The sequence below is a fragment of the Macaca thibetana genome, chromosome X (genome assembly GCF_024542745.1).
Source record: "Macaca thibetana thibetana isolate TM-01 chromosome X, ASM2454274v1, whole genome shotgun sequence".
In the NCBI taxonomy this organism is placed as follows: Eukaryota; Metazoa; Chordata; class Mammalia; order Primates; family Cercopithecidae; genus Macaca; species Macaca thibetana.
The window spans coordinates 146,313,792-146,452,320 of NC_065598.1; the positions used below are offsets into that span (position 1 = coordinate 146,313,792).

Below are 138,529 nucleotides of genomic sequence, written 5' to 3' on the forward strand. Positions count from 1 at the left end.
CGTTCCCTAGTAGTACTGGCTATGAAGTTAAGGGCCTTGTCCTGATGCTGTGCAGGTAGGGTGCATGTAGCCTTCCTTTCTGCTGTTTTTTCTAGTATATCCCATCTGACTACATCTTTCTCACTATATTTCAGTGGCTCCTGAAAGACTTGAGGATTGAACCTCAAAACAGCTTGAAGTTAATTGATTGTTTATCCCATTAAGACTTTTATTTATTCTTTCACCAAATATTTATTGAGTCAACTACATGCAAGATTTCAAGGTCTTGCATGATCTGGCCCCTCCTTACATGTCTAGATTCATCTTCTTCCACCTGCCCTTCATACTCTATGCTCCAGGCCAAAAGAATGATACCCAATTTCATCAGTAGGATGTTTTTTTTTTTTTTTTTTTGAGACAGAGTCTTGCTTTGTTGCCCAGGCTGGAGTGCAGTGGCGCAATCTCGGCTCACTGCAAGCTCCGCCTCCCGGGTTCACGCCATTCTCCTGCCTCAGCCTCACGAGTACAGTAGGATGTTTAATGTCTTAGTGACTTGCATATGCTATTTTTTTCCTGCTTGGAAAGCACTTTCATCACTTTTTTGTTTGGCTTGCTACTTGAGACTCATCAGGACTCAGCTCTGCAATCACCATCATCCTCTCTGAGAAGCATTGCTAGAATTGTTGCCTTCCTCCCCATCTCTGTGGTGTTACAGTCCCTCCCCGGTGCAAGTATAGCGCCCTGTGCCTTCTTTCACCACAGCCTTCCCCTATTACATTGCACTGTAACTTGTTAAATCAACTGTCAACCCTTACTTCCAAGTCTATGAACCCCTAGAAGGCAGAGATTGGGATTTCCTCATTTATGAATCCCCAAGGCCCAAGCCAGAGTATTGGCCACCATCTCTGAATGCTGAGTGAGTGAATGGATGAGGCTAGACTTCCCTCAAAGGGCCTGCCAGGCAGGTCACAGGAGCTGTCATCATGGAGAGGGGAAGGGACAGGACCCTGTTTCCAGTGAGCTATGGTGGAAGTTCCTACTTGGTGTTTTCTGGCCCTGGCTTGAAAGAGAGATTGGGGTGCCTTTGCTGGCTGGAATGAAGGTGGGGTCACAGTAATTTTTCTATGGTATTTAGCTGAATTAGAGAAGTTATTGTCCAAATGTTTTCTGTCCTAGGCACCCCTTTCCTGGTCCTTTGGCTGGAGAGAGCAAGTTTTTGTTGGAGTATTTTTGTCCGTACCCATTGGTGTTTACAGATTGCTAGTTTCTTCAGCTCCAAGTTTGGGATCTGTGAGGCAGAAAGAAAACCCACAGAAGTCACCATGGAGTAGTTCCATGGGTCCTGAAGTCCCTAAAGAGTCAATTTTCTTCTTTCTACCTTTCAGTGTCTACTTCTGTTTGTTTTATACCTATTGTCCAGGGGTTTTAGTTGTACTTAGTGGAAGGAACAGGGAGAAGTATGTCAACTCCATCTTCCCAAAAGTGGAAGTCCCATAATTGATTTTTTCCCCAGCTTCAGTGAGGCATAATTGGTAAGTAAAAATTGTATATATTTAAGGTGTACAACTGGATATTTTGACATATGTATATACTGTGAAATATTAAATGATTTACACATCCATCACCTCACATAGTTACCATTTCCTTTCACTTTTTGTTTATTTATTTATTTTGGTTAGTTAAGATCTACACACAATTGATTTTTGTACATTGACTTTGTAACTTTTGACTCTCCTGTATTAACACCTTAAATCTAGCAGATTTTTTGTGGATTCCATAGATTTTCTATGTGCATATATATGTCATCTGAATAGTTTTGCTTCTTACATTCTAATATCTTTGTCTTATATTTCTTTATTATTATTTTACTGAATAGGCCCTCTGGTATAATGTTGAATAAAACTGGAAAGAGAGGACATATTTGAATAGTTCCCACTCACAGAAAAAGTAGTTAGTCTTTTATAATTGAGTCTTACTTCTGATCTTAGGAGGAAAGCTTTCAATTTTTCATCAAGTGTGATGTTAACTGTAGGTCTTTTTTGGATGCCCTTTGTCAGGTTGAGGAAATTTTCTTCTATTCCTGGATTGTTGAATATATATTTATATTTATATAAGGAATGGGTGTTGAATGTTGTCCATTTTTATATCTCTGTCAATGATCCTATGGGTTTTCTCCTTTATTCTGGTAACTTAATTGATTTTCAAATGTTAAACCAACCTTGTGTTTATGGGATGAATTCTATATGGTCATAATGTAGTATCCTTACTTTTTAATTCTAAAATTCATTTTATTGTGGTAAAATATACATAACAAAAAATTTAGCACTTTAACCAGTTTTAAGTGTTAAGTTTGGGGTGATAACTACATTCACATTGTTGTGCAGCCATCACTGTCAACCATCTCCAGAACTTTTTCATCTTCCTAAAGTGAAACTCTGTACCCATTAAACAAGAGCTCCTCATATATCCTCCCCCAGCCCTCATTTCTATGTGTTTGACTACTCTAGATACCTCCTATAAGTGGATTCAACTTATATAATGCTTTTGTGACTGGTTTACTTCACATAGCATAATGTCCTCAAGATTCATTCATGTTGTAGCATGTGTCAAAATGTTTTTCCTTTGAAGGCTGAATAATAATTCATTGTCTTTTTTTTTAGGAGACGGAGTCTCACTCTGTTGCCCAGGGTGGAATGCAGTGGTGCAATCATAGCTTACTTAGCTCACTGCAACCTCAAACTCCTGGGCTCGAGCAATCCCCCCACCTCAGTCTCCCAAGTAGCTAAAACCAGAACTATGTGCCACCACAGCTTGCTGATTTAAAAATTACTTTGGTAAAGGTGGAGTTCTCACTATGTTGTCCAGGCTGGTCTTAAACTCCTGAGCTCAAGCTCTCCTCCCACTTCAGCCTCCCAAAGTGCTGGGACTATAGGTGTGAGCCACCATGCTTAGCTGATCTGTTTTCTTTATATATCACATTTTGTTTGGCCATTAATCTGTTGTTGCTTCCACTTTTTGGTTACTGTAAATAATGCTGCTATGAATATGGGTATACAAATATCTGTTCAGTCCCTGCTTTCAATTTTTTGTGTATGTACTCAGAAGTGGAATTACTAAATTATGTGACAATTCTATGTTTAGCTCTCTAGGGCACCAGCATACTACATATATATGTATTTTTTAACAGCTGCTGCACCATTTTATATTCCCACCAGTAATGCATAAGGGTTCCAATTTCTCAGTATCCTCACCAATGCTTGTTATTTTCTGTTTTTAAAATAATAATGATTCTAATGGATGTGAAATGTTATCTTATTGTGGTTTTGATTTCCATTTTCCTAATGATTAGTGATGTTGAGCATCTTTTCATATGTTTATCAGTCATTTGTATAGCTTCTCTAGAGAAATGTTTATTCCAGTCCTTTTCCTTTCGTTTTGTTATTTCTGTTGAGTTGTAGAAGTTCTTTATATAATCTAGATTTTAATCCCTTATCAGATATATGATTTACAAATATTTTCTACCATTTCATGAGCTGCCTTTCACTCTGTTGATAGTGTCCTTTAATGCATAAATTTTAAAAAATTTTGATGAAAGCCAATTTATTCATTTTTTCTTTTGTTGTGTATGCTTTTAGTGCCATATTTAAGAAATCATTGCTAAGTCTAATATCATGAGGCTTTTCCCTTATGTTTTCTTCTAAGAGTTCTGTAGTTTTAGCAATTGCATTTATGTCTTTGATTAACTTTGAGTTAATTTTTGTATATGGTATAAGATAAGGTTCCAACTTCATTTAAAACTTTTTTGCATGTGGATACCAAGTTTTCCCAGCATCATTTGTTGTAAAGACTGCCCTTTCCTCATTGAATGGTCTTGGTACATTTGTTGAAAATCATTTGACTATATATGCGAACTTTTATCTCTGGGCCGTCTAGTTTATTCTTTTTTTTTTTTTTTTTTTTTTTTAAGATGGAGTCTAGCCCTGTTGCCCAGGCTGTAGTGCAGTGGCACGATCTTGGCTCTCTGCAACTTCTGCCTCCCGGGTTCAAGCGATTCTCTTGCCTCAGCCTCCGAGTAGCTGGGACTACAGGTGCCCGCCGCCGTGCCCAGCTAATTTTTTGTATTTTAGTAGAGATGGGGTTTCACCGTGTTGCCCAGGCTGGTCTTGAACGCCTGAGTTCAGGCAATCTGCCTGCCCTGGCCTCCCAAAGTGTAATGATTACAGGCGTGAACCACTGCGCCTGGCCTAGTTTATTCTTTATATGTCTGTCTTTATGCCAGGGCTACACTCTTTTGATTCGTGTAGCTTTGTTGTAAGTTTTGGAATCAGAAAGTGTGAGACCTTCAACTTTGTTCTTTTTAAAGATTATTTTGGTTATTCAATGTCTCTTGAGATTCCATATATATATTTAAGGACAGATTTTTATATTTCTGCAAATTGCCATCAGGGTTTTGATAAGGATTGGGATGAATCTGTAGATTGCTCTAGATAGTACTGACATATTAACAACATTAAATCTTCCAATCCATGAACTTGGGGATGCCTTTCCGTTTTCTGTGTCTTCTTGCATTTATTTTAGCATTTTGTACTTTTTAGTGCACAAATCTTTAACCTCCTTGGTTAAGTTTATTCCTAAGCATTTTGTTCTTTTTGATGCTATTATGCCTTCTTCAATTGACTCTTTTATTACTATGAAATGTTATTCTTATTCCTGGTAAGATTACTTATCCTGCAGTCCATTTTATCTAGTATTAATAGAGCTACTCCATCTTTTTTATAATTAATATTTGTGGGATACCTGTTTTTCATCCTACTTTTAACCTCTCTTCATCTTTGTATTTAAAGGCATTTCCTATAGGCTGGATGTGATGGCTCACACCTATAATCCAAGCAGTTTTGGAGGCAGAGATGGGAGAATTGCTTAAGTCCAGGAGTTCAGGACGCCTGGACGATGAAGTGAGACCCTGTCTCTACAAAAAAATCAAAAAAGTATCCGGTGTGGTGGAGCACACCTGTATGTAGTTCCAGCTACACTGGAGGCTGAGGTGGGACAATGCTTGAGCCCAGGAGGTCAAGGCAGCAGTGAGCTGTGACTGCACCTCTGTACTCCAGCCTGGGTGACAAAAGGAGACCCTGTCTCAAAAAAAGAGGTGTTTCCTATATATGAGATTACAGTTCAGATTGCTTTATTTTCCCAGTCTGTTCATTTTTGTCTTTTAATTGAGGTTTTCATACTATTATTTTCTTTTAATCTAATTATTGATGTGTCTGGGTTTAAGTCTACCATCTTACCATTTGTTGGAAATTTAGGAACAACTTTAGAGCCTGTTCATGCTCTGTTTCAAAGCAACCTTTTTGTGGGAGCAAAATACATGTGGGCATGATAAAGTGGGAGCATCCAGGGCTTCTCATCAGGGTACAACTAATCTCTAGCCCTGGGATTTGATAATTCTCCCCAAAGAACTCCCTGGGCTTCACTGTCCTCCATTAGAAAGTGAGGGGCTTGGACGAGACCATCCATAATGGCCATCTTGGCTATGCCAGGATCACTAAGGCAAGACCCCAAGTAAATTTCCTACTTTTGCCCTTCTCTCATCCTTGTGAGAGACTCTTCAGAGGTTCATCAACACTCTGTAGGTTAGAGGACATAGGTATTTTCAATGGTTTTGATTATTGTTTTTGTTTTTGTTTTTGTTTTTTTTTGATGAAGTCTTGCTCTGTCACCCAGGCTGGAGTGCAGTGGCGCGATCTCGGCTCACTGCAACCTCCACCTCCTGGGTTCAAGCCATGCTCCTGCCTCAGCCTCCCTGAGCAGCTGGGATTACAGGCACACACCACCATATCCAGCTAATTTTTGTATTTTTGTAGAGACGGGGTTTTACCATATTGACCAGGCTGGTCTCGAACTCTCCTGACCTCAAGTAATCCACTTACCTTGGCCTCCCAAAGTGCTGGGATTACAGGCATGAGCCACCTCGCCTGCCTTAAACTTGTTCTTGATAAATTGAGAGCAGAGGAAGAAGAAATCAGAGGTTTTGGCTCTCTAAGAACATATTTTAACATTTTTTTTTTCTTTTCAGTTAGTGCTGTTTCTGAAAGGCATTATTTTTTTTTTCCTGGATTCCAATGCCAGAACATGTTTCTTCCATAGTTGGTCACATCAAAACATTTAGTAAGAACTCTAGGAGTGAAGACAAGATAGCCAAATAGTAACAGCTCCATTCTGCAGCTCCCAGCAAGACCAACGCAGAAGGTGGATAATTTCTCCACTTCTAACTGAGGTACCCAGTTCATCTGATTGGGACTGGTTAGGCAGTGGGCACAACTCAAGGAGAGCAAGCAGAAGCAGGGTGGGGTGTCACTTCATACGAGAAGCGCAAGGAGCTGGGCGACCTGCCTGCCCCACCAGCCAAGGGAAGCCGTGAGGGACTGTGCTACCCAGACTGGGTACTATGTTTTTCCCATGGTTTTTGCAATCCACAGACCAGGAGATTCCCTCGTGTGTCTACACTACCAGGACTCTGGGTTTCTAGCACAAAGCTAGGTGGCTGTTTGGGCTGACGCCGAGCTAGCAGCAAGAATTTTTTCATACCCCAGTGGCACCTGGAACACCAGTGAGACAAAACAGTTCACTCCCCCGGAAAGGGGGGCTTAAGCCAGGGAGTCAAGAGGTCTTCCTCTGTGGGTCCCACTCCCACGGAGCCCAGCAAGCTGAGAACCACTGGCTTGAAATTCTCACTGTCAGCAGAGCAGTCTGGAGGCAACTTGGGAGGATGGAGCTTGGTGGGGGGAGGGGCATCTGCCACTACTGAGGCTTTAGTAGGCAGTTTTCCCTTGACAGTGCTAAGGAGACTGGGAGGTTTGAACTGGGAGGAATTCACCACAGTGTGGCAAAGCGACTATGGCCAGAGCGCTTCTCTAGATTCCGCCTCACTGGGAAGGGCATCTCTGAAGGAAAGGCAGCAGCCCCAGTCAGGGGCTTACAGATAACACTCTCATCTCCCTGGGACAGAACACCTGAGGTGAGGGGTGGCTGTGGGCGCAGCTTCAGTGGACTTAATCTTTCTTGCCTGAGAGCTCTGGAGAGAGCATCTGATCCTGACAAGGGGGATTCTCCCACCACAGCACACCAGCTCTGCTAAGGGACAGACTGCCTGCCTCTTTGAGTGGGTCCCTGACTCCCATGCCTCCTGACTGGGAGACACCTCATAGAGGAGAGCTCTGGCTGGCATCAAGCCAGCGCCCTTCTGGGACGAAGCTTCCAGGGGAAGGAGCAGGCAGCAATCTTTGCTATTCTGCAGCCTCCACTGGTGACACCTAAGTGCACAGGGTATGGAGTGGACCTCCAGCAAACCACAACAGACCTGCAGAAGAGGGGCCTGAATATTAGAAGAAAAACTAACAAATAGAAAGCAACAACATCAAAATCAACAAAAAAGACCTCTACACAAAAACCCCTTCCAAAGGCCATCAGCCTCAAAGATCAAAGGTAGATAAATCCATGAAGATGAGGAAAAACCAGCACAAAAGGCTGAAAATTCCAAAAACCAGAATGCCTCTTCTCCAAATGATCACAACTCCTCTCCAGCAAGGGCACAAAACTAGATGGAAAATGAGATTGATGAATTGACAGAAGTAGGCTTGAGAAGGTAGGTAATAACAAACTCCTCTGAACTGAAGGAGCATGTTCTAACCCAATGCAAGGAAGCTAAGAACCTTGGTAAAAGGTTACAGGAACTGCTAACTAGAATAACCAGTTTAGAAAAGAACATAAATGACCTGATGGAGCTAAAAAACACAGCATGAGAACTTCATGAAGCACACACAAGTATCGACAGCTGAATTGATCACGTGGAAGAAAGGATGTCAGAGATTTAAGATTACCTTACTGAAATAAGGCATGAAGACAAGATTAGAGAAAAAAGAATGAAAAGGAATGAACAAAGACTCCAAAAAATATGTGAAACTTCTTGGGATTATGTGAAAAGACCAAACTTATGATTGATTGGTGTACCTGAAAGCGATTGGGAGAATGGAATCAAGTTGGAAAACCCACTTCAGGATATTCCCCAACCTAGCAAGACAGGCCAACACTCAAATTCAGGAAATACAGAGAACACCACTAAGATACTCCTCTAGAAGAGCAACCCCAAGACACATAAATTGTCAGGTTCTTCAAGGTTGAAATGAAGGAAAAAATGTTAAGGGCTCAGAGCAAGAAAGGTCAGGTCACCTACAACGGGAAGCCCATCAGACTAACAGCGGATCTCTATGCAGAAACCCTACAAGCCAGAAGAGAGTGGGGGCCAATATTCAACATTCTTAAAGAAAAGAATTTTCAACCTAGAATTTCATATCCAGCCAAACTAAGCTTTATAAGCTAAGAAGAAATAAAATCCTTTACAGACAAGTAAATGCCAAGGGATTTTGTCACCACCAGGCCTGCCTTATAAGAGCTCCTGAAGGAGACACTAAATATGGAAAGGAAAAACCGGTCCCAGCCACTGCAAAAACACACCAAAATATAAAGACCAATGACATTATGAAGAAACCGCATCAACTAATGTGCAAAATAACCAGCTAGCATCATGATGACAGGATCCAATTCACACCTAACCATATTAACCTTAAATGTAAATGGGCTAAATGCCCCAATTAAAAGACACTGACTGGCAAATAGGATAGAGTCAAGACCCATCTGTGTGTGGTATTCAGGAGACCCATCTCACATGCAAACACTCACATAGGCTCAAAATAAAGGGATGGAGGAATATTTACCAAGCAAATGGAAAGCATAAAAAGCAGGGATTTCAATCCTAGTCTCTGATGAAACAGACTTTAAACCAACAAAGATCAAAAAAGACAAAGAAGGGCGTTACATAATTGTAAAGGGATCAATGCCACAAGAAGAGCTAACTATCCTAAATATATGTGCACCCAATACAGGAGCACCCAGATTCACAAAAAAACAGTTCTTGGAGACCTACAAAGAGACTTAGCCTCACACACAATAATAGTGGGAGCCTTTAACACCCCACTGTCAATATTAGACAGATCAACGAGACAGAAAATTAACAAGGATATTCAGGACTTGAACTCAGCTCTGGACCAAGTGGACCTAACAGACATCTACAGAACTCTCCACCCCAAATCAACAGAAAATACATTCTTCTCAGTCTCACATAGCACTTATTCTAAAATAAACCATATAATTGGAAGTAAAGCACTCCTCAGCACATGCCAAAGAAAGGAAATCATAACAAACAGTCTCTCAGACAGCAGTGCAATGAAATTAGAACTCAGGATCAAGAAACTCACTCAAAACTGCACAACTACATGGAAATTGAACAACCTGCTCCTGAATGACTCCTGGGTAAATAACGAAATTAACTCGGAAATAAAGAAGTTCTTGAAACCAACAAGAACAAAGAGACAACGTATCAGAATCTCTGGGATACAGCTAAAGCAATGTTAAGAGGGAAACTTAAAGCACTAAATGCCGGCATCAGAAAGCTGGAAAGATCTGAAATCAACACCCTAACATCACAATTAAAAGAACTAGAGAAGAGCAAACAAATTCAAAAGCTAGCAGAAGGCAAGAAATAACTAAGATCACAGCAGAACTGAAGGAGATAAAGACATGAAAAACCCTTCAAAAAAATCAATGAATCCAGAAGCTGATTTTTTGAAAAGATTAACAAAATAGATAGACCGCTAGCCAGATGAATAAAGAAGAGAGAAGAATCAAATAGACACAATAAAAAATGATAAAGGGGGTATCACCACTGATACCACAGAAATACAAACTACCATCAGAGAATACTATAAACTTTTATATGCAAATAAACTAGAAAATTTAGGAGAAATGGATAAATTCCTGGACACATACACCCTCCCAAGATTAAACCAGGAAGAAATCAAATCCCTGAATAGACCAATGACAAGTTCTATAATTGAGGCAGTAATTAATAGCCTACCAACCAAAAGAAGCCCAGGACCAGATGGATTCACAGCCGAATTCTACCAGAGGTAGAAAGAGGAGCTGGTACCATTCATTCTGAGACTATTCCAAGCAAAAGAAAAAGAGGGACTCCTCCCTAATTTGTTTTACGAGGCCAGCATCATCCTGATACCAAAACCTAGCAGAGACACAACAAAAAAAGAGCCACTACATGTTCTCACTCATGAGTGGGAGTTGACCAACGAGAACACATGTACACAAGGTGAAAGACATCACACACCGGGGCCTGCTGGGGGTTGGGAGGCAAGGAGAGGGAGAGCATTAGGACAAATACCTAATGCATGCGGGGCTAAAACCTAGATGACGGGTTGATAGGCGCAGCAAGCCACCATGGCACATGTATACCTATGTAACAAACCTGTGCGTTCTGCACATGTATCCCAGAGCTTAAAGTAAAAGAAAAAAATGGAAATTAATTGGCAATTCACCAAGAAAAAATTAATGAAATACATGATATTACTCTATAAAAAGATGTTCAACCCTAATGATAATATTTAAGAAATAAAAATCAAAACAATAAAAAACTCTAGCAAAGTTGTGTATATTCACCTGTTGCGGAGTGAGGAGAGAAAAACTATCATTATAATTGGGAGGGGTATTAGAGGAGGTGAGGCTGGCATTAGGCCTTTCTCCACAAGCAAAAATGGTGGCGGTGGCGGTAGGGGAGCTGACAGTATTCCCATTATGGAAGTGATATGACATGAACTTCATTTTAGAGGTCACAATGGCTACTAGGCGGAGAACAATTTGCAGGGGTCGAGAGTGGAGGCAGCAAGAACTCCAGTCAGGAGTGCAGACTAGACTTAATGGCGATTTGAACTAAAGCAGTGCCAGTGATGGAGGAGAGGACAGTTCATATGGCATTTCTTGTGCCTAAAGAACATTTTTAGCACCAGAAAGCCTGACTGTTTTTGAGATTTTTGCCAGAGAGCAATAATCATGCTATATAGGAGAGACTTGGCATCTAGAAATGGATCTTATATCTGGTTTGTACTCCTGGAATTATGAAGACTATAGTAGGTAGTGAAATAGAAGTCACCCACTGTATGTTTGATAAATTGTATAGACATAAAATGAGGATTCTTCTAGAATTAATTGATTTTTAAAAAAATTCCAAATGAATTAAAATAGCACTACTTAAATTCCTTTTATGTATTTATCATTAAATTTTTCCACAAGTAAAATAGAGCAGATGTCTTTAAGGTACACCACTATGTATTAACATCATACGTCCCCCCCCCCAGAAAAATGGAGGACTATTGAGGAAAACTCAAATCACACATTGATCAGTGTATTTCAGACGTAATGGAAATATTACCAAGGCTCCACAAAATTGCATTCAAATAAACTGGAGATGAACAAAAGTGTGAGTATTCTTACAAGCCAAGATGACTTCATGTTGATTTTATACAAGTTTGCTCTGTTTTGCCTCAAGAGATGTGAAAATGAGATACTTATCTCCTCTGAGGATGAACCAAACAAATGACAGTTTGATGACCACATAGAAATAAAACCTTACCTCACTTGCCTTTATGTCTTCCAAGGAATTCCTCCAGAGATTTCTATGAAATTTTGGGACTTGCTGTACAGGCTACTCACAACTGTCTTTTCTTTGCAGACAAGTGCCTAGTCTTTGATATCGACCAGTCCCCCTGCGAGAAAGAGCAGAGGTAAGATGATACTTCCAAGAAAGACCACTAGAGTCTCAGGCCAAAGTTCCCCAAATCCTGCATCCCATGTTCAGGTGGGATGGACATCTAGAAGCCCTTCCTGCTTTTGGTGAGTATTCTATTGTGGTTCCCGGTGGTAATTACAGCCTCATTGACCAGGACCACCTTCCTGCCAGGCCCTTTGCTAAGTGCTTTGCATGCATCATCCCATTGAAGCATCCCAATTTTGTGAGGCAAGTACTATTTATTACTGGGCCCATTGTCAGGAGAAGGACACCATGACTTCAGAGATATTAATTACGTTCTCTAAGACTGGTCAGGATTTATAGTTAAGCCCAAACTCTTCCCGTTCTTTGCTGCCGCTAATCTCTCTGCTTTTGTGGCGGAAGTCGTGCCTCCTTTCTGAGGAAGCTTGGTTGAGATTTTATCAGGAGAAAAGCATGTAAAAATCCTTTTTGAATGTCGTTTCTGACAACTCACTACTAAATTTACAATTAATTTATGCAGACAATATACTCTACAAATGACAAGTATTACATTCATACATGTTGTTATCACCCCTTTGCATGTAATATGGCACTTAAAGAAGGGAAGTGATTTGCTTAAGGACAAGAATTGCACGTGTGTTGGGGAAGAAGAGACCTGATTTCTCTGCCCCTAGAAGGGGATTGTGATTTAGGTTCCTAGAAGTGTTACATAAATGCCTGCCTCGCTAAACAACTTTTTTGCTCTATCATTTCCTGGTTATTTCAGATGTTACGTCATACTGAAGCTTTTACACTTAATAATTAGAGTTTGTTTGTAGAGACTGAAGGTTGCAGACACAGCTGCGAGTCAGAATGTTTTATTTAAAATGCCGTCAGGAAGACCCATGCTGTTTTAAAATGAGTCCCTTCTGAAACTGGGTTTAGGAGCTTGTTTCTGAAGTGCATTGATCTTCAGTTTTGATGTGGAGAAAATAATACATCCAAAGACCACCTTCAGAGTGGTCAACTTTTGACATTACAAGGATTGAGTAGGAGGCTGAACACTCTAGGGCCGGGGTGACATATCCTCCTTGTCAGAGGGGCAGGGGTTATCACTATTATGATAAAATTTAATAGTAATGATGTTAAATTAATATGTACTTTGTTCTTCCTGTGCTTAGTGATACAGCAGAATTAAAGTTGATTTTTGGGCCGGGCGCAGTGGCTCATGCCTGTAATCCCAGCACTTTGGCAAGCTGAGGTGGGCGGATCACGAGGTCAGGAGATTGAGACCATCCTGGCTAACACGGTGAAACCCCGTCTCTACTAAAAATACAAAAAGAAATTAGCCGGGCGTGGTGGCGGGCACCTGTAGTCCCAGCTACTTGGAAGGCTGAGAGAGGAGAATGGCATGAATCCGGGAGGTGGAGGTTGCAGTGAGCCGAGATCATGCCACTGCGCTCCAGTCTGGGCAACAGAGCGAGACTCTGTCTCAAAAATAAATAAATAAGTAAACAAATAAAGTTAGTTTTGATCTTTTAACTCTTTGAATGTCTTTTTAACTTGTCTCAAAATTGGTCAGTTTAAGAAAATAACATGTAGTGTTAAATCTATTCCTCATTGAGGATTTATTCAACTCTGGAATGAGTGGTGAGGGAGGTTGTGAGATCATCTTCCCCGTGAGTGTTTAGAAACAGACTGGAGAAATCAAATGGTATAATATAGGGCAACCCTGCAAAGCTCAGTGGGTGTGTCTCCTGGAAAAGGCCAGAGAGGAGGGCGGATTGGGAGGTGTGAAAACAAGGCTGGCCTTGTGATTGAGACAACCATACTAAATGAGGCAGCAGGTCAAGGGGTACACTGTGCAGTTGTTGCCCTCCCTCTGACCTCTGGGGTTCCAGACACCCACTGATGCCCTGCTAAGCTGGACTTGATACTCAACAAGGGTCGCATTTTGCTCTGTGAGGCTACAAAGCCCCTTTAGATCAGGATGGGGTCCTACCTTCTTTGTTCCACAATAGAGCCGTGATTGGACTCAAAAAGACCCCTCTTTTCTGTGATCCATACATTTTCTGGGCTCCATTAGGTGCTGCTCAGGTAGTGCTCCAGGGTCCAGGGAGGGTAGAGAGCCCAGATCGGGGTGGAACCTTTTGACTCGACAAGGTGGGCTACGTTGAAGTGGTTTATCTGCACCCCCAGTTTCAGAGGCAGTAGGGATCTCGCACTCCAACATCGCGAGGTCTGGGGAGAAATGCTACCACTCCTCCCCCCACTTCCGCAGCCACTCTGCCTCCGTGCCTGCCCCCCCCCCGCCACGCCCCCACCACGCGCTTTGCACTCTGGGGCCCACGCACTTCCCTGGGGAGTTCACTGCGGGAGGAGTCAGTTGGAAGCTGCTCCTCATTTGCAGACTTTCCGGGAGCCCACCCGGTTCCCGGTCTCTCACCGGAGACCACAGGGAGGAGCTTCAAGTCACCCCAAGTTCCTACAGCCTTCAGCAGTGAAGACTTCCACAAGGGTGAGTGAAGTCCGTTAATGACGGCTACTCCAAAGTAACATGACTTGGGGTGGCGGCGGGGAGCCAGCCCCTTTGTCCCTCGGTGGCTGAGGAGCTCAAGCTACTCCATCAGAGACATTTCCTCCAGGACCCTCGTTTTCCTGGTCATCCTGGGAAGGTTGGTTGGGATGAGGGGGAGGGGGAGAGGTGGCAGTGGGTAGCTGGGGGTTGCACGAGGAAGACCTGCACATTCTGAACCTCCTCCCACATTGGGCACCAGCGCAGGTGCACCATAGGAGGCACCCGTTGAGTTTTCTTTGGACATTTCGAGAAATTGAAGCAGAGTTGGGATGAAAGGAAAGCTTGGGGTGTTGCGAATAGGCCGGCCTGAGCGCGCGTTTGAGTGAGAACGCCAGGCTCTGTCCGGTAGGGCTGGGCGCGTCTCCATTACCATGGTCGAGGACGGTGTGCTGCGGTGGGCGCGCATATCAAGAGGTTTGCCTCACTTTTAGCAGATTGAGCAGTTTGTGCACGTGAAATCTCAGACTTCAGAATTTTGAGGGCAGCAGTGGCTTTTCGGAGGATCTCCTTGAGGTTTTTGTTATTTGGGTTTGTTTTTCGCTTTTTTGGATTTCAAATGATGAGGAGTTTATGTCAGGATGTGTATTTGGGCACACTTAGACGGAGAACACAGAAGTTGTGGCTACCTTAGAAAATGTATTTTTACAAAATGGAGTCAGATTAGCGTGAAAGTGGCAGCAGCCACGTATCTGAAGACCTATAATGGAGGTGAGCGTGGGTCCGGTGGCATGCACCTTAGTCTCAGCTACTCGTAAGGCTGAGTTTGAGACCTGCTTGGGCAGACTTAGCGAGACCTGTTCTCTACAAAAATTTAAAAAAACAAAAAGCAAAAAACAAAAATTAGCCGGGCGTGTGGTGCCCAGCTAGTCAGGAGACTGAGGTGGGAGGAATCACTTGAGCCTGGGAGTTCTAGGTTGCAGTGAGTCACGAATGAACCATGGCACCCCAGCCTGAGCAACAGAGCAAGACCCTGTATTTTCATTCAAAACTTCCTGCAAAAATTACAACTCATAAGACAATATTTTATCAGTTACTCATCCATCTTAAGGGAACATAACTTTCCAACGGATAAAATCAAGAATGTAAATTAATCTACACTGGATTATGTATTATGCATGCCATACACCACACAATATGCCAGGAAAGGCAGGTGGCAAAGTCATGCTCCAAAGGAGATCCAGGAACAGAATCAGGCGTCCTAGTTTTTTTGAGATATCCCTACTGATTGGCTGTGCTTTTCTCTATCTTAGTTCTTTCAGTAAGCTCAGTTTGTATCTAACGTAGATTTGTTGTGCTTATTTCTCTGCCTGTTCTAGAAAAGAGAGTATTGAGGGGTTAAGACACTCAGGCAGCAAAAGAGAATCCTTTCCACCAAACTCAAGAGAACGGGCAGAAAGCATTGGACTCATGACTTTGAAAGTATTCAGGCAAATGTAGCCAGTAGATGCCCTCCAGTCTGTCAGTACTTACTTAGACATCTGTCTCTGAGATTATCCTAGCACTTCCTTGGGAGAGTTGGGAGTGATGGAGGGAGGATGTGGGGGCGGGAACTGGACCTTTCTTCCATCAGCAAAGAACAGGCTGAGGGATGTTCCTCCTTTTTTTTCCCCAGCAAGTCAGGAGCCAGTGGGAAGTGGCTTTCCAATGGCTGGCCTTTATGTGGAGATTTCTTTGCAAAGTACTTCACAGATACCCAGTTTCTTGGGTGATAAGAATTACACTACAAATCCTCCTACTCTTAACTGAAAGCTGATAGGGTTGATAAAGTAATTAGGATTGTGGGGAGAGCATTTGGTTGTTGATAGTAAAATGAACATTTGTGATAAAAGTGTAGTTTAACTCTCCCGGTTTTAGTCTCAACATTTCATTCAACACATATTCAAAAGTTCTGTTAGAGGCACGTTTTGAGCTAAGATATAGGGCAAAGCAACTGAGAATAAAGATGCAAGCTTTTAGGGAGTCCACAGGCAAGTGGAGCTGAGAAACGTGCAAACAAATTATTATATCCCATTATTTGCTTTGAGCTATAATATGTGAATAAGAAACCCAGACACTGGACTTCAAAGAGAAGGGAGTGATCAGTTTACCCTGGGTTAGGGCCTCAGCCCATCTTCCCCAAAGAGGAGGATTTAGATTGGGTTTTGAATTATGAGATTAATAACTCTGGAAGGAGAAGGCAGAGGGAGACACACATATTAACAAAATGATGGAGGAGCAATAACGCCTAGCATTTTCTGAAGCAGGAGGTGACCAGGTGAGGGTGGCAACAGTAGAGAGCCATGGCAGGATTTTAAGAAAGTGATTCCCTATGCAGGTTGATATCCTTTATCCAAAATCCTTGGGACCAAAAGTGTATCAGATTTCAGATTTTGGAATACATGTATTTGCATTATGCTTACTGAGTGAGCATCCCTAATCTGAAAATCTGAAGTCCAAAAATGTTCCAGTGAGCATTTTTTGAATGTCATATTTACACTTAAAAAGTTTCAGATTTTGTCCAGGTGCGGTGGCTCACGCCTGTAATCCAAGCACTTTGGGAGGCCGAGGCAGGTGGATCACCTGAGGTCAGGAGTTCGAGACCAGCCTGACCAACATGGAAAAACCCCGTCTCTACCAAGCCCGGCGTGCGCCTGTAATCCCAGCTACTCAGGATGCTGAGGCAGGAGAATTGCTTGAACCTGGGAGGTGGAGGTAGTGGTGAGCCAAGATTGCACCACTGCACTCCAGCCTGGGCAATAAGAGTGAAACTCGTCTCAAAATAAATAAATAAATAATAAAAATAAAATTTAAAAAGTTTCAGATTTTGGAGCATTTCAGATTTTGGATTTTCCATTTTTGAGTCAGGGATGCTCAACCATGAGTACACCTGATTTAGAGGTGTACTCATCAGGATTTGCTGGACTGGATTGTTTGGAGGCAGAGTGAAGGAGAGGGAGCTGTTAGCAAAGATCCTACAAGTTTTTGTTTTATACAACTGATTCCACTCACTGAGATGAGGAGCACCGGGACCAGGAGCAATTTGGTAACTTTAGTTTTGAACCTGAGCATAAGGTGCTGGTGAAATATCTAGGAAGTCACTGGATATGCTTCTAGAGCCAGAGCTCAAAGGAATAGTCACAGCTGGAAATAAAGATGCAGTGTCATCAAGGTTTCTTTTGGCAGAGGCTTCTGGGGACTACTAGCACCTCTTTATGGCTCTGGTGTCAGGGAAATCAGTCAGGGAAATGCCTACCCTGCTCTAGACATAAAAAGCTGCTGTTTATAGTCATGCTGATGTAACTTAGACTGTGTCTGAATGTTGATAGGCAAAGGTCTATGTGACAAAGGCTTCCACTAGATTTTCAAGGAGGTACTTCCCAAAAGTCAGTCTCTTAAAAGACAAGATCTAAGCAATTGTCTTTTCGTTTTGTTTTGTTTTGTTTTGTTTGAGACAGGGTCTCACTCTGTCACCCAGTCCGGAGTGCAGTGGCATGATCTCATCTCACTGCAACCTCTGCCTCCTGGGCTCAAGTGATCCTCCTACCTCAGCCTCCTGAGTAGCTGGGACCACAGGCATATGCCACTATACCCGGCTAATTTTTGTATTTTCTTGTAGAGACTGTAGGGTTTTGCTGTGTTGTCCAGGCTGGTCTTGAGTTCCTGAGCTCAAGCAATCCACCTGCCTCGGCCTCCCAAAGTTCTGGGATTACAGGTGTGAGCCACCACGCCCGGCCAATTGTCGTATTTTTTAATGGAAAATACAAACTACCTTTGACGTCCCAGTTTACACTGAAACTTTACATTTGCCCCTTGTCCTTTATCAGGGGCTTAAGATTTTGGCAAGGCTTTCTCCAAACACTATATAAATATTAAATTGACTTCCAAATGTTGTTTATGAGAACTGGAATACCATTCTTGTTATTTGATATGTATTTATGGAGTGTGTGTGTTCTGACTTGAGTCTAGCTAATGTCCCAGTAGGGTAGGATGTTTTGGACGTTGATGAGTTTTTCTTCTGATTCTATTTCTAACAGTTAAGCACATTGTTTAAGTAACTGGTTGTTTCTTGATTACAGAGTGTTCATGACCACTAATAAATGTTCCCCGTATTTAAACATACAAGTTGTACCTTTGGGATGACAGGGAGCTAAGGGCCATCGGCTCTTTTATATGCTAATACCTGAGATCAAGGCACACAATACTACTCAGTCAAGCTAATATTTAGCTTTGGAAGTTAAAGCATAAATTCATGAATTTGAATAGTGTTCTTCTTTCTGCGTTGGTATTTAACCATAACGTATGTATGCACACAATGTTCCAAGATTTCTCCTTTTTGTTTTTATTTTTTTTGATGATATATGTTTCACTTACTGCAATATTTGTTGATTTCATGAATACTACTGATATTTAGGGAAAAGATCTAAGAAGTGTTGAACTACTGTGTCTTTCTTTAAGCTTGTCTCCTTGTTAAGGTGAACCTTAACATTCAAGGTTAAGGTGATCCTTATCATTTGAGACATTGACCAAATATATGGGTGAGCAATGCGCCTTAGACTTCTCCATCCGTGTGGTATCTGATCCTCCTGAGAGCGGCCTTATGTGGTAGGGAGGCCAGGGCTTAGCACCATTTTACAGGTACTCAGACAGGCTAGGTGACTTGCCCAAGATCACACAGCTAGTGCAGAGCTGGGACTAGATCCCAAGAATTCTGACCTCAAGAGGGGTGTTGATTTTCCATTGATTTTGCAATTCCCCCTACTTAAGTCACTAATTTTAAAGTGTGGATTAAGGCAAGTATATTTTGTTGGCTTGCTCTCCTCTAACTTTAGGTCTCCCAGTTGGGAGAATGAACTTGTAGGTTAATAGTTTTCTAGTAGAAAGCAATAAATATATTCCTTAGTGTAGACAATAAATTGTGGCAGTTCCACTCTCCTCCTTGGGCTGCGTCAAGATCACTTTGAAACATTCCTGGGTATTCTTCATACAGGACTTAGGGCTGTTTACTCTTTTCCTTCTCCCATATCAGCCTCCTTTGCCAATCATCTTCAGAAATATAGGTGTAAACTGTGCTGTAAGGCATGAACCACACAGCACTTTGAAATGAGAAAGCTTTAAAGTAACAGGCAGGAATTTGAGGGGGAAATTGAAGTCTTTCTGCACAAAATGATTGTACTTTAAGGTGAAATTCACAAACAAGATCAATCAACATGAAGAATCTGGAAACTCTCATTGAGAGTTGTTTCTTTTTTTATACATTCCATAAGAAACAAGTTAGAGCTTTCGTGTAAAGTTCTAACTTGTGATTACGGAAGGCATTTGAAGTGTATAGAACAGAGTATATTGTAACTGGCAGCCAGGGCATTTGCAGAGCCTCACATAATGGGCAAGTGTCTTAACCATCAGCATTGAGAAAAGGAATGGCACAGGAGTAGGGGCTGAGGGTAAGGTGGGGAGAGGAGCTCTGGCATCAGGTAGCCAAGAGTCAGCAACAATTACAGAGATAATTTTAAGTGAGGAGGTCCATAGCATTTCTTTCGGGAAGTGGAAGGTTTCCTTGGCCCCTTTTTCTAATTTGAAAACAATGTGGCTCATACATTGTCAACCTTTTCACTCAGTGGTATATATTTTTTGACCTTTTATGTGATATTAATACTTAATTTGTATATCCATCTTAAATTAATTTTGTTGCATATAGATTTTTATGTGTGGACATAGCCCTTTATAAAAAAAATTATTCAACAGCTTCTAGGAGACAACTTCTCTGCTTTTTGGGATAAGGCATCCCTGCAGTAGGCAGAGCAGTAGGGTAGGATTCAGGAGAACCGGGGGTTAGGCTGGGGATTACTTGAAGATAAGGGATTTAAAGGAAGTTAGGATTCTGTTCCTCTTCTTGAAGTTGAAATAAAATAAATTAGGAGAAACCTAATTAGATACCTAATTGCTAAAGGGTTTGTTTCCCTACTCAGACTTGCCCTGATTCAAAAACTGTATTTACAGAATGTTCACAGCCATGTAAAATAGACTGGAAAGAAATACTCCAATATGGCAATGTTTCCCTCACAGTGGTAGAATTATGCTTGTGTTGTCTCTCCTTTCTATTTTGTAAATTTGGCACTCTTAAAAAAAGAAACCTAAAATAAATTTCCTTTAAAAAAAATGAAATTGTAAAAAGAAGCAAGAAGCCTGGCTCATTCCCAGCATTCTAATGGGAAATGATTATAGAGCTCCATAAAACTAGCCGAGGAGCTACATAGTGATGAAATGTTTTTGATCTCTTTGGGAAGTACTGTAGGGAACAGCTCTGCTGGCACTCCCACAGCCCCTTTCCTGTGTGGAGATTGGGCTCTGGGACCTTTGTCTTGAGTGGTAAACGCCCAGCATGCCACCAGGAGCCCTAGCTGTGGTCACTCCCTCATGGAGCACCTTTTGGGTCTGAGGCTGATAATTGTCCTGCTTCTTATGTGGTAAGCTGTCAGGACTGTGGGCTGCCAGCTGCCTTAGCTGTACTAAAAGGAGGTGGTTGATTCATTGTTTTACTGTGGATTGTCAGCTGAATAAAGCGGCCCACTACAGCCTTAGGGACAAAAGCTCTCCATTAGGATTACACTGCCAGGTTGGAGAATGGCCCTTTCAATGCTGTACAGCCTCAAACAGGGGCTGTATTAAGCTGACCACCTTTATGCAAATCTCTCTCCTTTGTCCAAAGGGTCCCTCATGACAGAGGCCAGCTAAGCCTTTCTGGACAAATAGGCTTTGTGCAAGTCTGGGGGATCACCCAGGTTAGGTGTTTCCAGGAAGAAAAGTGGATTGAGGCGGTTTTGTAAATGTCATTGCTAATAAACTGAACATTGGCAAAACTTGCACTTAAGACGTTACTTGGGAAGAACAGATTATTCTTAAAATGGAACAGATTGAGGTGCCATAGAGTTCTGGAGTGCTGAAATTGTTGTCCTTTGGCATTATGCAAAATAACATTATGTCTTTATCTGTCTTTTCCAGTTCCTTTCTAGTTTCCTCCCTGATCCTGAGCTGCTTTGTTTTTGTTCAGAGTGGAAAGGCTGCTCCCATCTGTGCTCATCTCCTCCTTAGTTGCTTTGGCTCTTTTCTCTCTCCTTGCTGCTGTGTTTTGCCTCCACCCATCTAACAGAATATTTCCAAGGTCTTATCTTCTTTTCCTCAAGTCACTCGCTTGGGGCGCTCAAGTAATTAGTCTAATTTCAAATATTCTCTGTGAACATGCCTTGTAGAGTCATGGATTCCCCAAGCTGAAGGAGACTTCGAAGTCATCTGTCTGACTCATGTCTATGTGGTCAAATTGACAATTCTTGTCAAATAGAGGTTGGAGTTTCTTCCATGTTTCATTGATGCCTAAGCATGCAAGAGAACCTAAAGTTGATGACTTTTCTGTCAGTACTTTTCCATGATTCAGTTTTTCTTTAGGAAAGAACACTCTCCTCTTCTGACCTTTAGCTATTTTAGCCCCCACTGCTCCAGGCCCATAACAGTAGCAACACATTTAATTCTTTTTTTTTTTTTTTTTTTTTTTTTTTTTTTGAGATGGAGTCTCGCTGTGTCGCCCAGGCTGGAGTGCAGTGGCCGGATCTCAGCTCACTGCAAGCTCTGCCTCCCGGGTTTTTACGCCATTCTCCTGCCTCAGCCTCCCGAGTAGCCGGGACTACAGGCGCCCGCCACCTCGCCCGGCTAGTTTTTTGTATTTTTTAGTAGAGACGGGGTTTCACCGTGTTAGCCAGGATGGTCTCGAACTCCTGACCTCGTGATCCGCCCGTCTCGGCCTCCCAAAGTGCTGGGATTACAGGCTTGAGCCACCGCGCCCGGCCCCGCAACACATTTAATTCTTAATCTTTGTTCCTTCTCATATTAGTCTACCTCCTTCATAGCACGTCTGGGAGACATCCTCTCTTGCAACCTTTTTCTCTTCTTTCCGCAACAGCTAACCTCGAACCTCTTCTCAGCCTGTCTGCTTGAGCTCCCCTTGCATCACCTCTTTTAAAATTAGTTTGATCTTGTAAGTCAATTCTCGGAAAATTTTAGTAGTGCCCAGCTACCTCACATATTAAATAAAAATGTTACTACCTTCAGTTAGAGAATCCAGCCTGACCTGACCACTTTGATTTTCTCATTTGATTTTTCTTATCACCTTTTAACATTCCAGCTGCTCAAGTTTTAGAGAATCATTTTGACAGTTATAAGAGCTATAGCTCTTCTTTGAAATAGTAATATTTTAATTTTTCTTTAGGTCCTTTTGATTTACCAAAAAACCCCACAACAACAATAATAACAATAGCATTGAAAACACTGGACACAGTGCCTTGCTCATAGTAGATAACTGGGGGGCATGAATGATGAATAAATAAATAAAAGTATTTGAAATCACTGTAGATAACTTGATTTTCCCAGAAGCCAGAAATGTAGAACTCACTGTCCTGGAAACTGTATTCTTTCTTCCTTGGTAAATTCCTATGGCGTCAAGTGAAGGGAAACCTTAATAAATATGGACTGAGAGTGGCCTAAAATATCCCACTATAATCTCTAATACTTTCAGGTTCTCTACGGTTTAAATTTAAATTTTTCTGTTCATTTATATATGTAAATCTTTCGGTTTAAAAAGTCCTTTAATGAAGTGTTCCAGTATCATTTTCTCTAGATTGTTTTACTGATTGGCTGTCAATATTTTAAATTGAAAATGGACTGGAGACAGAGAAAAACTTACCTATCAGATTCTTAATTAAATGATTCATGAAGATGTCTTTTAAATGGTTCACTTGAAATATACCTTTATATGAACAGAAATGGCTATCTCCATATTAAGTCATCTGTATTAGTTCGTTCTTGCATTGCTACAAAGAAATGCCTGAGACTGAGTAATTTATAAAGAAAAGAGATTTAATTAACTAACGGTTCTTTAGGTTTTACAGGAAGCATGGTATTGGCTTCTGGATGGAGCTTTTACTTATGGTGGAAAGTGAAGCGGGAGCTTACACATCATGTGGCTAGAGCAAAAGGGGGTGCAGGAGGATGCGGTGGTGATGGGAGATGGGGGAAGGGCATGCTGGGGGTAGAGGATGGGAGTGGGGGGTGAGGGAGGGGAGGTTTTGGGGTGAGGGTGGTGGCTGGGGTCGGACTGGGGGAAGGTGCCACATACTTTTAAATGACCAAATCTCACAAGAACTCACTCACTGTGGAGAAGACAGCACCAAGCCATAAGGGATCCACCCCCACAATCCAGTCACCTCCTACCAGGCCCCACCTCCAACCTCGGGGATGACAATTCAACATGAGATTTGGGCAAGGACAAATATTCAAGCTATATTATCATCTGTCCTTTATGTTTTCCTACATTTTTTTCTATGTCTTAGGTCATTCTCTTCCTGCATCTCGTGATCTCTGGAGAAACAACAAGTTCTTGATTTTTCAGTTTTCAACTAGCTGAATGTTATTCTTCATAGTTTTACAGGCTGTGTTTATATAGCCTTGTGTTGCGGAGAGAAGCTTACCCTATTCGCTGCACTAATCAGGGAGAGACTGACAATACAGGACTTTGAAACAGTACCAAGTAAGGCAGGTGCCATAAGGGGTACAGGCAATGTGCTGTGGAGCTGGAGGAGAGAGTATCAGAAAAGGCTTCTTGGAGAAGGTGCTTTGGGGGAAGTGCTTTGAAAGATTTATATTACTTCATTATTTAAAGATACAGGGAAGGACATTTTAGGCAAGGAGATGATCATGAGCAAAGGCTGGGCAGTAGGAATGAAGAGTGAGTGTCTGGATAATAGTAGGTACTTCCTGGAATTCATGAATGGTGTGACTGGAAAGATGAGTTGGGTTGTATTATAGAGAGCCTTGGGTGACAGGCTGAGACAGTTTTACTGTGGTGATGCTTAAAATCTCCAGACAAGAACACATGTGATTATACTAGGAGAACATATTCAATAAATATTTGTGGAGAAATCATATATTGAACTTCTTATATTTTCCCTTTACTAACATGTTGTCTGTAATGAGGCAAGGTAGAAATGAATTTAATAAACCAAACCAAACTCAAACCTATCTAACTAAGTGGGTTCCAAAGTCCACATGACTACTCCCGCTTGCTTCACAATGTTTTCAAGCGACAAACCTTGTGAGGGGATCTTCCTTGAGGTCACAATTGTGCCAAACAGGTAGTCCCAAGTGCCAGTCACTAGTGAAGTTAAGCACTGGGCATAAGTGCCAACTGTGGGCACCTAATCAGATTCTTGCCAGATGCTCCTTGACTGATGTGAATGAAAGTCATCTGTTGAGGAGTGGCTTCAGTTCATGTCACTGGATGATTCTTGAGCTTCAGCCCTGTGCTAGGTGCTGCAGACAGGGAGAAATCAGACCACATTCTGACCTTTTGCTCATACTCCACTGGGGGCGACAGACAAGGGGTCAAATAGTGATCAGACATCTTAGAAAGTGGCAAATGCCCTGAGACAGTAGCGGACAATGAATTCTAGAGGGTTCAGGGAGAAGGAAGCTGAGGAAAACATTTGTGAGAGTGCCTTCTACCTGAATCTGGAAAAACTTGAAAAAAATGATGTACTTTGGGATCCAAGTGCATACATCCAGGTTCCACATACCTTTACACCCAGTAGATACTGTGGGGATTTATTTTGCCAAATATCAGAAACAGATTGCTTTTTTGGGACTATACTATTTGGCTTTAGCATTGGTATGCTCCAGAGGCAAAAATGGTGTGTCCCTCAGAAAAGGCAAGAATACTATTTGCCTAAAGTGAAGCAAGTCCATAGAATCCATTAAAAGAAATTTTTGAACATCGACACTTACATTTTCTTCTTTTTTTATTAAAAAATAGAGATGAGGTCTCGTTATGTTGCCTAGGCTGGTCTTGAACTCCTAGGCTCAAGGAATCCTCCTGTCTCAGGCTTCCCAAAGTGTTGGGATTACAGGTGCAAGCCACTGCTCCCAGCCATCACTCATTTTTGTATCTATAAACCAACTTAAAGATTACAAGTAAGAGTTTTTACATTGCAGAGAAAGGAGAATTCCCTTAGAGGCAGATCTAAACACCATCTCTAGGGCTTGTATAAAAGACCACTGGACAAAATAGCATCAGAAAGCTCAGTCCCTTTGGTCAAGTAGACCACCGTGGTGATTGCGGGGGACTGGAATTGGGAGGAGACTGAAGACATTTGACTTCGTGCAAAAGGTAAAAGCGGTTTAAGAACATTTTTTCTCGGGGAGGGGGAGGTGATGAACATTCCCAGTTTCTCCAGTCGATAGCATTTCTGTGAGAATTGTAACACTATGAAAAGTCATTTCTAATCTGGAAAGTCTTGGTGGTTGAAAAGTTTCTCTTACCTTTATTTTCAGTTATGTGATTATTGAATTCCCTGGTGTTGCTAGACGGGCTATTTTTTATTTAAAAACGTCTTTTTTTCCTAAGATGATCTGGATAGACTATCCAGTGCCCATACACAGCACTCATCAGCTTTTAAATCTCTCATTCTCAGGTAAGAAAACAATTTTTGTCTTTCAGACTTAACTTTTGTACTTACCTTTTTATATTTTACTATGTACTTGTAATGGAAGTAAGATTCCTCTGTAGTTTGAAACAGATCATCAAGTTGTAAGTGGGGAAAATCTAAGTAATGAGCTGGAATTTTTTTTTTTTCTTTATTGAGACAAGGTCTGTCTCTGTCACCCAGGCTGGAGTACAGTGGCACAATCGTGACTCACTACAGCCTCGACTTCCAGGGCTCAAGCAATTATCCCACCTCAGCCTCCTCAGTAGCCAGTGAGTAGCTGGGACTACAGGCGTGCAGTACCATGCCTAGCTAATTTATTTTTTTTTAAATTATTTTTATTTTTATTTATTTATTTTTTTGAGACAGAGTCTCACCCTGTTACCCAAGCTGGAGTGCAGTGGCACAATCTTGGCTTGCTACAACCTCTACTTCCCGGGTTCAAGTGATTCTCCTGCCTCAGCCTGCCAAGTAGCTGGGATTACAGGCACCTGCCACAACGCCTAATTTTTTTTTTGTACTTTTAGAATGGATAGGGTTTCACCATGTTGACCAGGCTGGTTTTGAACTCCTGACCTCAAGTGATCTGCCCACCTCGGCTTCTCAAAGTGCTAGGATTACAGGTGTTAAGCCACCGCGCCCAGTCCTAATTTTTTACTTTTTTGTAGAGACGGTGTCTCCCTGTATTGCCCAGCCTGGTCTTGAACTCCTGGGCTCAAGTGATCCTCCCGCCTCAGCCTCCAAAAGTGTTGGGATTGTAGGCGTGAGCCACCTTGCCTAGCAATAAACTGCATTTTAAAATAATAACGCCTGAGTTAGTAATTCATACAATGCTCAGTCAGGCTTAAAGCACAGGTCAAGATGTAACATCATTCAAATAGTCATAATCAACCCTTATCCTAGTGAACTGATTACATGTGAAATTGTGTAGCATGAATAATAAAAATATCTGTTTATGGATGTTCTTGATTTTCACCAATGACAACTACAGATTTAAAGTGCAAATCATATTTTAATCTTGAGATTCTACTTGATCACTTTAAATGTAGCACTCTTCTAATTTCCCTCAGAGAATTGTAAAATCAAGTGAAGGAAAGATGTCTTAGTTTTGATAAATTGGTGATTGTAGATCAATAAGAAGTGTGTGTGCGTATGTGTGTGTGTGCACATGTGTGTATGTGTACTCAGTTGTAGAACAATTGCAAACAGAAATGAACTTGAATGTTAATTATCGCCAATTACTGTAATTTTATGTTTATATAGATATTATATGATTGTATTCTCTCAAAACATAGCATATATTTATTGCCATAAATGTAATTTTTTTACATGATTTGCCATAAACATAATTTGATACTTCTGTAATGAAAAAGTAAATAGATATAGAAAATAGATTTATAAATCTTAAGATATAACAATTACAGCTCATTCTCACCCAATTCTTTCAAAGGGGGCATTTTTCCAGCTATGCAGCTGGTCAGTTCTCTAAATATATTTTTTGAAATTACATGAGACAGCCCAGTGCAGTGGTTGTGCACCTGTAGTCTTAGTTATATGGGAGGCTCAGGTGGGAGGATTGCTTGAACCCAGGAATTATTAATAGAAGCCAGCCTGGGCAATATAGTGAGACCTGTCTTGAAAGAGAGAGAAAGAGAGTGAGAGAATGAGATTTACACTTCTGTTATGTTAAGTTGCTCATTTAATAAAAAATTCTCAGTAGAACCACATTTTATCCTTGCACAGCCTTGAAATTCCATTTTGGGACCATTTCCTTAGTATAGGAATTCTACTGTGATGGTACATATAGTGAACAGATTTTACCTTGTTTCTGTCTTCAAAGTTATTTCAATGGCAGGGATTAATAGCCTATTAATTTATGGTTCATACTGTTTGCCTGAAGGAGACTTATCTTACACAGATAATTCTGACAGAGACATATACCATAATGCACAGTCATTGCAATTGTTTTGTAAAAGAAAGGTTAGGTGAGAGTCTTTATTTATTTATTTATGAGATGGAGTCTTGCTCTGTTGCCCAGGCTGGAGTGCAGTGGTGCGATCTCAGCTCACCACAACCTCCGCCTCCCGGGTTCAAGTGATTCTCCTGCCTCAGCCTCCTGAGTAGCTGGGACTACAGGCATCCGCCACCATGCCCAGCTAATTGTTTTTGTATTTTCAGTAGAGACGGGGTTTCACCGTGTTAGCCAGGATGATCCCGATCTCCTGACCTCGTGATCTGCCCGCCTTGGCCTCCCAAAGTGCTGTGATTATAGGTGTGAGCCACTCCACCTGGCCCTGAGAGTCCTTTATTCTTAGAGTTGTTTTGCAGGTATTTGGGCAGGCTATGCTGGGGACCTTTATGGGAGGACTTTGAACTACAACCAGTAAACCAGTTAAAAAGGATCTCTACTATTACCACATTCGTCTTTCCCTGGACCATTCATAAACCTTGGAGGGGATCCTAAGACTAGTATTTTTGTCACAGAGACCATTCAATATTTGTTAGGCTTTCAAAGTTTCCATTGTGTCATGCGTAAGCCAAAATGCATGCATAGGTGTTTGAGGATAGAAAGTAAAACAAGACAAAGACATATTGAAGTCATCTTGGAGATTCTCTGTGCTCTTAGGTCTATTAAAAGTGCTGAGATGTCTTGTGTCAATAAATCTGCTTCATTATATTTAACCAGCATTTTTCAAATGCTCTCCACTAAGGAACACTTAATACCTGTTTTTATTTTTGCTTAATCCTATTACCATCTTTTGGTATTCGTGTTCTGCAGGACCAGTGACCTTTAGGAAAGTTGTTGTTACCTGTATACCATTGTATATATGTGATCAATGGTATTTGGCTCAGCTATGTTGAATTCCCCAGGAGTAATATTGACCAGCCATTTCTGAGCAAGAAGACCATCAGCTAATTGCAGTGTCAAACTTCTTATGACAACTGGTTATTAATGTTTTTGTGCCAAATTCCCTGATGTATTGATTAAGGCTCTGGCAGGTTTGAAGGCAGCAAAAACTCCTGAGATATCTCCAGTAGGTTCAAAAACTGGCCTTGCAGGCTTAAGAACTTTCTCTGCTGCAGAGACAACAGAAACAAGCCTAACTCCCCAAATCCAGAATGACTCTGTTGACACAGTCCCCTCTGATCTTAGATGCTGTTGCATGGGGATGACATTTGCCAGAGATTTCTCCCCTCTCCCTCTCCTCTGAGTGGCTTTGAGATGGTGGGTTTTGATAACTGAGTTCACGTTGTTGGAGAGAAAGTGTGGACACCGGCATCACAACTGTGGTGAACAAAGAGGCTCCTCCCCTTCCAAGGAAGCTGGGAATGTGGATTGCTTCATTGAAGAGTTAAAGAAAATAGTTTTAGAATATATTATTTGATTTTTTTTTCTTTTTTCAGGGTCATCTCTTGGGCATTTAAGTCACAGACGAAATCTCATTCCATGTTTCTGATAATCCATCCTTTAAAATACTGTAGAAAAATGGGTTTGCCTGTAGTTTGACAAATTAACTTTTTTTTAAGGAAACAGTAAAATGTGATTTTCCCATTCCGCAAAATTTTGAAATTCTTTGATCAAGTTTCAGTGAGTTTTATTTTTAGTGTATATGGTTGGAATTCTGTTTAATACATAATTTTTAAAAGTCAGCATCTGTTTATATTGTATATAAGGTAGATCCAGTGTGGACAATGTCATATAAAATGTTAATCTTACAAGCCGGTAAAGGCTTCAAGTTTAACTTAAGCCTGTTACTAACTTTGCAAAATTTTTTAATAAGGTGAGGGACTAGAAAAACCTTAGTTTCTATAAATTTTAATAAACTCAAGTGAGAAAATATGTATGAAATGAAGTTTTACCCTTACATGAGTAATAATAGAAGTTTTAAAAGTGTTATGCAGATCTGTAGAATCCAAGTCAAAGGATAAGTTGTTATTCAGCTTTTGTAAGGAGCAAAGGAATAACTGTAGGAAGCTTAAAAGCTGTAGACATTTTAAGGAAAGAGGCATAGTGAAATGGACATGAGAGTAATGTAATCTTGACTCAATTTTAACTTTTTAAGTAATCATTTGCAAACTCCAATGCTTTAACTAATATTAAAACATGATTACTTCATTCATTTATTTATTCATTGAATACAAATTATTGGGAGAAAGTGAAGATGGGAGGTGTGGGGGAGATGTGCAGGAAAGAGCCTCTATTCTGGGTTGTTGGAGGCTGTCACTTAGTACTTCACATTATTTTTCTTATTAGACAAGATTACACATGTTGGATTGCCTCAGTGGTTTGAAATGGAAATTCTATTGAAATATAATGGGTGAAAATAGTTTTTCTTCTATAATGGTTTGCTCTCCTTATCTCAGTAGCAGTGTAGTCTATTTTCTCTGTGAGTCTAAGAATGACAGCCTGAGCTTTTCATTAGCCAGAGAACCCTGAACTTTACTCTAGCAGAGTTCAGGGCATTTAAGAAAAAGTATGATTACTTTAACCCAGGCGCCCCCCTGCTGTCCCTAACACTAGATGCTGACTCTCTGTGCTTCTGTTTCTGTATTCCATCTATGCTCTTCATTTTTATTTCTCCCTCTTAGCTTCCACAACACTTTATGTATAACTTTTTAAAGGGATTTATAAATTTTTACCTTGTATTCTAGTTATCTATCTATAAGTCTAATCTCCAAAGAGCAGAACGAATTGACTTCATCTCTTTATTCTCCAGAGTCAGCCACAGAGTTCACACTTAGAAAATGTCTATAAAATGAATAAATGTTAAATGAATAGTGGAATTTTATTTACAGAGGACTCTTCCGGAAAGATGTGTTATGTGATGTGTGTTATCTTTACTTCCACAAACGAGTCTCTACTTTTCATATAAGTGCTATCTGGTAAAGAGAACCAGGATGCTAGAATATGGGATTTTCTCCTGTTGACCTTTTCCTTCGAACATGCTCCCTTTACATCTTTTCTTATAGATGAACTATCAGTTATACGTTTTGAGTTTCTCATTCTTCATTTTTGGTAAATTCTCTGGTTGATTTCTTTTGAAGAGGAACCCATATTGGAACTTGGGGACAAAATGATGAAAAAAGAGAGAGGAAAAGAGCAGGATACAGGAATAAAGTGTCCACTAATGAACCCTGGAAAGAGGGGCCATGAACAGCCAGCTCTGTCAGCTCAATTTTGCATAGCTCTCAATTCAATGAATAGCTGAAATAGATAGGATAGAGTTACAATGTGTGAAGAGTAGACAGGAAAATTTCTCTGGGAGGTGTTCAGGGGCAGTATTCCCAATCGTGTGTCCTTGAATCCTTTTCTTTTTTCTTTTACCTTTTTTTTTTGTTGTTGAGACAGAGTCTTGCTCTGTTACCCAGACTGGAGTGCAGGGCACGATCTTGGCTCACTGCAACCTCCGCCTCCCGGATTCAAATGATTCAACTGCCTCAGCCTCTCGAATAGCTGGATTACAGGTGCGTGTCACCATGCCCAGCTAATTTTTTGTATTTTTAGTAGAGATGGGGTTTCACCGTGTTAGCCAGGGTGGTCTCGATCTCCTGACCTCCTGATCCACCCACCTTGGCCTCTCAAAGTGCTGGGATTACAGGCATGAGCCACTGCACCTGCCCCCCCCCCCACCTTTTTTTTGAGACAGAGTCTCACTCTGTCACCCAGGCTGGAGTCAGTGAGTGGCACAATCATGGCTCCCTGCAGCCTTGACCTCCCGGGCTCAAGTGATCCTCCTGCCTCAGCCTCCTGAGTAGCTGGGACTACAGACCTGTACCACCATGCCTGGCCTGTCTTTGGATCTTGAGTGCATCTAAGAGTATCAGCCTTGGTTCAGTGTCATGGTCCACTCGGATATGACAGCAACAAACACCCAAAGGGGCTTTAGGAGAGCTCTAGCTGGGAGAGAGGTGTAGCAGGAGCCTAGAACTCAAATACTGGAGGGGGAAGGAATGAGGAAGAAACAAGGATGGGATGCACTTCAAGATTCTTACCTCCTCCGAAGCCTAAAGTGCTGCTGCACTTCAGCCTTGATACTGTCTAGAGGTTTGAAGTACACTGGACTGTCACTCCTTTCTATACACTAGGAATTCTCAAATATTCAAATCCCGTGTCTTAGCAATCACTGTCAAGGGACCGAGCTCTCAACATGATGGAAACCAAGCTCTCCTATTTTTTTTTTCAACAAACGACACTGATGTGTTTACAGACACTTTGTCACCATATTTATGATTTTTTTGTGAGTTTCAAGAGCATGATCAATTGCCAAAACATTATTGGACATAAATGTAATTGCTTCAGAACATCAAAGCAATTTGTTGATAGGCAAGGGAACCAGAATTGGGAGAAATGTGAGATGTTCGTGCTTATTCCTAGTGAGCTGAAGGTCACAGATGGAAATTGGGGGTGGGTGTGAGGAGGGTGGTCAGGATGGGCAAGAGTGTTGAAAAAGGGCCAATGCTAAGTAATGAAAAGGCAGTGCACTACAGCGAGTGAGTGCTCAGGCACTGCCATGAACTCTCAAGATGGTCTTGGGAAAGTTAGCAAAAATATTTGGAACCCATTTGCCTCACGTGTAAAATGGGGAAGATAATGCCTGGGATGTAGTTTAAGTGTTTCATAAATATCATTTAATGTTATTACTATTTTTAATTTTTCTAAAATCTTATACTTTTCTACTGCTATAAATCTAAATTCACATGAGCCCCATTCCAAGGGAAGTTTATTGCTTAAATATAAAAGTAACATAAGGGGATGGTTTCATCTCCAAGGAACTCTTATAACAAGGGACCTGAGGACAGATTCCCTGTCAAGTCCCAGCGTAGTTTTTTTTTGTAATTTTGAAGACGAATGAGAGTACCATACTTTTCATAATTAATTTAAAAATTGGCAATATTTTTCAGTTCTACCTGTCTTTTAGATTTCACAGACTGTTTTAATCTTGACAAAATCCTTTCTAATTTTGGAGTTATAATGATTGACTTAAATGCCTCTCCTTATTGACTGTGGACTTTGTGAGGACAGAGACTGTGGCATCTTCATCTCTGGATTCTCACACTTGGTATTGCTAAGGCTGGCTCAGAGTAGGCACTTCGTGAATGTATTGGGAATAAATGCAGTACTTCAGCTTTTCGACTTAAGGTGCTTTCATGTGTCCCAGTCCTAGAAGAATTCAGGTTAAGTCTAAGGGAAATCAAAAGAATATCCAAAAGAGATAAAAATTTACTGATATTTCTATCAGTTTTCAGCTAGATTTTTATAAGATGTCAATCTGGAGAAGAGTATGAATTTAATGAATTAATAGAACATCAAGGTTGGTATATAGGCACATTCCTAGTGAGCAGAAGGTCACAAATGGATGGAAATTGTGACATAGCTAGAAATGTAGGGACCATTAACAATAACTTCGGAATTCCCCTCTGAATCCCACAGTAGACCACTCTCATTGGGAAGTGAAGGCTAGCCTTTGAAATAGAGATCAAAGAAATCAATCAGGGAAAGATAGCACCAGACAATTATCCAGAAGAAAAGCAGAAGCTTTTCTTTTCTTCGTATCAGGGGGGTTTATTGCTTCCTATACAGATTGATTTCTGTATTTAATATTAGGATATGCTTTGGGAATAATGAAAAACATTAAGTTCTACAGGCTGATTGAATTCCACTTAAAATCTTACAATTCGTGTTTGTCACCTGGGTATCTATAGGTCTTATTCACTAGGTTTTATTGTCCAGCTACTGCAACTAGCCGTGATAATGTGTACATTTGAGTAGCAGACTTCAGATTAATTTTCCTTTTCCAGGAAGTGAAGTCCTGCAAGGATGTCTTATTGTTTTACTGGAAATCAAAGTGATAATGAACTTCCCTTTGCCTATCGGGGGTGGAGTTAGCCCTGGACAGTTATAGATAGTGTGAAACAGCCCTTTAACCAAGAAACTTGGAATCGATTTGTCTGGTAAATGCTTCCACAGTCTATTACCCGTTCTCTAACCCTTTGAAACGTCTTTAGACATGATGGGGTTGGTAAACATCACACAGAATTCACTATGGAAATTAAATATGCTGGATTTCTCTGGAATTATTTATTCTGTAAAATCCTAGGACTCCTAGTGACCCCATCTCTTTAATTTTGGTATTCTAAATTCTCATTTCCTCTCTTTTATCATCTCATTGTATAGGACCATATTCTGTCACTGCACTTTGCAAAGTAGAGGGTGAGCTGTTACAGTAACATAGTTTGCACCAAGTTATCTATATCATCTTTTGTACTTACATACATTTAATTTGATTGAACAAATACCCAATGCTTTGTGTCTATGGTGCACAGTTCTAGATGTTTTAGGATATAGAAAGTGGAATAAGCCTTCCTTGTCCTGAGGAAGCTTACATTCTAGTGGAAGAATGAGAAAAATGCACATAAAGGGCAGGGTTTGGAAAATAGGTCTTCAAAGGAAAGACTTAGGGGTAATCCGGGAAGACTTCTTGGAAACAGTAGCATAGGTATATAAGGAAATCCAGTGTACTTTTTAACCTTTATACCAGACTCTCTGGATTCAAATCTTTGATTTACTACTTACTAGCTGGTTGATCTTGGGCTACCTTTCTGTGACTCAGTTTTTTTCATCTGTAAAGTGAAGACAACATCAGATCATACCTCAAAGAGATGTGACAAATAAGTTACTTGCTGCAGAGGGCTTCAAGCAGGAACTTTCCAGTAGTCTGGGATAATGGGGGACCCAGGGGAGGACTTTAAGTGGAAGGACAGATCAAGTCAGTGTATAAGATCATATTGGCCGCTGGTTGAGGATGGACTAGAGGGGGCAGGAATGGAGACCATGGAGGACGAGGTGGTTGCAGGAATTGAGGTGAAAGGGCCTGAGCTTGAGGCCTGGCATTGAGGATTGGTAGGAGCAGGCAAGTGTGAGCGATAGTACAAAGATGGGATCCAAGGACAGGCTATGGATGCTGGTCGATGGGCCCAAACCAGGGCAGAGAAGGAAGAGATGTTATGAAAATTGACTTGGCAACCATCATTTGCAGGAATAGATTGATGATATTGGTGCTTGAGAATTTTGTCATATAACTGGGATTTTCTCTGCTAATATCCAGGTAAATATGAATACCTGGCTTTCTACTCCTTTCAGAGGATTGTTATACAATAAATGTAGAAATTTAATTCTACCGAATTTCTGTTGTTTCAACCAAGGAAGGGGAATGTTGCATTCTGTTGATAAATAAGGAAGGGAAAGTAACAAACATTTAATCACCTGCCTGATACTGATCAGCAGAATTCTTACATGGCCTAGGGATTCTGGAGGAAAGGGTTGTGGGAAGGGCAGTCAGTTTGACCATGGAAGAGGAAGCAGATTGCTTTGGGGCTTCATGTACAACCCAGGAAAATGCTACATCTCTCAGATGTAGAAGACTGCTTCTGAGAGAGTAGCTAGAGAGCTTTCCTGGGCTAGAGTGAATGTGAAGGCTGTTACGAAAGCTTAGGTGGTGTTGTCCGGAGAATGTAGTGGTTATAAACTGAATTCTAAAGTGTCCCACTTATTCATATACTCACTTTCACATCAGTTGGGCCTCCAAAATAGTTTAGAGAGCTTTTAGGGTAATCACTGCAGAGTTGAGTAAGAGAGAAAGAAAGTGGGTAGTGTAGCAAGACAGGGAAAGACCACTTTCCTTGAGAATTGAAAAGCACTACAGAGGAGATGGTGAAGCAAATGTTTACAGACTGATTTTCCAGTGCTGTCAGGTAGTAGCTATGTAACTTCAGACAAGCTACTTAAACTCTGAGTCTCAGTACCCTCATGTGGGAAATGGGAGTAATAGCACCTATCGAACAGGGCTGTTGTGAGAATTAAATGGTGACTTGTGAAATACACAGGACCTAGTATGTATGTAGTAGTCTCAGTAAATGTTGGCTATTATGGCTCTACCTCTGCTGCCACTGCCCTGCTTCAAGGCCCCAACCTCTCCCAGCTGAACTCCTTGGGTCTTCTAACTTTAAGTGCTTCTCAAAGGTTAGCGTGCATAAGCATGGCTTAGAGAACTTGATGCTATGATGATTCTGATTCTACATGTCTGGGGCAGCCCTAGAACTTGCCATCTTCTGTGAAGCTTCTAGTTCAGTATTGATTACTCCCTTGCCCCTTGCCCTGAATCAGTGGATTTATATAGGTGCCAGTCTTCCCCACAAGCCTGTGTACTGCCAGGGTGTGGCAGGGACAGGGGTTGAATTGCTGAGATTTCAGAACTGGCAGGAGCACAGAAGGGTTTTATGGACTTAATTGGAATAAGACTAGGATTAATCGTTTAATGGATTGCTGATCTGTTTTAGAGTCTGCAGAAATTTTTGCTGGACCATCTAGAAACTTGAAATATTCTGCCGGAATGTTCAGGGATGCAAGAAATCTTCTGTTTCTTTAGTATTCCTTATTGTCTCAGACTAAGAGAACATGGCATACGAATTCCCAAAAGAGGGAAATCAGTAAGAAATACCCTTTTAAATCTGACTTTGTTTCTTTACAGATCTGGGTTTGCCTCGTTTTTTTTTTTTTTTTTTTTTTTGTATCTATCTTTTAGGAACAGGATTAGCTGGGTGAGAGGAGGTATTCAGCAAACTTTGGCTGACCATTTGCATTTTTCCAGGTAGGACTCAGCAATCCCTCATTCATTTATTCATCCACCAAACATTTATTCAACATGGGTTTAGGGTGCTAGGAATACAATAAGTGACAAAATTGGCCTGACCCTTTTCTCAGAAGGGGTCACAAAATATGCACCTGTGCTTAGAATGCACCTCAGCTTTGGTCTAGGAAAGAGTGAGCATTTTACCCATGCAGGTATGTGTGTATGTGTGTGTGCATGCTTCTGTGGAATTGAGTTCATTTTCTTCATTGCTTGGATTCCCTCACAACGCTGCCCAGGCCAGGGTCTATGCTTGTGCAGTAAGAGCTTACTGAAAGAACTAAGGTTAGAGAAAAGCACAGCCAGTCAGTAGGGATACGTCAGAAAAACCAGGACACCTGATTCTGTTCCTGGATGTCTTTTGGAGCATGACTTTGCCACTGCCTTTCCTGGCATATTCAGTGTTGTGTATGGCATGCATATTACATAATCCAGTGTAGATTAATTTACATTCTTGATTTTATCCATTGGAAAGTTGTGTTCCCTTAAGATGGATGAGTAACTGATAAAATACTGTCTTATAAGTTGTAATTTTTGAAGGAATTTTGATTGAAAATAAATTGGAAATTTCCACTGACTTGGTTGATATATTTATATCATACACATTTAACATCATTACTATCTACTTGAGAATTGTAAATATTTCATTCTTTCTCACTGATTAAATGCCTTTAATAAACCTTATATGAGAATATGACTTCACTCAAGTTGATGAAATCTGCCATAATGCATTTTCCCCTATAAACTTAAAACAAATTCCTGGAACCATATTGAGATTTGAAAGACCACTTTCCTTTGCTTGAGCAATTGTTTATAAAGAGTGTGTATGTGTTTCTCTATATATAAAGACAGAGTTGATCCCTGATAGTGCACAGCAAGTTTTATAACTACAAGTATATGATGTGATTATCTTCCACAATAACATTTTAAATACTTTGAGGTTTTTACTTTAAAATAAACAAATATTGTAACCAAAGTAATATCCAAAGATGTATTAGTCTCTGCATTCTGCTTTTCTTCTGACCTTCTCTGGTTTTCTTTAAATTTCCATGTAAACATTTTAAATGATGTTTACATGAGCCAAACACTTTCTGGCCATTACTGCACCGTGAGGCCATAGAGTTTTCCTTCTCTCTGTCAGTCTGGCTAAGCTGACTGACAGACTGGGTGAGGGAGTTCAGACTGATCTGCAGAGCACGTTTCTGGGAGCTGCTGAAATAGTACTCATTCTGACAAATCGCTGATTAGGCCTGCCAGGAGCTACCTGTGACTTAGGCAAGCCCACAGAGAGGGCAGTTATTCGTGGGTTCTAGAGCACTAACTAGTTAACTTTAACCTCTTCAGATGTGGAAGAGTGAGGATATGTTTTCTCTTTGTGTTGTTGGGGACAATGTCACTTCTGTGCAGATCATTACCACTACAGAGTTATTCTCTTCTACCACATGTTGCACATTATGAGGACATACATTAGGTGCCGTGATACCCTGACTCTGCACCCAGACCTGAGACAGCACTTATTCATGACATGTTGGACTTACCTGGCAGGCCCACTGCATGGAGATTGGTCTCCACACAACTCTCTCATTGTTGCAACAACAGGTGATGTGAAGAAATCTCTCTGTATTGCCAAATTTTTGCCATCACTGACCCCTCTGAGAAGATTGCATCCTTGTCACAGTCTTTTAGATTTTACACTGCTATTAACAATCTCTAATTAAAGCCATAATTTATTGGGTGGTTGCTATGAGTCAGTCATAGTGCTAGCCACTTTATATACATTAACTTAATTCTCATAAAAACCTTGGCATGTAGGTATTATAACCCCCATTTTAAAATTGAGATAATTGAGACTCATAGAAGTTAAGGACCAAAGGTCACACATCTATAAACAGGTAGAGAGTTGGGATTTAAACCCAGATCCAATTGATTCCAGAGCCCAGTCTCTTCACTCTTCAACACTAGCATCCACATTATTTTTGAGAGGAGTTTCTTAATTCTGAATGACACACATACTAAATGTAACAAACTTTAAAAATATTTTAAAAATTTACTTGCTCATTGTTCTATCACTAAAGGACACCTTGTGAATGCTTTGCTTTTATTTCTCATTCTGTTTTCTACACAGTATTTCATTTGATCATTTGCTTAACATGATTGGGTTCATATGGCACATACAATCCTGTAACCTTTTTCAGACAAGATTATAATAAGTATTTTTCATAATACAGATTCTCTGCAAACATGCTTTTCACTAGCCTCTGCATTGATTACAAAACATGAAAAATCTACTGGGGAGTGTCACAAATGAGATACTCCATGAAATAAGAAATGTAATCTGGGGCAGGAGGATAAAGGGAGCTTGGACTCCTAGTCCTGGGCAAATGTTACTCTACTTGAAAATGAAGAATGCCACAAATATAGACATTTCACATGGAACTGCATTAAAATTCAACTTTAAAAGGCAGAACAGGCAAAGATGGATGAGTACAAGTATTTATCTGAATTTGTGAAGGATTTGTTGGAAAGGACATCAGCCCTGAGATATGTAAGTAAACTTATGAATTACAGTGCTTTAGTCTTTATTCTAAAACTCTTTCCTAGTCCCCTAGGTTTGCATTCAGAAAGTCACGATCTTGCAATTCTTGCTCCTCAGCCTGGTTGCTCTCCTTCCACAGCTGTCAGGTGTAGTAAAAGTCTGGCATTGTAAAGTAGTCCGTGGATGGTGGAAGATTTAATACCTTGAACCTAACCCCATAGTAAATGGGTCCTGGACTCATTTTCAGGACATGTTCCACTTTCACTTTTTATTTTTATTTTTACTTTTATTTGAGATGGTCTCACTCTGTCACCCAGGCTGGAGTGCACTGGTGCCATGTCATCTTACTGCAACCTCCACCTCCCAGGCTCAAGCGATCCTCTCACCTCAGCCTCCACAGTAGCTGGGTCTACAGGTGCGCACCATCATGCCCAGCTTATTTCTTATATTTTCACCATATTGCCCAGGCTGGTCTTGAACTCCTGGGCTCAAGCTGTCCTCCTGCCTTGACCTCCCAAAGTGCCAGGATTACAGGTGTGAGCCACTGCACCCAGCCAGGACATGCTTCACTTTGACTCTAATTCAGGATTACAACTTTAGTGTCATTTAGTCCTGAAATGTTTGTTCTAGGAGATATGGCACATGACATGTATGTCACATAGGTCCCAGATAGAACTCCTGCAGCATGTTTCAGGAACATTATCTCCAGGAGCCCAGGTTTTGATCAGCAAGTTGCTTGTCTCTAGAAAAGGTTGGTATTGCTGTGGAGCTTGAGCCGGAAGTCTGATATTTGGGTCCTGGAAGTTTTGAGACTGAGAGAGTTAGACTGAGGATTCTTTTGACTGTGGACGTTATCCCAATTAGACACTGATAAATCTATATTATCATAGTAGTCATGCCGGAAAGTATATATCTAAGTGATTCTCAACCACAGAGAACCAATGATGAATTAAATCCACCTATTCAGTGTATTTTCTTGTAAACTAAAACAAATATCTATGTGTGTATAGATGTGTGTGTACACATACATCTATCATATGTTTTTCCAGAAAATTAAAAATGGATGAGAACAATGCTCCCTTTCCCAGCTCTTAGAAGAAATGTTTGCAAGTGTGACCCTCTTGACCTTTATATTATACTTCCGTAATACAATTTGATGGGATTTTAGATTATTTCCCATTGATTTTGGAAAAATGTACTTATGTAAACTGCTTTTTCCAACCAATTAATTATTATTTTGTATAGGAGGGCTGACTCTCCTTGGCCTGAGAGCTTTTAATTAGCCTTACTCTTTTTCAGTCTTTCCATGTTCTTTCACCGACATAAGTTTCTGAATCTGTTGTTTTAGAATGAATTACTGAGTGGAGAAGGTGCAAAGTCCATTAGCAGTTAGGTGTTTGAGCCTACCTTGTCCAGTAGGTAAGGAGAGTAGTCAGTTGTTTATCTGTGTATTTTGAGTGTGTGCTCTATGTGAAGCTGTGTGCTGTTGGAGGTATCAAAGATATGCAAAGCATGGCTTCTGTCTTCAAAGAACTTGTAAACAAATTTTGTTGCCCCAAAACACAGAAAAGGCTGTATTAAACACACACACACACACACACACACACACACACACACACACACACTCTCTCTCTCTCTCTCTCTCTCTCTCTTTCTCTCTGTCTGTGTGTCTCTCTTTTCTCTCTCTCTCCATGGTAAAACTTCAAAATTTTAATGCCTTTTTTATCATAAATCAAATTTCAATTTATGCATGGATCTGTTCTTATGTTGTCTCTTTTCTACTACATGTATGTGTTTCACCATTATTCATTAGCCTAAATACTGTAGCTTTATAATAAACTTTGATGTCTAGTAGGCACACCGTTTATATTGCTGTTGTTCTTCAAAGTTATCGTAGATATTTTGGCCCTTTACTTTCCACAGGAATTTTGTAATTAACTTGTGAAGTTACATAGAAAAACAAAGTAAAACAAAACAAAAAAATTACTGGTTTGATCAGAATTATGTTAATTTGTACATTAGTTGAGAAGATCTGATAAATTGATGATATTGAGACATCCCTTACACAGACTTGGCATTGTCACTGCATTTATTTATTTTATGTGATTCAATAAAGCCCTATTATTTCCAGTGTAGTATTTCTGTGCATTTTTGTTAAATTAGCTACTAAGCACTGTATAGTTTCCTTCCTATATGAAGAAACCTATAAATATTATTTAAGAACATGAAAAACAGGTTTGAATAATTGTAGAGAACTTTTCTTGATGGAAATATGTACTGTGAAGACGTATAATGTAATTTTAATAAATTACAATTAGATTATTGAAGTTTTTGGAATTTAAAATTAATTTTTGTAGTAAATAATTTTGAAATATTTTCCAATTTTCTTTGGGGTTTCTTCTATGACCTACAGATTGTTTAGAAGTATGGCATTTAATTTCCAAATATTTGAGGGGTTTCCAGATATTTGTTTGTTTAGTATTGATTACTAATTTAATCTTGTTGTGGTCAGAGAACAAAATCTGTGTGATTTTAATGCTTTAAATTTATTGAAACTGTAGATGTTGAATCTTACTGAATGTTCCATATACAGTGGAAGATAATGTACATCCCATAGCTGCCTGGATGTGGTGGTCTGTGAATATTTTTGCTGGTAATGTTAAGTCTTCGATATCCTTACTTATTTTCTCTTTATTTATTCTATTGATTACTAAGGGGAGTATTTAAATTACCAACTCTTAATTGTGGATTTATGTATTTCTTCTTTCATTTCTGTCCGTTTTTACTTCACTGTCAAGCTTTGTAATTAGAGGTAAACATATTTAGGGTTGTTAAGTTTTCTTGATTGACTTCCTTTATCATTATGAAATGTCCCTCCTTTTCCCTAGTGATATATTTATCCTAGAGTCTACTTTGTGTAATATTAATATAGTCACCCAAATCTTTTATTATTAGGGCTGAGTGGTATATATGTTTTTATCCCACTTTTTTGTAGTTATTTAAATTCATTATTTTATTTTATTTTTAAAATTTTATTATTATACTTTAAGTTATAGGGTACATGTGCACAACATGCAGGTTTGACACATAGGTATACATGTGTCATATTGGTGTGCTGCACCCATCAACTCGTCATTTACATTAGGTATTTCTCCTAATGCTATCCCTCCCCCCTCCCCCCACCCCCGACAGGCCCCGGTGTGTGATGTTCCCTGACCCATGTCCAAGTGTTCTCATTGTTTGATTCCCACCTATGAGTGAGAACATGCAGTGTTTGGTTTTCTGTCCTTGTGATAGTTTGCTGAGAATGATGGTTTCCAGCTTCATCCATGTCCCTGCAAAGGACATGAACTCATCCTTTTTTATGGCTGCATAGTATTCCATGGTGTATATGTGCCACATTTGCTTAATCCAGTCTATCATTGATTTGGGTTGGTTCTAAGTCTTTGCTATTGTGAATATGCTGCAATAAACATACGTATGCATGTGTCTTTATAGTAGTATGATTTATAATCCTTTGGGTATGTACCCAATAATGGGATGGCTGGGTCAAATGGTATTTCTAGTTCTAGATCCTTGAGGAATCGTCACACTGTCTTCCACAATGGTTAATCCTACTTTTAACCTGTGTCTTTATAATTTAATTGAGTTTCTTATAGACTATACATATAGTTTGGTCTTGCTTTTTAAAAATCTAATCATCAATCCTAAACTACATTTGTGTGTTTAGTCCATTGATAGTTTATATTATTATGAGTATGTTTTGATTTAAGTCTACCATCTTACTATATGTTTTCTGTTTGCCCTATTTGATCGCTGTTTCCATTGTCTTCTTTTTTCTGCTTCTTTTGGATTAAATGAGCTTTTAATTAGTATTCCATTTTATCTCTTTTTTGATTTATAATCTGTATCTGTGCCTTCTATTTGTTGCTCTAGGCAGTTTGTCATATACATCTTTAATTTATTACAGTCTGCCCATGGATTAATATTGTGCCACTTCATGTATAATGTAAGAAGCTTACAACAGCAGATTTTTATTTTCCACCCTCTCATCCTTTGTGCTATTATTGTCACAGGTTTTATTTCAGCATATATTATAAACTCTAGAATATTTTGCTTTTACATCAATTATCTTTTAAAGAAATTTAAAAAGAGAAACATTCTTTTATATTTATGAACATACATATTCTTAAGAGCCAGTGATTTTCATTCCTTTGTGTAGATCTGAGATTCCACCTGGGATCATTTTCCTTCTACCTGAAGTACTTCCTTTAACATTTCTATTAAAGCTGGTATGCTTCTCATTGACTTATTTCAGATTTTGTTCACCTGAAAATATCTTTAGTTTTCTCAAAGGGTGTATTTTTGCTGGATGTAGAATTCTAGGTTGATTTTCCAACTCCCCCTCCAAGCACTTTAAAGATGTTTCATTGTCTTTTGGTTTGAGTTGTTCTGATGGGAAGCCAGACAGAAAACATTATTTTTCCTCTGGTATTAAATGTATCTTTTATTTCTGTTTGCTTTTAAGATTTCTGTTTAAAATTGGTTTTCAGCAATTTCTTTTAGTTTTTCTTTGTGTTTATTTTATTGGAGTCACCAATATTCTTGGATATATGAGTTTATATTTTTCATCCAGTATGGCAAAAAAAATTGGTAATTATTTTTCCAAAAAATATGTTTGCCTCCCTCTTCTGGGAATCTAGTAACTTATATTTTAGATGGCCTGATACTATCCCACACTGAGAGAGACTCTGCTCATTTTCCTCTACACTGGCTAGATACAACTCAAATGTCTTCCACCTATGCATGAAGTGTGGTGGTTATTTAGTTTTGTATTCATACCATTTGTTCTCTCCCTGGTAGTTGATCTTTGACTGGTCTTGTAGAATGTCACCTTGCAGGCCAGGCGCGGTGGCTCACGCTTGTAATCCCAGCACTTTGGGAGGCTGAGGCTGGTAGATCACGAGGTCAGGAGATGGAGACCATCCTGGCTAACACGGTGAAACCCCGTCTCTACTAAAAATGCAAAAAAAAGTAGCCGGGCGTTGTGGCAGGTGCCTGTAGTTCCAGCTATTCAGGAGGTTGAGGCAGGAGAATGGCATGAACCCGGGAGGTGGAGCTTCCAGCGAGCCGAGATTGTGCCACTGTACTCCAGCCCGGGTGACAGAGTGAGACTCCATCTCAAAAAACAAACAAACAAAAACAAACATGTATGCAGATTTCTGGAACTCTTTTTCCCCCAGAGCTCCCTTCTTTCTGATACTCTGCTCCATAAATTGTAACCATCTTTCTTGGCTTTCTGAACTCTTATGTCTGTCTCCTAAAACTTAATGAGACCACTTTATTCTGCTTGAGATCCTTCTCCCTCAATCATGGTCTGGAAGTGTCCTCAGGTAGAAATCTGGGATTATTGTGGAGCTCTTCTCATTTTTGCTCTTATCTCAAAGATCACAGGCATGTGCTACCTCTTTCCAGTGTCTTAGAACAGGCGTTTCCTATAATTTGTCCAGTTTCCTTGTTGTTCATGGCAGGAGGGCTGTTCCCACATCAGTTATTCTAGTGATAAGCAACAATCCTGTCTTAGTCTGTTTTCTGTTGTTATAACAGAATACCTGAGACTGGGTAATTTATAAAGAAAAGAGGTTTATTTAACTCAAGGTTCTGCAGGATGAGAAGTTCAAGGGCGTGGTCCTAGCTTCTGGCAAGGAATTTTGCACTACATCACAACATGGCAGAGAAAGTTGAAGGGGAAGGGGACATGAGCAAAAAGTGAGGCAAGAAGGAGGAGGAACTTCAGCTTCTAACAACCCAGTCTCTCAGAAACTAATCCATTCCCCTGAGAAGTAATCCTGTATCAGGAGAGTGAGAACTCACTACCAGGAGAATGGCACCAAACCATTCATAACCCAAACCTTCTCACTAGGCTCCACCTTCCAGCACTGCTTCTTTTTAAGGATCAAATTTCAACATGAGTTTTGGTGGAGACAGGAAACCACAACCAAGCCATAGCAGACCTCTATAATTTTTGGTGCTATTGTATGTTTTAAAAATATTTTCTAATTTTGGTTGCTGGTATGTAGGAACAAATTCGTTCTTAAATATTAATCTTGTACACAGCAACCTTGCTGAACTATTTTATTTCTAATAGTTTGCAGAATTTCTTAGGGTTTCTATGTAGATAATCAGAATGTTCATGAATGCAGACAGTTTTATTTTTCCTTTCCAATAATTATCCATTTTATTTACTTTTCTTGCCTTAAGGCATTGGTTAGCACTTTTAGCACTGTGTTAAGTGTTTTAGCAGCCACTCTTTTTTTTCCTGAAACTAAAAAATTCCTTTAATGTTCTACCTTTACATAGGAGGATTGTATGTTCTGGTTGATAAATTTTATCAGGTTAAGGAACTTTCTGTGTATTCCTAGTCTGTTAAGAATATTTTCAAAAATCATATGTGTGTATTAAATTACATCAAATGTATTTTTCTGAATCTACAGAGATGATCACATGCTTTTTCTCTTTTTATCTGGGATGTTGAATTACATATTTTTTCTAATGTGAAAATATCCTGATATTTCTGGATTAACTCCACTTTCTTAATACCCTGCTGCTTTGGGTTTCTACAATTTATTTAGAATTTTTTCATATGGATCATAAACGAAACTGACATAAAGTTTCTCTTTTTGATGCTGCCTTTCTCTAGTTTGGTATGAAGAATATACTAGCATTATAAAATAGATTGGGTAGTTTCTCTTTTTGTGTGTTTTCTAGCATAATTTGCATGAGATAGGCGATACCTATCAGTTCTCTAAATGTTTAGAAGCATCCATTTGTGAAATCATCAGGTTTTGCTTAGATTTGTTTAGGTTATTTTCTGTGGATGGATTTTTCATTACCGAATTTATTTATTTAGATTTGTAGAGTTTATTCAGCTTTTTTTGTATCCTTAAATAGGTTTGGGTAAAATTCATTTTCCAAGGCAGTATCCCGTTTTATCTCTGTTTCACTGTTTTCAAATTTATGGGTGTAGAGTTGATCATACTGCTTTTTACTATGTTGTATTTATAGTATGCCCTTTCATTCCAAAATGTGTCCTCTCCCATGTTTCTTGATTAACCTTGTATAACAATGCTTTATTTATTTCACTAGTTTTTATTTTAAGAAACCATTTTAAGATTTCTGTTCTATCTTTATTTTTATTGCATTATTTTCTGGTCCTATTTAGTATTTTCTTCTCCTTTCTTTAGCTTTACTTTTATTTTTAATTTTTTTTGTTTACTAATTTACTGTTTTTTGTTTATTTGTTTTTTTGAGACGGAGTCTCACTCAGTCGCCTAGGCTGGAGTGCAGTCGTGTGATCTCGGCTCACTGCAATCTCCGCCTCCCAGGTTCAAGCAATTCTCCAGCCTCAGCCTCCTGAGTAGCTGGAATTATAGGTGCCCACCACCACACCCGGCTAATTTTTGTATTTTAGTAGAGAGAGGGTTTTACCATGTTGCCCAGGCTAGTCTTGAACTCCTGACCTCAGGTGATCTGCCTGCCTCGGCCTCCCAAAGTGCTGGGATTACAGGCGTGAGCCACTGAGCCCGGCCAACTTACTAATTTTGTTTACTAATTTGTTTACTAGTTTTTGTTTACTTTTTTTCCTAATAGGCATTTAAGACCAAATGCTTTGGTACTACTTTAGCTGCATTTTACTTTAATATATTTTTAACGTGGTATACTTGTAATATTTAGTTCTGAGTATTTTCTGTTTTTCAGAGCTATTTAGGAAGTTTTGTTATTTTGAATGTTCAAATCGATCAGGTTTTGTATTGTCTTTTTATTATTGATTTCTAATTTAATTGTATTTGGGCCAGAAATACGGTCTGTTTGATAATATTCTTTGGTATGTGTTGATCTTTTTCATGGCTTAGAATGGCTTAGCTGTTTTTGGTGCTCTGAAATTTCACTGTGATGTTTCTAGGTGTGGTTTTATTTTAATTTATCCAGATTGGGTCACATTTTCCATTCTGGAAAATTTAAAATTGTCTCCTTACTACTCATCTCCCCTTGCTATTATGCCTATCTGGAACCTCTCTTAGATATATACTGTGCCTTCCCATTTTGTCCTTCATATCTCATAACCTCTTGTTTCATATTTTCCAACCCATTTTCTCCTACTGTATGGCAAGTTTTCTCATAGCTCTGTTCCATTTATTAATTTCCTTATCTGATGTTTCTAATACATTGTTCAACCCATCTTTTAAAAATTAATTTCATTGAATATATCTATTTATATAACTTCTAATTCATCTTTCTCCACAGCTATTTGAAGTTCTTGGGGGTTTCATACTGTTGGGGGGGGTGTGTGTCCCTTAGTTTGGGGATTGATAGATTATTTCCTTACGTATTTTCTAATTTTGAATAGTGAGCTCATCTTCAACAGTGCCTTATCTGTGGAAATTCTGTGGAATCTGTCTTTAGAAAGTATCTCTCCAGAAGGGGTTTATCTTTGCCTTTTCTGGAACCCCAAGGTTGATTCCGTATGGTGGTGTCTTTTCTCCTGCACCCAGAGAACATGCTGAGACAGACAAGCTTCCTGTTTTCTTCTTTTGTTGGTGGGAGGATTTTTTTTTTTCTTTTTCAATGTAATGTTAGCCTCTGGGAGTCCTGGCTACATGTAGGCAGAGGTGGTGAGTTTTAATTCCACTTCCTTGTTTGGGTTATTCTTTATCCATTTTTTTTTTCAATGTAATGTTAGCCTCTGGGAGTTCTGGCTATACATAGGGAGAGATGGTGAGCTTTAGTTTCACTTCCCTGTTCAGGTTATTTTTTATCTAGGAGAGCATTAACACCAAGCACAGGTTCATATTTCGTGCTTAGTACCTTTCCAGTGTTTGACTCCCCAAGCTTTCCCTTACTTAGAGAGCATTTAAAGGATGTTTGCTATATTTTGATCACTTTTTTGTAACACATATGTATTGGGATGCCATTGACATCTACCTTGAGGCTTTGGCCTTGAGGTGATGTGTGAGTCTAATTGTACAGCTCAAAGCAGAGGACTTCAGTGATTTCAAGGTCATTGTTTTATACACCAAGGATTTCTGTGAACAACAATAATGCAGATTTTTCTCTTTTGTGGCATGTACATGCTTGGCATGAAGCTTTCAAACTGCATCTGTCTTCATTTCCTTAAATTTTCTCAAAGTTAATGAAAGTTAAATGAATTTAAGGGTATGGAACTAAAACTACAAATACTTGTTTTTTGTTTTCGTTTTTGTTTTTTGATTAAGTGGTGTAACCACAGAATGTTTTTGTAACTTTTACAAATATATTCATGTGTAATGTTATTATCAAAAATATTCATTGGGGATTACACAATAAAGCAAGTCTTCAACATCTACATAACATATGAGAGTGTTATTGGTACTTAATGAAAGCCTATCTTTAAAAGAAGTAGGCATTCCTTGAGGGAAAAGTGTTATGCAATTGAGAATTTTGATTATCCTTATTGCTTTACTGTGATTCACCACTAAAACTGATTTCTTAGTAAAATATTGCTTCACTTTGATTTCAGGAGTCTTCCTTACATCACTGAATAATGAATGAGGATGAGAGAGAGAAAGAGAAGAGGTATGCATTCATAACTGACTGACATTTCTGTCAAAGCCCTCTCCCTCGTGCTCTGTTCCCATTTCACATCTAGCAAAATGCTATTTCCTCAGGGAAGCCTAATTCACTCAGAGAAATGTCGTTTCTCCAGTGTTTTTTTTTTTTTTTCCATAACTCTCAGCCCCAACTCTATTATAATACTTAGCACATTACCTATTTACCTGACAGCCCTCTTCCTCAAACTGTGTCCTCCATGCCTTGCATAGTGCCTGCCCAGAGCTGACTCTAATGGTTGTCAAATGACTGACAAGTATACAGTCCCTGATATTTTTAGAAGACTGTTTTTGAGCCTTGGCTTGCCTACAGCTTAAATTCATTTGTGTTTGAGAAGATAAATTAATTTATTTTTCCAGATCAAACTTCTAAAATAAATTCAAGTACACTGATCAAAAAGATTTTGTCAAAAGTTTGCAGTATGATCTGTGGTTTTTAAAAGTAAAAAATAAAAAATCAATTAGCATTTTATGGTTCAGTCTCCTCTCTGAGAAGAGCATTGGCTTTGAGAGAGCCTCTTGTGTGATTATAGACCACTTAGAAATAATTTAATTTTATCAGAAACACTCTTGCTAAAGGATGTAATAATATATGGTGGAACAAAGACCCACTGTTAAATTCAAATTAATTTGGACTTATTTTATATAATTCTTAGGTCACTGTGCCAGGTACTGTGCGGGGCTTTGTTCTGGAAGAGACAAGGAGACAGATATGGTCCCTATCCTCAAGGGCCCCACAGCAAAGGGAAATGAAGTTGGCTTTCATTTCCTTATTTTAATAATGATTATTATTGTTGCTCTATGGGTAATCAAAGGACTGGATTTTTGCTCAAATATTGACACTAACTTCTCCCTTTCTCTCTTCTTCTATTGTTCCATCATCTGATTTCCCCACCCCACCCTTGCCATTAGTAACCCTGATTGGTTTTCTTTTTCTCAATTAGGGATGAATCTGATGAATTCGAAAAGGCAAAGAAGGCTGAATTAAATGCCGTCTTGACAAGACTCCGCAAAATACTGCAAACTCATGGCTATCCTGTAAAAGGAGACAAATCGGAAACATCACAGAGCACCACTGTCCTTTCACAAAAGGACAAAGGTTTGATTTGTTCAGCCTCCACCATCATTATAGGTTTTCGATTAGCCACATTGAAAATTAGCTGTGGGTGGGACAACTTGGTCTCTCACTTTACCTCAGACATTCGTTGGGAAGAATTAATGATTAGAGGAACTCTTGAAGTACCTTCTAATACACAGATAGTTTGTTTCTTTGCATTCACAAGTTTGTATATGGTTGACACTTAAAATGTGATTGAGATTCATGCAAAAGTGGGCCAAGGAAATGAAAATTAATAGAAGCATATGTGGGAAATAATGCAAATTTCTGTATCTTAAGCACTTAAAGGTATGTGGTAAATGTTGCTGAGGGAAACATGGCCCCGAGCCTGTAAAATATTACCTACAATATTTTAAGGTTTAGTTCAGTAGGTTTAACTCAAAACATCTGAGTAAGTCATGCCCATAAAAATGTAATTATACTGTAATAATCTCTTACCTTAAAATAATTTTTGACCCCATGATACCTCCAGGTATTGCCCTATTTCTGTGTTCTCCTCCTTCACAGAAAAACTTACTGAAATGATTTTATGGGCCCTGTCTCCACTGGCTCACATCCCATTCTTTCTTCAACCCACTTCACTGAGGCTTTAGCTCCTACCATTCAACTACAACTACTTTTGTCAGGAATACCAGTGACCTTCACATTGCTGAATTATTTGGTTTAACTGTCCTCATCTTTCTTGACTTTTCCAAAACATTGGACATGTGACCACTCCCTCCTTTTTGAAACACTTTTCCCTCAGATTCCGGGACAGCACAGTCACTAAGTTTCTTTCCTGGTTCATTGGCGTATTAGTCCACTTTCACACTGCTGCTAAAGACATACCCAAGCCTGTGCAATTTACAAAAGAAAAAGGTTTAATTGGACTTACAGTTCCACATGGCTGGGGAAGCCTCACAATCATGACGGAAGGGGAAAGGCACATGTTACATTGCAGCAGGCAAGAGAGAGGATGAGAGCCAAGAGAAATGGGTTTCCTGTTATGAAACCATCAGCTCTCCTGAGATTTTTTCACTACCATGAGAACAATATGGGAGAAAGTGCACCAATGACTCAATTATCTCCCACCAGGTCCCTCCCACAAACGTGTGGGAATTATGGGAGTACAATTCAAGATGATATTTTGGCAGGGACACAAAGCCAAACCATATGAATTGGCCACTCTTTATCTGTGTTTTTTTACTTCTTCCTCCCCTTTCAACTTCTAAACATGGGTGTACCCATGGCTCAGTCCTTGGACTTTTTTCTCTTTTATATTTACACAGTACTCATTTTCCAGGTTACCTTATCTATTCCCTTGATTTGAAGTGTTATGTAGATATCAGTGACCTCCACTTTTAAAATCTATCTCCAGCCCTGAGCTCCTTCCCTGAGAATCATACTTATTATACAATTAGCAAAAGAGTTTTCTACGTGATGTCCTCAATTGCATATTAAATAGAAGGGTTAACATGGCCATAAAGGAACTCTTGATACCCCTACACTGCATTGCCTGTCTCATCCCCACCTCCAGTTCTCTTCATATCAGTAACTGGCAACCACCAGTCGTTCTGCCAGGCGCACAAGCAAAAAGTTTAGAAGCCGTTCTTATTTCCTCCACTTCATTCACCATCCTATCCAATTCCTCTGCAATATTTTTTTGGCTTCTACCTACACAGTATGTTTCATATCTATACATTTCTCACCATTTGCATAGCCTTGATGTACCACCCAAATCCAGGCCACCATCATCTCTTACTTTTTTTTCTTTTTCTTTTTTAAATTGATCAATAAAAATTGTGTGGATTTATGGTATAGAACATGGTATTTTGATATATGTATACACTGTGGAATGGCTAAATCCAGCTAATTGATATATGCATTACCTCACATACTTACCTTTCTCCGATGAGACCACATCAAATCTACTCTCTTAGCAATTCTCAAGTGTACAGTATATTGTTATTTACTGTAGTCACCATGATGTGTAATAGAACTTGAACTTATTCTAACTGAAATTTTGTATCCTTTGTCCAACATCTCCCCATTCCCTCATCTCTTACTTTTGATGAAGGTTCATAGCTAGATTCTGCCTCTATCTTTGCTACCCACTTCATTCTGTTTGCAACAAACAGCCATAGGGATCTTGTAAAAATCTACCATGTCACTCTCCTGCTTAAAAGCACTTCATGGGCTGGGCACGCTGGCTCACACCTGTCATCTCGGCACTTTGGGAGGCCGAGGTGGGTGGATCACCTGAACTCCTGAGGTCAGGAGTTCAAGACCAGCCTGGCCAACATGGTGAAACCCCATCTCTACTAAAAATACAAAAAATTAACTGGGTGTGATGGCAGGTACCTGTATTCCCCGCTACTCGAGAGGCTGAGGCAGGAGAATAGCTTGAACCCGGGAGGCGGAGGTTGCAGTGAGCTGAGATCGCGCCACTACACTGCAGCCTGGGAAACAGAGCGAGACTCTATCTCAAAATAATAATAATTAAAAGCATTTCATGTTTTACTCAGCATAAAATACAAACTTCTTACCATATACCCTACATGATCTGGCCCTTCCTATCTCTCAGGCTTTCCTACTGCTTTATCCCACTGCGGCCACTTTGGGATCCTTGGTCATCCCACTGCGGCCACTTTGGGATCCTTTCGTCTCTTCAAATAGGCAAAATGATTTCCTGCTTCATGTTGCACTTACTGCTTCATCTCCCTGGGATGATTTGGTCCCATATCTTCACACAGTTGCTTTCTTGTCTATCAAATCTTAGTTCAGATGTTACCTTCCTAGTACCTTCCTAGTAAGGCTTTTCTTGATCACCCGATCTTACCAATTATTGTACTTGCAGATACCTGAAACTGTCTGTTCTGTTGTCTATGTGTTGATTATTTGTCTACGCTGCCCCATCAGTCTGTAAGATACAAAAGAACAGTCACCTTATTTTTCTTGTTTATGCTATATCCTGAACCTGTAAAGCAGAATATGACCCATAGCAGAAGCTCTGTAAACATTTGTTAAATAAATGAATAAAAGAGGTTCAGTTTAACAAGTGTTAAATCCCTGCCATGACTTAAGTACCATGTTAGACATTGGGGATATGGTGAAGAATTGGATATGATGCACACCTTAGAGAATAAACAAAAACAAGTTCATGGGTAATAGTAAAGTAGAAAAGTCCTTTATGATTTATTTATAAAATACAGTGGTTATCCTTTCTTGACAGTATATGAACTCCCCTATCTTTTTTATTTCTTTGAATGAAGTATAGGAGGTGAAAGTTATTAGATGGAACTGGAAGGCAATGGAGAAATTTCTTCAGAAATTGACTGTGGAAGAGTATCATGGGTTGTTTCTTGAGTTTGAAGAGCTATGCCTAGAATTGAGTTTCCAAGCTGGGACAGTGGTCAGGATCACTGATCTTGAGGCATTTATGCAGTTGGCATGGTTTACTTTTCATGTTACTCCTATTTCACACCCAGTTACACACCCTATTTTCATTCCCTCATCAGTGAGGGCTCTAAAGCTCTCCTTATGCATGGCCTCCCTCTTACCCAACTCTACTTCTAGGAACGAGTCAGAGACTCATGCCTGTCAAGAAAGCAATAGCCACTGTAAACATTATCCTTGTCATACGATTTTATATTTTTAATAGAGATCAAAGTTGTATGCTATGGGTCTCATTTTTCTGTGAGGAGAAGGAACTAATGTTTATTGACATGAAGTATTAAAATCACTTGAGATTAGAGGGCTGTATTAGTGAAGTCCCTTTGCTAGTGAAGTTAGTGGAGTAGGGTGGAGTTGGGGAGGTAGAGAGGGGCACATGTTGACAGCAAAGACAGGAGCAGAAACACACTTTTCATTGAGGAAACCAGAAAACCCTGAAGAATGTGATAGGACGGATGGGGGAGAGGACAGTACCAGTAGCTTGGAAGAGATGAAAGATAAAGCTTGAAGATATTCTAGTTAAGGGACCTTGTGTAAAGCTTAAATAGATGAAACTAAAGAGTGGAATTTCATAATTTAGTCAGGACTAGGGGAGGACTTTGGGGGTCTGGACCTACTTAGAGCCCCTTGACTTACCTGGTGGATTATGGATACTGGGTTTTGGTAGAACTCAAGAGGAAAAAAATAACTAGAAGTTGAAAAATCATAAAAGTGTTTAACAGGTCATAATGTGTGGGGTAGAAATTGAGTTGGATGATCTTCAAAGTCTTTTTCAATTCCAAACACTTCTGTGTTTGTGATCATTTATATACAATTAGTTAGCCAACATCAGATCCTTCATTAGCACTCAGCATTTTCTCATGAGACTTTTCTATAAATTAGGTATAACTTTGAAAAATCTAATACCCATAGCTAATCATTTTAATGTGACACTGTTCTGTACTTTCTTCCTTTTTCTAAAAAGACAAAGTCAATCCAAAAAGCTCTCAAAGGAAATTACATTGGATTCCATCTTTTCGTACCTATGATGACTTCAACCAAATGATGCTACAGGTAAGAGGGCTTTTGTTCTTTGATTACTTCATATGTTGAATACATGTAATAGAAGACAAAGAATAGTGTTCGTCAAAGTGTGATTAGGAGATAATATGCATTAGAATCAACCAGAGAGCTTGATAACTTAAATCGTCTGGATCAGAATCTCAAACCTGTTAGGGCCAGGAGTTTGCATTTCTCTCAAGCTCCCCGGATGCTTCCTATGCCAACTGAGTTTTGAGAAACACTGATTTTGAGTGACAACAAACACAAACAAATCTTTGCATAGGTTAGTGGCAAGTTAAGTGGTTATCTGGTAGACTCTTTCAACATAGATGGTTATACTCTAATGAATTAGCCTAATGAATTAGTTGTTCCCCCCTCAAGAATGTAAGGTGTTTATAGTTTCTATCTCCAAGAGAACTGGTTAGTTTCACAAGCCACAAACTGCACTCCGAAGGACCATATTCCTTTGAGTTGGACAGATAAGGATACAGATTTTGCCTTTGTCACTTACTTGCTGTGTGTCTTGACTGAATTACCATCTCTGAGCCTTGATTTCTTTCTCTTTAAAATGAGTAAAAATGATCTTTATCTCATTGAGATGATGTGAGAATAAAATAAAGTGAACATGTGTAAAATATATAGTACACTGTTTGGCAATATTGGACACCCAGAAATTATCAGTCTGGTCCCTTTTCTCTTTCGGTACTGGCTGATCACCCAGCACTATGACCATTAGTGGTCATAATGGTGTCTGAGAAAGGCATTGTGTGAGTGAATCTTTTCAAACCCATCCCAATGTTAGAGCCAAAATTCTACTGACTGTGAATGAGTGGAACCAAATTTTAATATTCTACTTCATTTTTCTTCCTTTTAAGCAACAGACTCTCACTTTTTTTTTTTTTTTTTTTTTTTTTTGGACACAGGGTCTCACTCTGTCATCCAGGTTGGAGTGCAGTTGTATGATTGTAGCTCACTGCAGCCTCAGCCTTCTGGGCCCAAGCAATCCTCCCACCTCAGCCCCCAAAGTAGCTGGGACCAGAGGTGCACACTACCATGCTCAGCTAATTATGTTTTATAACTCTTTATAGAGACAAGGTCTCACTATGTCACCCAGGCTGGTCTCCTGAGCTCCTGGGCTCAAGCGATTCACCTTGGCCTCCCAAAGTGCTGGGATTACAGGCATGAGCCACTGCACACGACCCTCTCTCAATTTTATTAAAGGTTTTGTTTTAGGGATCCTATACACAAATATTTGCTAAATAGAGGACTTAAAATGTGTTATGTGAAATCTTGTTACCAATTTTATGAAACCAGATGCTTATTTGAAATATTTTAGAAGCTAGACAAGGTATAACTACACCCTAGAGGGATAATTATGTTCACAACTACAGAATATATGGCATTCAACTGGAAGGATCAGAATATCTTGGGTAATTCCCTCCTTTCCACTTTATTCCCCTCCATTAGGCTTTAATAACTTCCCTAGAAAAGTCTGTTCTTTATTCATGAAGTTTTTTCTTGCAATAAACAAGCTCAGTCTGACCAATCAGGGCTGACTTCAGGCAGAGAGATGGAAACATCAGGAAATCTGAGAAGAGGGACAGTAGAGGGCTCTTTCTCTTCACTTTCTAGTTTCATTACAGCTTTGGCCATTCTTTTGAAGCATGAAAGAAAGCGGAGTTTGTAGGGCAAGAGAGCAAGGTGCCTTTGTTTCTTATGGCTTGTATTTCAGAGCAGTGACTTAGCTTTGGATGTTTCCTTCCTGTTTGCCATACTGTTGGTCAAACGTAAGAGCCTCCTGACATCTGTGTAACAACCTACACAGTGCTCTCATGTAGAGTAGCCACTCTCATGTAGAGTGCTCTCGTGTAGAGTAGCCTACACAGTGCTCTCATGTAGAGCATCCTCTTATGAGCATCCTCATAAGAAGCCTATGAGTAAGTTAATAATGATGTTGATCCTTTTTACTGTAGGAAAGAGGAGACCAAACTGGGAGAGCTTGCACCTTGCACCTTGTGCTACTCCAAGACCTGTTGAGTAGCACAGCTAAGTAGCACACCATGTTTCCTCACTTACACTCCAGCCCATGGCGGTCCAGACTAACTCAGAGCAAACCATCTCAGTAGAGAATGTGGTAATCAAAATGCCAAAAGCAAGCAGACATACAAAAAATGAGTAGAGGAGCAAAACGCCTTACCAGATCCGCCTAGACTGTTTTCTGAACCTATGTGTTTGGAAGGTCACTTCAGGCATGTGGCAGTTTTGGACGTTATCTTTTGACGTCTAATAGGAAATAGCAAGCACCCAGTTTTAAAAACTTTTACTTAAAATTTTATCTTACAAAAATGTATATAACATATATTAACAGTTAAAAAATAGTACAGGTAACACTGAGGTTAATAAATAGAGCATTACCAGATCCATTGAAATCCCCTTTGTCATGATCTTCTTCTTCCACACCACTTCTTCCCTACCACTTCCTGAGTTCTGTATCAATATTCCTTTGCCTTGCTTTGTATTTTTAGGACAAGTGTATGCATCTGTAAGTGATATGTTGTTTTCTTTTGCATGACTTTCACCTTTATATAAATTGAATTATATTGTATGTATTCTTCTCTGACTTGATATTTTTGCTCAACCTTTTTCAATTCATCCATGACACTGCATGTAACTCTAGTGCATTCATTTTTACTTCTGTATTCTTGTTAGAACATACTGTACAATTAACCAATTTTACTGTTGATGGGCACTAGAAATCGGTTTTAGCTCATGCTCCTTAGGAAGTAGAGGCAGAAACAAAACTTACATGCTAAGGTTTTAGTGGGATATACATTCTCAGGATAGTGAGGGTGAGGGGGAAAGAAAAGTAAGGCAGGGAAGAAGGGGACTGAAATTTAGGATAGTTTATTACCAAGCTGGATACAGCTTCACAAGAACACACAGTGGGTTGTTCAGTCACTCTTAAACTATGTAAAAGGCACCGCACCTTAGAATAGTCTGTATAGGGGAGGAAGGGAAAATACTGTATCTACCAGTTCCTTTCTATCTCCTGTCATTTTCTGTCTCCTGTCCTTAGTCAAAAGTCACCTGGCTTTTTTGGAAACCCACTGGGGTACCCAGATCCGATGCCCCAAGGTGGATGAAGTTACTGCTTTCATGAATCCAGTCACTTTGGATGGATACTGAAAACCCCTACTGCTGGCGGAGTTAGGAGACTAGGCTGGGACTGCAAAAGGAAAGCTAAAATCCCTGGCTTGATTGAGGGTGGGATGGGGTATGAATCGGAGGCGCATAAACTGGGTCTTGCAGAGCTGTAGGTTTTTGTTATTGAGAGCAGTTTTGGTTTGAACATTTTTGTTCGTATATCCTTTTCCATATAAGCAAGAGTGTTCCTAGGTGTATATCTAGGAGTGAGATTGCTGGAGGGTAGAGTGGAGTGGTAGGGTAGCTCCCCTTTACATGAAAATGACAATGCTTTTCAAGTGGCTGTGTTTCACTGTGTATTTTACTGTTCATTTATATTCTTAGTAGTAGTGGATGAAAGTTCTTATTGCTCCACATCCTTGCTAACAATTTATTGTCTAATTTTTAAATTTTTGTCAATTGGTTGGGAATGGAATGGTGTCTTGTTTCATTACAAATGACAATGAGCGTCTTTTCACAAATTTTGAGGCCATTTGTGTTTCCTCTTCTATGAGATGCTTGTTTCTAACCTTTGCTCAGTTTCTTATGATATTGTTGTTCTTTCTAATTATTCATATGTTGGAGATTTTAAACAGATTCTGGAAATGAATCACTTGCAAGTTATGTGTTGCAAAATTCTTGTTCTAGTTTGAAACTTGCCTTTTCACTATTTAAGGTGACTTTTGACAAACAGAAATTATTAATTTTAAAGTAATCAAATTTACCAAAGAGTGTTTACTTTCTTGTTTAAAAAATCCTTAACCTACCACAAGGTAATAAATATATTCTCTTATATTTTATTTTAAAAGCTTTAACGTTTTATCTGTTATATTTAATGTGTTCATACTTTTTGAGTTCTTTTTTGTGTATGCTATGAAGGAGAAACATTATAAAGATAAGAGAATATTTTAAAGTAGTGATTTTGCTGTTTAATGATGATGTGATTGGTTATATTTTTTACTTCTTCTCAAGTTACTTTTTGTAATTTATATTTTTCTAAGACTTGCTTTCAAATTTGTTGGCATAAAGTTGTTCATAATGAAGCTTCTGTAATGATATCCACTTTTCACTCCTAATATTGTTTGTGTTTTTTGCCCCATGATTCGTCTTACCAGAGTTTTGTCAATTTTAATGTTCTTGTCGAAGAATTGACTTTTAACTTTCTTGATTCTCTCCATTGTGTCATTATTTTTTATTTTATTAATTTCTGCTATTTTTATTATTTACTTTTTTCTACTTTTTTGGGTTCGTTTTTTGTTCTCTAACAATTTTAGATTATTTAATTCATTGATTTCTAACCAATTTTCTTTTCTAATATATACACTTAGGCAAAGATTCCCAAATGTTGTTTTAGCTGCATTTCACAAGTCTTGATAAATGGTGTTTAAAAAATTATTATATCATAAATACTTTCTAATCTCCATTATAACTTATTATTTGGCCTGTTTTTTTTATTATTGTAAAATGTATATAACATGAATTTATCATTTAATCACTTTTAAATATAGAGTTCAGTGGCATTAAGTACATTCACATTATTGTGCAACCATCACCACCATCCATTTCCAGCTTTTAAAAGCTTGCGTAATTGAAATACAATAACTCCCCATTCTCACTTTCTCCCAGTTCCTGGTAACCACCATTCTACTTTGTGCATCTATCTATTTGGCTGTCCTAGGAACTTCATATAAATGGAATCATACAGTAGTGTCCTTTTGTGACTTGTTTCACTTAGTATAATATCTTCATGTTTCATCCATGTTGTAGTATGTGGCAAAATTCTCTTTCCTTTTAAGGCTGAATAATGTTTCGTTGTTTGATATACATTTTGGTTATACATTCATCTGTTGGACACTTAGATTGTTTACACCTTTTGGCCATTATGAATAATGCTTCTGTGAGCATAGGTGTACACATATCTGTTTGAGTTCCTGCTTTCAGGTTGTTTTTTTTTTTTATACACCCAGAAGTGGAAATGCTGAATCACATGATAGTTCTATGTTTAGTTATTTGAGAGACTGCCATAGAGTTCTCTATAGCAGCTTTGTCATTTTACACTAACCTCAATAGTGCATAGGGGTTTCAATTTCTTTATATCTTGTCCCAAAACTATTTGTTTTGTTTTAATCATAGCCCATCCTAATGGGTTTGAGGATTTCGTGACTTTATCCAAATGTAGAATCCTGTTTGCAATTACTTGGGCTTCCTGAATCTTAAGATTGATGTATTTTATTACTTCTGGATAATTTTCAACCTGTATCTCATTGCGTATTTCCTCTTCTCTGTTATATTATCTCCTTCTGGAACACTGATCAGACATATGTTGGACTTTCTCATTCTCTTCTCCATGAAATGAATTTATCTTATTTTTCCTTTTGTATGTCTCCTTGTGTTACATTCTGAGTCATTTTCTCAGCTCTTTCCAGCTCAACAATTTTATTTCTGGCTGTGTTCTAACATGCTATTTAACCTATACATTAAGTTTCTAATTTTGATGACAATATCATCTATAGACATTCTGTTTGATTATGTTTTATATCTCATGAGTCAGTTTTGAGTCTCTTGTTTCTTCATATTTTTAGTGCCCTTTGTTATTTATTTAAGCCTATTAAGCATACTTGTTTTGTATTCTGTATCTGATAATTCCAATATCTGTTATTTTTTAAATATGATTCTTTATTTTATTATGTCTGTTGCCTCTTGTTCATAATGCTTCATCTCTTCCTGTGTTTTATTTTTATTATAAGCTCGTATTATTTGTAACTTTATCTGCATGAGTTCTTGATTTTGATTTACTTTTGTTAGACATATGGGGTCAGGATCACTTTAAACTAGATATTAGACTTTGGTCGTTGAGGGCCACACAGGTAGTATATGAATTCTAGCTCCAAGTTTGTGTAAAGGTGGGCTTCTGCTTAGTGCCTCCTAAAGTTGACTATTTTCTCTTTTCCTACTCTTCCCAGGACTGAGGCTGAGGGAGGCATGCACATTCCCTGTCTCCTTTCACTGGATAAGATTTTTCTGTTTCACCTGTTGAAGGTGTCACCCTTTTGGAGACCTGGCTTTATATTGTGGTCTTTGATTTCACCTCCTGCCTTGTACAGGCCTCGGCTTTGCTTTTGTCCCCCAAGCTCTAGGCCATCAGTGTTGGAAGATAGTCTCAAGGCAAATACAGGGTCTAATATTCTCTGATGTCTTAATTCTCACAATCTAGTCATTTCTGACACCAGATTATTTCCCTTACTTTACCAATAGCTTGGTCCTGTTTTGAAAAATAAGTTTTAATATATTTTATTCATCATTTTAGATATTCTCTACCAGGAGGCATTTGTCTGGCTATTGAATCCATTATATAGCAGGAAAGTGATGGCAATATCCATATTTATAAGGAGATGACTAACCTAACCACAAATGAAAGTGTCCTTAAAATATTTTTAACTTTTTTGAAATTAAGTGTTCTTAAAGTGAAACAACCTACACATGGAAATGAATCTTCTTAGCTTGTGTTAGAGAATTTCATGTTAATTGGGTGTACATTGAAATTTGTTTGTTTAAGTGACATATCATTTGATAAACATTTCATGCTTAAGGTTAAGTAGATTCTGTGTAGGAGGCAGAATAATGGAATTTTAATTAAGTCTGTGCCTATTTTATTGATATTTAAGGACTGCAATACATTTCAGTGTGCCATTATAATTATCTAAGCATTTAGCAATAAAGCTATCATTTTATTATTGTTCCACTATTTAATTACATTATTATCCTCTCGTCATTAGTTGTTAGATGGCTTTATGATTACACTGAGCGCAGATGGAGTGATCATTCATGTGGCTGAAAACATCTCTTCTCTTCTTGGACATTTACCAGTAAGTTCTTTCTACTTTTGGGAAAGTGGATCATTCTGGTTTGTTGTTTAGGGGTTCATTATTTATTTTCAGGAGCATAAAGCTCATCAGAGAAGATGTTTTCCATGTTGTCAAAACGTGCCCCTGTTTTATTGTCATTTTCAGAATACTGTAGATTGGGTGCCTTTGTAAGCAACACAAATTTACATTTTATAGTTTTAGAGTCTGAGAAATCCAAGATCAAGGTGCCAACAGATTTGGTGTCTAGTGAGGGCCCACTCTCTGGTTCATAGACATCTTTATTCTTATTATAACCTCATATAGTAGAAGAAGCAAGGGAGCTTTTTTTTTTTTTTTTTTTTTTTTTTTTTTTTTTTTTTTTTGAGATGGAATCTCACTCCGTCACCCAGGCAGGAGTGCAGTGGTGCGATCTCGGCTCACTGCAACCTCTGCCTCCTGGGTTCAAGTGATTCTCTTGCCTCAGCCTCCTCAGTAGCTGTGATTATAGGCACACACCACCACGCCTGGCTAATTTTTGTATTTTTAGTAGAGACAGGGTTTCACCATGTTGGCCAGGCTGGTCTCAAACTCCTGACCTCAAGAGATCTGCCCATCTCGGCCTCCCAAAGTGCTGGGGTTAAAGGCATGAGCCACCATGCCCAGCCTAGGGGTCTCTTTTATAAGGACACTAATCCCATTAATCATCTCTAAAGGCCCCATCTCTTAATATAATACCGTCACACTGACAGTTAGATTATTTCAATATATAAAGTTTTGGGGGACATAAACATTCAGTCTGTAGCAAGGCCTTGATATTCCACTTATACAGGTGCTTGAGGAGGGGTTACCTAGAATACATTTACCAACAACAACCCTCCCACACAAACTGTCTGCCATTGGCATGGTTGTGTTAACAAAAAGTTTTGGGAGAGGATATGAAGAAATTGAAACCCCTATGCACTATTGGTGGTAGTGTAAAACAATCATATCTCGGTTGTTTTCATTACGTATTCCTCATTCCACAGAGTTGTCTCAAGAACTTGACAAACCCTGATCCAGAGAGCTATAGCACTCAAGTTTGGAACATGGAAATTAATAGAAGCTAGGGTTAGATTATCCTGTAGTTAGGTTGGAAGTGGGTTAAAAACATTTCACTAGTTTAGCCAGGCCAGTTGGCATGTTCCGTGGCCTGCTTGGAAACTCAGAGTCCTTACACCCTTTAAAAAAAATTACAGATGCGGCCGGGCACGGTGGCTCACGCCTGTAATCTCAGCACTTTGGGAGGCCGAGGCGGGCGGACCACGAGGTCAGGAGATCGAGACCATCCTGGCAAACACGGTGAAACTCCATCTCTACTAAAAATACAAAAAAAAATTAGCCGGGCGTGGTGGCGGGCGTCTGTAGTCCCAGCTTCTCGGGAGGCTGAGGCAGCAGAATGGCGTGAACCTGGGAGGCAGCAGAGCTTGCAGTGAGCGGAGATCGCTCCACTGCACTCCAGCCTGGGTGACAGAGCGAGACTCCGTCTCAAAAAAAAAAAAAAAAAAAAAAAAAAAAAAAATTACAGATGCTAGAATCAATCTCTTTTATTTCTCATTCTCTTTCGTTTTTTTAAAAAACAGTTTACATTTTCAAATTCAGCTTATATTTGTAGGCTACCAAAAGAGCTGAATAAAATGCAAATAGAGACATTTATTGGATTGCACTTTAGTATATTTAAATCATAGAAGGAAAAGATTCTTTTAAAATCTATATTTAAAGAAGGAATGTGCGAGTATGATCCATTACAGCTTAAATTTTATTATAATGAAGACCAGAAAACTACCCAAATTTTTGTGGCATCAGATATTGCTTAAACCAAATTGGTCATTGGCTGAGACTGGTGACTTTTTCTTATTATGTGAAGATTTATTATAATGATGGTGTTAGTTATGATATGATCTTGCTTCTTTATGTATTTGGTTCAGAGTTTTCATTATCAAGAAGCTCTTTCACCCTTCAACATTTGAGGTACGACACACACACGCTGCCCCAAAACCACAAGGTCTAGAGAGGTATCTGGGACATGTGCTTTGAACTGCCAGCCTTAAACAATAGACTTGATTTACCTGAGATCAGTGTACTTAAAAATAAATGTATAACTATTATATTTGTACATAAACATTAAATGGGAATTAAGTTATATATTCCTATAAAACAAGGTTAAAAACGACTACACCTGAGGCATAGTTTCACACTTCCTCATTAAATCCTAACTGTTCTTAATTTTTCGAAACAGGCAATCTTTTTCTCAGGCTTTGATTAAAAATTTCATTTTGTAAGTCATCCAACTTATATTATAAAATGGAGACCGAACCATTTCTAGAGTGTCTGCGTGGCTCCAGGAATCTTCAGTTTCATTGCACATCTAGGCACCTCTGTCTGTGGAGCAACTCCAAACTAATAGCATGGTGGAATGGAAAGAACTTGGTCTTTGGAATCAAATAATCAAATAATCTAGAAATTAAAATTTGCTTTGTTTCTAACTACGTAACCTTTAGTTTCTCTTCTATAAGTGGGGAAATAATATTACTTAGAGAGTGCTGGGAGATGAGTTATTATAAATAACGTGATTATACAGAGACCTGAATGGAGTATGTGTGATATGCAGGTAATTGGAGCAAGTATCTTTCAGACAGAGGAGAAAGCATATGTAAGAGCCTGAAAGCAGGAAAAGGTACAGCAGAGAGAACAGTGTGACTGGAGTGATGTGAGCAAAAGGAAAATAGAGATGATAAAGTCAGAGCAGTAACAGGAGAAGTAACATCCCTTTTCCTCTGAGATGGGAGGAAGCCATTGGGGAGGTTGGAGCAGATGAAAGAAATGATCTGACTTAAGTTTTATCAGAATCGCTTTGGCTGTTATGTCAAGAATTGGCTATGAGGGGCAGGCATGGAAGTACAGAGTCCACTTGGAGGGCTATAGATGGTAGTGGGTTGGATTAATGTGGCAGTGAAAGTATTTTGTAGGTAAAATAAGTTGTTTTGCTGATGTATTGAAGATGGGTATGACAGAGAGATAAGATGTGTCCAAGTTATGCTGTTACAACATATACCATGAATAAAGTGATGCCTGTTATTATTATCATCATGGTATTAAACTTTTATCTGAAACCTTCCATCATATTTTCCCAATCATTGATTTTACTGACAGTTTTTTTTTCCTTTGGAAAAACTCATAGTCATTTGTAGTAGTAAGTTCTAGTCACTGCCCCCTGTTCTTAGCAGCCTGCCCTCCTACTCACCCCCACTCCATTGTTCCCCCTGAAAATAAAATCAAATCTGGGAGTTTACATATATTTATTCTCTTTTGCAGTTCTAAAGCAAATGAAACTTTTAAAACATACGCTACATCTGAAAAGATTCTCAGCATTGAATCTTTAAGAGATTAGACTTTAGCGAATTTTGAACATAGGTACATGGTTAGTTTGTGATAACTGTGATGAGATTTGCTCTGTTTTCCCTGAGAAGCTTACAGATAGCAGAGATTTAGTAGTGATGAGTCTCATTTGATTTGAGATGCAGCCTAAATCTCCTGCAGAGGATCTTATCCTTCCCTGTGCCCCATACAGTTGAATAGCTTTCTAATGCATGTGTAATATGAATGTCTTTGGCAGTAAAAAAGATGATTCTTGCCTAGATTCTCAGTAAATGTCATGGAGTCCCCAGTAAATTTCTTAATTCTTTTTTTTTTTGTTTTTTTGGCGTGACTGAGACTCACCATGCTAATATTTGTGTGACAACTAATAGATATTTGCAAACTTGGCTTTTGAAAAAACACCTTAATTTTTCACTGGTATTTATCCTTGCTTCATTAAGTTCTAAGTACCTTGATCTTTCTACCTTGTGTAATAAGAGCAAATGCTAAAAATTTACAAAAATAACATGAGGTTAATCACGCTTTCAGGTCTCTGCCCTTTTTCTAACTAAGGAACAAGGTCACTGGAACAGATCCACTGTTTCAATTGGTGGTTAATTATAAGGCTTATTGTCACTATTCCTATCCCTAGAGAATCAAAAAGAAACTCATTACCACTAGTCACATCCAAGAGAATGTAGACTATCAAAAGATAGCTCACTTTGAACTCTTTTAAGTGACAATACTATCTTCATTTTTCATCTAATGAAAGAACTTATGAGACATAGCACTTTGTACCTCTTGTTAGGGTATTATTTTATACTTTACATCATAATTGATTGTGCATATTTAATCTGCCCTACTAGACTATGTGCTCATTGGAATTCATTGTCAGGTTCACCTTTTGTAACCCTTATAAGAAATAAGTGTAAAATCTTATTCAGTGAATTACTTCATGTAGAATGTCCAAAATACAGGAACTGGTCCAGTAGCAAATTTTCTGTTCCTGATGCAAATTGGACTTAGGCAGCTATGGTGTAGTAAAAGGCACAATAGATACGGAATTAGATGTAGCTTTCATGTCAATTTCATTTCTGCATTTCTGAACTCTTGACAATTGGAGAAGCCTTAATTTCTGAAGAATAAGACAAGGGATAATTCTTACTCTCCCAGGGGATTAAGTGAGCTTGTATATGTGAACATACCTAGAATAGTGACTGGCATGGAGCAGTTGTTTATCGTGTGTTAGGTGAGTGAATGAATGAGTCGTCTCCACAGAGGTAACCTAGTTTGGCATCTAAAGTCTATTTTATAACTAAACCAACAAAAACGTTTTTATTGAAAAAGTTAAATTTAGTGAAAAAAATCTACCTTTCTTTTTACTGTGTGACTTTCACTGTCAAGATGTATTGCCTGTTAATTCCATAATGTTTTGTTTGGTAAATTAAGGTAATATTTCTATCCTTAATCAAGCCAAACTTGATTGAGACAGCATCCATCTGCTAATTCGAGCATTGACCAGTTCATAGGCTGGCTTCTACAAATGGGCCATAAAGATATATTTCTGAATATTGACTGTAGATTATTAATGCTAATCAGTTAAAAAATCATTGGAATTTGTGGTTTGTCACACAAAGCCATTATTCAGCTACAAAGAATACTTTATTACTTTGTTGCTATCACATTAAAAGCTCATTGCTTCTATATCTGATATTCAATTTATCCATGTCTCACCATATTTCAGCTACATGATACAATATTATTCATTCATTCAACCAATATTTACTGAATGCTTACCAGTGCCAAGCTCTGTTCTAGGTGTTGAGGTTATAGCAGTGAATAAGACAGGCAAGGTCTCTGTTATACTGCAATTTACATTTTAATGGGGAAGGCAGATAATAAACAGATAACAAAAAAGGCAATAAGAGAATGTCAAGGAGTTGGTGCTATGTAAAATACTTTTGAGTAAAGACCTGTATTAAGTGAGGGAGAAAGCCATTGCAAGTATTTGGGAACCAGTGCTTCACATTTAAGGAGGAGTCAGTTCAAGGGCTCTGTGATGAGTATTTGCTCTCGTTGTGTTTGGATGTGAATGAGGAGTTAGGTGTACCCGGAGTGCAGTGAGCAAGAGAGAGAGAGCAGATAAGGTCAATAGCAACAAGGAACTAGAATATTGAGTGGTGAAAGCCCTTATAAAGACGTTGGCTTTTATTCAGAATGACTTGGATAATCAGTGGAAAATTTTGAGTGAACATAGGAATAGCATGATGTGGCTTATGTTTGGAAAGGATCACGCTGGCTGTTCTATAGAGAATGGAGTGGTGGTGGAGGCATGGCAAGAACAGATGCAGGGAGAGCAGTTACGGCTACTGCAGTAATCCAAACTGGGAATGAGACTTGGACCAGGTGGTGAAAAGTGTACTGAGTCTGTACGTGTTTTGAAAATTGATCCATTAGAGATTGCTGATGGATGTTGAGTTTGAGAGATAAAAGGCAAGTCAAGGACAAGTAAATGGGTAAATGGTGGTTGCCATTACTGATATTAGGAAGACTGAGGGAGGAACATATTTTGTCAAAGAAAAGATCAGGAGTTCTTTTTGGATCTCTTAAAATTGAAATCTGATTAGACATCCAAATTGAGTTATCGTGCGGGCAACAGACGAGTATCTGCGAGTCATTAACAGATAGGTGGTATTTAATGAGATGGAAGTGGAAGAGACCACGTAGGGAAACAGGCCTAATGACTAAGCCCTGGTACTCCGATGCCTAGTATTCAGGAAGCAAGAGTAAGATCTAGCAAATTTTGAAGGAGTAGCCTTTGAGGTAGAAGTATATCCTCATGTGTGTGGTGTCCTGCAAGTGAAGTAAATGTATCAAGGGAAAAGGAAGGATCAGTTGCATCAAATGCTGAAATGCTTGGTAAGGTGAGGGCTGAGAAGGGCTGAGAAGTGATTATTTGATTTGGCAATATGGAGGGCATTAGTGACCTTGACAAAAGCAGTTTCAGTGGAGTGGTTAGATATAAACTTCATTAGTGTGGTTTCAAGAAAGAGTGAGAAGTGAAGAAAGGGGAGGTGACAAGTATAGTTTCATTTCAGGAATTTTTGTCCCGAAGTGGACCAGATAAGTAGAGTTATAATTGAAGGGAGAGGCGGTAATGTAAAGGAAGATTATGCATGTTCAGAATTTTGTGTTGTTTTTGTTTTCCTGATTATTTTTAAAATTTCTTATTGATGTATAATATTTGTACATAACTCCAGATAAATAGAGTTATAGTTGAAGGGAGAGGCAGTAATGTAAAGGAAGGTTATGCATTTTTAGATTTTTGTGCTGTTGTTTTTGTTTTCCTGAGTATTTTTAAAGTTTCTTATTGATATGTAATATTTGTACATATTTATGGCATACATGTGATATTTTGATACATGCATACAGTGTTTAATGACCAAATAGATGACAGATATCATAGCATGTATAATACAGCATTCTGTATGCTTATCGGAACACCCAGTCAAGAGGAAAAGAAAACTTAATGTGTGGGGTAGAGTAAGACTTTCTAGAACAATGTCTTTTCATAGTCTACAGAAAATGGGATGCAGTGCACAGGCGAAGGAGTCAAATTTAGGTAACAGCTTATTCATTGGAAGAGGAGGGAAAGCAGGTCTCTAGGCACAGGAATAGATATTATCGGTTGGTAGATTTGGTGTCAGATGTTGACATTTCCCATTTTTTTCACTGACTGAAACAAGAAATTAGGTCAGCTGAAAAGGAAGGCTGGGGCGTTGGAGGTTTGAAGGAGGAAAAAGAGTAGGGGAGCAAATTGTCTAAATAAATGAATTTTGGGCAGAGTTGAATAAGTATTTCAAACAATATACTGCTTAGTTGTGGGTTTTTCTTCATCTACATTCAATTGCTTGGGTGAAGGTGTGGGTGTAAATGAAAGGTTGGAAGTAACTAGAGTCAAAATTTTCCCAGGCAAGTGTGGTAGAGGGAAAGAGCACATAGGAATGATTACAGTGACCATGGAATCTGAGCTGGATAGGGAAAGATGTGATGATTTGAGGATAATGCACAGTGAAAATGTGATAGAAATGGGTTAGAGGTCTTAGTGGATGGAATCATTGTTGGAGAGGTGGTACATACAAGAGGGGTATTTGTATGAGTGCACTGGAAAGGTAGAAGGTAGTGGTCATAAAGTAGGATAATGTGAATTGTATTTTTTAGAGGTATAATAGATGTAACTGTAGATGGCTGAGGTGGGGCAGAGCATGAGCTCGCTGGAGGTAAGGAGATAGAGGAACTGAACAGTATTAACACAGATAAAAAAGGAACTGAACAGTATTAACACAGATAAAAAAGTTTACTCTCTCCCTCTTCCCCTCCCTTTCCCCTTCACCTCCTCCTCTCCTCTCCCGCCAGGCTGAGATTGTGGGCAGAAAATTATTAAGCCTTCTGCCTGATGAAGAGAAAGATGAAGTCTACCAAAAGATTATTCTCAGATTTCCTTTGTTAAACTCAGGTATGTATATTTTTAAAAGTAGTAAATTCTTAGGTTTTAAAGGACAAGTAACAATCACTCAATGGATTAATTTTTAAAAAGATAATTAGAGCATATATGGCTGTTGATCATATATTAATTTACTTTTATATAATATTACAAACTATATTTTTAGTGTTAAAAAATCTCTCCTCCATTAAATCTTATTCTTCACCACTGACCCTGAGTATTGTAGCATTTGTACAATTGCATTAGTGCTGTATAAATAATGGACCATCGTGTGTAGTGTTCTAGCTGGTGCCCTGCTCTACTGATACAACATAGATAGCTATGTAAATGCTAATGTTCATGGAAAGAAAGTAATATTTTTGTGAAATCTAATCTAAGTAAGACATTGGTCATATAAAATAATCCAGTAGAATATGGTAAAGTACAAATGTAGACTTGTTTTGTGTTTGTTCTCTTTTTATTAGAAACACATATTGAATTTTGCTGTCATTTAAAAAGAGGAAATGTTGAACATGGTGATAGTTCTGCTTACGAATACGTGAAATTTATTGTGAATGTAAGAGATATTTGTAATGGTAAGCAATTCTGTTTATCTTATCTATATGACATTTATGAGTTATGTAGCCTCTCATTACTAACATAAATGCTCTTCTGCTTGGTACTTTCAAACTGTCTGATATCCCTGTGGCCACAGTTTCTGACTACTCACATTAATTAGACTTTAAAAAAATTAACAGTGAAATTTACAAGGTGGGGGACACTGAGTTGTTAAGGATGGCTCTTTCCTTTTATAAAACAAGGAAATGATTGCAAACATATAACAAAAGAAGTTTAATGCACATCCAAGCTTAAAATAATGGGGACTCTATGTGTCTATGTGTACCAGAAATTAAAGTTTAAAGCAGTATGATAATGATAAGAAGAAGCTGATTTTGTGGTGGCCTTGGTGGGTTTTAAGTCATGCATAGGCTCCATTGGCTGGGGTCAGGAATTCTAACACCCAGTCAAGCACCAGTATATAAAACCTAGAGATCAATAAAGTGATCAATAAAGTTCTGTCCATTGGCCCAGAAGAATAGTGAGTGGGTTCATCATCTCTCTCTGGGAATTTGAATGGACAAAATGTGCCACTTACAGGAAACCAAAACCCAAATTTTTGTTGCGTGTGGATATAGGGTCCATTTTACAAATTTTGAGGTGTCAGAAACTGCAAGCTGAGAAATTAACATAAATTAATTAATATTAACTGGTTTGGAGCCATTAAAATATCTGGGACTTGAATCAGAGGTAAATAGCCCAAATAGCTAACAAATATATGAAAAGATACTCAAACTCACTAATAAGCAAAGAATGAAACATTTAAAAACCAATGACATTAGCACTCTACACCCATCAGAATGGGAAAAATTAGAAGTGTGAATAATACCAAATATTGGTGAACATGTGAGAAATAAATAAATAAATGAAATTAACTCACGCAAAAGCTGGCTGATATATTTGTCATGATTCTTGGAAATTAAAGGTCATACTTTTTGAAAAAATCTTACTTGACTATGTGTGCACAGGTTACACACACACACACACACACACACTCCCACACACTCTACCCATGTGGTCTATATAAAAGAGAGGAGCCACATCTCTTTTGGAGGCTAAAATGTCCATCCACAGGGTAATAACGGAAGACTGAAAACCAACCTTAACTCTCAACATTTGATTCTCAGTAATGAATTATTTATGTTTTGGTGGGGAGGGTGGCTGAAAAGGAAAGAAGACAGGAAAAATCCCATGGCTCAGAATTTTGAAAATTGTCAATGGGTTAGCAAACAGCACATGGATGTGGCAGGTATTTGTCTTCTTGTTTTACTGGTCCACCTTTCTGTTGTCACATGTGTGTCTATCTTCCTTAGAGTCTACTATGGTCTTTAGTGGCTTATTTTCCAGCCACCTCCATGCTGACTTGTCTGCTGCATGTATTCCTCAGGAGGATCGGTTTTATCTTGTGGGAAATGTTTGCATTCTCAGGACTCAGCTCCTGCAGGTGGGTATACTGTGTTTGTGCTTCCCCCATTGTGGTGACATGGGCTTCCTTTGAAGGGTCACTTCCCCTTTGGTCTCTCAGCCACAGGACGCATTGCTAAATTACTCAGTGTGTGCAGAGGGTTGTGCTAGGATATGCAAATAAGGAAAATCAGCTCCTATGTTTCAGAAAGTGAACATCTCAATGAAAATTTGGACACACTCAAAAGAAATGCACAATCATTTACAAGTAGTCTTGACATAATATAAAATATTATAAAAGGTAGGTGCTGGGGACTGGAACACATTAAGAGAAATGAGCATTTTGGCAGGGAGATGAAGGAAGGCTTCTGATACCAGGTGAGTTTTGAGGCAGCTCCACCACAGCCCCATTGGGTAGCTGATTGTAAAGACTTCTGCTCTCTTTGTGTTCTCTAATATACCATTCACAAATTCTAGCTCTAAAAATGATTCAGTTTGGGATTCCTCTGATAGATTAAGCATCCATTAATTTATCCATTCAGTAACATATTTAGTAAGCACCTACTGTGTTCCAGGTACTGTGCTAGGTGCCAGAGAGACATTAGGGGAGATAGGCAATGGCTAAATAATATTGGAAAGTGCCATGGAGGATGACAGAATAATGTGCTAATGACTAGTGCGGGTGGAGAGTTCAGACAGTCGTCAGGGAAGGTCCTTTTCGGATAATTTGTCTCTTGAGCAGAGACCCCTAGGGATGCTAAGAAAGGAAGGCAATGCAGGTAGAGGGTTCAACATCTGTAAAAGACCTGAGGTAGTAACTAGCTTGGAGAGTTCCAAATAACAAAGTAAGTTATGTGACCAGAATAAGGTGAAAGTGGGAAGGAGCAACAGAAAATAAGATCCAGGAGAGAGACAGGGGACTAATTATGTAGAACTTTGAGATCCATGGTAATCAGTTTGGGTTTTATTTCAAGTGCATTGGAAGGCAGGAAGGTGACATGATCTGATTTTCTTTGTTAAAGGTCAGGCTGAATACTGGGTGAGAAATGGAGTATAGAGAAACAAGAATGGAAGCAAGAAGACCTAAGTGAAAGATGACGGGCTTGGACTATGATTATACTAATGGAGATAAAAGTATTCTGATTTGGGATATATTTTGGAGATAGTGCCCTTGCTGATGAGTTAAAAGTGTCTAGGAGAAGGGAGAGAAACATCTCATGGAGGACTCTTAGCTTTTTGGCTTATGGAACTCAGCAAATGGAGGTGCCATTAACTGATTTTAGCAAGACTGGGACAATGTGGATCAGGCAATGTGGGAGGCTAAAATCAACAGCACTGTTTGGGCCATGTTAATATTGTGTTGATGTTACAACATAAAACATATCCAGCTCATTACCTTATAAGGGAAGCCTCTGATCCAGATTTCCTGTGTTCAAATCCTTTCCCTACCAGCTATGTGACCTTGGCCAAGTCACATCCTTTAGCCTCAGTTTCTTTTTCTATAAATGGCAGTCATAGTACCTTCTATTAGGGTTGTAAGGAGTAAATAAGACAGTTTCTCCTATATGGTAAGCACTCAGTAAATGTGAACTATTACAATTGTCGTGATCATTGTTATTACTGTCATTATTACTGCCAGTGATCCAGAGAGGGCAACATACTTGCTTTACTTTTCATCTCTGGTTTAAAATGTGGGATTTTCAGACCACATTTTAGAAACCGTGGAGTGGGCCTTTACATTCAGTTTTAGAACAAGTAATATATGTCATCATTTCTTCAAATTTAAGATGGTAAGAAAAGCAGTATAGAAGAAAGACAGTTTAAGGAGGTTGCCTAATTCAGTTGCCCCTTCCATTATTCCTTCTTTGTAGCCTTGTGGGATTTGAACTGTCACATCTGCTATGAGAATACAGACATCCCACTTTGGAAGTCAACCCCAGTACCTACTTCCTTCTCTGAGAAAGAGAAAATAATCTTATTTGGCCCAATACCTTGGTTGCCCTTACAGCACAAGGAACTCTATTTGTGTTCTAGTCCAGTTTCTCTCTAGGTTTATAGGATGTTTGTTCCATATTAGTGGACATTTTGGAGAAAAAATCTTGTGCAAACAGATGGCTTTTTGGAGGAAGATTTTTTCACAGTGTGACTGTGTAGTACAGTGGGAAGAGTGATGAACTCACAGTTCAAACTTTGAAATTCTGCTCCTAGATCTACTAGCTCTTATTTCTTGGGTCAAATCATTGTATCTCTATAATCTTGAGTTTTCAAATCTGTAAAACTCCAGTGCATTTCTCACATTGATATGCAGATTATTTGTAACATTGGATATGAGCATGCCTCCAAAATTAATATATGCTATGCATTTTTACTATTTGCATACATACTAAATATTTAAATATTTGAATTTTTCTGCAGCAACTTTACACTTCAAAGGCAGTCAGTGACGAAGCTGAACTTATACAAGATTCAGATGAGGAACCTTTTGTGGGAGAGCTCAGGTGAGAGGTAGTATTGATAAAGGTAATGAAGATCTAGAATACAATTTTACTAAACAAAGCTAAAACAAGAGAAATAACACCTACAGATATTTTTTTCCCATCAAATTGAAAATAAAAAGAAAAAAGAAACAAATGGGCCAGGGATGGTGGCTCATGTCTGTAGTCCCAGAACTTTGGGAGGCTGAGGCAGGAGGAGCCCTTGAGCCCAAGAGTTTGAGACCAGCTTGAGCAACATAGTGAGACCCTGTTTCTACAAAAAATACAAAAAAAGTAGCCAAGCATGGTGGCATGTGCTTGTAGTCCTAGCTAGCTGGGAGACTGATGTGGGAGGATCAATTGAGCCTGGGAGATCAAGTCTGCAGTGAGCAGTGACCGTGCCACTGCATTCCAACCTTGGCAACAGAGTGAGACCCTGTCACTAAATAAATAAATAAAACCAGAATAGCAGTCTACTAGTCTGAACTTCCTTTCCCAGCTCATATAATTTACATGTTTTTCCAACAGAATATAAATACAGGTGATTGGCTTTTTATTGTTTTTAAAAAAACATTAAAGCAATAAATAGAGAAAACTTAACTGACCCAGACATGTAATGACTTTCAAATTAAGGTAATGCATTTTAATATACTACTTCATTACTTTTTTCCTTGAAAATAAAGGTAATGTTTAGACACTTTTAAATGGTAGAAGAGCAAGTATGCGTTGTGGTAACTGCTAATTATACAGGATCCTTCTTTTGTGAATCTAATATGTTCTTTAAAATTTGTTTACTAACACATTTTCAGAGAGTAGAAGCCAATATTCCACTATTTTACATGAGAAAAGTAAAAATATATTCCTAACCCCCAGGAAAATGCTGATTAATTTGCCAGATACCACTAACACCCCTTTATAAACTTATTTAACAAACCACAAAGGAGTTCTGTAAAATGTAAATTATTTATAATACTGTACAGTTATTCAGCATTTGATAAACTAATTGTTAGGTACGTTTGTATGTAGTAAGCCACAAGAGCATACACCATAGTGTCTGGTATTGGGAATGGATTCCATTTTCCTTCTACATTGCAGTGTACATGTACTGGTAAATAAATAATGAAATAATATATTAAATATATTAAAGATGTGCACTGTATGCCAGTAATACTTAGCAAAATAAAATAAGCAAACAAGGGAACTTTCGAAGAGGTTTCTTGGGATCAAAGGCATGCTTGTATGAGGTCTGATGGTGAGAAGAGTGAGCTGGAAGCTGTGGTCACTGTTACTATTCAGAGGCAGGAGGAGGTAAGGAAGCCAGAGCTGGTGAAGGAATTAGTTAAACAGGAAATATTTGAGGCTCATCTGGATTTAAGAGAAGGCAGGGAGAATCTTCCATTCCCATCAGAAGAGTACAGAGGTGATTGGCTGTCAACCATTGTCTGATGCTACACACAGAGCAATGGGATGAGAAACAGAACTTATGGTGGCTAGCTATTTACATCCCCTTTGCTTGGTTAAAAATTCTTGTTAGCATAAAGCTGCATTTGTATTAATAATTGTGTAATTGTGTATTGAATGTGACAATATGACTTGTCTGCTCATGCCATGATCACATTTATTTGTACCAGCATGCTGTTTTTATGGAATCTAATTTTTTTTTTTTTTTTTTTTTGAGACAGAGTCTCACTCTGTCGCCCAGGCTAAAATGCAGTGGTGCAGTATTGGCTCACTGCAACCTCCGCCTCCCGGGTTCAAGTGATTCTCCTGCCTCAGCCTCCTGAGTAGCTGGGATTATAGGCATGCACCACCACGCCCAGCTAATTTTTGTATTTTTAGTAGAGACTGGGTTGCACCATGTTGGTCAGGCTGGTCTCGAACTCCTGACCTCGTGATCCACCCGCCTCGGCCTCCCAAAGTGCTGGGATTGCAGGTGTGATCCGCTGCACTCGGCCGTAATCTAAATTTTTAAATGAATCTTCAGTGTTTTATGTTTGGCTCCTAGGAGTGGGGAGCACATGCATGACCAAACTTAAGACTTCTAGCCAGTCTCTGAATGTGCTTTATTGCTCCCAACTTTTCTTGTAGTACATGGACTTCAATAGGCCTGTAAGTCTTGCCCACTTCTTTCATTAGTTTCTCTAGTTTCTTAGAAGACCTTTTACTGAATAATGTGGAGAATAAGATACATACAAGACAACATGTTTAAACAACATGAACTCAAGACGCTATAAGGAGAATGACTGAGACACAATAGCATGCATGACTTAAACATATTCTTGCATGCGCCCTAAAACAGATTTATTTAGCAGGTTTGGGTAATGAGTTTTGTTTAAAAATTAGCATATCAGTATAGCAAATATTTAGACAGTGGGAGTTTAGAGAACAAAGATACCTGTATTTTATTTAAAGGTAGAGCTTAGTTGGATGAAAAATATTCTGATGCAGCAAGGAGCCAGCTACCACATCTATGCCATAATCTTCATAAGATACATAAGAAAAGTGTTTTCTGAAGGCTTAAAATTATGTCTTTTCTAATTTTGTAAGAAAGTATGACTCAAATGTGGGTGAATGCACACTCTTTCCCCTTAAGTTCAAAACTAGACAATGGATTGTTTATCATGTAGGAAGTAAGATAGAAAATGACACTTGGGGAAAAAACGGATGCATTTAATGAAGAAAAGTCTGATTAATTCCAGACTGCTTGTCCCTCTCATATCCCTCCCTCCTCCAACTCCATCGCCACTACTCTGGCCCCAGTCTCTTCAACTCTCATGTGATAGACTGTTGGTGGACCTGGCTGGCCCACTAACTTGAGCTTTGTAAGGCAGGACCTGTCACCCTCATCCTTGTCTAGCACAGAGCCTGATACTGAGTAGGCAGAAGTGACATCTGCTCATTAACTGATTGGTTACTTGATCTTATCAGAATGGTAATACATTCCAGGCCATGAGATCTCTCAATCATTATGCAGTATTGTTAGAAAAAAGTGCAAACCAGTACCCTATTGCTTGATTTTTTCATAGACTTGTCCCTTCTCCCCATGATATTTTCAATTAAAAAGGAGAAGAGATTGCTTTGTATCAGGGTTGTAATTTTTAGTTATTAATAGTCTGGCTTCCATTTTACCCTCTGGGGGATAGTTAGAAAAGCAATTGGTCACAAATGTCTTAGGGACCTACAGCTCCCAAAATGTTTCCCTTATCTTGGTAATTCAGTTTTTTAAGAGTAAGAAGCATCCTCCTGAGTTTTTTCTACGCTTATGAAGGAAACACAAAGATGGGAATTTGAAGTGTTTAGAAGAAAGGGTGTATTTCCACATAGAATGTCCTGTTTGTGCATGTTTAAGATTTGAGGCTTAAAAATCTTTCATTTCAGGAGAGGGCCTGAACAGCTGGGGTATTTTTCATTGAGGCTACAGATGTACTGGAGTGGAAAGTCTTGCTTTCCTGGACTACTGAAGGTAGAAAGAAGTAAGGGATTTGTGAGTCAGTAAGGGTCAGGCAAAGAAGTGAATATTGAGTAGCCCTCTGCTGTCTTGCTACTGCTAGAGTCAGAAGTAAGCAACTAAGTTACTTTTTGGATTTACCCAGTTGTATGTATTGGTAAGGCCCAAATTCCTATCATAGCATCATCTTTTAACACAGTGCAATTTGTTCTTCATACTTCATGATGCTATATTATGTTTATTACTCAGTTATTTTCTACACATCTAAAAGGTAGATTTTAGACTTATTGTACAGGTGAGAAAGTGCATTCGCAGAGGATGTATGATTCACCCAAACTCACACAGCTGGTTAGGCAGTATAGCTGTATTTGGGACCTAAATTATCCTAGGCTCCATTCCACGAGGACACCAGTTTCAGGAGCTGTGGCTGGTGTAAGATTCAAGAGAGAAAACTCAATGAGTCTTTGGGAAGTACGTGACCAGGGATGTTACTAAGAAAAAGCATTTTTCTTTTTAATTTCACCTTAGAGGGAGGAGACTATACCAATTAATTAGTCCTAATACTTTTTACAAAGATGGCACATTTTCACCCAAAAGTAAAGTAGAAAACACTGGAAAATCAAATGATGAGTATTTCCCAGGTTCTGATAGCTGTTACCTGTGCTTGCAAAGTCCTCAGAAACTCTGCTACAGGACTGGAATTGGTCCCTGGGGAGACTCCATCTGTCAGCAACTCCACCAGAAAGAATGTTCCTGCCTAATTCCTCTTTCAGTGAAGACACACCTTGTACAAAGGTGTGGGGAAAATTTTGCAAAGATGTGCAATGGTCCTAATTAATGAGGTTTTGTTGTACTGAGTCTTTTTACCGTACTATACCGTATTGACTCCATTCCTTATGTCTGCCCCATCTTGAACAGAGGAGGAGCCTTGCACATCATTGTAAATGTGGCTAGTGTGCCTAGTCTTACCACTTTAGTCCCAACGAAACTTATTTATTCATACAGAAAATATTTAGCATCTACTATGTGGAAGTTTCTGTTCCAAGATTTAAGGATATGGTAGTGAGCAAAAGTCCTTATCTTCATGGTGATTACATTCTGGTGGAGGAAAAAGATAATAAACAAATCAATAGACTATAGAGTAGGTGAGATGATGAGGGCCAAGGGAAAAAAAATTGAGCAGTGAAAGGGGGGGGTAGGGAATGTTATTGGGGGAAGGTTAAATATTACTAGATTTTGAAATGGCATTTTATAGGTTGAAAATGGAGTAATGTTGGCAATTCCCTGTGGTTCCCTTGTGGCCAGAAAGGGCCTCAACAAGAAGGTGACTTGAGTTAACATCTGAAAGGAGTGGAGGAGCAAGCCTCGTGGATTTTGGAGGAGATATTCCAGACAGAGGGAAGAGCAGATGCAAAGTCCTTGAGGCAGAAGTACATGGCAGAAGCGTATGTTTGAGAAACAGCAAGGGAGCCAGTGTAGCTGGAGCAGAGTCACTAGAGAGGAACATTCAGAGCATGCAGGGCCTGTGAGCAACTGTGAGGGAAGGACCAGGATCATGTCAGCTCGACCCTGCCTTGTGGAATAGCTCCTGCTAGAGTCATTCACCATTATTTCTCTTGTTTTTCAATGTCGTGTGGAGACTCAGTCAACACTACCTGCTCTCCCTTTACACGTTACTTGGCCATTTCTACTAATTCTAGTCTCCTAATTCTACCTGTCACCTTTGGCAAATACTGTGGAGGTCTTATAGTATAGTTTTAAAACAACATAAAATTAGGATTTTTAAAAACTATAATGCTTAGGTTTTATTTCTCAGTTTTGCCATTTACAGGTTGTGTGATCTTGGAGAAGCCTGTTAAGTCTCACGTTCTTTATCTATAAATGGTGAAGATAATTACCGCAGAATGGGTATGAGGCTCAAATAAAAAAAAAGAAATAAGATCTATATGTTTTGTAAAATACTATGCAAAGTCAAATTATTATGGATTAGAAAGTCCTTCCAAATATGGAGTAATTATAATTTAACACTATAGTCCTGACTAATCTATACAGACACTATTAAATACAAAGGGCTACCTGTGAACATAGCAGACAGTCATGATCTGAAGTTTGTGTCTGGTGATTTCTTCAATATTCTTATTATTTTTCTATAAATTTAAGGTAGTTCTTTTTTTTTCTGCTTAAAGCCAGTACATTTTAACCTCCATACTGAGATGGTACTCTCTCCATTAACAACCAAGTTATTCCATGAAGAGCATCCATGTCTCCTTGCAGGGTGAAGTGGGTGTGGCCAACTTTGAATATGGTGAAACTTCCAGCTTGGAGGCCACATCCAGCCAGATGATTCTATGCTCTTACACCCACCAGAGAGATAATTCACATGCTGACACCTGGTGTTAACAGATAAGGAAAGGAGTTGGGGCTTTTCAGGCTGACATCCAGGGAAAGAACCTGAGCCCATTCCCATGCAGCTGTATTCCATGCAGAGATTTGAAGCCAGCCTCTTGGTGTACATTTAACTAGTCATGTTAGTAGTATGTACAGGGCCTGGTCCTTGAAAAGGACAGACATCAAAAAACATAGGTAGCAGGGATAGTAGTCTCAGGATTCTGGGTTTTATATATCATTTTCTTTATGATGTGACTTCTAGCCAACCCATACTCCATCTTCAGCTATATGACAAATTATTTTGATCGTCCAAAAGCATAAAATCATTATACTATTAGATTTCCGATTGATAAGAGCAATTTTGTTGTTAATATTTTTTGAGAAGCTCTGTGTAAGGATTTGTACTCAAAACTCATTGAAGCAACACTGAAATCACTGAGGGTTTAGACACTAATGAAAAAAAGAGTCTAATAAATATAAAAGTTTAAAAAAGTGGGACGAATTACTTGATATATTTGCCTATTTTGTGAAAAGCAATTTTAAATAAATATTCTGACAGCTGCATATTCTTCTCAAATAATAATGTTATTTTTTTCTCACAGTATTCATTTGTCACTCCACAATATAGATGCCCAGTTGTGTGTTGGTCATCTGAAGATGTGGAATGCGATTCATCCAGCTCTCCTTTCACTTAGTGATTTTTGCTTTACCTCTTTCTTATCTTGGGACCATTTTTTGCTTTAGGTCCATTGCCTTTTTTTTTTTTTTTACTTTTTAACTTTTTATTTGAATATTGGTGGGAACTATATGTGTCCTCTTTTATCTATACTCACAACTTTTTACAGCTTGCGCCATTTGCTTTATTATCATTCTCTCCCTTTCTCTCCTTCTTTCAACTTCTTCCCATCTTTTCTTCCCTCTCTCATCTCTCTCTCTTCATATAGATAGACATTTTGTGCATGTGTAATTTATTATGAACTATGGAAGTACACCTCTATTTCTCAAATACTTCTATGTATTTCCTGTGTTTAAGTTGATTACAATACATAACCTCAGTATGGTTATAAAATCAGGAATTTTGGTATCTGTGGAATATTATTATCTAATCCACAGTCCATATTCAAATGTTGTCAGTTATCTTTTGTAGCTTTTTTTTTGGTATAAGATCCAATTTAGGATCATGATTACATTTAGTTGTCATATGTCTTTAATCTGGAATAGTTTCCCAGACGCCCTTTGATATTCTTAACTTTGAAATTTGTGATGAGTGCAGACTGAATATTTTATGGAATGTCCCTCCATTTGAGTTTGTCTGATGTGTCTTCTTAACTAGAGTCAAGTTATGCATTTTTGTCAGGAATACCACAGAAGCAATGTTGTATTCTCAGTACAACATATCAAAAGATGGATGATGTTGATATTTCTCACAAGCTGATATTAACTTTGATCACATGGTTGAAGAGATGTCCACCAAGTTTCTCACCTGTAAAGTAAAATTTCCCTTTGTAAATTTTAAGTAACTTATGGGAAAGTACTTGAAGACATGTAAATACTCTGTTCCTCAAGAAATTTTTACCCGCTAGTCTTAGTACCTGTTGATAATTTTCTAACACCATCATACCTTCTACATTTATTGGTTGGCATTTTGATTAGGAAGTTTCCCCTGTGCCTCATTGATTGATTTGTTATTTATTTATTCACTGGCTTATAATATATTACTATTATTACTTATTTCAATGCTCACATTATCTCGGAATTGGCCAGTGGGAGCCTCTTCCAGCTGACTCATTTCTTTTTAATGTGTCCCATCATTCTTTGAGCATCCCCCTTACTACCTGGCACAAGACTGTTCAGGTTCATTTTGTACTTTCTCTGCCTCAGAGAAATCAGCCAGTTCTCTTAGTCTGAGCAACTCCAGCTTCTTTAATTGGAAGTGTTTAGAAACCAAGATCTAGGCACTACTTGTGGTCATTGTTACTTGTGTGCTACTGCTTTTAAGTGCTTTCAGAACTAGAAAACAAATACACATGTACCTACATATAAAGATATATATCTATATGTATTTCCATATCTACCCATCTATATGTATGTGTACCTTTGTGTATGAGTGTGTATAAAATAATACAAATCATGAGTTCATAGTGATGCTTCAGATTCTAAGCCAAAACCATAGGGTTCATTCTAGAACCCTAGCCTTTCCATTTCTGTATTTGCAACACTCTTTTCCAATAATCACAAAGGCCTGGCCCCATTGTCCTCAATATAGTTACTTACTTGCTCAAATATCAAATGCACAGAAAGTAGTTTTAGGGTTGCCAACTTATGTCATTGCAAAAAGAAAACCTTCTAAAGTGAGTTTAATATTATTTACATTTGTAAAGTAAAATTTACATGTAGTAAAATACACCTATCTTAAGTCTATCATTCCATGAACTTTGAATGGAGAAGCCCATATAAACCTCATTCCTGTCAAGATGTACAATGTACATCATGGTGGCTATGGTTAACAACATTGTATTTTATGTTTGAAAATTGTTAAGAGAGTAGATTTTAAGTGTTTTCACTACAAAAATGATAAGTATGTGAGGTAATGCTTGCATATTTTAAATAGCTTGATTTAGCCATTCCGCAGTGTATACATATATCAAAACATTATATTGTACTCCAGAAATATATAATTTTTACTTCTTAATTTAAAATTTTTAAAGATAAACAATGCTTTCAGCACACTGGAAAGCTTCTTTGTGCCCCTTCTCTGACATCCTCCCACCTAGAGGCAACTGCTGTTTTAAATTTTTTCACTGTAGATTAATTTTGCGTTTACTAGAACTTCATAAAAATAGAACCAGACAGTATATATTCTGTTGATTCTGCCCTCTAACCCAGCATAAATTGTATGTATCAGTAGTTCATTCTTTTTGTTGCTGAGGAGTATTCTATTGTAAGACTATACCACAATTTGTTATGTATTTACCTTTTGATGGACATTTGTTTCTAGTTTTGGATTATTACAAATAAAGCTGCAATGAACATTCTTTTAAAAAAGGCTTTTTGTGGATATGTGTTTTCTTTTTTTTTTTCTTTTCTTTTTTTTTTAATTTTTTGAGATGGAGTCTCGCTCTGTCGCCCGGGTTGAAGTGCAGTGGTGTGATCTCAGCTCACTGGAACCTCCGCCTCCCAGGTTCAAACGATTCTCCTGCTTCAGCCTCCTGAGTAGCTGGGATTACAGATGCCTGCCACCAGGCCCAGCTAAATTTTGCATTTTTAATAGAGATGGGGTTTTACCATGTTGGCCAGGCTGGTCTTGAACTCCTTACCTCAGGTAATCCACCCTCCTTGGCCTCCTAAAGTGCTAGGATTACAGGCATGAGCCACCATGCCCGGCCTGTATTTTCATTTTGAAAATTATTTCTTAAACAATTTATCTGTTAAATTGTGTACTAAAATTGTTTTTTTTTTCCTCTTGGTATACAGTTCTGTGGATTTTAAGTAAGCTATAGATTCATTCAACCACCACCGTAATCAGAATACAGAACAGTTCTGTTATCCCTCAAAAAACTTCCTTGTCCTGCCTATTTATTGTCAGCCCTACCCCACCTCACCCTTAACTCATTTCAACCACTGATCTATACTTCATCCCTATAGTTTTGTCTTTTTGAGAATGTCATATAAATGGAGTCATACAGTATGCAATCTTTAGAGACTGGCTTCTTTCAGCACAATTCCTTTAAGATTCATCCGAGTTGTTGCATGCATCAAAGGTGTTGTCATTTTTTAAAGTTTTAGCCACTAATAGGCACATAGTGGTATTGAGTTATGTTTTTAATTTGCATTCCCCCTAAAGACTAATAATGTTGAATATCTTTTCATCATTTTCCATCATTGCATCTTCTTTGACAAAGTGTATGTTTTAATCTTTTGCCTAATTTTAAAATTTTGTTGTTTGTTTTCTTATTGAGTTTTGAGAATTCTTTTTTGTTTCATTTTTTATTCACAAAATATTTTCTCATATTCATTGTCTTTAATCTTTTCAGCATCCTGCAAACATTGTTCTAATATTAATTTTGTAAAGTCAGAGCAGTAAAAATTAAAAATGTGGTCTCCAAAGCTAACAATCTGGGTTCAAATTCTGGGTTTGTCACTTATTGCTGTATAACTTTAGCAGCTTGACTTCCCCGAACCTTGGTATCCTCAACTGTGAAATCATACTCATATAAAACCATCATTCCCAGCAAACTATCACAAGGAGAGAAAACCAAACACCACATGTTCTCACTCATAGGTGGAATTGAACAATGAGAACGCTTGGACAGAGGGAGGGGAACATCACATACTGGGACCTTTCAGGGAGTGGGGAATGGGGGAGAGAAAGCATTAGGAGAAATACATAATGTAAATGTCGAGTTGATGGGTGCAGCAAACCAACATGGCACATGTGTATACCTATGTAACAAACCTGCACTTTGTGCACATGTGCCCTAGAACTTAAAGTGAGAAAAAAAAAAAAAAGCAATAACAACACTTGCTGAGTGCTTACTATGTATCAGGCACTGTTCAGAATATTTTAAACACATCTTAGCTCATTTCATCCTCACCACAGTCTATGAGTTTTGAGAATTCTTTATACATTCTGGATACAAGTTCTTTGTTCAATATTTGATGTGCAAGTACTTTCTCAAGTCTGGGGCTTCTATTTTCATTCTCTTAACAGTGTATTTTGCAGAACAAAGGGTTTTTATTTTAAGGAAGGAATATTTTGTTATTTTTTTTTCTTTGATGGATTGCTTTTGGTGCCATGTCTTAAGAATTCATTACCAAACCAAGGCCACATAAACATTTTTAGTTTTTTTTTTCCCAAAAGTTTTATCATTCTGGATTTTAAGTTTGTATCTATGATCTACTTTGAGTTAATATTTTTACAAGGTGTGAAATTTAGGTCAGAGTTCATTGTTTTTGGTATATGGATGTCCAGTTGTTCCAATATCATTTGTTGAAATATGATCTTGTTACTGTCCTGCTCAAAAACTTTCAGTGCTTTTCCCATTGCACTTAGAATAAAATCCGAACTCCTTTTGTATGGTCTGTAAAGCATACTGCTCTCATGCCTACTTATTTCTGAAACCTCATTTTGTGTTATATTCCTTTTTGTCTGTCAGACTTCAGCCTCCCTGGCTTCTCTTTTCTGTGAGTTCTCAACACTCTTTTCCAACATAGAGTCTTTGCACATGTTTGTGTCCTCAACCTGAAATATTTTTCCATTATGTTGTTCAATAGTTGGCTTATACTCGTTCCCCTAAGTTCATTTTTTATTCTCTCCTCTGGCATTCTGCCCTTTTCCTTAATCATACTTATTATAATTTTTAACTTTATAGTTATCTCTAAACTAATCATTCATTGTCTGGATTTCCCATGAAACTGTAAGATCCATGAAACTGTGTTTGCAGTGCCCACTACTGTGCCTATCCTCATAAAACTTGCTGCCTAGTGCTGAGATGTACAACTAAATGAGAAACTACAATATTACAAGAAGCTACACCATTCTGCATAAATGCCATTTAAGTTCTTCACTATTTCTACATGGACTAAAATGTTTTTCCCCTCCGTATTTTGTATACTTGAATCCTTCTCACCCCTCAAGAAACAGTTCCATCTTCCCTCTCTGAGAAGTTCCTCCTGGTACCCGGTTCGGAAGAGCTCTTCCTCCCTGCTTTCTACTCTCCTACTGACACTCTCCACTTTGCCTTAAGATCACAGAGACTGACTTAGCTCTTCTCCTAGAAAATCAAAAGCTTGCTAAGGGTGGGATCCAAATTGCATTCAGCTTGTGTCTCCTTCAGTACACAGACCAGCTCATTTTATTCAGTTAACTCATTTTCTGATTTCTAGAATACAGTCATGTGTTTATCCATGGGTCCATCTTGCCATTGGAAACTAACAGAGCTGATTTTCAGAACAAAAAAGAAAACAAGCCCAAACTTCAAATCATATCTCATATTTGCACAGCCAACACATAGGCCATTAGCTTTTTAATAAGTAGCAAAGACATAAAACGTTTTCTTTTAACATGTGCTGGGACTTGACTGGTCTCTGTTGCTTTATTTCCCCAACTGGCTCAACAATAGTCTTATAAAAGTGACAGAAAGACCATACACCATGTTACCTTAGAGGGATGCCTGAGTGGGTTACAAAAGTAGGAAGACTCAGATGCCAAATAAAACATGGGCTGTTTGGCAAAACCTTAGCATGAACATATGGACCTAGTCCAGGCGCTCTAAAGTTACTGGCTGTATTAAAAAGAAGTTGGACCTGCCCTGTTTTATGATGTAAAAATGTGTGTGTGTTTGTGTGTGTCTTGATTCATTGAAGTGAAAGCAAATGATTTTAACGGAATAGTGACAAACATTAATTCATAAAATAGTTTTTAGACTGGAAAAATATTTGATAATGGATCCAAATATGAAAATAATGAAATATAAAAATCAATGTAGTACCTTACAAACTGTAGAAATTATATCTGAGCTGTCAGTTCTAGTCGTTCAAAAACCCTGTCCTCTTTGAGTGAGAGATACATCCCTATAGAACATCCTGTCCTCAGCTGGAAGGCTTGGCCTTAAGGGCTTATTAGTTAGTGGGAACAGAGCAAACTTTCTTTATATCTTACCACACAGTTCTGGTCTTAGTATAGTCTTGTGTCTGATTTATGAATTTCTCCTGGAATGAATTTTCCACAAATATATGATGGCGAACTGTGTAGCCTTGACATTCATTCTGCCCATGAATGTCTTTAGTGTTAGCAACTGGCATCCAGGCATTTTCCAGTGACTCACCAACCAAAGCTATACATTGCCTTCTCTACGTTTGAAAAGGGGCAGGGGGCGGACCACAGAACACTAATCAGATTCTAAAGTTGCTTTCATGTTTACTTAATATTTCTACACTGCTCAGAGGAAGCCAATATCAGCAATATTCTTTTTGAGATGACAAAACCTTGAAACTTTTTAAGTTAATTTTAGAGCAATAGAGTTTTTGTTGACTTAGTGTTCACTTTTCTGTCTTGTCTTTATTATTTGACATTAGGGCAACTCTTACCGTAGATTACTTGCTCTTCAGGGTATATGAGACTAAGATTTCTACCATGTTGATGATCGTATTTACTTTTTAAGTGTAATGAATATTGTGCGTTACTAATTTTTTTTTAATTCTGGTGAGGAAATACCACCAAGTGCCGTTCGGTGTTTTTCCTCTTTTGATGTGTTTGTGAAAAACTGGTGTAACCAAAAAAGCACATTAGAGGAATTCAAAATGGCCCTTTAGAGAGTGATGGTTTCTATGAAATGGATGGAGTATGATTTTAGTGGAAATTTTCCCATTTTGACTTCATCCTTTGTAAAACACCTAAATGTATCAGAGTCACACCATTTGGCTTCTTTTTAGTTGTGTATTAGTAGTTATTTAAAGCAAGTCTTTACCATACAGCTAAAAGAAGAATTGAATTTTCTTAGCTATGCCATAAAAGTAATTACCTGCCAGATAAAAGGGACCTCATGTTCTAAATAGTTGAAATTCAACATTTTGTTTTAAATCTTCATTTTCTGATATGTAAAATTATCTGAATTAATCTGTATGGTGTAGGTTTAGTCATGTTATCAGCTTCAGATATATCAGATATATATATATGTTAACCCACTCAAAGAATATGATTTTGAAAGCCACAAGAATCCATATCTGTGTCTCGTACAGGAAGACAGGAAGGCTGAAATGGAAAGATGCATATAGACCCTAACTCATTGTCTCATGAAAGTCAGTCCTCTTCATGCTGTGGCCAGGGAGCAGTAAGGGGTGTGATGCTCAGGGTAGGGAATTGGAGAGGAGAAGGGTGCATTATTTTCTGAGTCATCTTGTTTCACTTTCTGCCTATCTCTCAATCCTAATACACACCATAGGCGTGTACACACGTGTACACACACACACACACACACACACACACACACACACACACACACGTATACCAGACATTTTCCTTTTCCATCCTTTTAGGCCCTGGAGTAATAAATTACTCTGTTGGAGAGAACTGGTAAATTCAAATAGCACACTCCTTCCATTCAGAATATCTGAATGAAATATCATACTTTTCCCTCACATCAAAAAAAGACAGAACTTTTTGTGACTAAAAGTTAATTTCTTAAGCCAAAAGAAAATTTCTGGAAGCAGTCACTCAGGAAGAGTTTCCTAAAACATTCATATGCTAAGATGGTAAACGATGGGATTTGTTGTCCCTTTGTTAGCAAGAAACCATGATCTTGAGCAGCTTCAGGTCCATTAAGATCTCTCCCAAGTGAGAATGCAATGGGCTTCTCTGGCTGTAAGTTGTCCATTGCCTCTGATTCCATTGGAGAGAAAGAAACCAATCACCTGCTCGTGTTTTTTCAAATTTCCAAATCCATTCTTACGTTGTAAAAAACAGGCTGCTGCTGATTTTGGCTCACAGGCCATAGTTTGGACAAAACCCTTATCTATTCAGTATACTAAGTATCTGTTCATATCAATATATTATTCTTGATTACATGCAATGACTACATTCTTGATTATAGTCAATGGATATATTATTATTTTCAACATTTTAAGGAATGTTTAATTTGTAAAATGTTAAAAGTCGCAGAATGGTTTGCCATTCTTATGAATAAAAACAGAATTTCAGGACTTCATATGAATGTTTTTAGTTTATGCTAATTTAATAATACATTTTTAAAGAATTCATTTTCTAATTTTTCAATGATTTAGCATGTTTTCAGATTTTATCAACAATATCATCAAATGACTCATTTGCCAAATTTACCATTTTCCCCAAACTTGTATCTGTGAACTCTGACAAAGCTTAATGACTTAGAGTGGATTGAAATATTTTAACAGTTTTTGAAGATACTTAGGATATATTGTACTTGGCCAATTTTTCTGTTAACATTTTAAGGAAGGTTCCATTTGTCTGTACCCCAGGTCCCTTACTGCTGCAGCTGAATTGAGCAGGGGACAAGAGAAGGGAACTTGCGATGGGGGAAAGAAACAAAGGAGAACCAGCAACCAGCACAGCTTGGGCTACCAACCCCTGAAGTTGGGTTGGGAGGAAATGAGTCCATGAGAGAAGGAGATGAGGAACTCAGCAGGTGTCTGAAGCCCTCAGGACTCTGAAATCCTTCCTTCCTACAATAGTCTTAAACTCTGCCAACTCAGCACACTTAAAATTTTATGAATAGCTTAAAGAAACAGGTTTTTGGTAAATCAATATATTTGGATAATTTGACAAATTGATGCTTTGATTCATGTTCATTCAGTCCATTTGTCTCCTGGCAAGTTGGCTTTTGGAAAATTTAATATTAGTAGATTGACTTGGGAAGTTGGTATGCTTCCATACTGAAAAGCAGTGGCTTTCCAGAGGCAAAACTAAGAAGGAGCCAGGAGTGGGTCAAGATTGCATCCTTTCTGGAAACAATAGTGTGCACAAACTACCTGGCAAAGTTGATAGTAGCTCATAGTTATCTGCAGTTCATTCTGTGGAGGATGTTAGTGGGTTAACTTGTGGTGTGAATATAAAGTGATGGAACTGATCTTAACATATGGGCCTATCGATTTCAAAGACATACACATTTTGGTAATAGAGACAAATGAAGGCATCACATGCCTGTATCAAAACATTTCATGTACCCCATAAATATATACACCTACTATGTACACACAAAAATCAAAATAAAAAATAAAAGTAAAAATTAACAAATTAGGGCATATTGGATGTGTGGCATGACAAAATCAAGGCATTTCTGGCTGGGATTAAACAAAACTAGAGATTATTTTACTACTCCCTAATGGTGACACAACTATTGCCCTTACTGGTATAAGGAGTTAGCAGACTGGGTTCATATTCTGGCTTTGTCATTTACTAGTTGTGAACTTATATGTTATTCACATTCTAAAGCTTTATTTTCCTCATCTATAAAGTGGAGACGATAACAGAACATATGTCATTGAGTTATTGTAGGACTCAGAAAGGTAATATGTAAAAGATACAGACCCCATGGTAGGAACTTGGTAAATGATAGTGTCTTTTCTGTCAGTCAGAGATGAGATTGGTTGTGGGTAGGCAATATGGTTAGTTAGCAATTACCTTAAGATTATTGAGGGTGATGATGAAACATTCACTTCAAGTTACTGATATTCTGAACCGATCAAAATTACATCCATTGACTATCTGCCTTTAGTTAAGGTTCCTAAAATGAACTAAATTCATCTTCAAATAATGTAAATCTATTAAGATGACTATCTCCAATTATTTAGTTAGTAAAAGTTGCTATATTGAAAGAGAAGGACCTGTCAAATATTTAGAAGGCAGTGTAGTTATTTTGTATTCAGAAGGATCAAGATTTGTACATTGATTCAGAGGATATTTACAAGTATACATTGTATGCAGAGCCTTGTAGCCACAGAACACACTTCTCTTCTCCCCCTCAAAGGAGGATATTGATCTAGGTGATCTATAGCAATAGCAACGTTCCCAAGTCTCTCAGTGCAGTTTCAAGTCACAAAATCCAGGCTCTTGATCCCTATTCTGCTCATCTTAACACTAGAGCACCTGCTTCTTGGCTCCAAAGGAATAGAGAAATGATAGCGCATGCAGAACTCATCTTGCAGGAAGACATTTTCTAGGAGAGAGAATTAAAATTACAAAAGAACAATTGTAAAGCAAATTACAGTATCATACCTCTCAAATCATATAGTTAAGTGGAATAGAAACTTAGAGATGTACGGTGGTCAATGAAAGAATGGCTAATGAGGGCATTTGAGCTGACCACACTTACGGAGACTCTACAGATTACAATGTACTTTTTCTTTTTTTTAATTTTTCAGAATTTTGTTTTCACTTTTTGCATGTGGAGTTGAGAAAAATATTTTTTCTACCTTTATTTAGGTATAATTGACCAATATTGAGGGTGTGTGACCCCAGCTTCTGTTCACCTTCCATGGCATGCCTAGAATACTGAATAAAATAGTAGGGGGCTAGGGCAAAGAGAGGCTGTTTCAGGCTTGATTCCTAGGGAGCCACTTAACAGGAATCCTCTTCTAAGAACATAATGACTCTTGAGGAGAGGTAGGCTTTGGAGCTGCTAGTATCTAGTTATCAGGGACGGCTGAGATGCAGTTGGATTTGAAGGAAAAGTTGATACCTGATCCTGGACTCAAGATTTTACATTTCAGACAGGGCATGGTAGTGAGCTTCCTCTGAGAGCCTGTAGACTAGCCTTGGTTAGAGTAGCCTTAAAAATTAGCTTCTTAAACTTTGTTCATAACCTGCAACCAAGAAGGGAAATCTGGTTTTCTTTCCTTCCATCACTTCAGATTATATAATCTCAGCTGTAAATTAAATAGGGAGAGACATTTAGGATTATATTTTTACTGTCATCAGTTTCCTGACTCTGCCACAACTGTTCAAAACACACCTTAGTTTGTACTCCATTGGCGTATGAAAGGACAGCATTCCTTTGACATCTTTTTCATATTTACAGTTTCATTTATACAGCAAGTAGAAGTAGATGATTTTTTTTTTTTTTTTTTTTTTTTTTTTTTTTTTGAGACGGAGTCTCGCTCTGTCTCCCGGGCTGGAGTTGCAGTGGCCGGATCTCAGCTCACTGCAAGCTCCGCCTCCCGGGTTCACGCCATTCTCCTGCCTCAGCCTCCCGAGTAGCTGGGACTACAGGCGCCGCCACCTTGCCCGGCTAGTTTTTTGTATTTTTTAGTAGAGACGGGGTTTCACCATGTTCACCAGGTTGATCTCGATCTCCTGACCTCGTGATCCACCCGTCTCGGCCTCCCAAAGTGCTGGGATTACAGGCTTGAGCCACCGCGCCCGGCGAAGTAGATGATATTTTAAGCCAAGAACAACCTTGCATTAAAGCAATTCAGCAGTGTTAAGCACTTTACCAATGGATATCAAATCTTGGTAAAATATTTAAAATGAAGAGAGAGAAGAAACATGAAGGGCTCAATTTAAGAGTAACATTTTGAGATTTTACATGATGAAACGGAGGTACTCGTCTTTGTAGAATTAGGTGTTCTTTTATGTAACTACAGCTGGCAAAGTGTTCTTTGATCTTTCTCCTTCTTTTTAAAAATTAAGTGATACAATTTGGAAAAAAGAAAGTTGTGCTTGTATCTGTTCCTACCCAAAGGCCAGCAGTGGATATGGCTGCAAACCCTCTGTTACATGTTATATCCCATATCCTGAGCCTGAACTCATTATTTACATGCACAAACTAGTTAGGTATGAAATATTCCCTAATGTTTTTCTTTAAAATTGTAAGTGCTTCTCTGTGGCTTTTAATTGTGAGGTGTTTTGTTTTGTTTTCGGGTCTCGCCGTGTCGTCTAGGCTGGAGTGCGTTGGCGTGATCACAGCTCACTGCAGCCTTGACCTCCCCAGCTCAAGCGATCCTCCCGCTTCAGCGTCCTGAATAGCTATGACCACTGGCATGCACCGCCACATCTGACTTATTTTTTATTTTTTCTAGAGATGGAATCTCACGGTATTGTCCTGGCTGGTCTCAAACTCCTGGGCTCAAGTGATCCTTCCACCTTGGCCTCCCAGAGTGCCTGTGACTTTTATATTCTACATCAAATATTTGCCATTTATATTGACTTATGGAGAGGCAAAAAATGTAAATTCACTGAATAATTTGGAAAATATTCACTTTTATTTATATTCGTGATATTTAAGTCAGTGGATTTGAAACAAAACATACTTGCTTCACAATATATTGTTGTCAAAGAGTTTTGTCCAGAAAAACTTACTGCATCCTTTAATACAGCACTATCCAGTAGAACTTTCTGTGATGATTGCAGTGGCCTATAATCTGCTTCATCCAACACAGTAACTGCTAGCTATGGAGCACTTGAAATGTGGCTACTGTGACTGAAGACTACATTTTAAATTGTATTTAATTTAAATTAACTTAAAGTTTGATTTAGCCACATGTGCCTAGTGACTGCCATATTGGACAATGCAGCAAGCAATACATTCATATATTGTTTATCTCAGATATAAAATTATGCACTATTTAGAAGCCAATATAAAGGTATTAGATTGCTTTTAAGGAACAAATAGAAGCTCCAGCTTGTCCATTAAAATAATTTTGTCAATCCAAGCAGATTGGGATGAAGGATGTGAAACATTTTGATTGAATTGACTGCTAAGTTGTATCTGTTTATTTCTTTTTTTACTTAGCAAATATCCATTAAGCACATAGTAATTGCTCTCCATTGTGTGAAGTGCCTGGGATACAAGAAGTTTAAAGCATGTTCATTGCCTTGAAGAAATTCACCCCGTAGAAAAAGTAGATAGAAAGTAATAAGAAACATTTGTATAAGGTAGAAGAGAGTTGAGAAAGAGGGAAGAGTCTAGGATGACTTGTAGATTTCAGTCTTGAGTGACTGGGTGGAGGGTGGCACTGTTCACCAAGTAGGAGACACTGGAGGGGGAACAGGAGTCTATACCATGTTGAATTGAAGTTAGATATCCACATGCATGTGCTGAAGGCAGTTGGATATGTGGGTCTACAGCTTGGGAAGAGGTCTTGAGGTAGAGCTGTGGGAGTCACCCATAGTTGAAGCCAAGGAATACGACATGGTCTGCAAGGCAGATAATACAAGAAATAACTTGGCTTATAAATTTAGTCGGAGATCGAAAAATTATTTTAAAAATATATAATAATATAGGAATTTTGTTTTTAAATAATATGTTGGCAGATTTACAAGTGACTCCATTTATGTTTGTTTCATGACACTGAAAAATCAGTAAGAAATATTCTATATTTTACATATTTCATATTTATTTTAATTAATATTAACATAAATATTAATAAATATATTTAATTAAATATATACTTTTTATATATTTTAAACATTCTATATTCGATATAGTCCAATTATACACACAAATGCCTGACTTAACTTATTAACTAGTTGTTTTATGCTGTGTAAATACTTCCTAAATATTACATATTTTTGATATCCAAAATAAATTTTTTCAAACTCTTAATTTTTTGGTGTTAGAAATAAATGCTATAAATAAAATAGTTTTTGTCAGGGTCCTCTGAAATACAGAATGGAAAATTTCTCTCCATTGGCTCAGAATTCACTTTTTGAAACCATGTGAAATAACCCAGGTTTTCTCTTAATTACGTGTCTCTGAATATGCTTCGAAAGTTTTATAGATACCATTTTGCCACTGTCTTGCTGCTCTGAGGTCTTGTTTTTTATAATATTTATTATGAGACTTTAATTTCTCATTTTGTGGAGTAATAGGGGCTTTTCAAAAGAAAAACTCTTGAAAACAAAATACATTTCAATAACAGAATCTCAGTTACGAAATTTTTAAGGCTTGAAACACTATTATCAGTATTAAAAATAAGATTCTCATTCATTCATATTTTCTCCCCCCCATACTTAATTGGTGAAAAGTAAGCTAGTATTTAGACTCTAGTGTGCCATGAAGCTGCATCTCACCTTCATCGAAATTCTAATTTTGATAGAAATGAATTGTTAATGAGCCCCGAGAATGGAGAGTTTCTCTAATTACAAGAAACAAAATTAAATTGGGCCTTAAAGGCATTTTTTTTGTAATTGCAGTTGGTTTAAAAATCGAAAAAGAATATTTACTCATACACCTTGGCTTTAAAAATACTGGTTTGCTCCCCACTGTTAAAAAGGCATTGAGACCTGCAGCAAACTTCATTCTAATGAGGGTCCAGATGATTTTTTTTTTGTGTAGATGTGCAGAACAACTTTGTGGGAAAAATGATACCTCAAAGATTAATGATGTTAATGATGTTCTGTAGTAGGGAAAATAAAACAAATAGTTTTTATTTGAACCTTTTTATTGTATGATAGAAAATTTTGATTTAAATGGCAAGTGAGATATGCTTACCATCTCTCTTTTTACCTATTTATAGTAGCTCTCAAGGTCAAAGAGGACATACTAGCATGGAAGTCGTGTATGTTGAACCTGCTGCTGCTGCTGCTGCTGCTGCCGCTGCTGCTGCTGCTATCTCAGATGTATGTACATTGAGGACCACAGACTACAATCTTGGACCCTTACCGTGTGATGTTGATTATTTAGTTAATGTGTGTTACCAAGAAGTATGTCAGATGGACGTGACACATGAGCAGTGTTCCACAGTTGCCATCTTGTAGACATTTCTTATTAGGAGCCAGTAACTGCCAGACTTGGAATGGTCCCTGTAGTGCTTGAAAAAGAATTAAGCTAAACTCTATCCCAGATGTTGTTCAGGGTCCTTTGCCTTGTGAGTACATTTCATAATGAAAGTTTACTGACCTGCATGGTATAGAAAGCCACGAAGGCGGCTGGGCGCAGTGGCTCACGCCTGTAATCCCAGCACTTTGGGAGGCTGAGGTGGGCGGATCACAAGGTCAGGAGATCAAGACCATCCTGGCTAACTCAGTGAAACCCCATTTCTACTAAAAATACAAAAAATTAGCGGGGCATGGTGGCGGGCGCCTGTAGTCCCAGCTGCTTGGGAGGCTGAGGGAGGAAGAATGGCGTGAACCCGGGAGGCGGAGCTTGCAGTGAGCCGAGATTGTGCCACTGCACTCCAGCCTGGGTGACATAGCGAGACTCCGTCTCAAAAAAAAAAAAAAAAAAAAAAAAAGCCATGAAGGCCAGAACCCAGTGCCTAATTAGCCTAGATTGTCTGCATCCGTCCTCTAAGACAATGAATGTATCATCCGTTTATTCATTAACCAGATATTACTAGAAAGAATCCTTAAGAGATATACATTAATATAAATTTAAAACCTGGGTCTGCCCTCAGTGATCTGATGAAACTCTCGTCTGGGAAATAAAATCAAACTGCAAGGAGAGAGAGAGGTAGAGAAGAACAGAAGAGGTATCTCAGAAGGCATTTCCCACGTTAAAAAGTGAGAGGGTAGTTCCTCGCCTTACATGCCACTCCATGGGTGCATGTACCACAGCTGATAGGCTGGATCACCACAGTGGTAACAGTGCTACAGAGAGAAAACGTGGCTGAGACATCAGAAGACAAGGGTTTGATTCCTGATTCTGCCCTTACCAGTTACATGGCCTGGGGAAAGTTATTTTACCTCAGCCTCAGTTTCCTCATCTGTAAAATGGAAGTAATAATAATAATCTCTACCAGGCTACCTCATAGGCATATAATAATGCTCAAAGTAATCTTATCGGGATATTTATTTTACTCCTGTAATAGAATGAAACCTCTGTGAGAGGAGAGACCATTGGCTGTCTTGTTGGTCAACTTTGAACAAGGCTTGTTACACATAGTAGGCAGTCATAAATATTAGATGCACAAATGAGTACTCTGTGTTAAAGCAGTCTGTTATTTTTATAGAACTCTTCAAATATTTGGTAAAGGGATTTCAAGAGCAGTATAAACAGGCTGCATGCATAGACTAACTTTGGTTTTCAGGCCTCCATGTGTTTTGCCTGAATGAATTTGTACTGGGATCAGTGCAAATAGCAGGTCCTTTCAGTATTTAAGTTCTCCTGTAACCTGGAGATGCCATGAGCACATATTTTAAACGTGAAGTGCTGATTTTGCATTGAATTTTCCAAGAATTGATCATTTAACAAAGTATGTCTATGTAAATAAAACTTTCTCCATTCTGAATAAGTACCTCTGCTTAACCTAATATTCTGTTCAAAGAAGTATGAAACAAAGAGGAAATTAGGTAGAAGAATGCTAATTTAGACAGAGCAATGTTCTCTTTACACACAAACTAATTACAGGTATGCTAGGAAAAGGGGCCAAGCCAACCGTATAGCTCCAGCAATCAGTGTAACATCTACACAGCTGTCAGGCTTGCTTCATCAGCCCGTCAGTAAATAAGTATTTATCCAGGGTTTATAGTGTACTGTGTGTGAAGAATCCAAAGTCCTTAAACTTAGTATGTGTGGAAGAAAGCTGGATTAAAATATTCTCATTTTACAAAATATATAATGCCTAAGTAATTATAATATTTAGAGAAAAGTGGGTTAAAAAAAAAAAAGAAATACATAACCCCACTGCTGTGGCACAGCTGCTGTTTAATTTTGCTTATTCCCATTCAGTCTTAGTCCACCAACGTATATATTTTGCATGTAGTTACAATGAAAAATATAGCTTACATTCTACGGCATACCCTTGGCTTCCACTTATCCCTAAGTTCCATTTTTTTCTACAGTCACATTGATCATTTTTTAAAACTGTATAATATTCCATGGAATTGTGAGACTTCTGCTTCCAGCCCAGATGGAGTGAGGGGGCCAGGTTAACTTGCCTACCGGAAACGGGCAAAAATAAAACAGACAAAATATATGACATAACAGTTTTCATGATAATGGCCAGCAGGCAGCAAAGGCCACAGATTCTTGAGCAATTGGAAATCAATGAGAGGAGCTCCACAGTTACCAGAGCTTACTACATAGCAAGTTTCTAGGCCACATTTCAGAGAGGGAGAACACATATGGAGCCCAGTGGACTGCCTGAGTTGACATTGAGGTGAGAGTATAGGGAGACTAAGTTTGCTAGCAGAGTCCTAGAGAAGAGAGAGCTGCATGGAGAAAGAATGCTAGAGATCTGTGAGGGGCCTCTTCTAGTATTCAGCAGCATATTGATTGGCGTATTAACTTGAGGAAGCTACTTGAAGTGGGGCTAGGGGAAAACCATTCCAGAGGATTACAGAGAACAATGCTAGTACTCACAAAGGGTTGGTAATAGTTCCTGTTCCTACCAGCCATACTGGAAATCCTCATAACACACAAGACATTAAGTGAGAGTACACAGAAATGTCTTGCATCAGGTGTGGAGAAAAATTAACTCTAGTGATATGGTTTGGATCTCCTTTTCAATTGACTTTGTCCCAAATACTTCTTTTAATGATGAGTGTAGGTGACTTATGTTAGTAGCCACTCACATTCTGCCATCCATCCCTAGAGATAGGTTGCTCCTTAGCCATGTTACACTAAACAGGCATGTTTGGCAGAATTGGCGCTTGTGCATTATCAGATTGCTTTCGCATCCAAATCCACTGTTGCAGGAGGTGGCAGGTGGGGTGGCATCTTCAGAAGCAACTGTCTCTGAGCATGAACCAAGGGCTGGGTAGGATACCAGCAGACAACACAGAAACAGTCTGCTAGAGCTGATTATGTGCAAATGAGAGGCCAGGACAAACCTGGTTTAGGGAATAATCATGAGAGCATCTTGCATTGATTTTAAAACCTACTATATGGTAGGCATTTAGTCATTTATTCATTCAACAGATACGTATTTAAGATTCTAAAAAGTAGTCAAAGAAGGTCAACCCTGAAGAAGAATAATAACACTGAAAGCTAAAGTGTCTTGAGAGCTTCCTATTTGTGCATTTTGCTGGGTGCTTAACTCCCACAACAGACCTATGAGGCATTATCATTCCAGTTTTACAGATGGCAAATATCAGAGTCTTGCTATTAAATAAGTTGCCCAAAGTCACACAGTAAATGTCAGAGCCAGGATTCAAACCCAGATCTGTCTGATCTCAGTATCTATGTCTCTTACTGCCCAGTGAGGCATCTACTTTTAAAACTATTTTGTCATATTGTCCTATTCGTTGCATGGTTTCCCTTTTGTTCTTTATATATTCGAACATGTTAAATGTGTTTATTTTTAAAGGCCATTTCTGATTCCTTCATTTACTGATTTATTGAACAACTATTTATTGAACACCTACCAGATACCAGATACTATTTTAAATTGGAGGGTGGATTCATTAGTTAACAAAACAGTGAAAAATTGTTGCTCTAGAGGAACTTACATTCCAACAGTGAGAAACAGACAATAACGAGATGAAAATATTAAATAAAGAAATCATTGATTAGAAGGTGACAAGACTTAGGCCGGGCACAGTGGCTCGTGCCTGTAATCCCAGCACTTTGGGAGGCCGAGGCAGGCAGATCATGAGGTCAGGAGTTTGAGACCAGCCTGACCAATATGGTGAAACCCCATCTCTACTAAAAAATACAAAAAGTAGCCGGTGGTGACGCGTGCCTGTAGTCCCAGCTACTCAGGAGGCTGAGGCAGGAGAATTGCTTGAACCCGGGAGGCGGAGGTTGCAGTGAGCTAAGATCGTGTCACTGCATTCCAGTGTGGGCGACAGAGTGAGACTCAGTCTCAAAAAAAAAAGAAGGTGACAAGACTTATTGAAAAGATAGAGCAAGATGAGGAGGTTTGGGAATGCAAGAGGTGGGGGAGTACAGTATTAAATATAAGCAATGACTTAAAAAAGGGGAGAAAGCTAGCCATGAAGACATCTGTGGTCGGGGAGACTATTTCAAGAAGAGGAAAAACTTCTGCAGGATTTTGAGGTGGAAGCATGCCCAGTGTTTAGAGGAATAACAAGAAGGTCAGAGCAGCTGGAGCAGAGTGAGCAAAGCTGAGAGTAGGTATTGATGAAGTCATAGATGTAATGGAGGTCAGGTTGAGTAAGGCTTTGTAAGCCATTGTATAGATTTTGGCTTTAACTCTGAGTGAAAAGGAGAATGATTAGAGAGTTTTGAGCAGAAGAATGGCATGACCTGACTTGTTTATTAAAAGAGTCACAGTGTTGAGAATAGACTGTGGAAGGAAGGGCAGGAATGGAAGTTAAGGAGTCCAGTTAGGAGGCTCTCTCAGCAGTCCAAACGAGAGATGATAATGGCTTGAAGCAGGGTGGTAACCGTAGAAGTTGTGAGAAGTGGTCAGATTCTGAAAATATATATGTATGTGTATATATGTGTGTGTGTGTGTATATATGTGTGCATATATATGTATGTGTGTGTGTATATATGTGTGTATATACACACACACATATACATATAATACATATATACACATATATATGTGTGTGTGTGTGTGTGTGTGTGTGTGTATATATATATGTATTTTGAGACGAAGTTTTGCCCTTGTCACTCAGGCTGGAGTGCAGTGGCGCCATCTCGGCTCACTGCAACCTCCGCCTCCCAGGTTCAAGCAATTCTCCTGCCTTAGCCTCCCAAGTAGCTGGATTACAGGCACCCGCCAACACACCTGGCTAATTTTTGTATTATTAGTAGAGACGGGGTTTCACTGTGTTGGCCAGGCTGGTCTTGAACTTCTGACCTCAGGTGATCCACCTGCTTCGGCCTCCCAAAGTGCTGGGATTACAGGCATGAGCCACCGTGCCCGGCCTTCTGAAAATATTTTGAAGGAAGAGCCCTTGAATTTGTTGGCATTTGATGAGGGGTGTGGAAAAAGAGAGGAGTTAGGGATGATTTTAAGGTACTTGACATGAGCAACTGATGGGATAATGTTGCATTAACTAAGATGGAAAAAATTATGGGAAGAATTCACAAGCTTAGGGATGTTTTCTTTCTTTCTTTCTTTCTTTCTTTCCTTCTTTCCTTCTTTCTTTCTTCCTTCCTTCCTTCTTCCTTCTTCCTCCTTCCTTCCTCCCTCCCTCTCTCCCTTCCTCCTCCTCCTCCTTCTTCCTTCTCCTTCCTTCCTTCCTTCCTTCCTTCCTTCCTTCCTTCCTTCCTTCCTTCCTTCCTCTCTCTTTCCTTCCTCTCTCTCTCTTTCCTTCCTCTCTCTTTCTTCTTTCTTTTCTTTACTTTTCTTTTTTCTTTTCTTTTGAGACAGGGTCTCTCACTCTGTTGCCCAGACTGGAATGCAGTGGTATGGTCAGCTCACTGCAACTTCTGCTTTCCAGGCTTAAATGATCCTGCCACTTCAGCCTCCCAAGTATCTGGGACTACAGGCACACACTGCCACACTCAGCTAATTTTAAATTTTTTGTAGAGACAAGGTCTCACTATATTGCCCAGGCTGGTCTCAAACTTCTGGGCTCAAGCAGTCCTCCCACCTCAGCCTCCCAAAGTGTTGGGGTTATAGGCATGAGCCACTGTGCCTAGCCAATGGTGTTTTCTTTGAGGGGAGGAGTAATATCAGGGACTTAGTTTTGAAAATGTTTATGACTGAGATGCCCATTAGTCATCCAACTGGAGATGTAATACTGGACTGGAAATTTGAATTTGGGAATCATCAGTATGGATGGTCTTAAAGCTGTAAGCCTGGAAGATGGTCACTAAGGTAGATAGCAACAAGGACCAAGGACTGAGCCTTGAAGTACACCCAAAGTTAAGAAATTAGGGGAGAAAAAGGAGGAATTAGCAAAAGAGACTGACAAGTAACTAGTGAGGTAGGAGGTACGCAAAGTGAATAAAGTATTTACAGGAAGAAGGAATGATGAACAATGTCAAATACTGCTGATAGATTAGATAGGTGGACAATTGAGAAGTGACCATTAGAGTTAGGACCTGTAGATCGTTGCTAAACTTGACAAAAGTTTTGGTGGAGTATGGTGGGGTTCAAGGAGATAATGTCTGATCACAGTAGGTTTAAGAGAAGATGGTGGAATTGGAGACATTGTATATAAAAAAATCCTTTTGAGAAGTTTTGCTATAAAGGAAATCACATAAGTGGGGTGGCAGGTAAATAAGAGATGAGGTCCAGAGAGGATTTCTAAACTCAGTGTATTTTTTTTAAAAAAATTCTGCTCTATTTTATCTAGCATTTTCCCCATGTCTCTCCAATCTGCTGTCTTGATTGGAAGCCCTATGGCCTTTCGCCCACCACCTCCAAAAAAGTAAAATGCAAGGATCTCCTAAAAATTAGTCAGAGCACTTTAACAATAAGCCACCACAGGGAAAATGCAAAGATTTGGGGACAAACTTCTTGAATGCCCTCTTCCCCCTCTCCCCCTACATATTTGCAGTTTACATAACCATCAGGTATTGGAGTTTGCATTTGAAGCCTACTTTATGTCCAGCCTCAAAACCCATGCCTCTCTTTTCAAATCCTTTAGCATACTAATCGTGGAGACAATTACGGAATAAAGGTGAATCAAAAACTCCACTCAAAACTGTAAAAGCATGTTGATTGTCTTCCTATCTCCATGCATGCTTTTTCACCTTAGTCCTAATTGCATTTTAAGCTGGTATCTTTTTGCTTCCAAAGTAGTTTCTTGGCTTTATTTTTTTCCAGGCCAATTACCATTACTGCACATAATGCTCTCATTTAAGTTAATTTAAGCTCACTGCATTTATATTGATAAGCCCAAACATATGAATGCCCAAAAGTGGACATCTTAATTAACATTTGAGAATATAAATTTCTATTGAAAATAATCCAGAAAGCAAAGAGTTAGTGATTAAATCGATAGATGGCTATGAAGAAGAACAGAAGGAAGAGGAAAGAGACAGGTCATATCTCCTCTTAATGAATACCGATTCACCATAATATCATCGTAAATAATGAAAAGATTGTCACATCCCTGGCAACATATCACTTATTTTAGGGAGTATAAAACATAGTCACTTGAACAGTGAGGTTGCACAATTTCCTGAAGTTGAAATACTGGGATGTGATCCAACAAACAGATTCCTTGTAGAAAAATCACCATGGGTCTGTGTCTTAAGCCAGTCCAGAACAAAAGCAAAAAAAAAAAAAAAAAATTTTGTCAGGGATGTAAAATATTTCACTGCTAAACAAGGTACTTAAATTTCAGGGCCGGGCGCGGTGGCTCAAGCCTGTAATCCCAGCACTTTGGGAGGCCAAGATGGGTGGATCACAAGGTCAGGAGATCGAGACCATCCTGGCTAACACGGTGAAACCCCGTCTCTACTAAAAAAAATACAAAAAACTAGCCGGGCGACGTGGCGGGTGCCTGTAGTCCCAGCTACTCGGGAGGCCGAGGCAGGAGAATGGCGTAAACCCGGGAGGTGGAGCTTGCAGTGAGCTGAGATCCGGCCACTGCACTCCAGCCTGGGCGACGGAGCCAGACTCCATCTCAAAAAAAAAAAAAAAAATTTCAATGGACAGTGATCCACAAACTATTCAAAAAGGATCCAGTTGTTCAGGAAATAGGACAGGATCACTCAATAGAAATACGTATATAGTTTAAAGCAACAAATGGCTTAAAGGTAGCCAGACTTAGGAAAAAGAGCATTGGGTTTGGAGTCAGGGGATTCTGTCTCTCACTCTGCTCCTGTCTGTCTGTATGGCCTTGCCCTCTTCGACACTATCCAATGAGAACATTGCACTAGAAGCTCTGAGGCCTTTTCACCTCTCTGCTAAAAGTACTTTTGCTAATAATACTTTCAACTTTAATCTGCCTAAAGACATAGTTGTTAAACAGCCCCCGGTTGGCGTTTTCTTTCTCTAAGCTTAGGATGCAAGTGCAGGAACTCTGGGAAAATGGCCTTATCAATGGTGGTACAGGTCTCCCACTGCTGTCCCATTTCTCTGTGAGCCAGTGTGTTTGGGTCTAATAATGAGGAATGGGAGATGAGGTGACTACCATCCTTGGCTACTATCATGACAGCATCCTACTGACACCACTGAAAGGCAGAATTGTTTTTGCCATGCCTTTTGATCTATAAACATTTTTGATGCCTTTATTTTTAGTATTATGTATACTGTGTTTCTCTTCTTAAGTTTGTCAGTGTATACCTTGTGGCATCTATAATCTCTGCTTGTTATCTTCCAGCAATATTTTTAAAGAGGTATTTGATGACGATTTTTTGTTAGGTTTTCAGTTGATTGCAGCAGTGTTAGAAATTGTGATGTGAAATGCATCAAAGTTTGTATTCTGCCTGTGTTTCCTATTCTTTCTAACTCCAAAATGCGATATCCTATCTTTCTCTTTTGGACATTTACAGGACCAAATCGATATTGCAGAGGTTGAGCAGTATGGACCACAAGAAAATGTTCATGTAATGTTTGTAGATTCTGATTCAACTTATTGCTCCAGCACAGTTTCCCTGTATACTATTCCTGAATCTCCAGGTAGGTACATTTATGCATTTGGATAGGGACTATTAGAAGAAAAATAGTGACCAACAGCGTAGTTACAGTTTTTCAAATGAATATAATGCTCTATAATAGTGTGAAATCACAGAGTGAATTCCAGCTTTCTTCATCTTCTGTAAATATTTGAGATGATGATTTGAGAATAATAAAAATGAGTATTTCATCACAGGTTCAAGTGCTTGGAAATGGTCTTTTCTTCTATTTAATTTTAATCTTCTAAAAATTGGCACTGGATCTCAGTCCTTGAAGGAATAGCGTTTTATCTTTTTATACTCATGTAGTCTATTCTGCTATCACACAGTATTTGGATTCCAAAGAAACCTCTTGTTATTGAGTTTTCATGGCAATAAAGGGGGAAAGTGAGAGTCTCTCAAAAACAGTGATATTTCTTTCATGAGTTTCAATATTAAAGACCTTTCATAACTGTAATTGTTTAAAAAGTACAAAACTTAAGAAAATGGTGTATGCATAATGCAAATCGTATCTCCTAATTAATCTGATCATAAATAATTGGTATGTGAAATCTTATATAGAAGTAGTAAGCTCTATTTTAATTTTTATTTCACTTTTTTCAGTTTTTAAATCCAGTGTTAGTATCTCCACTTTTAAAACTCTTAGTTAACAACTTTTCCATTGTTGCTGTCAATCTCAAAGCTGTGTTTAAAAAATTCCTTCCAAAACAATTGATTTTTGGCAGGAGAGGTCAAACTCCATGAACTCATAATTGTGATTTCTAATTTATAAGAGATTGATTGCTTTAAACCTATTTATCTGGACCTACCATTGTAACTTTGCTATAGAGAATTATTTGTGTTTACTACTGTTAAGCCAATGATGGAGAAATCCTTATAACCTTCCACAGATGACTATTTCAACAAAATGAGCATACTGAGATGACTAGCAGCTTATGGCTGATATGGTAGAAGTCAAGTAACTCCTAGGTTTCTCACTATCACTTATAGATAATTTAGTAGCTTTGTTTACTTGGAATCAGAAAATTAAAAGATGCTAAACTGGGCTGGGTGCGGTGGCTCATGCCTGTAATCCCAGCACTTTGGGAGGCCAAGGTCGTCAGATCACGAGGTCGGGAGATCAAGACCATCTTGGCTACCATGATGAAACCCCATCTCTACTAAAAATACAAAAAATTAGCCAGGCGTGGTAGCGGGCACCTGTAGTCCCAGCTATTCGGGAGGCTGGGGCAGGAGAATGGCTGGAACCCAGGAGGCGGAAGTTGCAGTGAGCCGAGATGGCGCCACTGCACTCCAGCCTGGACGACAGAGCAAGACTCCGTCTCAAAAAAGAAAAAGAAAAAAAAAATGCTAAACTGATTTGGAAAATGGCTTTTAGTGGAAAAAGAGTTAAGCAGACGAATTTAGCCAACGGTCTAAACACTGGAAGTGTCCAGAAACCAGAATTTTCCAAAATATTTTCAATGGTCATCCCAAACTCATGCTATGATTGAAGGACAATTTGCTCATGACCATAGCCTGGTAAGATATGCAACCCCAGGCTGCAAAGAGCAGATAGGAAGTGACAGAGTGGTTCATTCTGCCTAATCCAGATGTTTCTCTTTTCCAAACTTTTAATCTTGAAATAATTTTGGACTTAAAGAAGATTTGCAAAAATAGCACAAAGAAAAAAAATAGAAAAATAAGGGAAATATACCATTTAGGATAACCTTCATTTAGCTTCCCCTAACGTAACATTTTACATAACCACAGTACAACTGTCAAAACTAAAAAGTTAACATTGATACAATACTTTTAAGTGAGCTTCAGCCTTTACTCAGTTTTCCCAGAAAATTGTTTTTCTGTTCTAATAACTAATCCAGTATCTTTCATTGAATTTAAATAATATGTGTTTTTAGTTTCTTCTAGTCTTTGACAGTGTCTTAGTCTTGCTTTTCTTTTTTTTATCATCTGATACTTTTGAAGGATATGGGCCAGGTATTTGACAGAATGTCCCTCAATTTGGACTCGTCTGATGATTTTTCAAGATGAGATTGAGGACTTGCATTTTGGGAAAGAATACCACAGATGTGATGTGCCCTCCTTAGTGCATCATATCAGAATATACATGATGGTATATTTTATTGCTGGTGGTGTTAACTTGATTGCTTGGTTAAGGTGATACTGTTTTCCCCTTTGTACTTACCAAATATTTGAGGGGAGCTACATTGAGAACATGCAAATAATGTTTCCTGTTTCTCCTTAAACTCTCCTTCACATTGTAGCATCATCAGTGGAATTGGCCTGTAGCAATTACTTCTAATGCCATTTTTTTATATCCTTTATTTTTTGTGTATTTATTAGCTGCAATCTTGCTGTAAGAAAGAGTTGTTCCTTGTCTCTCTTTCATTCATTTATTCGTAGATTCATTTACATCAGGATGTATTCATGGGCATTTTTTTATTATTTGGTTTGTAATCCAATACCATCATTAAAAAAAAAAATTGCTCCAGCTTTGGCTCATGGGGCTCTTTTAGGTTGGCTCCCTTGTCCTTTTATCATGTCTGCATCTTTTTTTTCCCCCTTCACTTCCTTATTTCCGTTATTACATGTTGTCATTGAAATCAACCCCTTCTTTAAGGAGCCTTATTTAGGTCCTTTATTTGGAAAGTGGTATTTAGAAACGAAGATCTGGGTGCTAGTTGTACTCACTGTTACAGGTATGTCACTACTTCTAAACCCTCTCAGTAGACACAGCTAAGAAAGATGTCTGTTCATACTAACCTGTGCAACCATATACAACCATCTGTATTTATTTCAGTGTGTAACAACCAACAACAGCAGCAGGAGTTCACTGATATTTCCTACTCCAGCCCAGTATCATAGGGTTCATTCTAGCCTTTTCTGTCTGCTTATTTGTAATTTGTATCTCTGACAGTGATAAATCTGTCTCTCATTATGTATAGTATATTTATTGATTTTTCCAATACATAAACATTCATAAAAAGTAGTTTCACAACTGCTAACCTGTACCCCTTAAGGAACAAATTTACCATGTGGAATTAATTTGTGTGTGCATTTTTTTTTTTTTTTGGTCTTTAGCTTTGCAGTATCCAGGCAAACCTCTGTTTTCCGAAGTTCCTACGTTAGCTTCTTTATTTCTCACCCCCATCACTGTGGATATGTCATTTATTTGTAATAGAATTAGATTCATTTGTTACAGTCTGCATATTCACCTAGGTTTTCCTACCTCCTGATCAATTTATTTTCAAATTTATATACAGTAAAATTCACTCTTTGATATATACAGTTCTATGGATTTTGACAAATGTTAAGAGTCATGTATCCATCACCATAGTACCAAACAGAATAGTTCCATCACCCCCAAAATTCCTTTGTGCTCCCTCTTTGTACTCAACCTTTGTCTCCCATCCCCTGACAACCATTGATCTGTATTTCACCTCTGCAGGTTTCCCTTTTCCAGAATGTCATGTAAGAGGAATCATATGACATCTTGCCTTTTTGGTCTAGCCCCTTTCACTTAGCAAAATGCATTTAGGATTCATCCATGTTTGCATGAATCAATGGTTAATTCCCTTTTATTGCTGAGTAGTACTACATCTTATGAATTTATCAAGTTTTAACACTTCATTCACCTGTAAAAGAACATCTGGGTTGTTTCCAAGTGTTTTTTGATCATGAATAAAGCTACATTAAACATTTGCATAGAAGTTTTAGTGTTGTATGAATATACGTTTTCAAGTCCTGGTTGTGGGACTGCTGGGTCATTTGGGAAGTATGTGTTTAACTTTATTAGAAACTGACAAAGGGTTTTCAAAAACAACTGTACCATTTTGCATTATTCAAATAATGTTCTCCACTGTCCTTTTCAGGGCTGTTGAAGCCAAGTCATGTCATAACACCTCCCAGAGCACTTTGAGCACTCCCAAGGTCCCACATTCTGGGCAATCCAATTGTTCAGAAGTGATTTATGACTAGATTTTATTTGGTTTTATCAGTTGGATGGTACTAAATCTCCAAAAGTAGAGCCAAAATAATTTTATAATGAATGAAATGACACTAATAAATGCAGTGGGTTTAGGCACTAGCTTAAGCTGGAGGATAGGCAGTGGTAATTTCAAACACTCTCTCTCTTTTCTTCATTTTCAAATATGAACAGATTTTAAAAAACAATATTCTGAATGATTCCTGGCACCTGGCACATCTCATCCTTAACATGGACTAAAATGACCCTCGTACAGTCTTTTTGATAACATCAGTACTTTTGCTTTTTAAGTCATGAACTCCCCTGTGCTTTCTTCCTCAGCCTTATCCTTGCAGGACTTTCAAGTTGAGCCTGAGGTGAATCCATTGTACAGGGCAGACCCAGTGGACCTGGAGTTCTCAGTGGACCAGGAGGACTCAATGGACCAGGAGGGCCCAATGGACCAGCAGGACCCAGAGAACCCAGTGGACCTGTTAGACCAGGCAGGCCTGATGGATCCAGAGGACTCAGTGGACCTGGGGGCTGCTGGCACAAGTGCTCAGGTACTTCTGAAAGTCTCGCTTCACTCGCTTCACATGTTTGTCTAGACAGCTAACCTTGCAAAGCCCAAATTTTCACTCTTGTGACCAGTTTCACTTTGCAGAAAGTATGTTTGTTACTTTTTCAAAACTATGTCACTATTTCTGTTGTACTGGATTTTCAGATGCAGCTGAGAACTCAGTGGACCCTCACAAACAGGGAGATTGGAGGTTCTCTACGTAAGACCAAATCCCTGTGCTCTTCTTAATTTGAAATCCCATCACACTCTGTACTTGAGGAAAAGTTTGAGCCAAATAGGAAGCTTAGCTACTAAGAAAAGGTGGTATTTTTAAAAGCCCTGATTTTAATCACCTGTGAGAGCATACTAACCATCTAGAGGGAAGACAACCTTCTGGCCTACCCATACCAACCCTCTTCCTGCACCACAAGCTAGGTTTTCCCAGTGGAATTTTTATTAGGTTAGAACATGCATTTCAGAGTCATTAGATATACCCAACCTTGAAACGTCAGTACCAATGTACAGTCCAAAGCCAAATCAAAATGATTGGATTAACTACTGTGTAGTTCCTCTACCCCGAAATGTGTTTACATAACCATGATTTGAACAATCATCTTTTATGTTAGACAGGATTATTAAAATCAGGATTAGAAGCCAAGCTAGTGAGTTTATGGTCAGTTACATGGAATTGTGTGCATTCATCACCAAGCCTAAGACGAGTGACTCCGTTTCAAAAGGATCCTCATCTAATGAAAAGAATTAAGGGCTAGAACACAATTGTTTGAGTTTAGTATCAGCAGTGTGGCCTTGGCAAATTACTGAGTCTCAGTTTCTCCATGTTGAAATGGTCTTGCCTGGCAGGGATTTGCAGACTACTGTGAAAATTCTCTGAGCTATTTAAAAGGAAATTTCTGTGAAAATCTGCTGTGGCCTGATTTATGCCCTTATTATGCCAAAAAGTTGTGGTTCTCTTTTGCTGTTGACAGGTTTATCTTCTCTTTTGAATTAACTTGTAATTAAATTTTTAAGTATGACTTTTAAAAAATCACCAAAATAACCAGCAATGAATGTGTGTCATCTGCCTCTGCATGTGCTAGTGTATTAGGCTTATTTCTGGGTGCCATGTATCAACAACCTGGAGTGTATCCAAAAGATGGAGACCAGGATGAGGAAGGGGCTGGAAGACATCTTAATCAGTTGCTGAAGACACTGAGAAGGGAAGAATGGGAAGGGACAGGGACAGCTTTATCCAAATAGTTGAAGGATCATAAAGTGGAAGATGTGGTTCCAGAGGATCAAGGAAGCAGTCTGGCACTATTAGCCCTTCTCAGACAGATTAGGTCACCTCTTGAAATAGCAAGTCCTCTCTCCTTCAATGGAAAGGTTAGAGCCAATGCTTGGCAGCTCCTTTTCCAGGAACAGCAGAGAAGATTTCTGCTTGGAGAGGGTGAGAGGATGTGAGAACCTGTAAGGTTTGTCTCTTCCAGTCCTGAGTTTAAAGGGGTGTGGGGTGTGTGTGTGTGTGTGTGTGTGTACGTGCGCGTTCATGTGTGTGTGTTTTTTTTTTTTTTTTTTGGTCTAATGAACGTCTGCTTTCATATAGGAAGAGACATACAATGCATAGTGAAAGAAGGACAAATTGAACAGTTTTCAATGGACTAAAAATACATATATAATTTTTATTCCAAATGATGAAAACAACAACTTGTAGGGTGTTCTCTCTCTTTCTCTCAACTCATCTATGTACTTACATTACTCATAAAGGGTACTGATGAACCACAGTATATTTTTGGTTTCTAGAAGTTGCAAGTATATGTACCTTTTTCTTATCATTAATATTGTAAATTCTTTATCGATCAGGACTGTGGCTCTCTGACCTTGTTTATATGCATGGTATTCAGCACAGTTCCGGGCAAATAGCAATTGTTCCCAGGCCTTACTTCAGCCTTGAAAGATATTTTCCAAGAATCTCATCTCTCTTCTGTCCCTCTCAGCCTCTCAGCCAATCAGTTGAGAAATCCCATCCACCTTTTTTTTTTAAAAGAGTTGTGGTTTTTGCTTTGTTGCCCAGGCTGGTCTCAAGCCTCAGGCAGCTCTCCCACGTCAGCCTCCTGAGTAGCTGGAATTACAGATGCGAGCCACCACACCCAGCTCAGCTTCTTTTTTATTATTGTTTTTTAAACTTTATTTTACTTTAAGATATTCTGGATGTTAATCTGTTTCTTAGAATTTTGTTTATTTTTGATATATTATAGTTGTATATATTATATATACTATATGTGTGTATATGTGTATATATATACACATATACTATATATAGTATAATAGTATAGTGCCAATTGATGGTTTTCATATTTTATATATATACTATATATAGTATATATATACACTCTATATATTATGTTGTACATAGTTTTGGATACAGGTACATATTTGGATACATGTATACAGTGTGTAATGATCAAGTCAGGGTAATCAGGATACCCATCACTTCAAATATTTGTTTTCTCTTTGTGTTGGGAGCATTACAATTCTTCTAGCTATTTTAAAATATACAGTAAATTGTTTTAACTCTAATTTTCCTACTTGAGCACTAGAACTTGTTCCTAATGTTTAACTGTATTTTTGTACCAAATAATCAACTTCTCTTCATCCACCTCTCCCACCTTCCCTTCCTAGCCTCTGGTAACCACCATTCTACTCTGCACCTCCGTGAGATCAACATTTTTAACTTTCACATATGAGTGAGAACATGTGATATTTGTCTTTCTGTACCTGGCTTATTTCACTTAACATAATGTCCTCCAGTTCCATCCATGTTGCTGCAGATGATGTGAATTTATTCTTTTTATGGCTGAATAATATTCCATTGTGTATATATAACACATTTTTTAGCCATTTGTCTGTTGATAATACTTGGGTTAATTCCAAATGTTGGCTATTGTGAATAGTACTGCAATGAATATGGGGGTGCAGATACCTTTTTGATCTACTGATTTCCTTTCTTTTGGTGTATATTCAGTAGTGGGATTTGCTGGATCATATGGTAGTTGCATTTTTAGTTCTATGAGGAACCTCCATAGTGTTTTCCATAGTGGCTGTACTAATTTACATTCCTACCAACAGTGTATGAGTGTTCTTCTTTCTCCACATCCTCACCAGCATTTGTTATTTTCTTAATTTCTCTCAAATATGTCTCTTCCTTTTTATATCATCTACCTCTGGATTGTTCCATGCCCTTATTATCTCTACCTTGAATTACTCCCACAGCCTTCTAATTGACTTGTCCCGAACTCCACGCTTCTTTTCTCCCACCACTTCATCTTCTGCACAGCTGCCAGAAGGCATGTTTTACAACTGAGATCTGAGCATGTTACATCCCTGATAAGATATGGATTGTAGAACACATCTTCTAACAGCAGTACCAGGTGACTGATGAATAAAATCCAAGTTCCTTGGCTGCCTGAACCTGTACAAAACTCTGGCTTCTCCTCTACATGTGACCTGCCTTACTCCTTCTATTCCAGCCAATTTGGACCATCATTTGCCCCATAACACACTCTCTACTTTTATAAACCTGCACATTTGCTTCTCTCCAGATGTGAAGCTGTTATCCAAGTTAAAATTAGATTTCCAGAACCTAGAGGAGAGTTCATCTAAGTACTACAATTGTTAATGAGAACAATAATAGTACCTGCTTTTCAGGGCTCTGTGAAGATCAGACCTATGAGTTTTCATGCAATGTTTAGAAGAGTGCCTGGAACAAAGGAAGTGCCAGTTGATGGTTTTCATTATTGCATTGCTAACAGGGGCCCTATTGGTGGACTGTCATTTGTGATTTGACCCAGGAGCAGAATACTTTGGCACTGGCCCATGACTCTTCCACTAAGGACTTTGGACAGGTTGCTTCATGTCTCTGGGTCAATTCCACTTCTTTCTTTTTGGGAAAAGAATCAGGCTAAATAATCTTCGTGGTCCATTTCTTATCTAGAATTCCTAAATTAACCATTTTTTTCAAACTTTCTAGTAATGAATGAAATCTGAATTTGAGAGCTACCGTTTGCATTTTCAGTCTTTCAGAAATTTTGAAGTGAAACAGGATGGTAAGACTTGGAGAAACCAGTGTCGCTATACATGAACCATAAGTAATTCTCCCCACAGCCATCATCACCAGTTGCCTACGACATCATTAGCCGGGAACTGGAACTGATGAAGAAGTTGAAGGAGCAGCTAGAAGAGAGGACTCAGTTGCTCCATGATGCCATCCAAAACCAGCAGAATGCATTGGAATTGATGATGGATCAGCTTCAGGTCAGTGAGGATGCTAGGTTTCAGGTCAGAGAGCAGTTCTATATAAGTAGCAGAAGGAAGAGGAGAGAGGGACCTTGGCAAGCCTTAAGGAGTTAGTCAGTAGTGCCTGCCAGTAGTGACAGCTGCTGCCCGCAGGGTGATATGGGATATCTAATGTGATCTCCAGCAGGGACTTAGAGTTTTGCCCTTTTTCTCCTGACTACAAGAGTTGAGATTGGCCCAGCCAGGCCTTGGCAGTGGTTGATGTGGCTTATATATAGCCAAGGCTTCCTGTAGGCTTGCCTATGGGCAGTCCTGCTCCATGCCCAGCTTGTCTTATGCCCTACGGAAAGGTGTGGACTGTGAATAAGACCTTTGTGGTACTGTGTCCTTACAGAAGCAGCCAAACACATTATGCCACATTGTCAGTCCTGATCTCCAATCTTCAGAGGCAGTGCCCAAGAAACAACACACTGGGCAAGTGAAGTGGCCTCTCCCACATCCCAAGGAGGTCAAGTGTTTCTGCGGTTTATCTTTATCCAACTGTCTCAAAAACACTGGGGAACTTCAGGAGCCTTGTGTTGCCTTCAACCAGGTATGGAAAGGCTGTTTTAACTGTGTATCTGAAAGGGGATTTTGTTTTCTTGAGGACTGACTCACTTGGTTCTCCTTAGGGGGTAGTGACTATCCAGTTGGCTGCAATTTACTTGCCCAAGATAGTAAAAAATCCTGGGCTACCTAGACCTGAATGCACACACTAGACCATGTGTACCTACATGTACATATGTGCTGGATTAGCAGACTCTTGCTGCCAGGTGCACGGCTGCAACTAGTATCCAGTCTTAACAAGTAGACAGTCACACAGATCACTATGTGCAGAGAGGCTCAACTGTTGCTGCCTTTTGCTTTGTGAGAATTGAATGGGGGTGTTAAATAAATTTCTGGGGGGCTCTTGCAGACACCAGGGTGCTTTTATCTGTTGCCTTTTGATGCAGCAGCAACTGGCGCAGCAAGAACAACGCCTGAAGGAGCAGCAGCGGCAGCTACGAAAGCAGCTGCAGCAGCTGAGGGAGCAAAGGAAGGTGCAGAAGCAGAAGAAGATGCAGGAGAAGAAGCTGCTGCAGGAGCAGAAAATGCAGGAGAAGAAGAAGCTGCAGGAGCAGAGGTGGCAAAAGAAGAAGAAGCTGCAGGAGCGGAAGAAGCGGCAGGGGCAGATGCTGCAGAAAGAGCCAAAGGAGAAGCAGCAGAGTCAGCAGTTGCAAGAGCAGCCACTGAAGCGTAATGTCATCGTGGGGAATCAGAGGGTGCAGATATGCCTGCAAAACCCAAGTGGCGTATCTGTGCCCCTCTGCAATAACCCTGTTAGGCTTTTACAGACCCAACCCATTGTTCCTATCCAGATAGTAGCTGAACAACAGTCCTCTGGCTTCTATCAAGATGAAAACTGTGGGCAACAGGAAGATGAGAGTCAAAGGTAAGACATGCATGGGATAGTGATAGTGGCTATGATTATTGCTTTTCCCTCATGGCTGGATCCCACGCCTGAGACCACAGACAGACGACCTGTCCGTGTAGCACCAGCGTCCCTCCTGTCAATAACAACTTGCCCTCAACTTACCTTCTCTGTGGCCACTGCCATCATCCTTCTGCATGTGTGGTGCATGACTGAGCATCCATTGATGGAACAAAGGGGTACCAGTGAAGAAAGTACTAGATAAGGAAGCCTCAGTGCTAGGTAATTAGCCCACAAACCTTGAAATCACTTGGTTGGATTCCCCAAGCCTAGTCTCTTGCTCAGGGTGTCTATGGACAAGTCTTTTGTGCCCACAGCTGAATAACTTCTGGGCTTCCAGTTTCATTCCCTAACTTTCCTGGAATCTGGTGATTGCAGTAGGCCAAGTGTAGGTATCTCCCTGTCATTTATGAACAGTAGGAGGGAAGTGAGTGTGAAACAATTGCTAGGTTGCTAAGATCAGCCAAGAATACATGAAGGCTAAGTCCTGAGTGGCAATATAAGGACACAAACACATTTCTGCCCAATAATAAGGTCTTCAGTTCCAAATGCTAGAAAGAGAAGGTTCTGCCTAGCAATGAAAGGATTGCTTAGCATATAGTTGGGGCCCACTAAATAGTTTTGAATGAATGCTAGCCTTCCCAAAGCTCTCTGGACTTCCTTCTGGGCCTTGCTTTAGAATGAGTGACTTTGACATGTAGACTGCTTTAGGGCCCTATTGCCCACCTGACCTGATCATCAGAATCCACCTGAGGAGGATTTGGAAAGTAGAGATTCAGAGTCTGGGATGGGGTTCAAAAATCTATATTGATCACAAGACTTTCAGGCTTAGGGTTGTGGAGGGACCACTGGATTTGGAGTTTGGAAATCTGCCTTACGGTCTCCTCTCAGCCATTAGCTCCCTGAGTGCTTTCAAAGTAGGTGAAATGACTTTCCAAGACCACAGAGAGCATAGTTGTAGCAGGACCAAGACTGTCCAAGTAACATAAATAAAACCAGTTGAGACAAAGGATTGTAATTTCTGTCAGTGTCTACATTCACTTTACTTTGACAAGTTGAATCTTAGTCAGGCCAAAGTGAGAATACAAACAAGTGAATCCTATGGTGTGGCCACCAAAACCAAATGTGCCTGAAGCACCTACTGATGACCACATGAGTGTCTCATCTGTTATCATATCCAGATCCACGTCACTGCAACAGCTTTCTTCTCTTACAGTTTTTATCCTGAGGCGTATCAAGGACCCCCCATGAACCAGCTGCCGTTGACAGATACCTCAAACTCTGAGACAATTTCTTCTTCCAGCATTCCTCAGTCTCCCATAACTTCAGACTCAACCATAAGCACCCTGGAGACCCCACAGGATTACATCCAGCTTTGGCAACAGCTGTCTGATCCACTCGGTCCTGTTGTTGTCCAAGTGAATACTTGGACTTGCGATGAGCAGGGCACCTTGCACAGACAACCCCCCTACCATCAGGTATGCAACAGCCTCCTCCTTTTCCCTCCAGTGCAGGTCAAGAGGGATTCTGGGCCCCTTCCACATAAGGCACACACCCCAAGTGCATGCTGTGTGTGAGAGCCAGACTTCAAAGCTGAGTACATTTGAGGGCAGTTAGTCACATGACTAACTTTTACTCATTGTTGAATAAAAATATTCTCTACAAGGTTCCTCAAAAAAGTGAGCTGGCCTAGTCGATCTTAGATGCAATCTGACTGAAACTTCTGTCAAAACTATGTTACACGGGCAAAGTGAGCCATGCCGTGTTTTTAATCTGAGCTTATCGTCTGATCCCAAGCCTCCTTCTAGACTTAGGATCTTTAGTTCTGCTACAAAATCTAGGACCTCGTGTAGGTATGTTTCCTTGTACTAAAAATAAACTTAGGGCCCCTCTGTTGAATGTGCTTGGTATCCATCTACGGAGTACCCCGTATTTGGAAGGGCAGGCCTACCTTGTGGACCATCTGCAGTGGCCATGTTTCCAGGATGGAAGCTGGTCCAGATGGCAGTTACATAGCAGGTTTTGCTCCCCGCAGGCCCTGTGGGGACCACACACTCACAATTTCACAAATGAGTGGAACTTTCAAAAAGTGTTTTCACTCTAGCTTTAAAAATCTTATTATAGCCTAACCTTTTTTTTTCTTCAAACACAAAACCAAACCAGAACAAACAGTAAGCTAAGGCAGAAAGGAGTTTAAATATTTTAGGCAAGCAAATGTGTGATTATTTTCACATATACACCTTGACCAGCTGTGCCACCAGTACTGCTAGAAACTTGGTCACTTAGAGGGACTGCTCACATGGAGAGATCAGAGTGGGCAATAGGTCCCTATGGTTCCGTTACCAAGCCAGACTTTGTTGAGAACATTTTTTACGCCTATTTTTGAGGCACTTTCCCACCTAGAGGGGGTCCTGAGAGACCAAGCCAGCACAAGGCTTAGCACGTTGCCCAGGGAAGTGGGAAAAGTCAGATTCTGCAAGGTTGCTCAGCTGGGAGAAAGCAGTGGAACAAGCCAAGGGCAGGACCGTATCAGAACTTCCCTGCCCACAAATCCTCAGGGGCTCCCTGCTATCCTCAGGATGAAGCCCGAGCTCCTCTTCTTAGCTTCCCAGCCCTCACTGCCCTGTCCTGGCTTATCCCTACTGTCTTCTGTGACCTTTCTGCCTGCAGGTCCCCAGACGCCTCCAGCTGTTTGTCCAGAGCCCAGCCCTGCTCCTTTTGCTCCCTGTGTCTTCTCCGCCCCCTTGGATTCCACTTACTGAAATCTTACATCACCTTGCAATATAACCCAAGGAATCCTTCCTCCTTAACCAGGAAAGACCCCCTCAGCCCATAGTTTGAACACCATCTTTGTATCTATTCCTTCTCCCTCCTCCACACCCCAGTGTGGGTTGGTACCTCTCCTGTCACTTTGTTAAAGTGGGCCAAGTAGCTGCAAATCAGAGTAAGCATAGAAATGACTGAGCCCAAGATCCAAGGCTCGTGGCCTTGGCCAGCCATGGCTGGCAGAGAAGCTGGACGAGGGAGGGCCAGACACAGACCCAGGAGCCTTAAGGCAACTTTGAGAAAGCCTGAGTCTGCTTCCGCTGCTCTTTAAGCCAAGATGCTGCTGGGAGAGAGAAGAGGAGAGGAACCTCATCTTTTGTAGCTCCCCTGTCTACCATCACCTTGCAGGCTCATATTCCAAAGAGGTATTTCTCAGCAGCTTGCGTATTCGAACTAAAGGGTTCCTCCCACCACCAAAAAATGGGCCCACAAACTCTAGCAAAACATTCCACCTTGTTTCACTTTTTCTTGGCAGGTGCAAGTTTCTGAGGTAGGAGTCGAGGGGCCTCCTGGTCCACAGGCTTTCCAAGGCCCTGCTGCATACCAGTCAGATCAAATGAGATACTTGATGCCTGCGGAGCAGTGTGACTCATGAGGGGAAATGGGGGGAGGGGGCAGGCCAATAAGGTCTGCATGGCCAGGGGACCTTCAAGGTGCATAAAGTTAGTAGGTAGAGATTTACTCATTTCCTGATAGGTTATGTTTGTAATTGTTTGTGAAGCACAGCCTGTTTCTTGGAAGTTATGCTGCAGAGGCAGCCTGTGATCTGTAGTATTTTAGGGTGTGACAGCAGCCAGCCACAGCTGGATCTGATGTCTCGTCCGCCCTGCCCAGCTTTGTATATCCATGTTCTACCACAGGAAGGTGGCCGGCCAAGAGTCTGATCAAAGTTTTCAACACAAAAAAAAAGAAAAAAAATGCCAGAGTGCTTTTCAATCTAGTAAATCTAGAGGGTGTTTTGTCTTAGCCACAATAATTCTGAGGTCTTGACCCTGATGATTAAGCCCTGCCTCCCCTCCATAGTCTTGTTGGAGAAGCCCAGAGAGAATGGGACTCCAACTAAAGGAACCTGAAATCAGCTCAATGGAGGCGCTTAAGAGCTAAAATAATTATGGCTTCCTTGCTTAATAAACATTTTCGTTCACTGCAGCTTTGTGAATTGATGTGTGACGTTTGGAACCCGACTGTGCCAAGGTCCCTGGTGAAGGGCTCGTTCCCTACAGTTAGGCCCCTTTTGCGGACCCTGCTCAGTCTCTTGTTCACACCTCAGCTCCATGCCACATTTGCAGAGGCCAGCGACTGCTGCCTTCCCACATGGCCGTGTGCCCAGGCACGCTGTGTAGCTTTTCTTTGTGTAGCTCAGGCATGCTGGCTCCTTCACTGACACCAAGGGCAGCCACAGGCCCACTGAACTCTGAAACAGTTTGCCTAGGGGCTACCTTCTCAGGGTAGATGGTGTTTGTGCCTCACATATTACTTCAGAAGTAAGCCTGAACACTAAAGGACAGTGTACCCATACCCCTTATATGTGGGTTCTTTCTCTCCCATCAGTAGACTTTTTAATGGATATGGGTACCCCCTAGAGGGAAAATGATTTTGGTTACAAGTCAGGCACCAAGAAGGACATCTTCGCAGTTGTCTGCATGGTGCAGAGAGAGGTTCGGATAGCCAAACCAGAGATCATTGTGTGCCTTTCTTAAGGTAATGAACCATTGATTGGAGAAAGCAAAGGAGACCCCAGTCTCTAGTGGCAAGTTAAAATAAAGGAGGCACATTAGGCCTCACATCACAGGAGGAGCCAGAGATTCCTTAGGAAGTGTGATCTCTACCATGGTTTTATAGACAATGTTTGTGCCCCACCCCAAATTCATATATTGAAGCTGTAACTACCCAGTGTCAGAGTGTTTGAAGATGATGCCTTTGACGGGTGATTAAGGTTAGATGAAGTCACTAGGGTGAGACTATCATGACGGGATTAGTGCCCTTAAAAGAGAAAACACCAGGAAGCTTTCTGTGCCCACCAAGCCCCTTCGCATGCACATGGGCGCATGCACACACATACGTACGCACACACACACAAGAGGTCATGTGAGCACACAGCGAGATTGTGGCTGCCTACCAGCCAAGGGAAGAGGCTCGAGGACAAAACCTACCTTGCCAAAGCCTTGATGTTGGGTTTTTCAGCCTTCAGAACTGAGAAATGCATGTTTGTTGCTGAAGCTACCCAGTCAGTGGTATGTTGTTAGGGCACCCTGAGCTGATGAAGACACACAGGCTGTTCTCAGGTGTGTCCTTTGCAGACACTGGGAAGGGGCAGCTGATGGCTCAGTTGGTTGTCAAAAGTCAGCCACTTGACACATAGAGGTATACCTCTCCTTGTAATCATCAGATGCAGAGCATTCCTAAGAGCCAGGTAACTGGCACCCAGTAGAGACAAGCAGAGTTTGGGGGCATTCTTTATACCCTCTGTGACTTTGGACAGGCAGAGTTGAAAGTGTCTGGCATTCCTGGCTGTTGGCAGGAACTCTCTTGACAGGCCAAATCCAGCTCAGAGGCGGAAGCAGCCACACCTGCCACCTCCTCCCCTCCTGCCAGAGTGTGCAGGGCCACACATGTGGAAAACCAAGCCACACCTGTCAGAGGAGTGAGGAAGGTGTGCAAGGGAGTGAGAGGGCACTGACTGCTGGCATGCACAATAGAGGCCTAGAACCAGAGCAGGGGAAGGGATGGTGGTAGTGATATGTGAAGCCCTTCCAGCTACTCAGCCAGCCTGCTAGCATTCTGACTACAGGGGAGGCTCAGGGGTTTACTGTGCAGCATCAGTAGTTCCCACCATTACAGGCCCAGTTTTACCTTAGGAGAGTCACCTAAGTTCTCTGGGCCTCACTTTCTCTATCTGAATGAAAAGGAGTTTGGAGGAGATAATGCCTTTCCAATCTAGCTCTTACAGCAGATGAGGACACATGAATGGAATGGTAGAGCTGAAAGAGCCTCAGGGAGAGGCACTGTGAAACCGGCTAGTCTGGAGACATTAGGCTGGGGTTACTGTTTGAATTCAGTGTTTATAGAGTGTGCCTGGGCTAGGGTTTATCTGAACTGGGGGAGTCTGTGGTCACCCACCAGTCGACTGCTTAGCTCTTAGCTCAGCCCTGCAGCCAGGGTACCAGAGGGTTTGGTGGCTGCCTTGGTCTGCTTTTACCTAGGAATCCTCCCAGGAGTAGCTCCAAGGACAACCCATCTTAGGATTGAGGGTAAGAAGGGGTTACAGGGGCCAAAAGCCCAGAATGAGCACTCCTGTTCAGGATTGCCCAGTTGTTTTGTGAATTACTAAAGTCAGACTGTGGTGAGTGAATTCTCCGCGACCTCTTAGGCAGTTCCAGGGTCGAATGCCTGCTTCAAGGCATCAGTGGTGCTGCTGGCAGGCCCGTTCCAGCTTGTTCCTGGCCTGGACACCTTAGCTTGGCTCCCTTGGCAGATCAGTAGCTCTGCCTAGAGTCCGTTGGTGCTTATCTTTTTGCTCATTGTCCCAGGCACAAGCCGTAACTCCCCCAGCTCCAGAGGGCCAGGGAGAAAGCCGTCAACCCTCAGTCCAGGGCTTTGGGAGAGGCAGACGAAGCAAAAGGATGGCAGTGTGAAAACTAAGCAGCGGGGCTTGTACCAGCCTTGCCCAGGGTAGGAGAGAAGTCTGGGAACAACTTGGGTCAAGAAGACCTGTCACAGACCAAGCTTTCAGGGTCACAGCTCGCACTAGGAGGCAGTATGGCTGTCCCCATGGTCTGTGCTAGGCTGCTCCATGAGGCTCTGGGGGACTCTGGAACTCATACCACAAAGTTTTACAAGGGAAATCGTCAAATGGACGCTTCACCTGAAACTACTCAGGACAAACATTTTCTGTCCCTTGGCCTTCTAGCCTCACACACTGCATGCACACAATGCACCCCATCTTTACCATCAGGCTCTTCTTGGGGTGAAGGAGATAACAGTGGGTTATGAGCTGTCTCACCAGCAGCCCAAGGCCAGGCAGACACCGGGTGAGAAGTTGGGAGGGCAAATAAGAAGATGCAGCAGTCCATGAGTGCAGGACCCCATCTCCGACACCACTGGCCTTCGCTGATGGGCTCTCCTTGGTGGCAGCCTCCTTCCTGGGTGGCCCCAGAGGGCCAGTGGCATTCTGCCTCATGCCCTGAGCACAGTGGCCCACACACTACTAGATGGCTGGGAACTTGACTTGGGCCAAAAGGGCTGCCTGTTCCCAGAGGTTCCTGCCCTCTGCTGGGATGCTGTGAACTCCTCCCTTGCTCTAGCTGCCCAGCCCACACAAGCTTCCCCTTTGATGGGGTAGGTAGAGGCCCAGAGAGTCCAAAGCACTGTGAGTTTGTTGGTACAGGGATCCTGCAGCAGGAACCCATCCCTCCCCTCTTCTTCCTTTCCTTCCAGAGGAACTGCTGACAGCACCTGCAGATCCAATGTCATGCCAGAAAAGGAGGCCCAAGCCCAGGCCTTTCTCCAACCCTCAACACAGCCACCAGCAACCCCAAGATTGAAAACGGGAAGTGCTGGTCCCCTTTCATGCCCAAATAGCTTGATGGTAGTTCAGTTTGGATTTCTTTACCCCTCCAGCATGAAGGGGTAAAGCCAGATTGGCTTCACCTGTCTGGAAAAGTGTAAGAGTTGCATTTGCATGTGGGCTGGTACGGTAGGGGAAGCTGGAAGAACATGACAGAGGTAGGCCAGCCACCACACATGGCAGAGCTTCCAGAAACAGCCACCTCGACCTCCACATCAGTTCATTCCCAGGTGGGCAGTACAGCAGTCCTCACTGAGCAGCACTCAGTCTGTATGTACATAATAGAATATTGCATACACAGCCTTAAAGCTGAATATTCATGTTTTCTAAACACATCAAACATTCATAAATGTTCCTATTCCCAAGCCCATTTTCTAATAGAGAAGGAAGAGTGTTATTAAAACTACCAGCCCCAGTTCATGTTTGCAGCACACACCACAGCATGGGCTGATGCCCACTGTGGTGTCTTCAGTGTGTTTTGAAGCATATTTTGAAGACAATGAAAAGGAAGGCAGCTATAGAATGTTCTTGGGTATGAGTTTTGTTCATCTCTGCCAAAATCACTGGGAAGGAAAGGTTGGAGAAGAAGGGCTACTGTGACAGGAAGTGAGCCAGGCAGACATGGGAACTGGGAACTGCAGCTTCAGGCCACACTGCCTATGAGGTGAAAGGAGGGAGCTGGTCCATCAAGGCCTTGGAATGTGTCTCTAGCCTCAGTGGAGACTGCAGTAAACTTCACCTGCATCTCTAAAAATGGGCTACATCAACCTTAATGAAGACTGGTTTATAGCTAGGACCAAATTAAATATTCCCTAGGGGATATTAAATAATTGGAATTTTTTTGTTTGGTTTGTTTTAATGGGTAGGGAAGACAGCACTGAGTGCTTCTCCATTGCCTATCAAATAGAATCCAGGTTCTCCACCTGGCCTGCCCTCCCTCTTCCTCTGCAGCTGCATTTCTCTCCTCCAGTCATGCACTCTGCACCCAGTCTCCTGAGCCCTTGGGTTTCATAGAAGCCCTGGGCCTTTCTGCCCTTGTACATTTGTCACTATTCCGTATGCTCTTATGCCCTTGCCTCCCAGCTCTATATTTTCAACCTTTGCCCACCACCATGCAGAGCCTTGCTGGGAAGGAGCCCTGCTCCATGTGCCCCTACCCCCGCCTGTACCTCACTTGGAGCACGCATGCCATTGCCCTTCTAGACTGAGCTACAGTGGGCAGAGATTGGGACAGATCTTGGATGCCCCCAGTACCTTGCAGGTAAGCCTTCCCTCTATGAATGTTCACAGCTCCCGAGCCCCAGGAAAGCCTTCCTCCAGTGCTCATTTTCTATTTAGGTAGAGCCCTTCTTAAGCTTCTGAACATTAACCAGAAACCTTGCAGCTCTTCCTCAGGGAGGAGCTCCTCAATGAGGGTCTGTCAGACCTGCTGGCATGCCCTGCAGTGGGGGTGCAGTTCTGGCCCTGGGACTGCAACTTTCCTATGGGTCTGGGGCACAAGGGAACTTGGTAGATGAGACAGCAGGGTGTAAGTCATGAAGTGCAAAGCACTGCACACAAGTTGGTGAGCATCCCTGGTAGTGGCTCCAGTTAGCCTCTGCAAATCCCTTTGTGGCACACGGAAGTCAGGACCACTGCAGGGAGATGGGGGCTGTGGGGAACTGTAGGGGGAACTGATGGTGACAATTAAATGCCAAGAGGCCCAAAACTCCTGGAGCCATGGATGTTTCCTGCCCAGATGGAGGCTCTGACCCCAAAGGTCAAAGGGTAATTAACCACCTGATCACCTTGCTGGTGAAACAAAACCCACAACCCTGCAGAATCAAAACATGTCAATTACAGAGAGGCAAAGGTCGGCAGACAGGACAGACAAATTGCAGTATTTAGAAAGTGTGCAATCTATTTCCAGTTCTACCCTGTGGGGAAAGTAGGTGGGAGAGAGGCTGGAAATTTGGCTGACTAGGAGTGGGGCGGACTTCAGCAGAGAAAGAGGCTCAGGGCTCTAGGTAAGAGCCATGCTCTTGAAGCCATTTACACCCCGAACCTTGGACATGCCATCTGCTAGGAAAGGCAACCTGGGACTGCCTGCAAAAGGGGTAATGGGACAGCAGAAGACTCAAGACGGGGGTCTTGAACTGAGTTCAGTACTGGTTTTTTATTGTTCCCCTCACTTGTCAGTAGGCAGTGCCCACCAGTTTCCATGTGGGATGTGGTGCCAGTGGAGGCAAGGCATTGACTGTTTAGGCTTCTACCTGCTACCCACCTGCTGTGAAACCCTGGGCAAATCACTTTACCACTCCCTGTCTCTGCTGACTCACTGGAACATGGGGACAAAGATAAGACACTTACTTGAGAGGCTAGAATCCAGAGGTCCTCCTGGATCAAGGAACCAATGAATGCGAGAACAAATGTCAGCCTGTCTCCCTGCCATTCTGAGCCCTGTGTCCTCCTTCTCAGCTCTGATGAAGATACAACATGGGTTCCTGGAAGATGGCCATACCACATCTTCCTGGAAGATGGCATCTTCACCCTTATTGCATTCACCTCCCCCTCTCTCTTCTCGGGCCAATTGGGTCTTCTCTTCTGGTCTTTATCAGCACACTGTTCCCCTCCTTTAACTCCTGCACTGCTTCCTGTCTTTGATAGGCACCTCCATCCTCTGAGTCACCCAAGCTAACACACACACACTGCCTGAATCCTCCCTTTCTTCCATCTATCACCTTAGACATAATTGTCTGTTTCTTCCACTAACACAGGGAAGGGAGCATGAAAGTGTGAATTAATGAGGAAGTAAATAAATGAACAGATGACTGTCCAGTCTCCATTCTCTTCTGTTCCCAGGCTCAGCATGGTCTGGGCTTATAGGAGGCATCAGGGGAGATCTGGTGGTCAATGGGTTCTCTCCACCAGAGCCTTCCCATGCCCCTCCTTAGGCACAGACACCTTTTCCAGGCTCAGGGCCCTTAGCTCTAGGAGCCCTCTAGATTAGGGCCAGCCGCTAAGACTATAACCTATGGTACCAGCCTTGGGAAAGATGTTTGATGGCTCTTCAGGGCCAGCACATAGATTGGCATTCTTGGTGCCATATCTCAGGGTGCCCCCATAACACTCAAGAGTCAGCTTCCCAGGGTTGCTCAGGGCTGGGGCATTGCCCAGCGCCCAGACATGGACAAGAGCACAGGATGGGTGCAAACGAAGGAAGTTCCTTTATCTGTGTCTCAGATTCATGGTTTCATCTGTCCTTGCCCCACACACCCCACCGCCACCAATTTGGTGGTAGATACAGTAGGCTCCAGCTCAGGTAGGCAGCATCATGCACCCCAAAGCCCTAGGAGCAGTCAGCTAGGCCAGTGGAGCTCAGGACACACAACCCCCAAGTCCTAGGTAGGGTGTGGTCAAACTCATTTATTGTCATCTCTTGCCCCCTGGTGCTTGATCACAGTATTGCAGCTCTCCAGGGTCCTCCCTTGTGACCAATTTGGTTAACATTTTCTGACTACCTATTCCAGGTCAGGCCTTAAGCCATACAGAATTCTATTCTCAAGGTTTCAGTCCAGCCCTTGGTCAACTTTCTGATGAATCTTCCTTCTCTATTCTCCTCAAACACCCCAGGGCCATGATCCATCATATAATCATCTTATTTCCCTTTTTTGCCTCTGTCACAATTGACTGACAAATTCCCACTCTTGGATGAACTCAACTGTGCCCTCTGTGTGTCTGCACTTATGCATCTCCGTGCTTCCAGAGAAAATCACACACATCGGCAGATTGTGTACCGCTATAGGCTTATGATCTTCAGCCTCACCAAGGCACATCTCACTGCTCAGGACTTCCATGTTTGGTGTCTTTCCAGTCCGGTTCTAGAATGGTGATTTGCCCTTTCCTCAAACTCCCCATGTCGTTCCATTTCTCTCCTGCTTTCTTTGTCAATACTCAATTTAGATGTTACAAGATATGGAATAGAAATTCCCTCATCCTCCCATCACTAATCCTTCCTGTACCTTCCTCTGACTGAACTCAGCTTTCCTCAAGCTAAAATGGCAGAAGTATCCCTTCTCCTTTCTAAGACTGATGTCTTCATTTGTGTTCTAGATCACATCCCATGCCACTTGCCCCTCCCTCCAGCATCAATGAATCCCCCCTTTCTACTTGATCAGTCCCATCACCATGGAAACTTGCTATATTTTCTGTCTTTACAAAAAACCAGTCCTTGACTCTCACATCCCTCTCCAGTAAGTGCCACATTTCTCTGCCTGTGTTCAAGGCACTTGTCTGCATGTACTGTCTCCTCATCTTGTCTTCCCAATATACGCAACAAGTTAGCTTGTGTTCTTTTAAGAGGTCTCTCTCTCTCTCTGTCTCTCTCTCTGCACAGAGGAAAGGCCATATGAGGACACAGCAAGAAGGCAGCCATCTGCAAGCCAGGAAGAGAGCCCTCACCAAGAACCAAATTTGCAGGCACCTTGACTGTAGACTTTTAGCCACTTTTAGAACTGTGAGAAAAATGGGTGCCTGTTGTTTACATCACCTAGTCTGTGGTACCTGGATGTGGCAGCTTAAACTGACTAATGCAGCCACCTAGTTTGTGGTACTTTCTTAGGTGGCCCTAGCAAACTAATACAACTGGGATCATTCTTAACTACATCCTTTTCCTCGACTCCAAATATCCAATTAATGTCCACATTTTGTTAGCTGTGCCTCCAAAATCCATCTGGAATCCCTCTATTGCTCTCCATCCCCAAAGCTCCCATGATCATCTGTCACAAGTATTGCTGGTAAAACACTTTTAGCTGGTCTCCTTATTTCCATCCTTGCTCCTTATAGTGCATTCCCCACACAATATCACAGTGATCTTTACAAAGTATAAAACTGACCATTCTCTTGCTTAAAACTCCAGTGCATTACATTATTATCAGAAAGAGGGTCAACCCCTCGAAAAGTTCTCTACGGCCCCTCTCCAAACCATCTCCTCCTACTACCCCCACCCTTGCTTACCATGTCCCAGCCACACTGGCCTCCTTTCTGGCCAGTGGACATCAAGCCTCAAACTCACGTCACATGACTGACTCTTTCCCTTTAGGTCTCAGTTTAATTGTCACTTCTTCAAAGGGAAGTTGCAATTGTGACATCCAAAAATGGATTTTTTCCCATCTTAATACCTAACTGGTTATTGTTGATTTGTAGGAAAGGTGCTGAATTTTGTAAAATTGGCTTGATTCCATCTGCCTTGCTAAACACAGTTCTTAGTTAATTATCTTTAGCTTTCTAAGCAGCTAATCATATAATCTGTAAGTAATAATACATTTTTGTAGTGGGGCATTTCTAATAGGTTTGCCTCTTGTTTCTTGTCCAAATCTTAACTACATCACTTTAAGTAAGATCCCCTTCCTTGTTTTAAGTAAGATCCCCTTCCTTGTCATAAGTGCTCCTAACAACACAGCACATCTTAATCTGTACTTTTATCTTGTTGCGTCCAATAGGTAAGTGAATACATGCACTTAAATAGATTGAATGAGTAACTGTGTGGCTTTTGCTCTCCCCTCTGAATTACAAGTATCATAAAGTGGGGACAATGATTGAGTCCAGGCAACAAGGTAGACAGTCATTAGATATCTACTGAAAAAAAAAAAAAAAGGAAATAAATGAAGATGCTTTAATAGAAGCATATAGTGGCTTGTTGAGTGGAGGTAAAACATGACAACAAGACCATTTCTAGATGAAAGGGGAGTGTCAGCACAGGTTTCTACCAGATCTCAACTCCAAATGGATGTTGCCAGGTAGAGAAGCAGGTGCACATTACAGGGAAAGGAAGCAGCTATGGCAAAGGCCAAGGAGCTATGGAAGCCTTATAAACCCCACCTCACTAGATGGGCTGCCACACCTGTGGGCCTCTGGATTTCCTGTTTCCTCTAAGTCTAAAGCCACAAGAAAACTAAGAAACAAGATGTGTCAGTTATCTTTCTGATCCCTGGATGGATAGGTGGAGGGATGGATGAGGCTTTCTGTGTTTAAAAGAAATGGAAAGAATCACAAAGGAAAGACAAAGCAATAGATTTATCTACATTAAAATAGTAAACTTCTGCATGTCAAACATATAAGCACCAATAAGAGACAAACCAAAGCATAAATATGTGCTATATAATGTGCGAAGAACATACGAGAATCAATTAAAAAACACTAAAATTGCAACAGGAAACTAAGACCACACAGTTAATGCACAGAAAATAAAAGGAAAATGGTGAATGAATATGAGAAAATATAAGCATGATTAAAAATACAAACTAAAACCACTGCTCGGTGAAATAAAAGAGGACACAAGCAAATGGAAGAACATACCATGCACATGGATAGGAAGAATCAATATTGTGAAAATGGCCATACTGCCCAAGGTAATTTGTAGATTCAATGCCATTCCCATCAAGCTACCAATGACTTCCTTCACAGAATTGGAAAAAACTGCTTTAAAGTTCATATGGAACCAAAAAAGACCCTGCATTGCCAAGACAATCCTAAGTCAAAAGAACAAAGCTGGAGGTATCACGCTACCTGACTTCAAACTGTACTACAAGGCTACAGTAACCAAAACAGCATGATACTGGTACCAAAACAGAGATATAGACCAATGGAACAGAACAGAGTCCTCAGAAATAATACCACACATCTACAGCCATCTGATCTTTGACAAACCTGAGAAAAACAAGAAATGGGGAAAGGATTCCCTATTTAATAAATGGTGCTGGGAAAATTGGCTAGCCACAAGTAGAAAGCTGAAACTGGATCCTTTCCTTACTCCTTATACGAAAATTAATTCAAGATGGATTAGAGACTTAAATGTTAGACCTAAAACCATAAAAACCCTAGAAGAAAACCTAGGTAATACCATTCAGGACATAGGCATGGGCAAGGACTTCATGTCTAAAACACCAAAAGCAACAGCAACAAAAGCCAAAATTGACAAATGGGATCTAATTAAACTAAAGAGCTTCTGCACAGCAACAGAAACTACCATCAGAGTGAACAGGCAACCTACAGAATGGGAGAAAAGTTTTGCAATCTACTCATCTGACAAAGGGCTAATATCCAGCACCTACAAAGAACTCAAACAAATTTACAAGAAAAAAACAACCCCATCAAAAAGTGGGCGAGGGATATGAACAGACACTTCTCAAAAGAAGACATTCATACAGCCAACAGACACATGAAAAAATGCTCATCATCACTCACCATCAGAGAAATGCAAATCAAAACCACAATGAGATACCATCTCACACCAATTAGAATGGCAGTCATTAAAAAGTCAGGAAACAACAGGTGCTGGAGAGGATGTGGAGAAATAGGAACACTTTTACACTGTTGGTGGGACTGTAAACTAGTTCAACCATTGTGGAAAACAGTGTGGCTATTCCTCAAGGATCTAGAACTGGAAGTACCATATGACCCAGCCATCCCATTAATGGGGATATACCCAAAGGATTTTAAGTCATGCTGCTATAAAGACACATGCACACATAGTTTATTGTGGCACTATTCACAATAGCAAAGACTTGGAATCAACTCAAATGTCCATCAGTGACAGACTGGATTAAGAAAATGTGGCACATATACACCATGGAATACTATGCAGCCATAAAAAAGTATGAGTTCGTGTCCTTTGTAGGGACATGGATGCAGCTGGAAACCATCATTCTCGGCAAACTATCGCAAGAACAGAAAACCAAATACCGCATGTTCTCACTCATAGGTGGGAATTGAACAATGAGATCACTTGGACACAGGAAGGGGAGCATCACACACCGGGTCCTATTGTGGAGAGGGGGTAGAGGGGAGGGATAGCATTAGGAGATAAACCTAATGTAAATGACGAGTTAATGGGTGCAGCACACCAACATGGCACATGTATACATATGTAACAAACCTGCACATTGTGCACATGTACCCTAGAACTTAAAGTATAATAATAAAAAAATATACAAACTAAAACAATGAAATACTAATAAATTTTGCAAGGACCATTAAGTTGTGATATTTCCTGCTGGCAAGGGTGAAGTGAAATGAACACTTTTATGCACTGGGATGTGGTACAACCTTGTTGTATGGCAAATCAGATCTACAGAGTAAGGCCTTTTAAAGGTTCATATTCTTTAAACCAGTAATTTAATTGCTAAAGATCTATAATTCTACTTTTTAAAAGTAGGTAAATATTTATAAAATGATTAATTTTCAGCATCAATTACAGTAATACAAAGTAGAGACAGCATGAGTCTCCAATTGCCTGAGGAATTATTAGATAAATTTTGAAACCTCCATAAAATGTAATACTTTCCATCCATTAAAAATACTGCAAATAAACAAAAGTCACTTAATAAAATTTAACTTCTGTTTCTGATTAAAATGACAAATAATAGTGAACTAGGAATCAAAGGATTCTTCCTCAATATGATGCATTCAGTGTATCATAACCAATGGTAAATGTTGGTGTAAACCGAATCATAAGAGGCATTGCCCTGAAAGCTAGGGACAGGATCTTGTATTAAGATTATGTCAAGAAACAAATAGCATACAAGCTGGAATGGAGGAGACATATTCATCATTATTTGCAAATTGTATGCTCATCGTTTAGAAAACTAAACATGTTTAAGAAACATTTTTTAGCAAAGCTGATGGATACAGGTAATTTTACAAAAATCAGCATCTTTCTCACAAACTAGCAATAACCAGTTGGCAACTATAATGGAAATCACAATTGCAGCATATATATGTGTATGTGTGTGTGTGTGTATATATAACAACTATGTGTGAAATATTTTAAAATGTGCAGCATCTAATGTATAAAAGGAAAACTAGAAAACTTACCTAGGAATATTAAACAAGATTTAGGAAAATATTACGAACACCAAGGGATTGATTGAAAAGGTTTATAGTGTAAAGATATCAGTTTTTCCCAATTTTAATCCAAAAATTTAATACAATTACAACCAAGATATCAATGGTATTTCTTCTTTTGTAACTTTATAAAACTATTCTAGAGGTTAGAAAACAATAAATAAACAAGAATGAACAAGAAAATTGGAGGGAAAGAAGTAGAAATGATTAGGGACAAGAGGAGAGAAGGTAATTGATCCACCAGATAATAAAAGTTGTGTTAAAGCTACACTGGTTTCAACAGTGTATTACTGGCATAGGAAGAGATGGGCTATGGCAATGGACTGACCAGAAACACAACCAATAATACACAAAAAAGAAATACCTGGTAAAACTAGTGCTTCCATCAGTGTGGAAGAATTGTGGCTCCAAAATAGCTTTAAAGACAGATCTGAATGGTGGCTCTCTGGTCAGTAGGGAGGGGAGAAGGTTCGTAAAGGCTGAGGAAATATTAATTGTCCATGTGAAAGAGACACTGAGAGGGTGGTTAATGGATATTAAGTCTCCTAAGCTACCCCTTCTCTCCAACAGTGGTGGAGAAATGACAGTTCCCAAACAGAATAAACACTTAGAAAAATACAGTTAATCCCTAGCTTAAATCTTAAGCCAAATTCAATTTCATACAGGGATTAAAAATTTAACACATTATCTAATGAAAACATAAAGGTATAGGTGAAAATAACAAGTATTTTAAATGTTGGAAGTGGAGAAAACCAAAGCATGAAAGCAAAGGGAGAAAATGGTCAAATGTCAAAGATACATGTACAAGCAGGGCCATAACAGCATTGTCTACAATGGTAAAAAAAAAAAAAAAAAAAAAAAAAAAAAAAAAAAAAGAAAGAAAAAAAAAAGGAAATAGGTAAAGAAGTATTAGTTCAGCCACACTCTGTACTGCCTTGACAAAGAGAGATGCCCATGCGATCGCAATATATTGTTAAGGGAAAAAAAGGCATTTCATAATTCCTTTGTGTGTGTGAAAAAAACATATGTGAAAGAAAACATACAGAGGGATAGAAAACATACAGAAGGATAGATAGGAAAGTACTAAAGTGATTTTCAACAGATCAGGGGATTAGAGGTGAATTTTAACTTTCTACTTCATACATTTGTGTTTTGCCTGAATATTTTATAATGTATACTTTATGAATTTTATAATTAGATAAAAAACAAAGGAAATTAAAAATCTTTTCACAGTGTATGAACTAAATGATGTAGAATTGAATTTGTAGAGTGAGAAATAAGGTGATTTGGAAACATTTTAATAATGGCTTTCTCTGGCTAGTGGAATTGTGAGTGGTCATTTTCAAAGTTGCCACCATGAGAGTATATTATTTTTAGAATCAGAACAAAAAGATACATATATAATTCCTATGCTACATGGTGTGGAATTATGTGAGAAAGACAGGAGGGAGCTGAGGTTACAGAAATGTCCCTGCCCTCATGAAACCAGTAATCTGGTGGGGAAGGCAGAGCGATCACAAGGAAATAGGAGTGAATCAGAAAAATGTCAGAGGGCAAATGCTCTGGAGGAAAGAAAACAGGAGCTGAGATACAATGTAGAAGGGGATGAGCTATTTTGCAGAGTATATTTGGGAAGGCTTCTTTGAGGTTGTGACATTAGAGCAAAAAGCTAAAGGGCAAGCAGGAGCCAGCTATGGAAAATTTAAGGGAGAATCATCTGAGCTAATCTCCTACACTCTTTTATGGTGATATTTGATGTAGACACATTGAGCTTCTGTTAGATTCCTGTGTCCCTAGTTCCACAGGACAGTGCCAAACCAAAGATCAGATTATGGGCAACACAAGAGGTGCGTGCTCTGTTGCTAAGGAGCCAATACCATACTAAAAACCATAAGGTAGGGAGGGAGGTGTCTTAGTCCATTTGGGCTGCTATAACAAAATGCCTTAGACTGAGTAACTTATACACAGCACAAATTTATTGCTCACAGTTCTCGGGGCTGGAAAACCCAAGATCAAGGCACCAGCAGATTCAGTGTCTGGTGAGGGCTGTCTTCAGATGGCTCTGTTTTCATGGTCTGATCATCCCTTAAAGTCCCACCTCTTAGTACTATCACATTGTTAATCAGGTTTCAACATATTAATTTTCTTTTTTTTTTTTTTTTTTTTTTTTTTTTAATTTATTTATTATTATTATACTTTAAGTTGTAGGGTACATGTGCATAACGTGCAGGTTTGTTACATATGTATACTTGTGCCATGTTGCTGTGCTGCACCCATCAACTCGTCATTTACATCAGGTATAACTCCCAATGCAATCCCTCCCCCCTCCCCCCTCCCCCCTCCCCATGATAGGCCCTGGTGTGTGATGTTCCCCTTCCTGAGTCCGAGTGATCTCATTGTTCAGTTCCCACCTATGAGTGAGAACATGCGGTGTTTGGTTTTCTGTTCTTGTGATAGTTTGCTAAGAATGATGGATTCCAGCTGCATCCAAGTCCCTACAAAGGACTCAAACTCATCCTTTTTTATGGCTGCATAGTATTCCATGGTGTATATGTGCCACATTTTCTTAATCCAATCTGTCACTGATGGACATTTGGGTTGATTCCAAGTCTTTGCTATTGTGAATAGTGCTGCAATAAACATACGTGTGCATGTGTCTTTATAGCAGCATAATTTATAATCCTTTGGGTATATACCCAGTAATGGGATGGCTGGGTCATATGGTACATCTAGTTCTAGATCCTTGAGGAATCGCCATACTGTTTTCCATAATGGTTGAACTAGTTTACAATCCCACCAACAGTGTAAAAGTGTTCCTATTTCTCCACATCCTCTCCAGCACCTGTTGTTTCCTGACTTTTTAATGATTGCCATTCTAACTGGTGTGAGATGGTATCTCATTGTGGTTTTGATTTGCATTTCTCTGATGGCCAGTGATGATGAGCATTTTTTCATGTGTCTGTTGGCTGTATGAATGTCTTCTTTTGAGAAATGTCTGTTCATATCCTTTGCCCACTTTTTGATGGGGTTGTTTGCTAGCCATAAGTAGAAAGCTGAAACTGGATCCTTTCCTTACTCCTTATACGAAAATTAATTCAAGATGGATTAGAGACTTAAATGTTAGACCTAATACCATAAAAATCCTAGAGGAAAACCTAGGTAGTACCATTCAGGACATAGGCATGGGCAAAGACTTCATGTCTAAAACACCAAAAGCAACGGCAGCAAAAGCCAAAATTGACAAATGGGATCTCATTAAACTAAAGAGCTTCTGCACAGCAAAAGAAACTACCATCAGAGTGAACAGGCAACCTACAGAATGGGAGAAAATTTTTGCAATCTACTCATCTGACAAAGGGCTAATATCCAGAACCTACAAGGAACTCAAAGAAATTTACAAGAAAAAAACATATTAATTTTCTAAGGGACATAAATATTCAGATCAAAGCAGGGGGCTAGGTGGAAAGTCCCATCCCTCACTAGAACCAGGGAAGTGGGTAAGGAATTGCTTCATGGTAACCTTGCATAATAGAAAAGAGAGTGGAAAAGGGTCTTGTGGCAGCTCCTCACAGGACTATCCATCTTTTGACATTCCTGGGAGGATCATCAGGCACTCCGCCAAGACTGGACTCAAGACTGTGGTTGAACATTGCCTCTGTGGCCTGTGTGAAATCTTTCCCTTGCACTCCTTGTGCCTCATACATGCCAACCACACTTTTGCCCCAGGGCCTTTGCACTTGTCATTTCCTTTTACAAGAACACTCTTCTCCCAGTTATCTACACAGCTATCACCCTTATTCCTTTAAATGCTGCTTGAGTATTACTTCTCAGTGAGTCCTTCCCCGACCAGCTGGTTTAAAACTGCAATCCAGAGGCAGAGCAAGACGTCCAAATAGAAAACTCTGCTGATCATCCTCCCTGCAGGAACACTGAATTGAACAACTTTCCACACAAAAAAAGTACCTTCATAATAACTGAAAATCAGGTGAGCAATCACAGTTCCTGGTTTGATAAGAACCAAAAATCAGGTGAGTAATTACTGTTCCTAGTTTTAACTTGATATCACTGAAAGAGGCACTGAAGAGGGTAGGAAAGACAGTCTTGGGTCACCAATACTGCTTATCCCCCATCCCCTGGCAGTGGCCAGTAGTCTGGCATGGAGAAAGAATCTCTGAACCTGGTGGAGGGAGAGTTCAGTGATTGTGAGATTTTACATTGAAACTCAGTGCTGCTTTGTCAAGTGGAAAGCAACACCAGGCACAGCTCAGCTGGCACCTATATAAGGAGTATTTAGACCAGTCCTAGCCAGAGGGGAATAACCCATCCCAACAGTTAGAACCTGAGTTCCGGCAAGCCCCACTACTCTGGGCTAACATGCTCTGGAGTTCTAAATAAACTTGAAAGGCAGTCTAGGTCACAAGGACTTCAATTCCTGGGCAAGGCCTGGTGCTGAACTGGGCCCAGAATTAGTAGACTTGGAGTGCATGTGACCTAGTGAGATGCCAGTTGATGTGGCCAAAGGAGTGCTTATGTCACCCCTCCACTAACCCCAGGCAGCACAGCTTGCAGCTCCAGGAGGAGAGGGAAGAGTAAAGAGGACTTTGTCTTGAAACTGGTGTACCAGCTCAGCCACAACAAATTAAAGTACCAAGCAGAGTCCTGAAGCCTCTATGGGCCATAGCTCCTGGACAACATTTCTAGAACCACCAATGGACTAGAAGGGAACCCACTGCCCTGAAGGGAAGGACCCAGTCCTGCCAGAATTCAACAGCTTCTGACTAAATAGCCCTTGGTCCTTGAATAAAACATTAACAGCAGCCAGGCAACAGTCACCACAGACCTTTGGCAAAACACAGTACCATGCTGGCTTCAGGTGTGACCCAGAACATCCCCAGCTGTGGTGACTATGAGGAGGGACTATTTTTGCTTGAGAAAAGGAGAGGGAAGTGTAAAGGGAACTTTGTTTTGCAGCTTATGTACCAACTCAACCACAATGGAGTAGAGCACCAAGGAGGTTCATGAGATTACCAGTTTCAGGCCTTAGCTCTTGGGCAGCATTTCTGGACCTGCGGGTCAGAGGGGAGCCCACTGCCCCCAAGGGAGAGTCCCAGGCCTGGCAGTATTCAATACCAGATGATTAAACAGCCCTTGGGCCTTGAAGGAACATCAGTAGTAGCCAGACAGTACTTTTCACGGGCCTTGGGTGGTGGTAGCCATTGGGAAGACATGACCTCTGCTTGGGGAAAGAGGAGGCAAGAGTAGGAAGGACTTTGTCTTGTGGCTTGGGTGCCAGCTCATCCACAGTAGAATAGAGCACCAGGTAGATTCCTAAAGTTTCTGAGTCCAGACCCTGGCTCCCTGATGGCATCTCTGGACCCACTTGGGACTGTGGGGACTTGCTGCCCTGAAGGGAAGGATACAAGCCTTGCTGGCTTCACCACCTGCTGATTGTAGAGTCCTAGGGCCTTGCGCAAACATAGGCAGTAGACAGACAGTGGTTATCTCAGGCCTTGAGTGAGGCACCAGTGCCATGCTGGCTTCAGGTGTGATCCAGTGCAGTCTCAATGGTGGTGGCCACAGGGGTGCTTATGTCATCTCTCCCCCAGTTCCAGGCAGCTCAACACGGATACATACATACACACACACACACACACACACACACACACACATACACATACACACACAGAAAGAGAGAGAGAGAAAGAGACTTCATATCTTTGGGAGAAATTAAGGAAATAAAACAAGAGTCTCTTCCTGGTTATCCAGAGAATTCTTTGAGATCTTACCCAAGACCACCAAGGTGGTACCTTCACAAGTCTGAAAGAGCCACAGTGTTACTAGGCTTCAGGTGCTCCTTGATGCAGGTATGGCTGCAGTAACCAAACACTTAGATCATAACACTCAAATCCCTTTGAATACCTGGAAAGCCTTCCCAAGAAGGATGGGTACAAACAAGCCCAGATTGCAAAGACTAGAATAAATACTTAATTCTTCAATGCCCAGACACTGACTAACATCCATAAGTATCAAGACCTTCCAGGAAAACATGACTTCACCAAATGAACTAAATAAGGCACCAGGGATCAATCCCAGAGAGACAGAGATATGTGACTTTTCAGATTGAGAATTGAAAATAACTGTTTTGAGGAAACTCAAAGAAATTCAAGATAACACAGAGAAGAAATTCAGAATCCTACAAGATAGACTTTAAGAGATTGAAATAATTTAAAAGAATCAAGCAGAAAATCTGGAGCTGAAAAATGCAACTGGCGTACTGGAGAATGCATCATTGCTCTTTAATAGCACAACTGATCAAGCAGAAGAAAGAAATAGTGAGCCTGAGGATAGGCTATTTGAAAACATGCAGTCAGAGGAGACAAAAGAAAAAATAAAAAAGAATTAAGCCTGCCTACAAGATCTAGAAAATAGCCTCAAAAGGGTAAATCTAAGAGTTATTGAACCCTTGAAGAAGAGGTAAAGAAAAAGATGGGGTAGAAAGTTTATTCAAAGGGAAAATAACAGAACCTCCCAACCCTAAAGAAAGATATCAACATTCAAGTACAAGAAGGTTATAGAACATTAAGCAGATTGACCCAAAGAAGACCACCTCAAGACAGCTAACAGTCAAACTCGCAAAGGTCGAGGATAAAGAAAGGATCCTTACTGTTTTCCATAACGGTTGAACTAGTTTACAGTCCCACCAACAGTGTAAAAGTGTTCCTATTTCTCCACATCCTCTCCAGCACCTGTTGTTTCCTGACTTTTTAATGATTGCCATTCTAACTGGTGTGAGATGGTATCTCATTGTGGTTTTGATTTGCATTTCTCTGATGGCCAGTGGTGACGAGCATTTTTTCATGTGTCTGTTGGCTATATGCATGTCTTCTTTTGAAAAATGTCTGTTCATATCCTTTGCCCACTTTTTGATGGGGTTGTTTGTTTTTTTCTTGTAAATTTGTTTGAGTTCTTTGTAGGTGCTGGATATTAGCCCTTTGTCAGATGAGTAGATTGCAAAACTTTTCTCCCATTCTTGTAGGTTGCCTGTTCACTCTGATGGTAGTTTCTGTTGCTGTGCAGAAGCTCTTTAGTTTAATTAGATCCCATTTGTCAATTTTGGCTTTTGTTGCTGTTGCTTTTGGTGTTTTAGACATGAAGTCCTTGCCCATGCCTATGTCCTGAATGGTATTACCTAGGTTTTCTTCTAGGGTTTTTATGGTATTAGGTCTAACATTTAAGTCTCTAATCCATCTTGAATTAATTTTCGTATAAGGAGTAAGGAAAGGATCCAGTTTCAGCTTTCTACTTGTGGCTAGCCAATTTTCCCAGTACCATTTATTAAATAGGGAATCCTTTCCCCATTTCTTGTTTTTCTCAGGTTTGTCAAAGATCAGATGGCTGTAAATGTGTGGTATTATTTCTGAGGGCTCTGTTCTGTTCCATTGGTCTATATCTCTGTTTTGGTACCAGTATCATGCTGTTTTGGTTACTGTAGCCTTGTAGTACAGTTTGAAGTCAGGTAGCATGATGCCTCCAGCTTTGTTCTTTTGACTTAGGATTGTCTTGGCAATGCAGGGTCTTTTTTGGTTCCATATGAACTTTAAAGCAGTTTTTTCCAATTCTGTGAAGAAATTCATTGGTAGCTTGATGGGAATGGCATTGAATCTATAAATTACCTTGGGCAGTATGGCCATTTTCACAATATTGATTCTTCCTATCCATGTGCATGGTATGTTCTTCCATTTGTTTGTGTCTTCTTTTATTTCACTGAGCAGTGGTTTGTAGTTCTCCTTGAAGAGGTCCTTTACATCCCTTGTAAGTTGGATTCCTAGGTATTTTATTCTCTTTGAAGCAATTGTGAATGGAAGTTCATTCATGATTTGGCTCTCTGTTTGTCTGTTACTGGTGTATAAGAATGCTTGCGATTTTTGCACATTATGGAAAACAGTATGGCGATTCCTCAAGGATCTACAACTAGAAGTACCGTATGACCCAGCCATCCCATTACTGGGTATATACCCAAAGAATTATAAATCATGCTGCTCTAAAGACACATGCACACGTATGTTCATTGTGGCACTACTCACAATAGCAAAGACTTGGAATCAACCCAGATGTCCATCAGTGACAGACTGGATTAAGAAAATGTGGCACATATACACCATGGAATACTATGCAACCATAAAAAAGGATGAGTTTGTGTCCTTTGTAGGGACATGGATGCAGCTGGAAACCATCATTCTCAGCAAACTATCGCAAGAACAGAAAACCAAACACCACATGTTCCCACTCATAGGTGGGAACTGAACAATGAGATCACTTGGACTCGGGAAGGGGAACATCACACACGGGAGCCTCTTATGGGGAGGGGGGAGGGGGGAGGGATTGCATTGGGAGTTATACCTGATGTAAAGGACGAGTTGATGGGTGCTGACAAGTTGATGGGTGCAGCACACCAACATGGCACAAGTATACATATGTAACAAACCTGCACATTATGCACATGTACCCTAGAACTTAAAGTATAATAATAAAAAAAATAAATAAAAAATAAAAAATTCAAAAAAAAAAAAAAAGAAAGGATCCTAAAAGCAGCAAAAGAAGCAAATCTCA

The 138,529-nt window shown here is 39.8% G+C and overlaps 1 protein-coding gene across 2 annotated transcripts; it reads left to right on the plus strand.

Moving 5' to 3' along the window:
* The first annotated feature begins 13,909 nt into the window (after nt 1–13,909).
* On the plus strand, nt 13,910–117,618 carry PASD1 (PAS domain containing repressor 1). 2 transcript variants are annotated; one of them, XM_050775313.1, is made up of 17 exons: nt 13,910–14,153; nt 48,498–48,553; nt 49,530–49,684; nt 54,099–54,187; nt 61,135–61,224; nt 69,013–69,112; nt 69,565–69,675; nt 71,011–71,141; nt 73,517–73,599; nt 94,403–94,505; nt 103,195–103,321; nt 107,624–107,844; nt 112,002–112,151; nt 112,528–112,725; nt 113,126–113,604; nt 114,860–115,121; nt 116,945–117,618. In XM_050775313.1, exons 2-17 carry the CDS (start codon nt 48,522–48,524, stop codon nt 117,062–117,064), a joined length of 2,451 nt encoding a protein of 816 aa, XP_050631270.1. In that variant the 5' UTR covers nt 13,910–14,153; nt 48,498–48,521; the 3' UTR covers nt 117,065–117,618. The 2 variants fall into 2 exon arrangements, with proteins under 2 accessions (XP_050631270.1, XP_050631271.1); XM_050775314.1 differs by having other exon boundaries at nt 113,129–113,604.
* The last annotated feature ends 20,911 nt before the right edge of the window (nt 117,619–138,529 follow it).

Bases quoted from the DNA above. Each gene is read 5' to 3' on its own strand.
- PASD1 (XM_050775313.1), top strand. From the start codon at position 48,522: ATGAATGAGGATGAGAGAGAGAAAGAGAAGAG. The intron at 71,142-73,516 runs GTGGGTATACTG...ATTTTTCTGCAG, and splicing joins TCAGGACTCAGCTCCTGCAG to CAACTTTACACTTCAAAGGC. The intron at 107,845-112,001 runs GTACTTCTGAAA...TTCTCCCCACAG, and splicing joins CTGCTGGCACAAGTGCTCAG to CCATCATCACCAGTTGCCTA.